The following is a 144,179-nucleotide window of genomic DNA, read 5'->3' on the forward strand; positions in this document are numbered from 1 at the left end:
AATAAGGTACCAGTGACCCCACAATAGGGATAAAACTTTTTCACAGAAGGGAGTTTAACAAGCCACATGGCCACTCATTAAAATTAGAAGAAAAGAGGTTTAACCTTAAACTACGTGAAGGGTTCTTTACTGTAAGAGCGACAAGGATGTGGAATTCCCTTTCACATGTGGTGGTCTCAGCGGGGGGGCATTGATAGTTTCAAGAAACTATTAGATAAGCACCTGAACGACCGCAACATACAGGGATATACATTGTAATACTGACATATAATCACACACAGGTTGGAGTTGATGGACTTGTGTCTTTTTTCAACCTCACCTACTATGTAACTATGAAATGTAAATACCAAAGTATTTAATTTTGTTGGTCCATAGTAAAGTGAGGTTGGGATCCGCTAGAGACTTAGCTGCATCAATTGGTAATATTTGAGATTTATCCCAAATAACCTTGAGGCCGGAGAATTCTGTGAAACTGGAAAAAATACGCAGGGTCTCATGAAGAGAAGGGCCAGGGTCATTTAAAAATAGAATAAGATCATCTGCATACATGGCCAATTTTTCATAAATGGTACCAACTTGGATGCCCCTAACCAGGGTAGCCTGTCTGAGGGCCGAGGCAAGCGGTTCCATCCTCAAGGCAAAAAGAGCCGGTGATAACGGGCAGCCTTGCCTCGTACCTCTTCCGACTGTAAAGGGGGTGAGAGAACATCGCCCAACTTAATGTGTGCTCTTGGATATTTATATAAAATTAACATCCACCCGCGGAACCCAACCCCAAAACCCATGGCTTCTAAAACAGAGGACATGTAAGGCCAGGCTACCGAGTCAAATGCCTTCTCTATGTCCAATGCCACTAGGACCCTAGTGGATGAATCAGACTGAGGCAGCTGTAAATGTGTAAAAACTCTGCGTAGGTTAATATCTGTAGATTTCCCTGGTATGAAACCAGTTTGATCGATATTAATCAGAGACAGGAGGATCGGTGGCAACCTAGTTACAAAGAATTGTCAAAATTTTGAGATCATAATTTAGCAAAGAAATCAGCCTCTAAGAGGCGAATTTATATTCATCTTCGCCAGGTTTAGAAAAAAGGACAAATATGCACCTGGTACATAGAGGGGGGAAGGACAGTTGCTCTTTGCAATCAGCATAGATCTTCAAAAGTTTATGTGGGACTAGGGCCGCATACATGTGGTACCACTCACCAGGTAGGCCATCCGGACCAGGTGTTTTGCCACTGGAAAAAGAGGGAATTGCGCTTATATTTCTTCAGCAGTAAAATCTCTATCCAAGTACTCAAGATCTTCCTGCGAGAGAGTGGGTAAGCATAAGAATTGTAGGTATGCTTTAAGCTGCTCACTAGGGCAACCAGGTGTCGCTTAATAAAGGTTTTCGTAAAAGGACCTAAACTCATGTAGTATTTGCTCCAGTTCAGAGACAACCCTGCCATCTGAGCAACAAATTTCTGACGCCATTTGCATCTTAGAGTCAGCCGCCAGATTTGCTAGGAGTTTACTATTTTTGTCTCTAAACTTGAAGCTTCTTCCAGCCAAGGAACCAAGTTCCAAATGTGTAGCTGAGGCAAGATGTAGAGACAAAGCTCTTCTCGCATCAGCCAGCTGCCTGAAATGATCCAGGGTCGGAGAGTCAGAAAAAGTTTCTGCCTCCTTGGATTCACCATCTTCAAGTTGTTGAACTTGAGGACATCTCAGAGCGGACCGCTTTAATAGCAGAGATGTACTCCCCCTGACAGTGGCCTTAAAGGCTTCCCATACCACAGGAGGCGAGGTGGAGCCTTCATTTCATTTCCAGTATTGTTTCAATTTGGGAGAGACCATTTCCTCAACCTTATAGTCCTGTAACCACTTAGTTGCCAAAATGCCAGCACCTCTGACCCCTGTTCTCCGTCAACGCCAAGGTGACCTCCAGAGGGGCATGATCAGAGAGGCCCGCAGGCAAATACGAGACCTCCCACACTGCCGCTAGAGCACAAGCATTGCCAAAGAGCAGATCAATCCTAGATCCCGACTTATGAAAGGTAGAGTGGGCCCTAGTGGTCTGGTGCTTCTATCTCCAAATTTCAGTATAATTTAAAGGTTGAAGTAAATCAGGAGTGTATACTCTATTAGGATTAGACAAGACCAGAGATGGATTGAGGGTGGAGTTAAAATCCCCAGCTATATAAAGCCTGGAGAATTGTAGTGCGGCTAACTTTTAATATACAGTGTACAAGACCCGCTGGTTGAAAGTAGGGGGAACATATACGTTAACCATAGCATACAGTCATTCTAATTTCCAACAACAGTATAATATAAACAACCTTCTGGGTCAGTCACCAGGTGTAGAACCTTGTATGGAAGGGATTTATTTAGTAGTATAGCCACTCCCCTTGCATAGTTAGAATAGGTTGCATGGAATGACTGTTGAACCCAGGGCCTACGAAGAGCAAGGATCTTGTTGCCAAGGAGATGAGTCTACTGTAGGAACAAGATATGGGGCTTATGGTGGCTCAGGTACTTAAACATCAAAGCTCTCTTAACCACTTGCCGCCCACCCGATTGCAAAATGATGGCGGCAAAATGGTTTGATATCCCTGACTGGACGTCATATGACGTGATCAGGATATCGAGCCGCTGCGCGCATTGCGGCAATCGTTGTTGCGGGGTGTCATTTTGACACCCTGCAACACCGATCTAGGTAAAGAGTCTCTGACGGAGACTCTTTACCACGTGATCAGCTGTGTCCAATCACGGCTGATCACGATGTAAGTAGGAAGAGCCGGTGATCGGCTTTTCCTCACTCGCGTCTGACAGACGCGAGTAGAGGAGAGCCGATCGGCTGCTCTGACAGGGGGGGGGTCTGTGCTGATTCCACCAGGGAAGCCACCCAGGACCACCAGGATGGCCACCGCACTGGACCACCAGGTATGCCCCCTAGACCCCCAGGGAAATACCAATATGTGCCCAGGCAGCTGCCACTCCAATGCCTACCACTGCCAGTGCCACCAGGGATGCCTATCAGTGCCGCATATCAGTGCTGCCTATCAGTGCCCAGCAGTGCCGCCTATCAGTGCCCAGCAGTGCCGCCTATCAGTGCCCAGCAGTGCCACCCATCAGTGCCACCCATCAGTGCCGCATGTCAGTGCCCACTCATTGGTGCCGCCGTATCAGTGCCCACTCATTGGTGCCGCCGTATCAGTGCCTGTCAGTGCCGCCTTATCAGTGCCCATCAGTGAAAGAGAAAACTTACTTATTTACAATTTTTTTTTAACAGAAACAATAGCAAAACGTATTTTTTTCAAAATTTTCTGTCTTTTTTTTATTTGTTTAGCAAAAAATAAAAACCGCAGAGGTGATCAAATACCACCAAAAGAAAGTTCTATTTGTGGGAACAAAATGATACAAATTTAGTTTGGGTACAGTGCAGCATGACCGCTGAATTGTCATTCAAACTGCGACAGCACTGAAAGCTGAAAATTGGTCTGGGCAGGAGGGTGTCTAAGTGCCCTGTATTGAAGTGGTTAATTTTGTCATTTAAGTCCCAGACATTCCAAGGAGGCTTCTGGCCTATTTGGATACTTAGAGAGGGTATAGAACAGGGCCACTCTAGAGATGACCCAGAACAACATATCATTCCAAAAAAGCCAGTTGGCCGGTGAATATAGAGTGTACATTACATAAAAACAAAAAACAATAAAACCAAAATAAGACTATAACCTCGCTACTGGCAACAGGTGGGGACCACATCGACTTACCACCCTATAACCAGCAGTGGGTTGAACTCCCTACTAACCGGAAACACCAACAGTTCCAGTCAGTTTAATACCCTGAACTCTAACTAGATCTTCTTTTTGAAGTTGCTCCAGGTATATGGAGAGTAGCAGTTCAACAACTTCAGTTGTTCTAAGAAGATAAAACTTGAGGGGGTAAGTATGAAGCAAGCTCAAATTTGCACATGAGCGCCAGTACGGCCAGTAAAAAAATAGGATTTTAAAACAGCTTACCTGTAAAACCCTTTCTTGGAGTACATCATAGGACACAGAGCCTTAGGTAATTACTTGGTGAGTTATGGGCCTACCTTCAGGTGTTGACACTGGTATAACCAATACAGGAAGTTGACTCCCCTATATAAACCCTCCTCCTTCCAGGAGTCCTCAGTTTTTGTAGCCAAGCAATATAAGCAATATACTCTCACCCCATAAAACAGAGGGGCGGGAGCTCTGTGTCCTATGATGTACTCCAAGAAAAGAATTTTACAGGTAAGCCGTTTTAAAAATCCTATTTTCTTTATCGTACATCATAGGACACAGAGCCTCAAGTAATTACTTGGTGGGATGTCCCATAGCAATGCTACTTGAGGGGAGGGAGACACAACCCATAGGGCACCTCCAGACCTTGAGGAATTATACTGCTGCTTGCAGCACACTGCGCCCGAAGGCGATATCCTCATTCCATTTTACATCTACTTGAAAAAATTTTGTAAATGTATGCACTGAAGACCAAGTCGCGGCCTTGCAGATCTGAGACATGGAGGCCTGGTGACGCACTGCCCGAGAAGCACCAAACGCTCTGGTAGAGTGTGCCTTAACTTGAAAAGGGGGAATCTTTCCCTTTAAATCATAAGTTCAAATTATAACTTGCCGAATCCACTTAGCCACAGTGGATTTTGACGCTGCCTGTCCTTTTTTAGGACCCTCTGGCAGAATAAATAAGACATCAGTTTTACGAATCTGAGCAGTTTTCTTTAAATAGATCTTCACTGCTCTCACCACATCAAGACAATGTAGTAACTTTTGTTCTTTGGAACATGGTTTTGGAAAAAACGATGGCAGGACAATATCTTCATTCAGATGAAAGCCTGAAACCACCTTTGGCAAAAAGCCTGGATGAGGGCGTAACACCACTCTGCCCTCATGAATAACCAACATGGTTTTGGAAAAAACGGCAGGACAATATCTTGTTTAGGTAGGAACCTGAGACCACTTTCGGTAAAAAAAACCTGGACAAGGGCCCAACACCACTCTGTCCTCATGAATAACCAAATATGGCTCTTTACAGGAAAGAGTAGTGAATTCTGAAACCCTCCTTGCTGAGGATATAGCAACCAAAAATATCAGCTTCCTAGTCAGAAGGACTAAGGGAACATGCTGTAATGGTTCGAATGGCAGTTTTTGTAACACTGACAAAACTAAATTCAAGTCCCAAGGGCTTAAGGGTGATTTAACTGGCGGATTAATGTGCATCACTCCTCGCATGAAACCCTGGACTAAAGAATGCGTAGCAAGTGGTCTTTGAAATAAAATTGATAAGGCTGAGACTTGGCCCTTAATAGTACACAGGGCCAACTTCATCTCTATACCTACTTGTAGAAAGGCAAGAATTCTGCCTCTAATATATCTCCGAGGGTGCCAACCCTTGGATTCACACCAGGAAACATAAGCTTTCCATACTCTATAATATATAGCTCTAGAAGCTGGCTTCCTAGCATTAAAGTAGAAATAACTGCCCTGGAAAGCCCACGTCTTTTCGGAATGTGGGTCTCAATAGCCAGGCCGTTAAATTTAGCATTCGTAAAAGTAGAATGGAATATCGGCCCCTGTGAGAGCAGGTCTGGCCTTAGTGGAAGGGACCACAGATCCTCCACTGCCATCTTTACGACCTCTGCATACCATGACCTTCTGGGCCATGCTGGTGCTGCCAGAATTACTGGTTTTCTTTCCAGCTTGATCCTGCAAAGAAGTCAAGGCAGCAACTGAATAGGGGGAAATGCATAGATCAGTAAAAGCTGATCCCACAGTATCATCAACGCATCTGTTCTGCATGCGAATGGAGACTTTACTAGGTTGAGAATGCAACCCAGACCTTTCCAGGTAACTGGTTGTAATGCGTACACCTTACTCCGAACAGCGATTGGTCTATTAGCAATAGATCGTCTACATATGCCAAGACTGTTTAAGCCCTGTGCCCTTGACCTGGCTACAGGTGGGGCTAGCACCCTTGTGAACACTCGAGCCCGAAGAGCAAGGCTATAAACTGAAATGCTGCTGTTCTACTTCGAACCGCAGAAACCTTTGGTGAGCGGGAAATATATGGACATGCAGATATGCATCCCTGATGCCGATAGGCGCCAGAAGTTTTCCTCCTTGAAGGATAGAAACTACTGACTTGATCGACTCCATAGAAAGGAGCAGATCTTCAGGAACTGATTTAGATTCTTTTAGATCTAGAATGGATCTGTTGAATTTCTGCGTGGCTCTGTACATGTACAGGAAACGCATGAAAAAGGCAGTGAAGGTCCCAATGAACCTAAGAAAAAACAGAACTATCAGCTGACTCTACTGGGGGTAGCTTGAAAGAGGCACAAATCATCTCTGTAAGAGGTTTGTACCAGCAATTTCTCAGATTGCGAGGCTGAAAAAAAAGTTCAACTCTAGTTGTTTCCTCTGCAGAGGAGTACTCGGTTTGTCTTTCTTCCCAATTACCTGAGGGTAATCCTTCATCCTCTACCCACTGTCCCCTTGATAAGGGATCTCAGGTGGGGGAGGGGGGTCTAACACGCTTCTCATCCTTGGATAGTGGATGCGATTAAAGTCGCTAATTTTCCTTCTAGGCCCTGCAGGGCGGAGGAAAAACACATCTTCAATCATGTATACAGGGGCTGAATATTTTCTCCTCTTAGGCTCAGTTTCCACTATTGCAACCCCAAAGTTGCTTGATTTTACTGTGATCGTTTGCCGCCGAGAATATGTCAGGGCGCGATTTTGATGTGACAGGAAACAATGCCTGTGTATTCTAGAGGTTTATGGACCTCAAGTCGCATCAAAGTGGTACCAAAGTAGTGCAGGGACTACCTTGAAGTCACACAGATCTGAACAGTACTCCTTGGAAATCATGCCCTAGAGTCTGACGGTGGAGGCCGTCACCGCTGCCTAGAGGCAGCTGCCCCTTCGCAGGGGAAGGAATCCGTTTAAGTGACTTGTCCAAGGTCACAAGAAGCGCGAGGACGAGGTCCCACGTCTTTCAGGAAGCCTCCCATGGCTACGCTGGCCGTCGGAGTAGTTAACCTGTGAGGAGTGGCTCCTTCACTAGTGAACGCCGACATGTGGATCTGAACCCATGTCTGTCAGGAAGTCTCCCATGGCTGCACTGGCCGTCAGAGTACTTAACCTGTGAGCTGTTGTGGCTTCACTTTAAATAAAAGGACATTTATACCTTCTACTGGACAAAAGAGCTTTACTGCTAGAAATCATTTGGATGTATTTCACCAAACATTCCCCAATGAAAAGGGAAACTAGTCAGACACCCCTTTTTTGCAAGATGCTTCGGCTGACCAACCCTTTTAACCACAGGGTCCTAAGCATGTGTTTTAGCACAAAGCGCAAGGCGAGACGCCTGGTGGATGGGGTCTTTTATGGCATCTATGGCGAAACATAACGCCATTGGTAGGAGGATTTTAACAAAAAAATTCCAACTCCTTATCTGTTGGATGCTTAAGCAATTATGCATCTTTATTGATGCTGGAAATAGCACAGTCTACTGCTGGTATTTCCAACCCTTGTGAATTTTTCCTCCAAGATAGAGAACTGAGAAACTCTTCGGAGGGAAAAAATGCTTGTCCAGATGATCCCATTCAGCATAAATAAGTGCTGTAAAAGGTTTTTATTTTATTTTTATTTAAAAACCAAAGAAGGGACCTAGACTTTCAGCTTACTCTGTTAGGAGTAGTATAAAAAGTGGAATGAACCATCTCTGTAAGAGTTTGTACCATCAATCTGTCAGATTGTGAGGTTGCATGAGGTTCATCAACTGTTTCCTCCGCAAAGGAAAATATGGCTTGTTTTTCCCGGTGATCGCCTGAGGATAACACCTCATCCTGTGCCCACTGTTCCCTTGGAAAAAAGGGTTTGAGGTGGGGGAGGGGGATCTAGCATGCTTCCTATCCTCTTGGATGGAGAATGCGATTAAAGCTGCTAATCTTCCTTCTAAGCCCAACAGGGCAGAGGAGAATGCATCTTCAGTCACATACACAGGGGCTGAAGTGTGAGAAGCAGTTGCACCACCAATTGCTTCCAATGACTCACCTTGGCTTGCCATGTCAGGTATCTCCGGAGAGGATGACAGTGTGGAGGCATGACTGGAGTTCCCAGCGCCTGGGGGTGGAATCCTTGGTACCTTTGTGGTATACTGGAAATCAAATGTGCTAAGCACAACAGCAGAGGCACTTTAACAAATTATGGTATTTGCTGAACAATAGTTTTAGTTTTAGCAAAAGAAACCAATGTCACCATAAGGATCAGCCTTTGATGCTGAGTACCATAATATTTCCTGTGCTGGAAATGCCTGTTTACACACCTTTACATGCCCAGCGCTCCTGTGTCTCTTAGTGTGACAGACTTCTGTCTTCAGCATATGAACTGAGAGCGTCCGTGTTAAGCCTCAGGTGAGAACCTGATTACACATAAGTGTCAGCTGTTACCGCATTTCTCTAGGAGAGGGGAGGGGGAGGGGAATTTTTATCAGCAGTGTTTGTTAAGCTCCTAGTTTTAAAGGAAGACTTCACTTTATACAAAAAATGCTGTAACCCCTTTAGATCCCTCAGAAGAGGAACACCATCTGTTCAATTAAGAACTCCCCTCTAGCTGCAGGGACCACACCCGCTGCTATAGCCAGACACAGAGCTGCTGAAAAAGCATTGTACTAGGTAAGTGTAATATACTCCCTTTAGAGGAGACATTTTAAGGCATACAGTTATACATTTTATATATTATATATATATATATATGTGTATTTTTTGGAGAAAAAGGCATAGGTGGACCTTTTACAGTTCCTAGGCTTCTCCCCTTACTTTATCCTCGCTGCAGGATACTCCTGATTTAACAGACAGATCCAACTTTTACCCATCACGGCGAGCAGTGTAGTTAAACCTTCAAAGACTGGGGCCCTTTTTAACCACTTGACGACCGCCTCACGCCGATGTACGTCGGCAAAGTGGCACGGACAGGCAAAATCACGTACAGGGTACGTGATTTGCCTTCCGCGGGTGGGGGGTCCGATCGGACCCCCCCCCGGTGCCCGAGGCGGTCGTCTTTTGTCCAGCGGCGATCCGTGATGAGGGGGAGACCATCCGTTCGTGGCCCCCCCCTCGCGATCGCCGCCGGCCAATGAAAACACTCCTTTGCTGCTGTATGCTAAACAGCAGCAAAGGAAGTGATGTCATCTCCCCTCGGGTCGGTATTTTCCGTTCCGGCCCGAGGAGAGAAGACATCTATGTGAGTGCACAACACACACACACACAGTAGAACATGCCAGGCACACAAAACACTCCGATCCCCCCCCCGATCGCCCCCCGATCCCCCCCCAATCACCCCCCCCCCCCCCTGTCACAAACTGACACCAGCAGTTTTTTTTTTTTTTTTTTTTTTTTTTTTCTGATTACTGCATAGTGTCAGTTTGTGACAGTTACAGTGTTGGGACAGTTAGTATTACCCCCCTTTAGGTCTAGGGTACCCCCCTAACCCCCCCTAATAAAGTTTTAACCCCTTGATCACCCCCTGTCACCAGTGTTGCTAAGCGATCATTTTTCTGATCGCTGTATTAGTGTCGCTGGTGACGCTAGTTAGTGAGGTAAATATTTAGGTTCGCCGTCAGCGTTTTATAGAGACAGGGACCCCCATATACTACCGAATAAATGTTTTAACCCCTTGATTGCCCCCTAGTTAACCCTTTCACCACTGATCACCGTATAACCGTTACGGATGACGCTGGTTATTTCGTTTATTTTTTATAGTGTCAGGGCACCCGCCGTTTATTACCAAATAAAGGTTTAGCCCCCTGATCGCCCGGCGGTGATATGCGTCGCCCCAGGCAGCGTCAGATTAGCGCCAGTACCGCTAACACCCACGCACGCAGCATACGCCTCCCTTAGTGGTATAGTATCTGTACGGATCAATATCTGATCCGATCAGATCTATACTAGCGTCCCCAGCAGTTTAGGGTTCCCAAAAACGCAGTGTTAGCGGGATCAGCCCAGATACCTGCTAGCACCTGCGTTTTGTGCCTCCGCCCAGCCCACCTAAGTGCAGTATCGATCGATCACTGTCACTTACAAAACACTAAACGCATAACTGCAGCGTTCAGAGTCAGGCCTGATCCCTGCGATCGCTAACAGTTTTTTTGGTAGCATTTTGGTGAACTGGCAAGCACCAGCCCCAGGCGTCAGGTTAGCGCCAGTACCGCTAACACCCACGCACGCAGCATACGCCTCCCTTAGTGGTATAGTATCTGAACGGATCAATATCTGATCCGATCAGATCTATACTAGCGTCCCCAGCAGTTTAGGGTTCCCAAAAACGCAGTGTTAGCGGAATCAGCCCAGATACCTGCTAGCACCTGCGTTTTGCCCCTCCGCCCGGCCCAGCCCAGCCCACCCAAGTGCAGTATCGATCGATCACTGACACTTACAAAACACTAAACGCATAACTGCAGCGTTCGCAGAGTCAGGCCTGATCCCTGCGATCGCTAACAGTTTTTTTTGTAGCGTTTTGGTGAACTGGCAAGCACCAGCCCCAGGCAGCGTCAGATTAGCGCCAGTACCGCTAACACCCACGCACGCACCGTACACCTCCCTTAGTGGTATAGTATCTGATCGCATCAATATCTGATCCGATCAGATCTATACTAGCGTCACCAGCAGTTTAGGGTTCCCAAAAACGCAGTGTTAGCGGGATCAGCCCAGATACCTGCTAGCACCTGCGTTTTGCCCCTCCGCCCGGCCCGGCCCAGCCCACCCAAGTGCAGTATCGATCGATCACTGACACTTACAAAACACTAAACGCATAACTGCAGCGTTCGCAGAGTCAGGCCTGATCCCTGCGATCGCTAACGTTTTTTGGTAGCGTTTTGGTGAACTGGCAAGCGCCAGCGGCCTAGTACACCCCGGTCGTAGTCAAACCAGCACTGCAGTAACACTTGGTGACGTGGCGAGTCCCATAAGTGCAGTTCAAGCTGGTGAGGTGGCAAGCACAAGTAGTGTCCCACTGCCACCAAGAAGACAAACACAGGCCCGTCGTGCCCATAGTGCCCTTCCTGCTGCATTCGCCAATCCTAATTGGGAACCCACCACTTCTGCAGCGCCCGTACTTCCCCCATTCACATCCCCAACCAAATGCAGTCGGCTGCATGAGAGGCATTTTTATGTCCTCCCGAGTACCCCTACCCAACGAACCCCCCCAAAAAAGATGTTGTGTCTGCAGCAAGCGCGGATATAGGCGTGACACCCGCTATTATTGTCCCTCCTGTCCTGACAATCCTGGTCTTTGCATTGGTGAATGTTTTGAACGCTACCATTCACTAGTTGAGTATTAGCGTAGGGTACAGCATTGCACAGACTAGGCACACTTTCACAGGGTCTCCCAAGATGCCATCGCATTTTGAGAGACCCGAACCTGGAACCGGTTACCGTTATAAAAGTTAGTTACAAAAAAAGTGTAAAAAAAAAAAAAATATGAAATAAAAAAAAATAGTTGTTGTTTTATTGTTCTCTCTCTCTCTATTCTGCTCTTTTTTACTGTATTCTATTCTGCAATGTTTTATTGTTATTGTTATTGTTATTGTTATTGTTATTATGTTTTATCATGTTTGTTTTTCAGGTGTGTAATTATTTACACTTTACTGTGCTTTATTGTTAACCATTTTTTTGTCTTCAGGTACGCCATTCACGACTTTGAGTGGTTATACCAGAATGATGCCTGCAGGTTTAGGTATCATCTTGGTATCATTCTTTTCAGCCAGCGGTCGGCTTTCATGTAAAAGCAATCCTAGCGGCTAATTAGCCTCTAGACTGCTTTTACAAGCCGTGGGAGGGAATGCCCCCCCCCCCCCCACCGTCTTCCGTGTTTTTCTCTGGCTCTCCTGTCTCAACAGGGAACCTGAGAATGCAGCCGGTGATTCAGCCAGCTGACCATAGAGCTGATCAGAGACCAGAGTGGCTCCGAACATCTCTATGGCCTAAGAAACCGGAAGCTACGAGTATTTCATGACTTAGATTTCGCCGGATGTAAATAGCGCCATTGGGAAATTGGGGAAGCATTTTATCACACCGATCTTGGTGTGGTCAGATGCTTTGAGGGCAGAGGAGAGATCTAGGGTCTAATAGACCACAATTTTTTCAAAAAAGAGTACCTGTCACTACCTATTGCTATCATAGGGGATATTTACATTCCCCGAGATAACAATAAAAATGATTAAAAAAAAAATATGAAAGGAACAGTTTAAAAGTAAGATTAAAAAAGCAAAAAAATAATAAAGAAAAAAAAAAAAAAAAAAAAAACACCCCTGTCGCCCCCTGCTCTCGCGCTAAGGCGAACGCAAGCGGCGGTCTGTCGTCAAACATAAACAGCAATTGCACCATGCATGTGAGGTATCACCGCGAAGGCCAGATCGAGTGCAGTAATTTTTCCAGTAGACCTCCTCTGTAAATCTAAAGTGGTAACCTGTAAAGGCTTTTGAAGGCTTTTAAACATGTATTTATTTTGTTGCCACTGCACGTTTGTGCGCAATTTTAAAGCATGTCATGTTTGGTATCCATGTACTCGGCCTAAGATCATCTTTTTTATTTCATCAAACATTTGGGCAATATAGCGTGTTTTAGTGCATTAAAATTTAAAAAAGTGTGTTTTTTCCCCAAAAAATGCGTTTGAAAAATCGCTGCGCAATTACTGTGTGAAAAAAAAAAATGAAACACCCACCATTTTAATCTGTAGGGCATTTGCTTTAAAAAAATATATAATGTTTGGGGGTTCAAAGTAATTTTTTTGCAAAAAAAAAAAAACTTTTTCATGTAAACAATAAGTGTCAGAAAGGGCTTTGTCTTCAAGTGGTTAGAAGAGTGGGTGATGTGTGACATAAGCTTCTAAATGTTGTGCATAAAATGCCAGGACATTTCAAAACCCCCCAAAATGACCCCATTTTGGAAAGTAGACACCCCAAGCTATTTGCTGAGAGGCATGTCGAGTCCATGGAATATTTTATATTGCGACACAAGTTGCGGGAAAGAGACAAATTTTTTTTTTTTTTTTTTTTTTTTTTGCACAAAGTTGTCACTAAATGATATATTGCTCAAACATGCCATGGAAATATGTGAAATTACACCCCAAAATACATTCTGCTGCTTCTCCTGAGTACGGGGATACCACATGTGTGAGACTTTTTGGGAGCCTAGCCGCGTACGGGACCCCGAAAACCAACCACCGCCTTCAGGCTTTCTAAGGGCGTGAATTTTTGATTTCACTCTTCACTGCCTATCACAGTTTCGGAGGCCATGGAATGCCCAGGTGGCACAAAACCCCCCCAAATGACCCCATTTTGGAAAGTAGACACCCCAAGCTATTTGCTGAGAGGTATAGTGAGTATTTTGCAGACCTCACTTTTTGTCACAAAGTTTTGAAAATTGAAAAAAGAAAAAAAAAAAATGTTTTTTCTTGTCTTTCTTCATTTTCAAAAACAAATGAGAGCTGCAAAATACTCACCATGCCTTTCAGCAAATAGCTTGGGGTGTCTACTTTCCAAAATGGGGTCATTTGGGGGGGTTTTGTGCCACCTGGGCATTCCATGGCCTCCGAAACTGTGATAGGCAGTGAAGAGTGAAAGCAAAAATTTACACCCTTAGAAATCCTGAAGGCGGTGATTGGTTTTCGGGGCCCCGTACGCGGCTAGGCTCCCAAAAAGTCCCACACATGTGGTATCCCCATACTCAGGAGAAGCAGCTAAATGTATTTTGGGGTGCAATTCCACATAGGCCCATGGCCTGTGTGAGCAATATATCATTTAGTGACGACTTTTTGTAAATATTTTTTTTTTTTTTTTTTTTTGTCATTTTTCAATCACTTGGGACAAAAAAAATAAATATTCAATGGGTTCAACATGCCTCTCAGCAATTTCCTTGGGGTGTCTACTTTCCAAAATGGGGTCATTTGGGGGGGTTTTGTACTGCCCTGCCATTTTAGCACCTCAAGAAATGACATAGGCAGTCATAAACTAAAAGCTGTGTAAATTCCAGAAAATGTACCCTAGTTTGTAGACGCTATAACTTTTGCGCAAACCAATAAATATACGCTTATTGACATTTTTTTTACCAAAGACATGTGGCCGAATACATTTTGGCCTAAATGTATGACTAAAATTTAGTTTATTGGATTTTTTTTATAACAAAAAGTAGAAAATATCATTTTTTTTCAAAATTTTCGGTCTTTTTCCGTTTATAGCGCAAAAAATAAAAACCGCAGAGGTGATCAAATACCATCAAAAGAAAGCTCTATTTGTGGGAAGAAAAGGACGCAAATTTCGTTTGGGTACAGCATTGCATGACCGCGCAATTAGCAGTTAAAGCGACGCAGTGCCAAATTGGAAAAAGACCTCTGGTCCTTAGGCAGCATAATGGTCCGGGGCTCAAGTGGTTAAAGGGGTTCCGCTCCTTTGGACCTGTATAGCACCCCTCAGGGACAACTTTAGGTAATATGAGAAACCAAAAAGAGTCCTGGTTCCTAGGGTCCAGCTCTCAAAAAGAAGCTTACAGGCAAAACCTCGTTCTTCAATGCGAGGCCCAGGTACCATCCTAAGGCCCCAGTGGCGAGGATGGATCCGGTTGTGGAGGTTTTTTAAAATCCAGCATGGATCCCTCCCTGGAGCTCCTCAGAGCATGTCTTCCCTTGTGACCAACACCTTAGACACTGGCGAAAAAACTGAGGACTCCTGGAAGGAGGAGGGGTTATATAGGGGAGTCAACTTCCTGTATTGGTTATACCAGTGTCAACACCTGAAGGTAGGCCCATAACCCACCAAGTAATTACTTGAGGCTCTGTGTCCTATGATGTACGATAAAGAAAATAATAGGATAAGACAAAATTCAGGATATGGGAGGATCCATGCATCTGTTGATTCCAAGAGATAAGATTTTGTTAGCGCAAGGCAATCAACCGTCAGCATCAGCAGGGGTATCAAAGAAACAAACCATTCCTTCATGTTGGACACGGAAGCGGCTGGGATAAAGCATTCCTTATTTATTATTTTTATCCCTGAGCGGTTTACGGACATCATTGAAGGTTTTCCTCTTTCTCTGCAAATCAGCCGAGAAATCAGGGAAAAGAAGAACAGTGGTGTTGCTGTATTTGAATGTGGGGTGTTTGCAGGCTTCAGAAAGGATCCTGTCTCTGTAGTTGAGAAAGTGGACCAAGAAAGGCCTGGGATTGGTCCCAGGGATGGCTCGGCCCATGGGTACCCAGTGAGCGCTCTCAACCACATAAGTGGGGGGGACATCCGCAAGATCTAGAAGGACTTCCTCCTCAAAATCCACCGGGCTATCTCCCTCAACCCCATCAGAGAGACCGAGGACTCTAACATTATTGCACCTCAGACGATTTTCAGCATCATCTATTTTGCGACAAGGGTCTGTACTGTGCGCTGCAACTCTGCTATGGAGGGGACATGAGTGGCAGTAAGATCTTCTGTGGTGGATACTCTGGTCTCCGTTCTGGTCAGCCTCCCCCTTATTTTGTCCAAGTCGTTCTGTATAAGATTGCATTCTTCTGCAAGGTGATCTCTGTGCATCAGCAGCGACGTCCTGTTCTGTTCAATCGCGGCGAGGATCATGGCTGTGCTGTCTTGATGCAGCGGGGCAGATTCTGCCACCCCTGAAACCTCCATGGGATCCATTTCCAACTCAGCCAGCAAGGCCTGGAGCCTCCCAACTAAGACTGCGTCCGGCAGAGCGGACCGGCAGGATGGAGGCCGATAAGATAGCGGTCAGTTCGGACAGGCAAGTTCAGCCAAGCAGACCCCTATACTGCTGCAGTGGAGTAAGAAATGTGAATGAACTACCAGAGGAGATTTGGAGGCTCACCACTTTTTTAGAATGTGATGGATTAGGATCAGGATGGCTAGGCCGGATTAACACTACCGAATTGGGCGGCCGCTCAAAAAAAAATACTGGCTGGGGCACGGAATGTGGATGAACTGCCAGAGTAGGTTTGGAGGCTTACCAGGCTTTTTTCAGCAAGGATGGCGATGGATTAGGATCAGGATGTTCGGGCCGCGGGTGTATGGAGCCCGCCATTGCTGGATTAACACTGCCAAATCGAGCGGCCATTCACAAAAAATATTTGGTTGGGGCTGGAGCAGGGGATATGGAGGAACTGTCAGAGGAGGTTTGGAGGCTCGCCAAGTTTTTTCTTCAACAAGCATGGGGTTGGATTAGGATCAGGATTACTGGAGCTTCTCTCAGACACGTCTGCTGTGGCTCACATCCGGACACGCCCCCCAAGGCAATGACCAATCTGGCAGATTGCATGTGAAATTTTCAGATTCTCAATTGCTTGCTGTGAACGTGCATCTCTGTTCAGTTTTGGAACCTTGAACAAACTGAAGTAACATTTCTGAAACCTTTTCCCCACTGGCATGGGTACCATTACCCCTATGGCCAGCAGTGGGCAAGCTGAAGAGCCTGTGCTTGCTGCAGTGAAAAGGGGAGGTGTTAGGTCAAGATATAGGGAGGGGCAGGGAAAAACTCTAGTTTGTAGCCTTGGGTGATGACAAAATGGAATGCCCCAAAGCCAGACATCCCCTCACTTGAGGATGTGGGGGCGCCACATTGTGCAGAAGGCTGGGAACCAGGCTTAGCCAATTTGGAAGTCCAAGGCTTGCATCAGAATTGCTTTCCTTGTGTGCTCTTGGACGATGAGGCCTGTGGGTGCAAAAAGACAATTCCTCTGAGTAGAGGCGGACTTACCCACAGGAGCCTTAGCCCTGCAACAGTGTGCCCTTACCTCTAGTGACCTTTATGATGAAAGATTCAAGTTCCTCGTCAAAAATTTGTCCTGGGAAGGGAATCCCCTCCATACGCTTTCTGCGCACTGGCTTCACCAACCAGTATTTAAAAACACAGGAGTCTAGAGTGGGACTTCTTTCTGAATAAATTTGCAGACATCTGATGCAAGGAGTCAGCCAATCTACACAATATTTCAGAGCAGTCATCCGGAGATCCATACATTAAAGGAGCTCAGGGTTTGAAGAAATGGATTCTGGTTCTTAGGAAGTGCGTTTTGTCCAGACCACCAGAGTCTGGCATACCGCCAGAGCGGCAATAGAAGGTTGCATTGTCTGGCCAATCAGGGAGAAGTCACTTGTCCTCAGCATCTTTGAATGCTGGAAGATACTCCACCGGAAAAGAGGGGGATTCTTTTAAAGGGTACTCACTGTGACCTTTGGAGGGAAAAGGAAGGTCCCTGTGTCTGAAGTGTATCCATGCAGCCCACCTCACCCCCCCTGTATTAGCACTCTTAGTATAGCATGTGATAGCCAGCACTACAGAAGAAAAAGATTTGGGGTTGCTCATTTCAGATGATTGCAAAATGAGCAAACAGTGTGACCAAGCCGTGGGGAAAGCGAATAGAATTCTAAGATGTATCACTAGTGGGATCATCAGGAGGAAGGTTTCGATTCCCCTATATAGATCTTTGAGACCTCATTTAGAATACGGTGTCCAGTTCTGCAGACCTCACTTACAAAAAGATATAAGATAGTACGAGTTCAGAGAAGGGTAACAAAAATGGTGAAAGGTTTGGGGGATAAAACATATCGAGAGCGACTTCAGGAACTTAATATGTACAGCTGGAAGGAAAGAGGGGAAAGGGGAGACATGATTGAAACCTTTAAATAAATCAAGGGGTGAATAAGGTTCAGAACACGGGGGCATGACTTCAAACTAACTGGGAGGAAAGGTCAAAATTAATCTTAGAAAGTATTATTTTATTGAAAGGGTGGTTGATGAAATACCAACAAAGGTAGTGAGACAGTCGACAGTAAACGGCTTCAGGCCAGGTTCACACATATGCGATCTCAGACATCGCATGTGATTTGCACCTGCAATGCAGGTGCCCATCACACAGGATGTCTGTGCGATGAGAGTTCAGCCATACATTTGTCTGAACTTGCATTGTATGTGTACAAAAAAAAAAAAAAAAAGTGCAGAGACTTTTTTCCCCCGCACTGGAATCAGATCGCATGGGTATTCTCATCCATGCAATCCAATTCCTGTGCGAGTTCGCACTGCGATCTGTGAATCAATTTGGGGGCGTCATTAATATTGTATTGACACCCGCAGCGGTTCACAGAAGGCAGTGTGAGCTGCCTGCGGAAGAGAGGTGATGCAGGAATCGGCGCTGCAATCGCGTTAGTTCCCGCATCGCACAAGTGTGAACCTAGGCTCAAACATGTTTGGGATAAGCAAATCTATAGTCAGACAAGGTTAATTAAAAAAAAAAAAAAAAAAAGAAGAAATGGGCAGACTCGATGGACTACTCAGTCTTTTTCTGCCGTCACTTTTCTATATTTCTGTGTGTATACAAAAATATGCGAAATCCCAAAATGAACGCCGTGTCACCCTAGGCATGCCCAGTAAGCCCAATCTGCTCAGAACCCCAGAGAGACCAGTGAGATCGCCAAGAGCAGGCAGCGGTGCCTGAGAGAAATTTACGTGCATCCATCAGAATCCTGTCACAAATACCTGGATGGTTGAGGGGGAACCAGAGGCTAGCTAGGACACAAGTCTCCCCAGGAGGTAAGGAGGACCCACCAGGGAGCAGGAGGCACCAAGGTCAATAATACTCATTATCCTGCAGATGAGTACAGGAAGTAAAACTTTACATTCCCAGCTTCACCCACTTCGGAAGAGGATACCTCTCCCAAATGAGGTCGTCTTTCAGGGACTGGGTCACACTGGCGCAGATGCCTCTGCCCAGAAGCGGTGTCGCACCCTGCGGCTAACTCATCACGCATCCCGTGCCCAAAACAACTTTACAGGCCAGCCCTGCATCTTCTCATGTGGGGTGCAGATATGGCCCCCTGAAGCATTTGCCGTGGGGACCAATCTGTAATCAATCACCTGAAAGTACCTCCTGTGTACTCTATAAACAAGAAATTTCACTCTAAATTTATATGTGGGTTAACAGTTCTAAGAAAGGAACATTTTAGGCCAGTTTCACAGTGTTGCAGTGCAGTAATGCATGGATGTTAAAGGCCAACTCTACCTTTCTTACATGTTAGAACCTAATAGTGTAAAATTGTAACATGTGTCAAGCCACTTGACGTGATCAATAGAACAAGCGCAGTGATCATTACACTTGTAGTCAACTGACATTTCCTGCAGAACTTTAACAGCAAAAATGCATCTACTGTCTAAAAAGCAGCGAATCTGTAAAGCGGCCACGTGGACAATATAACAAAGAGTGAAAAATTTAGGGGGGTCTGAATACTTTCCGTCCCCACTGTATATACCAATTTTTTTTGTAAAATATGAAAGATGTTACGCTGAGTAAGTAGATACCCAACATGTCACGCTTTAACCACTTAAGGACCGCCTAACGCCGATTTACGTCGGCAAGGCGGCACGGGCAGGCAAAATCACGTACATGTACGTGATTTGCCTCTCGCGGGTGGGGGGTCCGATCGGACCCCCCCCCGGTGCCCGAAGCGGTCCCGTTCTGTTCCCCGGCGATCCGAGATGAGGGGGAGGCCATCCGTTCGTGGCCCCCCCCTCGCGATCGCCGCCGGCCAATGGGAACACTCCTTTGCTGCTGTATGCTAAACAGCAGCAAAGGAAATGATGTCATCTCCCCTCGGCTCGGTAGTTTCCGTTCCAGCGCCGAGGGGAGAAGACATCAATGTGAGTGCACAACACACTACACACACAGTAGAACATGCCAGGCATACAAAACACCCCGATCCCCCCCCCGATCGCCCCCCGATCCCCCCCCCAATCACCCCCCCCCCCCTGTCACAAACTGACACCAGCAGGTTTTTTTTTTTTTTTTTTCTGATTACTGCATAGTGTCAGTTTGTGACAGTTACAGTGTTGGGACAGTGAGTATTACCCCCCTTTAGGTCTAGGATACCCCCCTAACCCCCCCTAATAAAGTTTTAACCCCTTGATCACCCCCCATCGCCAGTGTCGCTAAGCGATCATTTTTCTGATCGCTGTATTAGTGTCACTGGTGACGCTAGTTAGTGAGGTAAATATTTAGGTTCGCCGTCAGCGTTTTATAGCGACAGGGACCCCCATATACTACCTAATAAATGTTTTAACCCCTTGATTGCCCCCTAGTTAACCCTTTCACCACTGATCACCGTATAACCGTTACGGGTGACGCAGGTTAGTTCGTTTATTTTTTATAGTGTCAGGGCACCCGCCGTTTATTACCGAATAAAGGTTTAGCCCCCTGATCGCCCGGCGGTGATATGCGTCGCCCCAGGCAGCGTCAGATTAGCGCCAGTACCGCTAACACCCACGCACGCAGCATGCGCCTCCCTTAGTGGTATAGTATCTGATCGGATCAATATCTGATCCCATCAGATCTATACTAGCGTCCCCAGCAGTTTAGGGTTCCCAAAAACACAGTGTTAGCGGGATCAGCCCAGATACCCGCTAGCACCTGCGTTTTGCCCCTCCGCCCAGCCCACCCAAGTGCAGTATCGATCGATCACTGTCACTTACAAAACACTAAACGCATAACTGCAGCGTTCGCAGAGTCAGGCCTGATCCCTACGATCGCTAACAGTTTTTTTGGTAGCATTTTGGTGAACTGGCAAGCAAGCACCAGGCAGCGTCAGGTTAGCGCCAGTAGCGCTAACACCCACGCACGCACCGTACACCTCCCTTAGTGGTATAGTATCTGATCAGATCAATATCTGATCCGATCAGATCTATACTAGCGTCCCCAGCAGTTTAGGGTTCCCAAAAACGCAGTGTTAGCGGGATCAGCCCAGATACCTGCTAGCACCTGCGTTGTGCCCCTCCGCCCGGCCCAGCCCAGCCCACCCAAGTGCAGTATCGATCGATCACTGTCACTTACAAGGCACTAAACGCATAACTGCAGCGTTCGCAGAGTCAGGCCTGATCCCTGCAATCGCTAACAGTTTTTTTGGTAGCATTTTGGTGAACTGGCAAGCACCAGCGGCCTAGTATACCCCGGTCGTAGTCAAACCAGCGCTGCAGTAACACTTGGTGACGTGGCGAGTCCCATAAGTGCAGTTCAAGCTGGTGAGGTGGCAAGCACAAGTAGTGTCCCGCTGCCACCAAAAAGACAAACACAGGCCCGTCGTGCCCATAGTGCCCTTCCTGCTGCATTCGCCAATCCTAATTGGGAACCCACCACTTCTGCAGCGCCCGTACTTCCCCCATTCACATCCCCAACCAAATGCAGTCGGCTGCATGAGAGGCATTTTCTTTATGTCCTCCCGAGTACCCCTACCCAACGAACCCCCCCAAAAAGATGTTGTGTCTGCAGCAAACGCGGATATAGGCGTGACACCCGCTATTATTGTCCCTCCTGTCCTGACAATCCTGGTCTTTGCATTGGTGAATGTTTTGAACGCTATCATACACTAGTTGAGTATTAGCGTAGGGTACAGCATTGCACAGACTAGGCACACTTTCACAGGGTCTCCCAAGATGCCATCGCATTTTGAGAGACCCGAACCTGGAACCGGTTACCGTTATAAAAGTTAGTTACAAAAAAAGTGTAAAAAAAAATATATATATATATAAAATAAAAAAAAATAGTTGTCGTTTTATTGTTCTCTCTCTCTATTCTCTCTCTCTATTGTTCTGCTCTTTTTTTACTGTATTCTATTCTGCAGTGTTTTATTGTTATTGTTATTGTTATTATGTTTTATCATGTTTGTTTTTCAGGTATGTAATTATTTATACTTTACTGTTTACTGTGCTTTATTGTTAACCATTTTTTTGTCTTCAGGTACGCCATTCACAACTTTGAGTGGTTATACCAGAATGATGCCTGCAGGTTTAGGTATCATCTTGGTATCATTCTTTTCAGCCAGCGGTCGGCTTTCATGTAAAAGCAATCCTAGCGGCTAATTAGCCTCTAGACTGCCTTTACAAGCCGTGGGAGGGAATGCCCCCCCCCCCCCACCGTCTTCCGTGTTTTTCTCTGGCTCTCCTGTCTCAACAGGGAACCTGAGAATGCAGCCGGTGATTCAGCCAGCTGACCATAGAGCTGATCAGAGACAAGAGTGGCTCCAAACATCTCTATGGCCTAAGAAACCGGAAGCTACGAGCATTTTATGACTTAGATTTCGCCGGATGTAAATAGCGCCATTGGGAAATTGGGGAAGCATTTTATCACACCGATCTTGGTGTGGTCAGATGCTTTGAAGGCAGAGGAGAGATCTAGGGTCTAATAGACCTCAATTTTTTCAAAAAAAGAGTACCTGTCACTACCTATTGCTATCATAGGGGATATTTACATTCCCCGAGATAACAATAAAAATGATTTAAAAAAAAAAAAAAATGAAAGGAACAGTTTAAAAATAAGATAAAAAAGCAAAAAAATAATAAAGAAAAAAAAAAAAAAAAAAAAAAAAAAAAAAGCACCCCTGTCGCCCCCTGCTCTTGCGCTAAGGCGAACGCAAGCGGCGGTCTGTCGTCAAACGTAAATAGCAATTGCACCATGCATGTGAGGTATCGCCGCGAAGGTCAGATCGAGGGCAGTAATTTTTGCGTAGACCTCCTCTGCAAATCTAAAGTGGTAACCTGTAAAGGCTTTTAAAGGCTTTTAAAAATGTATTTATTTTGTTGCTACTGCACGTTTGTGCGCAATTGTAAAGCATGTCATGTTTGGTATCCATGTACTCGGTCTAAGATCATCTTTTTTATTTCATCAAACATTTGGGCAATATAGTGTGTTTTAGTGCATTAAAATTTAAAAAAGTGTGTTTTTTCCCCAAAAAATGCGTTTGAAAAATCGCTGCGCAAATACTGTGTGAAAAAAAAAAATGAAACACCCACCATTTTAATCTGTAGGGCATTTGCTTTAAAAAAAATATATAATGTTTGGGGGTTCAAAGTAATTTTCTTGCAAAAAAAAAAAACTTTTTCATGTAAAAAATAAGTGTCAGAAAGGGCTTTGTCTTCAAGTGGTTAGAAGAGTGGGTGATGTGTGACATAAGCTTCTAAATGTTGTGCATAAAATGCCAGGACAGTTCAAACCCCCCCCCAAATGACCCCATTTTGGAAAGTAGACACCCCAAGCTATTTGCTGAGAGGCATGTCGAGTCCATGGAATATTTTATATTGCGACACAAGTTGCGGGAAAGAGACAAATTTTTTTTTTTTTTTTGCACAAAGTTGTCACTAAATGATATATTGCTCAAACATGCCATGGGAATATGTGAAATTACACCCCAAAATACATTCTGCTGCTTCTCCTGAGTACGGGGATACCACATGTGTGAGACTTTTTGGGAGCCTAGCCGTGTACGGGACCCCGAAAACCAAGCACCGCCTTCAGGCTTTCTAAGGGCGTGAATTTTTGATTTCACTCTTCACTGCCTATCACAGTTTCGGAGGCCATGGAATGCCCAGGTGGCACAAAACCCCCCCAAATGACCCCATTTTGGAAAGTAGACACCCCAAGCTATTTGCTGAGAGGTATAGTGAGTATTTTGCAGACCTCACTTTTTGTCACAAAGTTTTGAAATTTGAAAAAAGAAAAAAAAAAAAGTTTTTTCTTGTCTTTCTTCATTTTCAAAAACAAATGAGAGCTGCAAAATACTCACCATGCCTCTCAGCAAATAGCTTGGGGTGTCTACTTTCCAAAATAAGGGTCATTTGGGGGGGTTTTGTGCCACCTGGGCATTCCATGGCCTCCGAAACGGTGTTAGGCAGTGAAGAGTAAAATCAAAAATTCACGCCCTTAAAAACGCTGAAGGCGGTGATTGGTTTTCGGGGTCCCGTACGCGGCTAGGCTCCCAAAAAGTCTCACACATGTGGTATCCCCGTACTCAGGAGAAGCAGCTAAATGTATTTTGGGGTGCAATTCCACATAGGCCCATGGCCTGTGTGAGCAATATATCATTTAGTGACAACTTTGTGCAAAAAAAAAAAAAAAAAAAGTGTCACTTTCCCGCAACTTGTGTCAAAATATAAAATATTCCATGGACTCAATATGCCTCTCAGCAAATAGCTTGGGGTGTCTACTTTCCAAAATGGGGTCATTTGGGGGGGGGTTGTGCCACCTGGGCATTCCATGGCCTCCGAAACTGTGATAGGCAGTGAAGAGTGAAATCAAAAAGTTACACCCTTAGAAATCCTGAAGGCGGTGATTGGTTTTCGGGGTCCCATACGCGGCTAGGCTCCCAAAAAGTCCCACACATGTGGTATCCCCGTACTCAGGAGAAGTAGCTGAATATATTTTGGGGTGCAATTCCACATAGGCCCATGGCCTGTGTGAGCAATATATCATTTAGTGACAACTTTTTGTAAATATTTTTTTTTTTTTTTTTTTTTTGTCATTATTCAATCACTTGGGACAAAAAAAATAAATATTCAATGGGTTCAACATGCCTATCAGCAATTTCCTTGGGGTGTCTACTTTCCAAAATGGGGTCATTTGGGGGGGTTTTGTACTGCCCTGCCATTTTAGCACCTCAAGAAATGGCATAGGCAGTCATAAACTAAAAGCTGTGTAAATTCCAGAAAATGTACCCTAGTTTGTAGACGCTATAACTTTTGCGCAAACCAATAAATATACGCTTATTGACATTTTTTTTACCAAAGACATGTGGCCGAATACATTTTGGCCTAAATGTATGACTAAAATTGAGTTTATTGGATTTTTTTTATAACAAAAAGTAGAAAATATCATTTTTTTTCAAAATTTTCGGTCTTTTTCCGTTTATAGCGCAAAAAATAAAAACTGCAGAGGTGATCAAATACCATCAAAAGAAAGCTCTATTTGTGGGAAGAAAAGGACGCAAATTTCGTTTGGGTACAGCATTGCATGACCGCGCAATTAGCAGTTAAAGCGACGCAGTGCCAAATTGGAAAAAGACCTCTGGCCCTTAGGCAGCATAATGGTCCGGGGCTCAAGTGGTTAAAATTGCACACGCTCGTGGAATGGTGACAAACTAGGGTACTTATTCTGCATAGGAGAGTATTTAATTTTTTTTACAGGTTACCCATTTAGAGTTAAAAAGGAGGTCTACCACTAGAATTATTGCTCTTGCTCAAACGCTCGTGGCGATACCTCACGTGTGGTGCGAACACAGTTTACATATGTGTGTACGACTTGTGTAAGCGTTAGTTTCTGAATGCAAGCACGGAGGGATGGGGGCACTTTAGTTTTTTTTTTATCTTTTAAGTACCCCAAATCTCTCCTTTATCTTTAAGAGCAAAAAAGGATCCAAAAAAAAGTTTTGAAAAAAAAAAAATTGGTTACTCCCACCCTGGACCAGAAGTGATGTCATGACGTCGCTCTGGTCCTCCAAGGCCATAGAGGCGATCAAAGACGATCTAGTTTATCGCCCCTGTGACCAGCCGGACGCACAGTAGGATAGTTTCTTGGGTGCGCTGGTGGAAACGTTATGCACGAGAAAAGCCGGCAAGCACGCGGGGGGGCCCTCTCCTGCTGTAGCTTCTGAAAGCGTTCCTGCTGCTCATGAGCCGCTCGGAGTACTTTAATGAGAAAGACAGCCTCCGGCTGAAGAAAAAAAAAACACGGGGGGGTTATGGCTGATAGCTTTAGCCATAACCTAATAACCCCAGTAAACCCATTGCAAACCGTAATGTATATACAAACATTGCAGTCAGCAATACAAATCAATGTAAATGTAAGATTTTGACAAGGTTCTACTATTAAGCTTGCAAGAGACTTGGGAGTGGTAGGTAAAATTCATCCAAAAGCAGACTGTCCTATAGCACCAAGATGTGTTGGGGAAAAAAAAAAAAAAAAAAAAAAAAAAAAACTATGACACTTTCAAACTTTATACCAGTTACACACATGAGAAAATTCAAAACATACACTAGATTACAATACAAGACTCCGGATTTGGTACCAAAATAATTATTTTATTGTATTTTTTTTTTAAGTCCAAAAGTATCATTTGCATATAAATATCCTTCCCAATGTAGAGATGACATTGAATATAAAATGGTGGTGCACATCAGAAACTGAAGAAAGTAGTGGTGTAGTTATATTAAGGCAGGCAATTCTCTTCACATACCTGCTAGTCAGAAACACTATTATTGGCGCAGCACAAGCATTATTTTCTGAACCTTCTTTTAACAAAAATGTAGTGAATAGAAAAAAAAAAACATGATATATCTGGATTCCTAAAGCTGACCCCCAGGCAAATATTAGGCTCTGATGAAACCTAGGCATTTTGTTTTCAGGCAGAAAGTGCCGCGATTTTGTACAAGTCAAAAAGGTCACCAATGTAAAAAGCAGAAAACGCCTGTAATCTGCCAAAAAAGAGGCTCCTGTACTTTGAGCTTCAGATGTTTTGATTCAGATGACAAAACACTCAGATGTGAACAGGGGCTATTGAAATTAATGGGATTTGTTTTGTTGGGCGTTTTTAGAGGCTTACAGCAGAAAAATGCCCCAAAACGCCTTAGGTGTGAACAGAGCCTTATAGACACAAGTGAATTCAGCTCTGTATTCTTTATTAAAGCAAAAAACCCTCTAAGAGCAGCACTCAGACTGGGAGAAATGTGGTGTACTGCATGCAAATGCACAGCCAAGCAACATGCTGATATGAGGAGAAAGCAGACAGATTACCTGGTCCGTGGCTGCTCTTTCAATGTCCAGTCAGCAGACAGGTGGTGGAGTGAAGGAAACCACTGTATGCCTATTACAGTAATAGAAGATAAAGTGATGTCCACTGGCCTAACTGTGATGCCTGGAAGGCAGTGTAAATCACAGAACTGGATGGGCAGGAATATAGATACTTTGGCTGGTAAAAAGCAGCTCCTTATATGTGTTTAGATTGTGTTTTTTTAGCCATTTGCCTGAAGTTCAGCTTTAAAGAGTAAGTTTGCTCTTTCCAAAAAGTACACAGTGCTGTCCCATATCACATATGCTGTCCCCATCAGTGTCTATGACAGGAGAGAGTACATACTGCGAGTGTGCAGCATGAAAAAACAAAAACAAAAAAAAAAAAAACACACACACACAGGACAGCGCTCCTTCTTGTGGCACTAGGGGAAGCTGGTCCCAGCAGCTGCACCATCCATACAATAACTCAGGTCAGAGACATCAATGGCCGAAGATGATTTCAAGGAGAATTAATTTTTTTAAAGGTTTTGGCTTCTTTAAAAACAGGAAGGGAGCCCTGGCTTAAAGTTAGATTTAGCACACTATAGGGCTATACCTGCATGGGAGAGCATAGTGTGCTTTATGATAAAAATGAACTTGAACTTAAACTTAACCTCTAAGAAAGTGATTATAGGTCACTGCTATTTACAAAAGAGCTCCGTTGGTAGATTGGAGTTTGTTGCATCACATCCGCAGCAAGATATTCCCAGCTCTCTCCATCCACACACGAGTCTACAGCCTAATCCCCTCACAAAGTCATACACACAAATAAAAGCTAGTTGAGTTGTAAGCCAGCTAGCCTACCCACATGGTTTTTGAGGGGTGGGGGGGGGGGCACTTTCAAACATATGAATAGAAATGAGAATGAGAGCTAAAAAGATCTCCCTAGAAAAAACCCAAGAAAAAAAAAATTACAGTACAATTATAAAATTTAAATGGTCATAAAAATGAAATGCTGCCTTTGAAACAATTTAATATTCATCTGCTTAAACAGAATCCAACATCTTAACCTTTTTATTTAATGAAACATTCTAAGGATAGATAATATAAATGATGGAAAAAAGTGTTGCTTTTTGCAAAAAGAACACTTTCCTGCCAATAAAGGATGTAGAAAACATGGCTACTAGTGAGAGCTGCAGCAGAGTGATCTTGCTCAGAAAAAGGAGGAAGGGTTTAATTTTAACCAGTCATTCAACTGGCTGATGACATCTACATTCTTGAACATGTACTCTTTAGCATCAAAGCACAACATTTTGAAGGAAGGAAAGACCACCTCGCAACCTTCTAGGTCATAATACTATCAGACCTTCACCTTAATTATCCTGCTAGTCAATAGTGATACTGCAATCAATCCATCAATCCATGCCAATAAAATGGAGCTCCGACCGGTACTATTAGGCTTCATGCACACTTGAACTACTTTGACCGCCGGCCACGATTTTGCAGCCGGAAGACAAAACGTTCCTATTCTGAACGCGATTAATTCCACGTTCAGGAGAGAGAGGTTAGGAGAGGTTGAACCTGCAGTTCCTAAACTATCCTAAAAGCCTATGTGTACATGGACACATAGGCTTTTATTATGGAGTGGAGTTTAGGAGCTTTGGTAAACAAACGCCAAAAGCTCCTAAACTCAAGTTCAGGAGCTGCTAGTGTACATGGAGCTTTACATTGGCATGGACAGACTGAATGTTGGACAAACTGTTCCCCTGAGAGAAGATTGACTGGGGTTTCTGCTGCGTACAAAGATGTGCACTTAAAATTATATTTATATACACATTTAAAAAAAATTTGCACTACAACCAACCCTCAAGCTGCTAGCAGAAAAAAAAAGGTATATAATGAAATTTAAAGAGAAGATAGAGTGCTGTGCTAATGTATAGGTCAATAAATCAATCTAAAAATGAACACACACAGCTATGTGCACAATACAATAACAAACTTGTGTGCAAAATTTGGTGAACCACAAAGTCCCATATAATCAGTGTCCAAAAGGGAGTGGTCCAAACGCCATCTGTGAACACGCAATAGTGATGTGACCTCCACCGTACCCCATAGGATGTGCTCTAACCTTTTAGTTTGACCCCCACTCTACAAAGGTCAAATGAGTATGAGGATAACCACCAAGGCAGATTGATGATCACAGTTTCAATAGATCATCAGCAGGAACAGCGAACCCAGCCATCTACAACCATAACCTCAAATCGCTAAGCTTCTTTAGCTGTATACAGATAGTCACTGCGACTGTGAGATCACTCCTCCTGGGAGAATTTACATTTTATTCAGCTGCTCTTCGTGCTTTATAGCACAAAAGGGCTTTAATGGTTTCATACATCCCTTAGTTCTGAGAAGTGTTTGGTATTTATTAGTCCATATAACACCTATTAACACTTTTGATTGTTCCTAACGTTGCATTATATTTATGCAGTGTATATGATCTGTTATTTTGTTTTAAAAGCATTATAAACATACATTTTTATAAAGCTATCAGAGTGACTAGCTGTATACAGCTAAATAAGCTGAGCGAAATGAGGTTATGGATGTAGCTGGCTGGGTTTACTGTTCCTTCTGATGATCCATTGAAGCCGTGACCATTTTGCCGATGAGAACATTTGAGACTATCAATCCACCATGATTATTATCCTCCTACTCATTTGACCTTTGTAGTGGGGTTCAAACTAAAAAGGTGAGAGTACATCCTGTGGGGTACAGTGAAGGTCAAGTCACTATTGGGTGTTCACAGATGGCGTTTGGGCTTATCACTTTTTGACATAAATTTGATTATATGGGACTTTGTTCACAAAATTTTGCACACAAGTTATTGTACTGCATTAAACTGTTTGATATTTTTTTTTTTCAATTGATTATTCACATATACATTAGCACAGATCTAGGTCTTCTCTTTGAAGTATATTTATATACCAGCCATACATTAAAAAAAAACAACAAAAAAAAAAAAAAAAATAAAATAAAAACACACAACTCAGTCTGCGGTGTTATGCCATTCTATATATTCATATACCATCTAACACTGGTGGGTCAAGTTAAAATAAACCTGTACTGAGAGAAAACTGGGAGGTGGCCATCGTCAACCTCCTTCTAAAAATGATAGTCACCTGGCTGCTTCTGTCCTCAACACCAAGCCACTGACCCGGAACAAGTACGCAGAAGTCAGAACTTTTGAGCGTCACACCGATTCTGTCGTAATGACTCAAAAAGGGCAGAAGACAACAGATCAGCACGAGAGCCAAGGAACTAGCATTTACAGGTGTAGAAGTCCTTTCACTTTTTTCTCTCTGAGTTACTGGATGAATAAGGATATTTAAGGAAGGTAACTGTTAGGTCATGTTTATCTTCCAGTCAGCAATGAATTTGTTACGATTCCCAAAAAATTATACAAAAAGATATAGTTAATAAAACATATTCAGTAGCTTTAGCATTTCCTTCCACCTGCTAAGCAATCTCAGGCATATCAGTTATAATAATCTCTATTAAACAATATAGACATTGACAAGTTTATCCTCCCTAAATTATACATTTTTACTTGATAACAGCCTAATTAAATTCTTCAAATAATGAGCAATAGCTGATATCGGTTTAACTTTTAATGATCATTTTTGTTCAGACCTTGTACACAAGCACCGATGTGCTTCACAACATTCTGAGAACTCCTTAGAACCAGACACTGTAAAAACACCAACAAAAGAAGAAGTTAACCACTTTGTCCTGGCCCTTTAAGAGGTTTCAGATGCCAGGAGGCGGGGTTTGTGATCATGTGACCGCCGTGATAGGCCGTCGCGGTGAGCACATGATTGGGAGCTTTCGGTTAGCCGCTGGTAACTGTGTCGGGAGCACGCTTTCGGCACAGCTGTGTCTGCTAATCGGTACGCAAATATGAGACCGCATATTTGCGTACTGATGGCACCTAAAGGTTAAATAAAATGTCTGTCCTGCACCAACACTAACTCAGATGAAGTGCTCTCAGTGCAGGTGTATAGCAGTCCTTAAAGTGACTCTGTTGCTGAATTAAAAAAAAAAAAAAAGAAGCCCACTGTGCAAAAGGTAAATTATACTTACCTGTCCACCCACAAGCAAAACCAGCCGCAGAGTTTCAGCATCTGTCACATTTCCAGGTGTGCTGGATGCCTGTGGTTCCACTCGACAGCTGCTACCAGTGTGGCTGGAGGGTAGAACAAAAGAACTTCCAGGTTTGTCGGATGCTGAAGATTCTGACAGTGGGTTTGTTTGGTAAGAATGTAAAGATATGATGAACAGGCAGAGGGACAGGTAAGTATAGTTTTCTTTTGCAGGGTGTGCCATTTTTTTTTTTTATCTTTACAGAGTCAATATAAAAGGAATTTAAACACACGCACAAAAACCAGTCTTTTCAACCAGTCTTCAGAATCTAATACTAGAGTCAGTATTGTGGGAAACAAGCACCAAAAAGGATTTCTGAAAACTCAGAGCAGCTCACAGCCTGGATACGCTTTCTATTTACAGTAAGACAACAGGAAATAAAAAATAGGATGTTCACGACAGTCCCAGATATCTGTCAAAGCAACAAATACCAATAAGAACCTGTTTCCAAATGCTTGTACAAAAGTGGTAAAAAGGACAGCTTTCTGCACCAATCCACTCAATGATAGAAGGCCAGCTTTATCGTATTCTTGCAAGTTAGCTCATGGGATCTTTAAGAGAGGAATCACTGATGTAAGTCAACAATTAAGACTTGGGTTTGCATCTCCTGGATTTCTAAAGGAATCAACAGGTCACTATAGTGCAATGAAGAAAGTACAGATAGCGCAGTTGTTTAAGCCATAATAACAGACCATAAGATCCTTTTTCCAACTGAACTCTGCCTTCCTTTAATAATTATAGGCACTGTATACAGAAGAAAACTTTTCTGCTTCTGCAAACAGTAATCCCAGCCTTTCAAAGTTAACCTCTAAGGGTTCAAGAGGCACATTTTAGAAGATGTAGTGTGTAAAGGGACAACAGCCCATGACTGCTTAAAACGCAGCTGTATGCGAAGCTCAGTATGAGCACCGGGTATCATTCTTATACAGCTTGATGTTCAACTGGAAGATCAAAGAAAAGATGGAGAAAGGCTAACTATTGAAAGAACAGAATTCAAAAGCAGAAGAAATCAGGAGCAGATGAAGTGGCAGTTGACGTTTTATGATCAGTCTTTAGAAAGCTGTTGTGCTTGATCGGGTTCCATCCTTATAGCTTCTTCATATCCAAGAGGCTGCAAAGAGTCTTCCCTCACCAGATCATTCTCACAATTTCCCAGCCTTCTTCTGAGACTTGCCCTCTCTTTCTGACAAACCTCCACCATATTGCTGCATTACTGGAGGTTTCAGAGAAGTGGAATCCATAAACATGCCGGGGATGTCACTTCCGAAATAGATCTTATTGTTTGCAGAAATGGCTTGATACTTTATGAGCTCCAGATACTGTGGTGTCAGTTTCAACTAAAAAGGAGAATGTGAAAAATGTAGGAGGTACATACTAAGTTAATGCACATAGAAAATAAAATATTTAGAAGCTATTTATTTCTCTGCTATTATCCTTAAAGCAGAGGTAAACCCATTGATTTAACAGTTTAAAAAAACTGTTACATTTCTGGTATGCCGGGAAGGCTGTCACATTGGTTGTGTTCTCAACCAAACTGTGAAACCATCCAATGGCTGGTGTCATAACTGATCACATGTGCAGCATCAAGGCAGTTGAAGGTCAAACCGAGGCCAAGATGGCAGCTTCCTTGGCTGAAAACTATAGGAGGGTTTACTTCCACTTTAGGTAAACATGTCACACTGGGCAATTTAAAACGGAGGCGAGAACATTTCTTAAAACTTGTCTTAACTACAGCATTTTCCAAGTAATTGTACTCTTACCCTGTTGGCCTCTGCAAACTTCTCTGCAGTGTAATAGTCAGCATCTGCTCTGGCTCTTTCCCTGGCAAGGTAAGCCGAATCTGAGGTCAGAACACAAAATGACAGGTGTTAAATCAGTAAGCTGAATCTAGAATTACCTCCAGCCTCAGCTTCCATCTTGCAGAGTTGTGACTGCACCTCTCTTATACTAGAATTACATTGATTTCACTGAACACTGTGAGCTTCTCATAATGTGCATTAGAAACTGCAGCAAGTCAGACACCTAGTATTTTCCTCCCAGCCTTACTGTACCTGGTCTGCCCCTTTCATTCATTAACCACTTAAGGACCAGCCTCGTTTTGGATTTTAGGTGTTTACATGTTTAAAACAGGTTTTTCTGCTAGAAAATTACTTAGAACTCCCAAACATTATATATGGTTTTTCTTCTAACACCCTAGAGAATACAATGGCGGTCATTGCAATACTTTTTTTTGCACCGTATTTGCGCAGCGGTCTAATAAGCGCACTTTTTTTGGAAAAAATTCACTTTTTTGAATAAAAAAATAAAACAGTTATCCCAATTTTTTTTTATATTGTGAAATATAATGTTACGCCAAGTAAATTGATACCCAACATGTCATGCTTGAAAATTGCGCCCGCTCGTGGAATGGCGTCAAACTTTTACCCTCAAAAATCTCCATAGGCAACGTTTAAAAAATTCTACAGGTTGCATATTTTGCGCTACAGAGGAGGTCTAGGGCTAGAATTATTGCTCTCACTCTACCGGTCGCTGTGATACCTCACATGTGTGATTTGACCACCGTTTTCATATGCGGGCGCTACTCGCGTATGCGTTCGCTTCTGCGCGCGAGCTCGTCGGGACAGGGGGGTTTTAAAAATTTTTTTTTTTATTTTTATTATTTATTTTAAAATATTTTATTTATTTTTACACTGTTTAAAAAAAAAAAAAAATTGTGTCACTTTTATTCCTATTACAAGGAATGTAAACATCCCTTGTAATAGAAAAAAGCATGGCAGGACCTCTTAAATATGAGATCTGGGGTCAAAAAGACCTCAGATCTCATATTTACACTAAAATGCAATAAAAAAAAAAAAAAAAAAAAAAGTCATTTAGAAAAATGACATTTGAAAAAATATGCCTTTAAGAGGCGTGGACGGAAGTGACGTTTTGACGTCGCTTCCGCCCAGCAGTATCATGGAGACGAGTGAGCGCCATCTTGGCCTCACTCGTCTCCAGACACACCACGCAGAAGGACGCGATCGCCTCCGCCGCTACCGACGGCTCCGGTAAGCGGCGGAGGGCACCGGATCGCGGCGGGAGGGGGGGGGCCCTCTCCCGCCACCGATAAAAGTGATCTCGCGGCGAATCCGCCGCAGGGACCACTTTTATCTGAAAGCCGGCCGCCGCACGAAAACGGGGATACCGGGGTTATGGCAGCTAGCTGCTGCCATAACAACGATATCCCCGTTCAAACTTAGGACGTATATAGTCGTGCGGCGGTCGGGAAGTGGTTAAATTTCAGTCCCTTTGAGATTGGAAGCTTAGCATCACATGTGGACAACACCTAGGACAGTCTGCATTCAAATGCAGTCTGCCTAAAATTGTCCATTCTTTCAGAGAGACATCCACCCATCAAAGCATTTCAACATACAGTAATTGCCCCAAAGAGCCAGCTTGCATCAGGGCTGATGACTCTTGAGTACCGAGAGGATTTCAGGAAACTATGTACACTTCCCACCAGCAATGATTAGCTTGCATTGCATAGTAAAGCAAGGTACAAAAGACCCAGTCAGTGGGTCTAAAATAAGGTATTTAACAAAAACTAAAAGATTTTATTTAACCACTTAAAGACCAAGCCTCTTTTTCAGACCGGTGTTTACAAGTTAAAAACAAGTTTTTTGCTAGAAAATTACCTAGAACCCAAACATTATACATTTTTTTCTAACACCCTAGAGAATAAAATGGCGTTCATTGCAATACTTTGTCACACCGAATTTGCGCAGCGGTCTTACAAGTGCACTTCTTTTGGAAAAAATTCACATTTTAGAATAAAAAAAATAAGACAACAGTAAAGTTAGCCCAATTATTTTTTATATTGTGAAAGATAATGTTACGCCGAGTAAATTAATACCCAACATGTCACGCTTCAAAATTGCGCCCGCTCGCGGAATGGCGTCAAACTTTTACCCTTAAAAATCTCCATAGGCGACGTTTAAAAAATTCTACAGGTTGCATGTTTTAAGTTGCAGAGGAGCTAGAATTATTGCTCTCGCTCTATCGATCGGGGCGATGCCTCACATGTGTGGTTCGAATCCGCCGCAGAGACCACCATTATCGTTAACAGGACCGCTCACTGAAAAGATGGATACCTCGGTTATGGCAGCAGCTGCTGCCGTTAACGAGATATCCATCTTTAAACTGCCAACGTATATGTATGGAGGCGGTCGGCAAGTGGTTAAAAATTTAAAATTTGAGGAGGAGGAAAAGGAGTAAACTGGGAAGAAAAAATAAACAGATTACATTTCAGTAATAAAAAATATAACATGCACTTTGGCTAAAATACCAAATAAATACACATTTTCAGTTTTTACTAACCTATCTTATTGTTTAGCAACTATTCCTCCAGTCTTGTGTTTCACACAAATCAAAGTCCTAACTCTTGACTTACATACTTGTTCCAGTTAGTGCCTCACATTAGTATGACAGACCAACAACTAGCATTTTTCGAAGCAGCGGTCAGCAATATCAGCCTCCATATTCTCTTGGTATACAGGAGGTTGCTTTTAAAGTGGTTGTAAATGCCCTAAATACCCCCTAATACTTACCCAAGCCCGATCCTGATCCTGCAATGTGCATGAGAGCTACTGCTGTCCTGGCTCTCTGTCTTCTCGTTGGCAGTGGGAGCCACTGGCGCCAGCAGCTGTCAACCACAGAGACGGAGAACAGAGCGGGGCCAAGACGTGTGCTGTGTGTCTTATAGACACACCGAGTAGGGCTCGGGAGCGAGCATGCAAAAGTGCCCCCATAGCAAGCAGCTTGTTATGGAAGCACAGTGGGGTGGCCGACAGGAGCATTGTTTTTGCTGCCTGTATACAATTGGGACCTGGGGAGGGTTCCCCCATTGTTTCTGGTTTAGTCTGACACACATCAAGAGGAAAATTTTCTGTGAATTTTTGTTCTAAAAACGGTTAAATAGACAAGAAATGAGGAGGAATCTGCCCAAAGGACACAGAAAGCAATAAACAAAAAACTAAAGCGGAACTAAAAAGAAATGATTTAAAGGTTTCCCTCAACCAAACTAACAAGCCAAATGACTGGTGTCATATCTGATCCCATAGGCAACTGCAGATTGAACAGAGGCTAAGTTGGCGGCTTCCTTGGCTGTAAAGGATAGCAAGGTTTATTTCCACTTAGACCATTTCTAACCCTTCCCCCCCACACTAACCAAAATCTTAAAGCAGAACCCCAAGCATTTATTCCCTTTTTCTTGAGGTCTTCTGGTCGGTCTGGTGACCAGGTTTTTCTTCTTCCAGTGGCAGCAGAGAGCAGAAATTCTTCCAGAACTGAACAGCGATTACACAATGATGTGACGTACTGCAAGCCCAGGCTGCGCGATGACACAAACCCTAGGGATGAGGTGCCTATTCTACCAGCTAGAGATCAACTGGTTTCCCAGAGCCCACACATTTTACAGTGATACTAGATAGCACACTGACCTTCAATCTCAGAAATGCGTTTCTCAGTTTCCTTCTCCATTACTTTTTGTTGATCATGAATTTTTGCCACTTGTGCAACCTTTTCTGCCTCTGTCAATGAAAACACAGCAAAGTGCATTGTTAATGACTTCATACTGAAAGAAAAAGCGGTTATGACTGTATTTTATAAAAACAGTCAGATAAACAAGTCCCACAAAATATAGCTAGTTTTTCACCAAACTTACTTTTTAAGTCCAAGAATGTTATGTATACACTGTAAAAAGGGGTCACAAATATTTGCAAATGCCCCTGAGGAAGACATGTGACCCTGTGTCGACACACGTTGGTGAGGGGCATAGGACGGTGGTGGCACTCAGAATCAGTGTGGAGCTGGTAACCAGTTAGGTGCCCGAGCAGCTTAAGTGTATGCAGCGGAGACAGATTAGCCTGGTGCGCTGGAAGCACCAGGGAAATGTGAGTACCCTAGCCATCTGTGTTTTAATAAAGTGAATTTTAAAAGGGTATCAGCACTCATAGTAGTTTTTTCTCTGCATATATTGTCTGGATGGTATCGGCCATTTCTGGGAGTTTTATAAGAGGAAATAGTAGTGAGGAAGCTTGGATTGCGCTCTCCATAGCCCGGGTGAGGCTAAAAAGCTCATGTTGACCATACTTCACTGTATAGGTTACATTACAACAGGTAAGAATATTCCTGGAGGAGGGAGTACTTTTGTGGCGACACTTTATTTGTCATACAGGCACAAGGAAGGAGCAGAGGAATTAAGAAGCACATTATGTGAATGGTGAACAGACCACGGAACCGTATTATTTGCACGGACTGCACTGTGAACTGCATGGTTTGATTTATTATTTATGCACTGGAATTGCATGCAACGGGAGTATAAATATATTTGTGATTTTATTGTATTTGTTTAAAAAAAAACACCAAGTTTAGGTTAAATACATGATTTTAATATTCACATTTTGAATTTGTTGACCTTTTTGTATACACTGGTATTTTGAGCTTTGCAGCACAATATACTTATTGATACATATTTGCAAATACCTGTTCAGGTATGGGTTTTTGGCACATTTCCGTGCAATGTGGAAAAATAATCTAGTAAATTTTGTTAATAGAGTTGGAAACAAAAGGTATGTTAGGGCATCAAACTCTACACCGTGGGAGGCAGGAGAGAAAATCACATGCACAGCTTTTTCTCAGGGACCCAGTAAAAGAATGGGGTAATGCAAGAGCACCTGGAAGGTAGGTAAAAGCTCTTTGCCATTGCTTGCCTGCCATTCAGTAAACCTGTTGCCATGCCAGGTTAAGGAGCTTGGTGTAATCTGCTGTTTGCAGGGAGCCTCATAGTGTTTCTGCATATATAAAAATGTTCTCAAGTTTCTATGATTTAACCCCATTTTTCATTTCTGTAGTTTGTGTGAAGTTCAGGAATTCACATTTTGTGTGAATGGGTAGAAGTGCTTGTCAAGGCAAGCTGTTAACTAAATCAGAAGAGGCCATTACCTCAGCATATTTTTTGTTCCTCAATGTACACACAGCACCCCATATTGACAGAAAAACACAATTCTTGACATTTTTGCAGATATATTAAAAAAGAAAAACTGAAATATCACATGGTCCTAAGTATTCAGACCCTTTGCTGTGACACTCATAAATTTAACTCAGGTACTGTCCATTTCTTCTGATCATCCTTGAGATGGTTCTACGCCTTCAGTTGAGTCCAACTGTGTTTGATTATACTGATTGGACTTGATTAGGAAAGCCACACACCTATATAAGACCTTACAGCTTACAGTGCATGTCAGAGCAAATGAGAATCTTGAGGTCAAACAAACTGCCTGAAGAGCTCAGAGACAGAATTGTGGCAAGGCACAGATCTAGCCAAAGTTAAAAAGAAAAAAAAATTCTGCTGCACTTAAGGTTCCCAAGAGCACAGTGGCCTCCATAATCCTTAAATGGAAGACGTTTGGGACAACCAGAACCCTTCCTAGAGCTGGCCGTCCGGCCAAACTGAGCTATCGGGGGGAGAAAAGCCTTGGTGAGATAGGTAAAGAACAACCCAAAGATCACTGTGGCTGAGCTCCAGAGATGCAGTCGGGAGATAGGAGAAAGTTGTAGAAAGTCACCCATCACTGCAGCCCTCCACCAGTCAGGGCTTTATGGCAGAGTGGCCTGACGGAAGCCTTGCCTCAGTGCAAGACACATGAAAGTCCGCATGGTGTTTGCTAAAAAAAACACCTGAAGGACTCAAAGATGGTGAGAAATAAAGATTCTCTGGTCTGATGAGACCAAGACAGAACTTTTTGGCCTTAATTTTAAGCGGTATGTGTGGAGAAAACCAGGCACTGATCATCACCTGTCCAATACAGTCCCAACAGTGAAGCATGGTGGTGGCAGCATCATGCTGTGGGGGTATTTTTCAGCTGCAGAGACAGGACGACTGGTTGCAATCGAGGGAAAAATGAATGCGGCCAAGTACAGGGATATCCTGGATGAAAACCATCTCCAGAGTGCTCAGGACCTCAGACTGGGCCAAAGGTTTACCTTCCAACAAGACAATGACCCTAAGCTCACAGCTAAAATAATGAAGGAGTGACTACACAACAGCTCCGTGACTGTTCTTGAATGGCCCAGCCAGAGCCCTGACTTAAACCCAATTGAGCATCTCTGGAGAGACCTAAAAATGGCTGTCCACCAACGTTTACCATCCAACCTGACAGAACTGGACAGGATCTGCAAGGAGGAATACTAAACACTGAGATAAATCTACAAAAATGTGTGTGTGTGATATTTTATATATATATATATATATATATATATATATATATATATATATATATATATATATATATATATATATATATATATATATATATATATATATATATACATACACACACACACACACACATACATATACACACACACATACGAACATACATACATACATACATACATATACACACACAAAATCTGGCTCTTCCGGGTAGGGCATGCACGCCGCCAGCGGATCGCTCCCGCTGTGATCACACACTGTGGGAGCCCAGCAGCAGATACCAGAGACTCGATGTCCACCGGCACCCACCGATGATTCAATAGAGGCAAAACGGCGGTCTCCCTATGTAAACAAGGCAGATTCGCTGTACTGTCAGTAGGGAAGGCATGGATCCAGTGTTCCCGCAAAGCAGGGACAAGGATCCATGACTTCCCATAGTAAAAGCACCTCCCACAGTTCAGAGAAACACAGGCTAGGTACACATTTAGCCCTTTCGTTGTCAATGTTAACTCCTTCCCAGACAGTGTCATTAGTACAGTGACGGTGCATATTTTTTTTTGCACGGATCAGTTTAGTGTGACAGGTCCATGGTTAGTGTCAAAGTGTCAGTGTCCAAATTGTTCGTCGCAGTATCGCAGTGATCGCCACCATTACTAGTAAAAAAAAAGAATATCCCATAGTTTGTAGACACTTTAACTTTTGTGAAAACCAACCAATATACGCTTATTGGGATTTTTGTAGCAGAATACAGTTTGGCCTAAATTTATGAAGAAATTCTATTTTAATTTTTTTGTTGGATAGGTTTTATAGCAGAAAGTACAAAATATTGTTTTTTTTTTGTTTTTGTTTTTTTAATTGTCAGTCTTTTTTTTTCAAAGACCACCAGAAGAAAGCTCTATTTGTGGGGAAAAAAAAACTAATTTTATTTTGGGTACAGCGACCACGCAATTGTCAGTTAAATTAGCATAGTGCCTTATCACAAAAATGGCCTGGTCATGAAGGGGGGGGGGGGTAAACCTTACGGAGGTAAAGTAGTTAAAGCTGAATTTTGCCTACTAAAGTACGTGAATAAGTGTGGATGCAACATAACTACATTTCAAAAGTCTTACTTTTGTTCGTTTTTAATTGAGCCTCATTTTTTAGACCACCGCTACAAATATACTCTATTTCTGGACAAGACCCATGCAACTTTTCTATCAACTCACATGAGAAAAGCACAGGAGTTGCCATTGTCTGAAATTCACCAAAGTTGTCACACACAAAATACATAGTAGAAATTCCTAGTAAATTAAAAATACCATAATTGCACATGATAAATGAGGAAAGTTTTATTTACGCCGGAAGTTTTTTTAAATTCTTTTTAATATTGTTATACATGTATACTGTATATAAATAAATGTTATTAGATACATTGAAGTAAAGCATGGTTATTTGCTTATTTTTAGTCACATATACTGTACATTAATCACGAGAAGAATCTTTAATTAGGAAAAGCTCCTAATACTTTTGGCCATGTACTTGAGATATTCAGTTTAAAAAGTAGCATCAAATTTAAAGTGGTTGCAAATTTGCTGGTGGTACCATAGAACAAACCCCTCAGTGCTGCAATGTCAGTGCCGAGACAGCCGACATCTTCCCCGGTCTTTCTTCCGGGTTAGCTACGGCTAAAGGAGTGGCTGGGGGCACGATGACGTCACTCCCTCGCATCTGCGTGGGCGCTGCCATTTCTGGCACGGGCACTGAAGGTCCAGCACCGTAAGCAGGACCTTCAGAGAGCATGCGCCAATGTCATTGGCTGCATGCACTCTGAATATCTGTGCAAGTTTAGGGAGATAATCACAGTACCTACAGACTTGACTGTAGGAACAAGTGGTGCAACTGAGTTTACAACCACTTTAAACTAGATTCTGCCTTCTTGATAAACAGAAAATACTTGAATTCAATTTCTAACATACTCAATGCAGTATTCTAGGTGCAAACTTACCTATCACAGCTTTTTTCCTTTCCGTCTCTGCTTCCTTCTCTACCACTTTCTGCCTCTGTGCAGCAATCAATAGCTTGGTTTTCTCCCCTTCCCTGAGGAAAATGGAAACACAGGTCAAGTAAATATACAAGTCAGGTTTTACATGCTACACGTTTTGATAAATGATAGCTACCATTAACGTCTTCAGCATTTTGGACGTGTCTCTTATGTCCAAAGTCTTAAGAGGTTAAAATAAAGTCACAGTTGCAGTTCTGTGAGGTAAATCCGCTCTTAGGCCTTCTTCACATGGCCATTTAGCCACGTACACAGTCAGCTGCATACCAGCTCGGACATCTGTCCCGAAACGCAGGTAACCCCATCGTGTGCGGCTACATGTGAACAGCTGCAACTGCTATCAGCCTGTCATTAGTTTACACAGGCAGAGCGGCCATTGCAATTAGAACAAACCTGTGACTCCAGTGGCAAGAATCCGCGGGAAGGAGACCCTAACAAAAATTCTCCCTCTATTCCCGTTCTAGTGACAATTTAAAATTTTCCCCTCATGTTCAGTTCCAGTGGTCACCAGGACAAACAGAGTGGTAATCCCCCTAGCAGGGACACAGATAGCAATTAAAAACTGACACCCCTCACACCTCTAATCAAAACCTTGGGCATTAGGATACACTTTAACCCTTTCGCTGCCACCAACATGCTTTCCCCCTCAGTGTGCCTTTCTGATCTCCCTCAGGCTCTTCATGAGCTCCGATCGAGTTAGCCCCCTAGTGCAGCTTTGCACCCACGCACCCATCAAGTTCCTTCCCAGTCCCTACCGTTACTTAGATCCTGTCAATGTCCTCTGTGTACCCACATCTCTCCCCCACCTCAATGTATCTCAAGATATTCCTGAGCTCTCTATGCGCTCCGATGTGGCTGCCACTAACCAGCTACTGCATCCGCCTGTCTTTCACTTTCCTTCCCAGTCTGTCTACTCTTCCTGTCCTGCCATGCTATGTGCAGCCCAGTAAAGATGTCACTACATTTACAAGGTAATAACGGAGTTTGCGAAGGGCATTTGGTGCTCACAAAGTGGATTTATATCCTTTGTGGTTATTGAGTAAATTAAAGTTTTTGTGCCCAAAGTTCAGCTTTATGACATAGGGCTTGAACAGATTTGTTTTGGGACTAAACCCCATCCGTCATCCCCCCATCCAAAGAGAACACTTTAGTGATCAAATAGGATATTTTCACTAGACAGAGGGTAGCAAGTATATTGGGTTTAGTCCTGAACTCAGGGAAGTCAAGTATTTATTAGCTCAGTGAGTTTCCAGTTTCTGAAGGGTACATAGAGAATGTTTTTTTGATAAATAAAAGCTGCACTTTTATAAACAATTTTTAGTATTTAAATTTTAATTTTAGTCTTTCCTTTGTATTTTAGATTTCACTCAAGTCTTGAGAGACTCTTTTCTTACTTATGCATTATAGTCATGCTGGCACTATATTTGTTCGCTGAAGCACTTATGTTCTTTTCTTTGAGAAAATCTTTAAAATGTGTAATTGTGGCAAAAAAACATGGAATGCTAGTTGCTGAAGTCGTAAAAAAATCTAAAAAAAAAAATCTAAAAAAAAAAAAAAAAAAAAAAAGCACACAGTAAAACATTTTTTCTATGGAATATGACTGACAAACATTTTCACATCTACGTTACACTCTTTAGGTCAGCCAAGTGACTTACATTAGTTCAAAGTTTCTCCGGATAGCTTCTGGAATCTTTGGCTTAGTTACACGTACGCCCTAAACAGCAACATTTACAGACAATACCACAGATTAGCTTGTACAATCATAATAATAATTCTTCAATAAAGTTATTATTTGGAAGCCATTTAATACCTGTATTGTGAGCCCAGGGGCCATGGAATTAAGTTCCATCTGTAGTGACAGTTTAAGGTTCTCATCAATCTGATCTATAAAGACACAAGTTGAAAATTATTAAGTGACCTTTCTAAATAAAACATGTTCAACAGTTTAAAAGAATAAAACACTGAGTATTTGTGACTTGCTTAAATAGAAAGCAATCTGTAAAACATTTTGATAAATAGCATACAGAAAGTACCTCTATTGTTTGTACTTGGTGCTCTCCACTATATTTTATTTAGCCTTTCAACAGGAATGGTATTATAGACAGAGTAGGTGACACTAAAATAAACAGAGGCCTCATACACAAGGGAGAGGCAGGTGGTGTATGAATTAACAGCCAATACTCAGCTTCTCAACTCCATAAGATACCTTCAGGATTATAATAGAAGGGAGATTTGACAACTACAATAGACGTTGTGGGGTTGGCTGCTTTCAGCAAGATTAGTTCACACTGAATGCGGCTTTGAAATCACGCTACTTCAGCACGATTTCAAAGCCGTTGGTCAGTGCGATTTCATGTGCGGCTATATGCACAGATGTATATGCAAGTCTATTCTGCTAAAAGAACATATCAAGAACTCTAAAAGTCTGGGTGCTCTATTAGGGCTTGTTCATACCAGCCGCTGTATTGCAATGTAGCGGCTGGTGTGCTCAGTGCAGCGGGGCAGGGATCAGTGTAGTGATGATGTGCTGAGCTCGGCAGATCGCACAGTTTCCCCTTTTTTTAACAAAACATTGAGATGTCACAGAAACATCTGAAAGTTTAATTGCTGGCCATGGGGAGCAAGGCATTGGATTGCCTCGCACTGTGCTGAAAAAAAAAAAAAAAAAGTACTGCAAGACAACCCACCCAAAAACTTACTTGAGGTCGATCTCAATCCAGCACTGTGTCAGAGAGCAGTGGCGCTGCTCGCTCTCTCTCCCCCCACTAGCCATTGACTCCTGTTGCTATCAATCAAATCCAGTGATGAGGGAATGGGGGGGGTTGGGGGGGCTAGCGCTGAGCAGCACTGTGTGTGTCAATGGACACAGAGTGCAGCTCAGGATAGAGCACGCACATGTGCCACCATGAGATGCAGCCTCCCATAGTGGCACACAGAGAATGGGAGGAGCCCAAGGAGCTTGAGGGAGCTGTTCTGTGCAAAACCAGAGCAGATAAGTATGACATGTTTGTTATTTTAAAAGAAAATAACTTTACAAATACTTTAATAGAATTATAATGAAAAAAAATAAAGGTGAAATGTTTCTTTCACAAATTTGTGAATTATTCAAAAAAGTACTCTTACAATTGTGTTAAAGTGGAAGTAAAAGTTCCACACATTACTTTAACCTATAGATAGTGTATATATCTCCTAAACAGGCACCGTCACTGGTGCACGCGCTCTGAAGGAACGGCCAGCTGTGCAGTCATCGCGGTTTCGGACAGTCACAGAGCCGGAGTCCGCGAACCCGGAAGCAAGACGGGTGAAGATGGGAGCTCGCTGCAGCTCTGAGATCTCACCGCAGGAGTGCTTAGTTTTGAGGCAAATTTAATATGATATGCTAGTATGTGATGCATACTAGCACATTATGCCTTTACCTTGCAGGGTCTAAAAAAAAAAAATATATATATATATATATATATATATATATATATATATATATATATAAATAAAAAGTCCAACAGTTTACAACTGCTTTAAAGCTGAACTCTGGGTTTTGTGCATTTCTTTATGATCTGTGCAGTAGCTTCCTGTATATAGACCAGTCACTGTTACTCTCTCCTTGTGAAGATTGATTGGTCTGGTTCCTCTAATATTTTGAAGTTATCCTGCAGTGAGTGGGTGGGCCTGCTGAGTCCCTCCCACAGCTCTGATATCTTCCACAGCACAGTCATGTTACCACCTTTATATGGTTAGATTTCGGTTTGCAAAAGGTGTTTGGTGCACACAAAGTGGATTTGAAATACTTTGGGGCTATTGCGAATAACTGAAGTTTCTGGGCCTGGAATTCAGCTTTACATGTACTACTTTGAAAGGTAATGAGCAACATTGTGTATTCAGTATAAACAGAAAAATAGCTTTTTAAAATGTCATGCTAAGTATTCATAATTTAGAAATAACTTATCCTTGCTGATTACTCCTATGCAGTTCACTCACCAAACAGCTCTATATACACTTCGTGCAGGGTGTGAACGCTGCAAAACTGATTCAGCTCATGGTGGATTTTGTTAAAAATTAATGCTTTGTCATAATCCGCTGTGTAGTTCCGCACAATATCATACACTATAAAAAGAAAGAGAAAACATATATTTCAAAGTACATCAACATTGCAGTTTTGCAGTAAGCAGATGATGCTGCAAGTTTCAGTTCTGATTTTCATACAAAATTAGGCCTATAAAGCAGGTGTTGTCTGCCATAATAAATAGGAAACTTCACCCCATATTTTCCATAGGCAATGATTTAGAAGTCCTTACAGGTAATCAGTTTATTGTTAACCCTGAATAATGGGCCTGGAATTATTAGTTTTATTCAGACGTACATATCAATTTGTAACGTGTAGAGCAAGCAATAGTTTTTTTTTGGGGGGGGGGGGGGGGGGTGTTAATGCTACGATATACGCTTTTTTTTTTTTCATAAAAACACCCCATTTTCCTCTTTACAGGGCCAAACAGGTTTCTGTCACTTTTCAAATTTCTGAGTCTATGTAGGGTGTACCTTTTGAATACTGTGACATGTTTTATTTAATCTTTTCAATGACGACATTTCCATATTCATCCCTCTATGCTAAGAAAAGGGGGCAACAAGGCCCTGAAGATTTCAAACTTGGCTTAGGCAAGATAGAAGAAAAATTACCACATCAACAATCCCTAGTAATCAGTTAGTTATTTGCACATTATCTCAGTTGTGCACACAATAAAACATTCACATACACCATGATACTGACCTGCTGAAGGAGTCAACATATTCACAACCTCTATCCGGTCAAAGTAAATCATAACACCCCCACTAAAATGAAGAAAGCACAAATGTACAGGAGTTAGGAAACATGTCACATCGACATTTAATACATATATAAAAAGAAATACTTGTCAGGCACAGGTTTTACATTAAAGCCCAATTAAACTTCCAGTTTTATTCAGTTAAATAACATTCCAGGTGCTTCAAACTGCTTTAGACATTGCTTCACATAACCCTTCCCACCATGTGATCCTAAGTTTTGCAGTAAGCAGTGACAGGCCAAAGGCACAAAAGTGGAGGGTCCTGTACTGTACTCCAAAAAAGGGATATTACGGGTACGTGAAAAATCCAGTCCTCTTCATACAGTGTAGAACACCCATCTTCAATCATAACCGATGTGACATCCCAAAGCAGTAACTGATGGAAGGGTAATTAATAGGCAACAAAAAAAACTATAACCAACAGACCCTTAAAGTGGAGTTCCACCCACTTTTACAACTCTTCAGCATCCCTCACTAAACTGTGCACTGTAAACGAATTGGATAGTTTATTTTTTTTCTCAGCACTTACTGTATATCTACTGTATTCATTTTTCACTTTCTCCTCCCTGGCCGTGGCCCATCGCATCATTTCCTGTTTGCAATGCCTTCTGGGAAGGGGCGGCAACTTCCTCTGACAATGCGGTTGCTATGGAAACCTGACTTGAAACCTATTACACTGTTTTTGCTGCACTGAGCATGTGCGAGATCTGCAAGGATGAGATCCAGGAAGAAATACAGTCTGGCTTCAGATGGCCACGGCCTGCTGTAACTTTATAAAATAACAAACTACTGCTATAAACTAAGAAAACAGACCTTAGTTTACAGACTAACTTTACTAGAGTACATTAAGCTTGTGTATTATAGGGGTATTTTTATTTAAAAAGTATAATTTCGTCCGGAACACCACTTTAAGAAAAACCTCACCTACTAAGGCCCACTGAAAGGAGTTGTAAAGGCAAAAGTTTTTTTTATCTTCATGCATTCTATGCATGAAGATAAAAAGACCTGTGTGCAGCAGCCTCCCCACCACCCCTAGTACTTACCTGAGCCCTCTTTCTGTCCAACGATGTCCACGAGTCCCTCGGCTGTCCTTAACTCTCCCTCCTGATTGGCGCCCAAGGCTGTAAATGTCAGTTAGCCAATCAGGAGAGAGAGGGGGCGGGGTTGAAGAACAGCTCTGTGTCTGAATGGACACACAGAGCTGTAGCTTCGCTCAGGTCCCTCCATAGCAAGCTGCTTGCTGTGGAAGCACTCAATAGGAGGGAGGGGCCAGGAGCAGCGAAGAGGGACACGAGAAGTGGAAGATCGGGGCTGTTCTGTGCAAATCCACTGCATAGAGCAGGTAAGTATAACATGTTTGTTATTTATTTTATTTTTTAAACAAGACTTTACAATCAATTGAACAATGGCTTCCAAAATTTTGAGAAACAATTTTGCAATCCACTTTGCAATCATTTTTTGGCCCCTTCAGGCAAACAAATAGCAAGTCCAAATATCTAACTGAAGCAGCAGCACATTCACATTGAGTACAGCTACCTCCTTTGAACCCAAAAACAGGACATAGAATGGGTAAAACAATAACCTCATGTAAGTGGAAACCAGGCATGGGTCTGTCCTCCCCGTTCACTTTGGAAACCATTAACAGATTAGAGTAGAACTCCAGATACCTCTCTTCCCCAGGGACCTGTATCAGAAAACCCTGAGCCTGAAGGTATAAGGATTTGGCTTTTAGCCAAGTCTGCACTGCAAAAAAGGTACATCAACAGCCAAAAACGAGATGGGGGCAGTTATGAAATTCTAGTTTGTACCTAGTGGATATGACCTCCTGTACCCAAGAGTCCAGGATGTACTGACCTCAGATGTTTGCAAAGGCAAGCAAATGTGGGAGAGCACCTTCAACGTGAAGGGGACTTTGGACCCAGTTTAGAGGGTCTAGAGTTGGGGTGCCAAACCAGTGGTCCAGGGGCCTCATGCTGAGATGGCTGGTTGGCAAGCCCAGATTGCAGGTTGCCAACCTGCTGTCTCAGAGCATCAGTGTTGTAAATAAAGCTGGCGGTAGAGGAAGCATAAGTGGATGCTTCCTGTATAGCACCACTTCCTGTCACAGGCGGAGTGATACCAAATGCACTCTGCCTGGGACAGCAACAGCCGGCTATACCTGAATGGAAGAATGTTATTAAAAGGTACGTTTATTACTAAAATCAATGTGTACATATGGACATATCTGTTCTGCCATGGTTACTGGGCTGCTTTCAAACTGATCCACAGGTGCAGACCAGTGCACCAGCGGGTTACCTGCACTGAGCCATAGACTTCTGTTATTACCTGTGGGTTTGGTGCGCTTTCACAAAGTGCACTACACCAGTAGGATATAATAGTAGTCAGTGGCAAAGTGCAGCTAACCCACAAGAAAACCACAGATGCACTGAACCCGCAGTGTGGGTAAACCACAGCACATCAGTGTGAAAGCAGCCTTAGGCCCCTTGCACACAATCAGTCCAACCCAACTGGACCCTCCATTCACCTCTGTGCAGCGGCAGATGTAAAGCCTTTTTTCCCCATTTACACCCGCCTACCTCCAATCTGATATAAAAAAAAAAAAAAAAAAAAAAAAAGAAGGGGATCCATCCCCTTCTGTCTAGGCGGATAGGATGGCCCATAGAGTGGGTTGTGCCTGTGTCCGATCTGCATATGCAGAGTGGACACAGACCTGTAATCCACCCGCTCCACTCATTGTGGCCCAAGACTGGTTACTAAGTCGCTTAAGTGGCGCTCGCTCTTCAAAAGGTTGGGCACACCTGGTCTAGAGGACCAAGGACAAAAGGAATTGCCTGGTGTAGCTTTGGAAGCCTGTGCAGAACGAAAGGACAACTTTGAGAGGGACCCGGTTTTCCAGAGCAGACCCTCATTTTTTTTACTGGGAAGAGGTGTACTCTTTCCACCTGTTATCTTCTTAATATAGGTATCCAAAGATTCTCAAAAAAAGTAAGGCAGGAACTGGAAAGGTATTAGGTTTTCTCTGTTTTCTAGAGCCTGTGCGTCACTCAGGTGCTGCAGAGCCTAACTTAAGACATTTGCAAACCTCCTCAATAAGTATCAGAATGGTATCTTTCAGATGAAGGGAGGCCTTCAAGGACCCACTAGTGTCCAGTCCCCTAAAAGGTGCACCATATAACCTGTGCCCTGTACTGTACGATAAAAAAAAGTTAAAAGTCTTTGTTTTGTTTTTTTTCTACAAAGTATCTACGGCCTGAGTAGAAAAGCCTATTCCCTGCCAGCTTAATGCAGAGTGGTGCAGCAGTCTCTGTACAGAGGTCTAACGCCTTACCTGTTGAGCGGGCTTTTCTACTGAAAGCAGTTTTTTTTTTTTTTCCAGGTATACACCTGTAAGGCGAAGGCATAATGAGATAGTATGCACTGCATATTCGCCCATTATAAAATAATTACCTTAGAACGTAGCCCCCGCACCGTCTCCTGATCACCGCCGAGGGAGCCAACATTTTGCCTTGGCGATTCTTCCGGGGTCTCGGCTCCGGCGCTGTGAGTGTCGGGAGCCGCGATGACGTCTTCTTTCAGGCAAAGATCTCTGATTTTCCAGCGGCATCCGCCGGACTTTCAGAGCACGTGCACCGATGTCAGCAGCTGCATGCAAGGTGAAGATCTCCTAAACCGTATAGGTTTAGGAGATATTCATTTTACCTACAGGTAAGCCTTATTATAGGCTTACCTGTAGGTAAAAAGTGCTAAAAGGGGTATACAACCGCTGGAAGCTGTGGCTGGTTTTACCATTGTTGTTGCTATATATTGCTACTTTTTTAAGGTTTTCTTATAGCGGAGTTCCACCCAAAAAGTGGAAGTTCCGTTTTAAGGCCTCCTTCTTGGCTCCTGTTTGTGAAACAGAGCTTTTGGGGAGGAGGGGGAGGAGGAGGGGGAGGAAGAGGGGGGAGGGAGGGAGGTGTCAAAATCACTTCAGTTCCGAACGCCTAAGGCAACTGGAAGCGGAAGTTCTCCTTTCCCCCTCCTTCGCGAAGTCTTCTGATCCTAGAAGACTCCAGGACCAGTCACAGAGCGCAGCACCACTTGCGTATGCACAATGGGCACCCGGCTGTGAAGCCGCAAGCTGTCACAGCCGGATGCCCATAATGAAGATGCCGGCCCCACCGGAGGGAGGACACGGGGAGAAAACGGCTGGGGTGAGTGCACCGCTGGATCCTGGGACAGGCAAGTGTGTGTTTATTAAAAATCAGCAGGTACAGTTTTGTAGCTGCTGACTTTTAATAAACACAAAAATGATGAACTCCGCTTTAAGTTAAGTTTCATTTGGTGGGTGAGCCATGCCTGCCCACTGACCTTTGCCCTCCGAGCATTTTTCAGCCCACCCTTTGTCTCCTCAACCCCTGGGACAGACTTTTCAGCTGGCGGCTGATTCTTTGATCATGTTGAATAACGAATGGGTCATTTTTGGCTATTATTTAAATGTTAGTTTACTTCATTACTAGTTTTTTTCTTCCCCTGATAAGTTGTCAGGGGGGTAATTGTTTGGAAATTATTATAGAAGGTTTGTAATGTTTTTCTTGATTTACAGACATCCTGTCAAAACATCAAACTTCTGACAAAGTGAACATTGTTTCACAAAACGTGTTGTGATTTATAATGTTGTCTACTTCTGCATTCTTATGATTACACAAGCTGTATCAGTCTTGAAGAAAGTGCTTATTGTATATATGTACAGTGGGGACAGAAAGTATTCAGACCCCCTTAAATTTTTCATTCTTTGTTATACTGCAGCCATTTGCTAAAATCATTTAAGTTCATTTTTTTCCTCATTAATGTACACAGCACCCCATATTGACAGAAAAACACAGAATTGTTGACATTTTTGAAGATTTATTAAAAAAGAAAAAAACTGAAATATCACATGGTCCTAAGTATTTAGACCCTTTGCTCAGTATTTAGAAGAAGCACCCTTTTGATCTAATACAGCCATGAGTCTTTTTGGGAAAGATGCAACAAGTTTTTCACACCTGGATTTGGGGATCCTCTGCCATTCCTCCTTGCAGATCCTCTCCAGTTCTGTCAGGTTGGATGGTAAACGTTGGTGGACAGCCATTTTTAGGTGTCTCCAGAGATGCTCAATTGGGTTTAAAGTCAGGGCTCTGGCTGGGCCATTCAAGAACAGTCACAGAGTTGTTGTGAAGCCACTCCTTTGTTATTTTAGCTGTGTGCTTAGGGTCATTGTCTTGTTGGAAGGTAAACCTTTGGCCCAGTCTGAGGTCCTGAGCACTCTGGAGATGGTTTTCGTCCAGGATATCCCCCTGTACTTGGCCGCATTCATCTTTCCCTCGATCAGTCGTCCTGTCCCTGCAGCTGAAAAACACCCCCACAGCATGATGCTGCCACCACCATGCTTCACTGTTGGGACTGTATTGGACAGGTGATGAGCAGTGCCTGGTTTTCTCCACACATACCGCTTAGAATTAAGGCCAAAAAGTTCTATCTTGGTCTCATCTGACCAAATAATCTTATTTCTTACCATCTCGGAGTCCTTCAGGTGTTTTTTTAGCAAACTCCATGCGGGCTTTCATGTGTCTTGCACTGAGGAGAGGCTTCCGTCGGGCCACTCTGCCATAAAGCCCTGACTGGTGGAGGGCTGCTGTGGTGGTTGACTTTCTACAACTTTCTCCCATCTCCCGACTGCATCTCTGGAGCTCAGCCACAGTATCTTTGGGTTCTTCTTTACCTCTCTCACCAAGGCTCTTCTCCCCTGATAGCTCAGTTTGGCAGGACAGCCAGCTCTAGGAAGGGTTCTGGTTGTCCCAAACGTCTTCCATTTAAGCATTATGGAGGCCACTGTGCTCTTAGGAACCTTAAGTGCAGCAGATTTTTTTTTGTAACCTTGGCCAGATCTGTGCCTTGCCACAATTCTGCCTCTGAGCTCTTCAGGCAGTACCTTTGACCTCATGAATCTCATTTGCTCTGACATGCACTGTGAGCTGCAAGGTCTTATATAGACAGGTGTGTGGCTTTCCTAATCAAGTCCAATCAGTATAATCAAACAAAGCTGGACTCAAATGAAGGTGTAGAACCATCTCAAGCATGATCAGAGGAAATGGACAGCACCTGAGTTAAATATATGAGTGTCACAGCAAAGGGTCTGAATACTTAGGACCATGTGATATTTCAGTTTTTCTTTTTTAATAAATCTGCAAAAATGTCAACAATTCTGTGTTTTTCTGTCAATATAGGGGTGCTGTGTGTAGATTAATGAGGAAAAAAAAAAAGAACTTAAATGATTTTAGCAAATGGCTGCAATATAACTGTAATATATATATATATATATATATATATATATATATATATATATATATATATATATATATATATATATATATATATATATATATATATACACACATATACATACACACACACACATACATACATATATATAACATTACTGTTACTGCCATCACAGAGCGCCCCGCCCACACCAGACGCGATCAGGGGATGCCGTCATACGACAGCGTCGCAGAACTAGATGACCACGCTGTAACCGTCATTCAACTACAGAGCAGTTGGCAAGTAGTTAAGACCCTTGATCCCTCCTCTGCTCTTTAAGGACACTTAAATGTTTGATCAACTGCTTCCCTTGACATGACAGCCGGGGAAACAGCTCTGGACCTGGAAAAGAAAAAATCTGCATCGCATCCTGGCTTCATTCGTCACAGAGATCTTCAGAGAACAAATGTTCTTTCATCCCACCTGTGGGCAGCCAACCTGACCACTTATGGCAGTCCTGGATTGGAAAAAAGTTCCCTCGAGTGTTTAAGAGGGCATATGATACAATTGTTCTTAGCCAGCGGGATATATGTCATGAGACAGATGTCGGTGGGGATCAGTGGTTACGGACTGATAGACGTGGGTGACACTAAACAAGGAAAACAAATGGGATATGCTATGAGTAAGACTCCCCTTCTGATGCTTGGGGTAGGATGCAGTTCACCTTTTGACGTCTTGTATATGCAGTCGTTGCCCTGTTGGAGTCAAGTCCATGTAACAGTAGCCCCACCGTCCCAAAGATGAAACTGGAGTCCAGATCGTGGATATCAACTCAAAGTCTTGACCAAGGTATGGCAGTAAATGATATGATCCAACATTCAATGGCTTCCAGTATCACAAGGCTGTATTATGAACCAGGGATAAAGATAGCAATACAGGTAGTTCACGCCAGCTAGCGAGGCAGTGGCTAGTGGCGGCTTGAGGTGAATGGAGGTGGATCGTGGTGTGTGATGGAGATCACCGTGCCCTCACGACGAACAACGTGATGACGCTGTTCTTACGCGTTTCGCTTGAAACCAAGCTTCTTCAGAGCAAGAAAAAGCTATGAGTAAGCACTCGTGAGTGCGAAACGCGTCAGCTGCTTTCTGTACACTCCTGCTGTAGTGTTTTGTGTTCTGTTATGATCCAGCTTTTTATCAAATAAAGCTTTCGTCATCAGACCGGTGTGCGGCTTCCAGCTTTCCTTGATTTCTCCACTTGAAAGGAAGCCACCCATTGTTTACAACTGTCATGTGACCTGCTGTGATTGGTTACAGCGGTCACATTGTACCGGCAGCGGGCCAGTACAGTGATCAGTCATCGGCTGCATCCGGTGGACACCGTGGGTGACAGATCGAGTCGCAATCCATGAGGATGTCATACGACCTCCACCTGGAGGGACAAGAGGCCGACCCCGGTGTCATTCTACCATAGGCTGAGCGGCAAACGGTTAAAAGGTTGAGCAGCCCTGGCATAAGTATTAGGGACCATGTCAATGGGCTTTTGCTTGTGTCAGAACTGCTTTTCTCCCCATATAAAATCAACAGAAAGGCAAAAGCAGATTGGTACTGCTTAGAAACCAGGTCAAATATACCAGTAAATGAACTATGAATGATCTCAGAAGCTTCTCAAATGCAAATCAAATGTAGGCTGAATGCACACTACATTTGCCCGATGACACAAGTCCAAAGCCTGTTGACAAACACCCTAATACTGAACCCAACTCTGGTGTCAGAAACATTACCTACTTTCAACAAGAACTTACAATTTGGACATTTACTAAGGTGCATGGGCACCAGTTAACTATATTTTCAGAATATAAAAGGGCTGCTTTAATGTCCAAATGCGATTACGTTTTCCCCATCTGGAAATGTGTCCTCATTACATAAAAATACTTTTTCTTTCCAGTGTATCCTAATAATTTATGCATCACAAGGTGTAGGCATTGTCACATGACCAGTGTACATTTCTCCAAACACCAGCCAAACACCACAATGATATGGTCAATTTTCCTCTGCCATACGGTACATAAACATACCTGGTACCACAGGGTACATTTTTCACCTCATCAGTTTGTAACGTTGTCTGGAAAACAAACAACGTAATTTATTCTTCGGTAAACTCAGAAAAATGTATAAAAAAATAATCTATATATTTCTAGGATCAGACAAAAAGTACATAGGAAAGGCATGCATCCATTAATACAAAAAGGAGTGGTGCCAAGCATGAAATTGCAATCTTCCTTATTCAATTTTCACATGCGGTCACACCTCACCCATTGAACAGCTTCTCTACCCATTGTATAAAGAGAGGCTAATACAAAGAAGAGTACACTTCAGTTCCTGATTTACCCACTAAAGGTTACAATCACCTTACTAGTATTGAACAGGATAAAGGTTAATTTGGAGTAAACCTTAATATCAATCATTAACCAGCACTGTTTTATGAATCTGGACTGTTACAATCCACATATTGTTGGTGTGCTCTTTATGTGTGTGGGTTTTATGTATGTGCTCAAGTTTCCTTTGACAAATCTACATACAGTATAAACAATTCTGGTAAGAACTTTAGATTGACTTTTATTGGAGGCCAGGATTGATGTAAATTGTAACACTGTGAATCAAGCAAGTGACATATGCAAAAATGAATTCAATCACTTTGCTGTACCCCTTTTAAAAATGGTAATCGTATGCAGGCAAAATTAGTGCTGAGAAAAACTGGTGTTTAGCAAACTGCCTTCGCTTGTGTCTGCGCAAATTGACTGGATGGTGAACACAACCAATGTGTGAATACTAGAACTAGCCACAGGTTATACCATTGATCACAACCCACAGCTTCAGTTTTTTTTTTGCAAAAAAAGGGAATGGTAGGTACCTGCTCCTAAAGAGGTCTTCCATCAAGTTAAAAAGATTAAGTGCAATACAAGATTCTGATGGTTGCTTACTGTTCACCCTCACAGACCTTGCAAAAGTCTGGCTGTAAAAGCCACCCTAAACAACCTAGTTACTAAATAAAATTACACACAAACAAAAATGAGTACACCCCTCATGTTTTTGTAAATATTTTATTATATTTTTTCATGTGACAACACTGAAGAAACGAAATTTTGCTACAATGTAAAGTAGTGAGCTTGTACAACAGTGTAAATTTGCTGTCCCCTCAAAATTACTCAACACAGCCATGAACGTCTAAACCGCTGGCAACAAAATTGAGTACACCCCTAAGTGAAAATGTCCAAATTGGGCCCAAGGTGTCAATATTTTGTGTGGCCACCATTATTTTCCAGCACTGCCTTAACCCTCTTGTGCATGGAGTTCACCAGAGCTTCACAGGTTGCCACTGGATTCCTCTTCCACTCCTCCATGACCACATCACAGAGCTGGTGGATGTTAGAGACCTTGCACTTCTCCACCTTATGTTTGGGGATGCCCTACAGATGCTCAATAGGGTTTAGGTCTGGAGACATGCTTGGCCAGTCCATCACCTTTAACCTCAGCTTCTTTAGCAAGGCAGTGGTTGTCTTGGAGGCGTGTTTGGGGTCGTTATGTTGCAATACTGCCCTGCGGCCCAGTCTCCGAAGGGAGGGGATCATGCTCGGCTTCAGTATGTCACTGTACATGTTGGCACTCGTGGTTCCCTAAATGAACTGTACCTCCCCAGTGCTGGCAGCACTCATGCAGCCCCAGACCATACCACCATGCTTGACTGTAGGCAAGACACACTTGTCTTTGTACTCCTCACCTGGTCGCCGCCACACACGCTTGACACCATCTGAACCAAATAATTTTATCTTGGTCTCAACAGACCACAGGACATGGTTCCAGTAATCCATGTCCTTAGTCTGCTTGTCTTCAGCAAACGGTTTGTGGGCTTTCTTGTGCATCATCTATAGAAGAGGCTTCCTTCTGGGACGACAGCCATGCAGTGTGCCGCAAATGGTCTAAGCACTGACAGGCTAACCCCCCACCCCTTAGACATACTCATATGTCTATTTCCCATAGACAACCTTTGGATAGGACGCTGAGCATGTGCACTCAACTTCTTTGGTTGACCATGGCGAGGCCTGTGCTGAGTGGAACTTGTCCTGATAAACCGCTGTATGGTCTTGGCCACCGTGCTGCAGTTTCAGGATCTTGGCAAACTTCCTATAGCCTAGGCCATCTTTATGTAGAGCAATAATTTTTTTTTTCAGATCCTCAGAGAGTTCTTTGCATGAGGTGCCATGTTGAACTTCCAGTGACCAGTATGAGTGGTAACACCAAATTTAACACAGCTGCTCCCCATTCACACCTGAGAGCTTGTAAACACTAACAAGTCACATGACAGCGGGGAGGGAAAATGGCTAATTGGGCCCTATCTGGACATTTTCACTTAGGGGTGTACTCACTTTGTTGCCAGCGGTTTAGACATTAATGGCTGTGTTGAGTACCGTATTTATCGGCGTATAACACGCGCCGGCGTATAACACGCACCCCAAGTTTAGGAGGGAAGTTTAAGGAAAAAAAACTTACATTAAAATGCCCATCAATGCAGCCTTATCGTGTCCATTGCAGCCTTGTCAGTGCAGCTTTGCCCCAGTGCAGCCTTGTCAGTGCAGCCTTGCCCCCCCCAGTGGTCAGTGCAGCCTTGCCCCCCCCCAGTGGTCAGTGCAGCCTTGCCCCCCCCCAGTGGTCAGTGCAGCCTTGCCCGCCCCCCCCCCCAGTGGTCAGTGCAGCCTTGCCCCCCCCCCAGTGGTCAGTGCAGCCTTGCCCCCCCCCCCAGTGGTCAGTGCAGCCTTGCCCCCCCCCCCAGTGGTCAGTGCAGCCTTGCCCCCCCCCCCAGTGGTCAGCGCAGCCTTGCCCCCCCCCCCAGTGGTCAGCGCAGCCTTGCCCCCCCCCCCAGTGGTCAGCGCAGCCTTGCCCCCCCCCCCAGTGGTCAGCGCAGCCTTGCCCCCCCCCCAGTGGTCAGCGCAGCCTTGCCCCCTTGCCCCCCCCCCCAGTGGTCAGCGCAGCCTTGCCCCCCCCCCCCCCCAGTGGTCAGTGCAGCCTTGCCCCCCCCCCCCCCCCCCAGTGGTCAGTGCAGCCTTGCCCCCAGTGTCCATTACATGCTTGGACAGATCGCCGCTGACATACACATAGCATGTAGTTTTAAATATGGCGCCGCGGAGTTCGGAGGGACTCGGCGGAGCTGAACGAGCGCCGACGAGATACATAGTCGAGTGTACTCGGCTCCTTCCGGCGCCGCTCACAGTCCTGCCCAGTCCCACCCTATGATGGACATACCACAGGTCCAATGGCGGGACTGGGCGTGACTGTAAGCGGCGCCGGAAAGAGCCGAGAACACTCGACTATGTGTATCTCGGCTCTGCCCAGTCACTGATCTCGGCGGCGCTCGTTCAGCTCCGCCGAGTCCCTCCGAACTCCGCGGCGCCATATTTAAAACTACACACTATGTGAATGTCGGCTGCGATCGCTCCGATAGATCACAATTAGCGGGGGATCGGCGTATAACACGCACCCACGATTTTCCCCTGGTTTTAAGGGGAAAAAAGTGCGTGTTATACGCCGATAAATACGGTAATTTTGAGGGGGCAGCCTATTTACACTGTTATACAAACTCTACACTTAGTACTTTACATTGTAGCAAAGTGTCATTTCTTCAGTGTTGTCACATGAAAAGATATAATAAAATATTTACTTAAATGTGAGGCGTGTACTCACATTTGTTAGGTGTGTGTGTGTGTGTGTGTGTCAGTTATATATAATCCTATTTTTTTTTTTTTTTTACAAAAAAAAAACAAAAACACAAAACAAACACACACACACACACACACTAAAAGTTGGCACCACAAGGATGACGTACAATTTGTAGTAGGATTTACCGGAACGTGCAGCCTTGCCAGTGCAGCCTTGCCCCCAGTGGTCAGTGCAGCCTTGCCCCCCCCCCCCCAGTGGTCAGTGCAGCCTTGCCCCCCCCCCAGTGGTCAGTGCAGCCTTGCCCCCAGTGTCCATTACATGCTTGGACAGATCGCCGCCGACATAAACATAGCATGTATTTTTAAATATGGCGCCGCGGAGTTCGGAGGGACTCGGCGGAGCTGAACGAGCGCCGCCGAGATACACATAGTCGAGTGGACATAACTCAGGTCCAATGGCGGGACTGGGCGTGACTGTGAGCGGCGCCGGAAAGAGCCGAGAACACTCGACTATGTATCTTGGCTCCGCCCAGTCACTGTGATCTCGGCGGCGCTCGTTCAGCTCCGCCGAGTCCCTCCGAACTCCGCGGCGCCATATTTAAAACTACACGCTATGTGAATGTCGGCTGCGATCGCTCCGATAGATCACAATTAGCGGGAGATCGGCGTATAACACGCACCCACGATTTTCCCCTGGTTTTAAGGGGAAAAAAGTGCGTGTTATACGCCGATAAATACGGTAATTTTGAGGGGGCAGCCTATTTACACTGTTATAGAAACTCTACACTTAGTACTTTACATTGTAGCAAAGTGTCATTTCTTCAGTTTTGTCACATGAAAAGACATAATAAAATATTTACTTAAATGTGAGGCGTGTACTCACATTTGTGATTATATATGTGTGTGTGTGTGTGTGTGTGTGTGTGTGTGTGTAGGTGTGTGTGTAGGTGTGTGTGTAGGTGTAGGTGTATGTCAGTTATATATAATCCTATTTTTCTTTTTTTACAAAAAAAAAAAAAAAAACAAACACACACACACTAAAAGTTGGCACCACAAGAATGACGTACAATTTGTAGTAGGATTTACCTGAACTGAGCGAAAACTTGTGATGAAAGGGAACATTATATGAAATCCAGGTCCGCTAGGAGTACTTAATAAAGCACCCCCTCTGGCAAAAAAAAAAAAATCATGTAAAGCACATTTATGTAAGAGATAGCACAGCCAAAACAAAATCAGAGTAGTGGCAAACGTTAAACTAACTCCATTTTTGAGGAGGAAAAAAAAAAAAACAAACACTCCCCTCAGGGAGATCAATGTAGATTGCGGGGATTTTAAATCTTGTTGAAGATTCCTACCTACGTCTGGCTCTGAAGCAATAGCGGAGTTGTCTGAATGAATCTCAAATGGGAGTGACTTTTTCATTAATAGCTGATGCGCTTATAGTGTTCTAACGAAGAAAGTTGCGGTATCAGCATCCTTTTAGAAATGATTAACCCTCTGGGATTATTTCACCAAAAATTAAACTTTTGTTTCAGAGGATGCCTAAAATCTGACTTTTATCTTAGTGCGGACTTCTAAGAAAATCAGTGAGCCAATCACATAAATAGGAAATGGCATTTCTGGGAAAGTTCACCAACTGTGTATAGAGCACCCAAGTTGCCATATTGTACTGAAATTTACAGAAAATTACAGTGCTGCAGAATAAAAAGGAAAGGGAGATTTTAATAATATCAAATTACAATATGGCTTGTGTAGCAAATGTAGATGCTATATTGTTTTTTAATTGCTATATTTTTTTCCCACAAAGGTGGAGTTACCCTTTAAGATTATACAATGTATACATGATGTGGAATCTAATATCTTGTTTGAAAAAGGACTGTAGGACAAGTGAATTATCCTCCAATACAGTAGCAATGTGTATGGCATGTATACAGCCGTGGCCAAAAGTTGCGAAAATGACACAAATATAACATTTTCATAAAGTCTGCTGCTTCAAGGTTTTTTGACCTTTTTGTCAGATGTTACTATAGCATACTAAAAATATACAAGTATTACAAGCATTTCCTATGTGTCAACGGCTTGATTGACATTTACATGAAGTTTATGCAAAGAGTCAATATTTGCAGTGTTAACCCTTCTTTTTCAAGATCTGTGCAATTCACCCTGGCATGCTGTCAATCAACTTCTAGGCTACATACTGGATGATGGCAGCCAATTCTTGCATAATCAATGCTTGGAGTTTGTCAGAATTGATGGTGTTTTTTTGTTTACCCACCTCTTCAGGATTGAGCACAAGTTCTCAATGGGACTTAGGTCTGGGGCGTTTCCTAGACATGGACCCAAAATGTTGATTTTTTTCATTCTCCAATGACTTTTGCCTTATGGCAAGGTGCTCCATCATGCTGGAAAAGGCATTGTTCGTTATCAAACTGAAGCCTTCTTCACAAATGCAGTGGAAATGTTGTTTATGGGATTAAGTTCATTTTCATGGCAAAGAGGGACTTAATTGCAATTCATCTGATCACTCTTCATAAAATTCTGGGAGTATATGCAAATTGCCAACATGAAAACTAAGGCAGCAGACTTTGTGAATTAATATTTTGTGTCATTCTCAAAACTTTTGGCCATGGCTGTACATCTACCACAGAAAACAATAGCTGAAAGAAAACATTCCAATGCAGCCTTTCTCAAACTTTTTACCCTAGAGCAGTGTTTCTCAACCTTTTTTTAGTCATGGCACCCTTTAAAATGATGAACAATCTCGAGGCACCCTCCAAAATTATGGACAGTCTTGGGGCACCCCCCATTCTAAAATGTAAAAACTATTTTCATTGTTTAACATAATGTAGCAACATCAATACATGGAGGAACCCAATGTTAAAGGTTATTCTTCCAAAGCAAATACACTTTTGCAAAATGGTACTGACTAGTATTTCAAGGTTTCTCTTCTCCCTTAGTTTTTCTCCATTACTCAACTAATAAGAACCCAAAGCTGATGGAGAGAGGCAACTGAAGAGAGGCAACTGACACACACCTTATCAACCGATGTTGTCATTGATCATTAGGAGGTTGGCAGCTAGAAGGTTGTAATTGTGTACAATGAAAACCTGTGGCTGTGTGTAACTTAAAGGCAGGATTCATCCACCCACCGGCTTGTATACAATTTTGGGGACATTTTTAGGCATTTTGCCAAGGCACCCTGGTTGAAAAGGGCTGCTCTAGAGACATACGTAAAAAAATTTCAAGCATCTGGGAAGCCCTTTCTAACAGCAATTTAAATGGAGGTGAGTGGGTGGAGGGGCCCCCGCCCTTTGGTGGTCGGAGGGGGGAGAGCCACTTTTACAGTGGTGATCAGAAAATTACAGGTAGCAAAAAAGATCATTGGTGTCATGTTGCTGGCTTCAGTAAGTGGTGTTTGCCCTGGAGCTATACAGAAACCAATAAATAGAAGGTCAATTGGCCACAGCTCAAGGAAACTCTAGCAATCTCCGGATGAACCCTAGTTCAGAATGACTGTTCTGGAGTATACTTGGCATTTTCTGACAAATTCCCACTGTTGGCCTTAAGGGCCAGTTCACACCATAGAAAAGAAGTATGGATGCATTCTAGATGCTTTTCTGCACGCATGTTTTTGATGCGTTCCAGTGCGTTTTTGATGCAGCCCAGTGCAATTTTCCCCCTCTTTTTTCTTAACCTTAAGGGCCAGTTCACACAACATGCAGTCCAGTGCGTTTTTGTTCTGCTTCAAAAACGCATTGGAAAAGCAGAGTCAGTTCTTACCGCTAACTGTTTCCAGTAGTCTTCCAGGGCAGTCCTTGGGATGGAGCTCCTCACACACCAGAAACACATTGCCATTAATTTCTTTAAAAGACAGCCCCTCAGGTCCCTGGTCGATCATCCAAGAGAACCGAAGGCTGAAATCTGAAAGACATAAAAACACAACACAACCCCACAAGGTTACACATTAGGGTGGGATCGTGCTGCCCTGGAAGACTACTGGAAACAGAGTTACCGGTAAGAACTAACTCTGCTTTTCCCCCAGTCGTCTTCCAGGTCAGCCCTTGAGAGGATAACCAAGTACTCACCAGATTAGGGTGGGACAACGGCTTGGAGGACTTTCCTACCAAAAGATATCAGATCCAGCCTGTAACGCTGAACAAAGGTCGAGAATCCTGACCAAGTCCCTGCCCTGCAAATTTGCTCCGGAGTGGCTCCCGCCTTCTCTGCCCACGAGACTGCTGAAGCCCTTGTTAAATGAGCCCTTAGATCTTTTGGCGGTGTTATCTTCATAACTCCGTAGCATTCCAGTATAGCTGCCTTGATCAATCTGGCTAGCGTTTTCTTGGACGCTTGTTTGCCTGTTTGCCAGCGTACAGGACAAATAGAGCATCTGATGCTCTGAACTCGTTGGTAGAAGGTAGTAGTGAAGGTAGTACTATATCCTGGGATTTATGAAAAGTTGACGTCACTTTTGGTGTAAATCCCGGGTCTGTTTGAAGGACAATTCTATCATCATGAATCTTTAGAAAAAAGGTTCTCTGACAGACAGAGCCTGGATTTCCCCTATCCTACGTGCTGTAGTGATAGCCACGAGGAAAACAGTTTTGAGTGTCAGCAGGCGTAAAGATGTTTCTTGTAGCGGCTCAAAGGGATTTTTAATGAACCCCCTCACAGTATCACCGATAGAAGATCCCATGTGGGACATTTTTGTGTCTTGGGTGGTCTGTATTTTGCCAACGCTCCCCAAAAGCGTGAGACCAAGGGGTCTTCTTGTAGTGTCCGTTCTAGATACACTGACAGCGCTACTATCTGGACCATCAGCGTACTGACATCTAGACCTTTATCAGCACCCTGCTGAAGGAACTTAAGAATAGTCGGTGTATACATCTTTTGTCTGTTATTTTTAGTGCACCAGCTGTTAAACTTTCTCCAGGTCTTTCTGTAGATGGCCCTGGTGTTCGGCTTCCAAGCGCTCAGAAGCGTTGTCACTACTTTATCTGAGAGCCCTTTTGATCTCAAGATGTCTTCCTCAGTAACCAGGCCGCCTAATTGAAGCTTTCTTGTCTCAGGCCTGTTAGGGGTCCCTGACACATCAGGTCGTGCCTGTGAGGAAGTAGCCACGGCTCTTCTGCTGAGAGACTGAGGAGCTGAGAGAACCAGGCTCTCTTGGGCTAATATGGTGCTACGAGTATGAGCTTTGTTTGTTCTTGTAGGAATTTCTTCACCACCCGAGGAATCAGATGAAGGGAAGGCGTAGCACATCTTGAAATTCCATGAGTTTTGGAGTGCGTCTAGCCCTAGAGGCCTGTCTTGCTGGTTTAGCAAGAAAAAAACGCTTCACCTGGGTGTTTTTCCAGGATGCAAACAGATCTATATTTGGTACTCCCCAGCGGGCTGTAATTTCCCTGAACACCTCTGGGTGCAATACCCATTCCACTTGGGAGATCTCTTGGCGGTTGAGGAAGTCCGCCACTTGGTTGTTTTCCCCCTTTAGATGGACCACTCCCAACGACAGTAGGTTCCCTTCTGCCCATCGACATATCTGATTGGAGATGTGGCTTAAGGAGGGGCTCCTTGTGCCCTCTTGTTTGTTTATATAAGCCACTGCCGTGGCGTTGTCCGACAGGATCAGGGTGGGATGACTCCTTAGCTGGTCTTGGAAGTGTTCTATGGCTTTGGCTATTTCCATAAGCTCCCTCCAATTCGAAGATGCCTGGGCTTCTTCCGGGGACCATCTCCCCTGAGCAGGTTGCCCTGCTAGGTGGGCTCCCCATCCCCAACTGCTTGCGTCTGTGGTCAACTTCCGTGAGGTTCAGAAAGACCATGCCAGACCCGTTTTTTCTTTTTTGAAAGTTTTTATTGTTATTTCAAGGTAAAAAAAATATATAATACAGAGCCTATTGGGCATACCCAGGCTCGGTCACACACAAACTAAAATAATAATAAGCTAAACTACTGTACGCTCAATCACCTGTGCAGATTATCTAAAGTGTTCTTCTAGTTCCACAGATACTCCACATAGCATACTTTAATTATTTACGAAATGAAATGAAGTACAAGTTACATATACACATTCCACCCTCTCCCCATAACTATTGACCGAGCAACCCAAGGAAGCCTACAAGTTCAGAGATGCCACTTGAGCCGTTACAGGTAATTAATAGAGCGTTACTAATCGTCCATCGAGTCTGCATTAGTGGACAGGGATTCCGTCCAGATGTCCCATATTTTATGAAATTTCTTAGCACAGCCACGCGACAGGTAAGTAGCCTTGTATAGTGGCAGAGCAGAGTTCACTAACCTCTTCCAAAAATTTATTGAGGGTGCGGGTGAAGCCTTCCATCGGAGTACTACAGACCTACAAGCATAATAAAGTAATAATCCTAGTAGGGTTCTGCTTGCCCGGCAAGGGGCCAGCGGTTCTACAAGTCCCAATAGACATTCCTCCACTGACAATGGCACAGGAATGGTGGCAACAGTTAAAATAAAAGTGGTGACCTCAGCCCAAAAGACTTCAATCTGAGGACAGTTCCAAAAAATATGAATGAAATCCGCTGAGGGCGAGTCGCATCTCCAGCAAGAAGCTGGGATGGATATATTTTGTGTAGGCCAGACCCTGGTTTAAATTTATGTGGACCCTCCACCACCAGGGTGACCTCTTCATGGAGGTTGGGAGTAATAGCGTCCTGTTCAGATCTTCTTGTTGATTTCTTAAGAAAGAATGGCAGGGGCCTTAGATGATATTTAGCCCATTGTATTTCTGGTATCGTTGAGGTCATCAGACCCAGAATCGACATCAGCTCCCAGATAGATATCGGGAGGTTGTTCTGTACAGAACTTACTCTCTTGACGAGGCCTTGGATCTTCTCCTCCGGTAAGGACGTCTTCTGCTCTATGGAGTTGAGCAGATATCCCAGAAACCAGATGTTCTGAGAGGGACACAGGTTGGATTTTTCGAAGTTAGAAAAACCCAGCCTAGTGGCTTCAGCCATAGTTGAGCTTCTGCAAGGTCTTTTACCAGCTGTACTTCTGACGGTGAAAAGTAGGTAGTCTAGGTACGGCACTACAGTCATCTTCTTCAATCTCAGAGGGGCCAGGGCTTCTGCTAGGACTTTGGTAAATATCCTCGGTGCCAAGGATAGACCGAAAGGAAGAGCCCTGCACTGGAAAGGATATTCCTTTCCTTCTATCTCCACCGCCAACCTCAGATATCTCTGGGATTCTTCACGTATGAGAATGTGGAGATAGGCATCCCTGAGATCCATGGTTGCCGTGAAAATTCCCGATTGAAGGATATTTTTGACCGAGAATATGGATTCCATGTGGAATCTTTTGTAGTGTATCGCTTGGTTCAGGGGCTTTAGGGTTAATATCAAAACTTCCCAGAAGGTTTTTTGATCACAAAACGCGTGAGAGTAAAAATCCGTTTGTGTCAGTTCCTCTGGGACTGGGACTAAGGACTTTCTGGTCTACTATCTCCCCCCGCAACAACGGGAGAGCTCCTGCTTTTTCAGGATACCTGGAAAGTTTTGTTAATAAAAATCTCTCTGGAGGATGACAATTGAATTCCAGGGAGTAGCCCCTCATGATAATGTCTAGAATGAATTGATTGTAGTCTCCTGCCATTGAGGTAGGAAGGTAGCCAGCCTTCCTCCTACTGGCAATCTGTTGTCATTGTTTTGAGGTTTGGTTAGTAGAGCCAAAGAGGACATTACTCTTCGGCTTCCCCTTGTGACCCGTCCAGTTCTTTTTGGGGTAGTCTTTTTTCATCTTGTGGATGCTCTCTTCGGCCAGGAAAAAAACCTCTTTTGTGGAGTATTGCGCTTTTTGTTCGGGAAGGTTTTCTTCCTGTCTGTCGTTCTTTCTAGGGCTTTGTCCAAGCCTGTCCCGAACAAGCAGTCTCCGGAGAATGGGAGGTTGCATAGTCTCATTTTGAATGCAGGGTCCCCTGACCAGGTCTTCATCCAAATAGCCCATCTGGCTGCCACGGCTAGGCCTCCTGATCTTGCTGCCAGTTTGACAGACTCAGCAGACACATCTGCTATGTAGCTGACTGCTTTAGAGAGGATCAGTAGGGTCTTCAAAATTTCTTCCCTGCGAGTGCCGGCTTCAGGCTGGCGACACTTGTTTCCCAAGCTCTCTTTAGGATAATGTCGCCCCTCTTATACATGCAATCTTTAAGATGCCCCATACCTTCAAAGGCCAATGAGGATTTTTTGGAAACTTTGGATAGTGGCGCATCCAATTTAGGATTTTTATTCCACACTTCCTGTGGATCGTCACTGAAAGGGAACCGCTTCTTATGACTAGCCGCAAAGAAGGTCTCCTTTTCTAGGTCTGCACACTCATGACGTCCGACACCACCTGGTGGACCGGGAATACTTTGGACTTTTTCTTCCTAAGACCTTGATACATCAGGTCACGTTTTGATGGAAGTTCTTTTTCTTCCTCAATCTCCAAAGTCTCATATATGGACTTCTACGTTTTCTAGGGACAATTTGTACTTGGGCCCCTTTTTCTCTTCTCCCCGTCCTCCTGCTCCGAATCTGAGCTGTTGGTGGCTATTACACTAACCACGCTGCTGCCCGCTCTTTCCCTCGCCGTCTCCTGCGACCCTGAGGTGACTGATCTTGGCTATGGAAGTGGGAGCTGTTTAAGGTTTAACCTCTGCAATAAATTTTTTTAAGATCCTTAAAAGGTAGTGGCCATATCCTCCCTCACGGATCCAAAGATTTTTGTGTAGATTGCATCTGACCGTTTTTCAACCAGTCTGTCGATGCACACTTGGCATAGCGGCTCTGTGCATTCCAAGGGCATCTTGGTAGCATATTTTGCACACCGCTTTCTGGGAGTGGGCTTTGGTTCTTGAGAAGGCTTGGCCTGCCAAGACAAACACAGGGGCCCATAGCTGTGAGAAAAAAAAAAAAAATTATACTCAACCCGCCAGTGTGCACACCCAGTGACACCTCATTAAGCCCTGTAGTGCCCCAGCCCGCTAGAGACCACCACCATCTAGCTAGCTGTTCCCAAACTGGACAACAAAGGGTCACCCACTGGTGCCTGCATCCCTGGGAGCCTGGGCAGATGACAGAGCATTGTCCTCTTGCGTCCTGTACCATCCATGCTGTTCCCTGCAGCCGCGTCCACGATAATGGCACCAGCCGGCCAATCAAGCTTCCCGTGCCTTTAAGGGGTGGACCAGTTCCCCAGCGCACGCGGATGACATCACCCCGCCCCGGAAACGTGTCTTCCGGGTCAAGTGGCCTCCAGCCCCGGGTACACCCCCCCCCCCCCCCTGCTGAAGGGGATGGTGTATCAATGCCTTTCTCCACGCCTGAGCTCAGAAGAAGCCAGAATCCGGGTCACCTCCTGCTTGCAGCCTAAGGATAATTGCCTGTGGCCGTACGTCCGATCTCTTCCATCAACCATATGGTAAGGGTGCACTCACCCCCGCAGTCCAGAAGCTCACCCCAATGCTCTCCCTGCTTGCCATGAGACATGTCCCAGCTCAGCCCTTGGGAGATGAAGCCTCCGGTGGTGCCTTCAGGCAACATGTCTCCTCCGAAATGGAGGGAACACTAAGACTGACCAGGGACCTTAGGCACCGCCTTTTAAAGATTAGAAAATTAATGGCAATATGTTTCCTGTGTGTGAGGAGGAGCTCCATCTCTCAAGGGCTGACCTGGAAGACGACTGGGGGAAAGTAAGTTATACGGTTTCCAATGGCATAGTTCACACCAGTGCAGTCAGTTCCAGGGCGTTTCAGTAAAAAAAAAAAAAAAAAAAAAAAAAAGTAGAATGTCCTGCACTGGAACGCAGTAAACACAACAAAAACACACTAGAACGCATAAAAAAATAAATAAATAAATAAAACGCACTGGAGCCTGGTATAGTAGGAAAAAAAACTAAAAGCACCTGGAATGCACCAGGAAACGCGTCAAAAGCGCACCGGAACACATCAAAAATGTGTTAAAAACATGCATGCAAAAACGCATCCGGAACGGATCTGGAGTGCATTTTTGTGGTGTGAACTGGCCCTAAATAAGGACGTGTGTTACAATGCGTTTTTGGTGCAATCATGATGCGTTTTACAGCATTTCAGTACAGTCCACTGCAGTAAAATGCAGCATGTTCTACTTTTTTTTCTGGAACTGGAACTGCAAGCACTGGAATGAACTATGCCACTGAAAATCATATAACCTACTTTCCATGCTTTTTTTTTTTTGTGCATCAAAAATGCACTGGACTGCATATGGTGGGAACTGGCCCTAAAAGTTAACACAGCAATGACAGCTTATTCCCTTATTACAGTACGCACAGGATGGTTTCACCTTTCAATGGTTTGATCATTTTTTTTAATAGAACCATTTTCTACAAAATGTGTGCCAGATATCTGGTCTGCAAAATGCACTTTTGTAATTACCTGTAATACACAGCCAGGTGACCTTCTTCCACCTTATGAATGGATGAATGTAAAATCAAGGCAATTAGGACAGTCACCACTCCTACTACCGCTCCCAGCTGTGCCATGGTCATTCTGGTGAGGAAACAAAAAATATTTTGTATCAAGAGTATTATAGTTTTATATTTTCTTGTTTAATATTCATGATGAGAAAGTAAAACATGATGCAGCTCCACCTCCAAAACCCCCTCATCACACCAGAGAAGGTTGTGCAGTTCCAGTACCAGTAAGGCTGGTCATACAGTATACAATTTTCCTTTAGATTTACCAAAAACCATATGAGGTCAAACCGAAACACTTTCAATTTGTATGCAATCAGGCAGGCCCATGCACTACATAATTGATGGTAAATCTAAAGAAAATTGTATAATGTATGGCCAGCCTAAAAGCTGATTGTCAAAAAGGAGCCTACTGGAAAATTTGGCCAAATAGCAGCTGCATTCAATCAGATGCAGCTGCTGTCTGGGTATCCTGAAAGCCACTATCTGAGCTGTTCAGCATGGATGGAGGAATCTAAGATTTCTTTAGCTGAGGCCACAAACTAAACAAAAGAAAACAGTATATGGTCAGCTTAAAAGTGGATCTACCCAGTCTAACTGCAGGCACGATGCAAGAGTTTTTCATATAACAACCTTTACAATTGGCCTAGAAAAAAAGGCCAAACACATAGACTATTGTCTTTGCAATGAACTAGTTAGAAAGCACAAGGCATGAGTCTTATGAACAACATTATGGCCAGTTCCAGAAAAACTGGTTAATAACTTGGCAAGTATGGACGTTTATCACAGGTCTCATGCACAGGATGATGCAAAATGAGGAAAAAAAAACTGAAAAACACTGCGCTAAAATAAATACATAGAGCAGCTACATATGATGTGACAAAGAACAATAAATAATGTGGATAAAAAATGTAGCGCATAAACATGGTAAATGTTCTCCACAAAACACCTCAATGGTGAAAATCATGTGTGATTAATATCAAAAGCAAACAAAAATATAAGTGAAGATAAAGTCCATATGAATGAACTTGGAACACATAAATGTCTCTGCAGATGTGTATAAACAGAATTACTGGCTGTGAAAAAGTTTGTGATATAAATAAAAACTGGGTGGGTCAACACATGCATGCGACTTCCGTCTAGGATTCCAACAAGGCAAGACAAGAATAAGCTGGACTCTTACCAGATCTTGTGGACTCCCCTGTCGTATGACATGGAGTCATGTAAGCGTTTCGCCAAACCAGGCCTGTAGATCGATATCCGGATCCACAAGGGTCATAAGTGTCGATTCCCCAGGTTCTCACGGGATCATCAAACGAATCCTTGTAGTGGATATAAGCGAAGTTCTGGCGACTGAAGTGTATGATGTATAGCCAGGATGGGCTATAATAATCCTCTCCCAATCATATGTGGAAAGAAAAGAAGAGCTTCTCCATAGTGCAGATAAAAACGGTGGTATCTTTTTACTGTAATAAAACAAGATACATAAAAACAAAATGATCACTGAATAAAAAATATATATATGGGGCAACCTAAGAGAAGGTAAAAAAGCCCGACATGTTTCGACCCATAGGTCTTCTACTGGGGCATAAGCCACCATCTCTAAGTTGCCGATAATTATAAATGATACATAAAATTGTAGACCAATCACAAACAATGAGGCATAATTGGATATTATTGGACAAAGGAGTATCAGCTGATCAAGAAACACCAAACCTTGCATGGGGAGGCCAATAGCATCATCCTAAAGGGCGAACAGATCAAACAGCCAATCAGTGGGCCTGCAAAGAACTGGCGCCCTCAGACCTCCCAGTGCACATGTCAAACATTTGTCATGACATCCGGTCTAGAGCAAGAACCTGACATCAGTAACAAGTTGAATGTTAGAGATTGGGTAACTAAGACAGCCAATAGGCATGGACTCTTCAGTTCATGTCAGTGGCTATACTTTGGTATATCTGGCATCTAGGGCCTTCATTGCGTACAGTGATCCGCCCCGGTTCCGGCGCTCCACCCACACAGGAAGCCGGAGACCTAGGGCGGTCACATGCGCAAATCATGTGACCCATCGGTCTCGACGTGCAGTGGTCTGCCCAGGCTCCGACACTCCTCCTGTGTGGGTGGAGCGCCGGAACCGGGGCGGATCACTGTACGCAATGAAGGCCCTAGATGCCAGATATACCGAAGTATAGCCACTGACATGAACTGAAGAGTCCATGCCTATTGGCTGTCTTAGTTACCCAATCTCTAACATTCAACTTGTTACTGATGTCAGGTTCTTGCTCTAGACCGGATGTCATGACAAATGCTTGACATGTGCACTGGACGGTCTGAGGATGCCAGTTCTTTGCAGGCCCACTGATTGGCTGTTTGATCTGTTCGCCCTTTAGGATGATGCTATTGGCCTCCCCATGCAAGGTTTGGTGTTTCTTGATCAGCTGACACTCCTTTGTCCAATAATATCCAATTATGTCTCATTGTTTGTTATTGGTCTACAATTTTATGTATCATTTATAAATATCGGCAACTTAGAGATGGTGGCTTATGCCCCAGTAGAAGACCTATGGGTCGAAACATGTCAGGTTTTTTTACCTTCTCTTAGGTTGCCCCATATATATATTTTTTTATTCAGTGATCACTTTGTTTTTTATGTATCTTGTTTTATTACAATAAAAAGATACCGTTTTATCTGCACTATGGAGAAGCTCTTCTTTTCTTTCCACATATGATTGGGAGAGGATTAATATAGCCCATCCTGGCTATACATCATACACTTCAGTTGCCAGAACTTCGCTTATATCCACTACAAGGATTCGTTTGATGATCCTGTGAGAACCTGGGGAATCGACACTTATGACCCTTGTGGATCCGGATATCGATCTACAGGCCTGGTGTGGCGAAACGCTTACATGACTCCATGTCATACGACAGGGGAGTCCACAAGATCTGGTAAGAGTCCAGCTTATTATTGTCTTGCCTTGTTGGAATCCTAGACGGAAGTCGCATCCATGTGTTGACCCACCCAGTTTTTATTTACATCACAAACTTTTTCACAGCCAGTAATTCTGTTTATACACATCTGCAGAGACATTTATGTGTTCCAAGTTCATTCATATGGACTTTATCTTCACTTATATTTTTGTTTGCTTTTGATATTAATCACACATGATTTTCACAATTGAGGTGTTTTGTGGAGAACATTTACCACGTTTATGCGCTACATTTTTTATCCACAGGATGATGCAACCCTAACTGCAGGATACAAACAACTTGGGGCATTTCTAGCAAGCAAGACAAATAAAAACCTAGTGTTTTGAAAAAGTATTGATAACAGGGATTGATGGATTATCGGTGCGGCCGATATTCACTTTTTTAGAAGTATCGGTATCAGTCAGAAAAACTTACCGATATTACTTCAAGGAGTTTTACCGGGGTGATGCAGACATGTGGAGAGCATGACGCCGATGCGCCAAGGCCAGGGCCTGCCCCCGTCAATGGACAGGACGGGTGACTGGTCCTGGACTGGGCGCATCGCAACCCCGGGGAGTGAACCGAACAGACCCCAGCACCGAATGTGTATAGGATGTGAATAGATAAAAATGTATGAACTGTAGGAAAAGATCAGGAAATCTGAAAAGGATAAAAATGGGAAGAGAACAAAAGAAACTCAAAATGAATACAAAAGCAAAAACAAAAATTATTTGCCTTGAATTAAATCAATATATAGCAAAGAAAACTACAAAATGCACACTCACTCTTTGAACTGAATCCAATCACTGTGCAAAGAAGTGTAGGGTATAAAAAAACTTTAGCCCTGAACTGAATCAGTATTTATCTGACTAAAGAAAAGCAACAAAAATAAAAAAACAAAAATAAAAACTTTAGCCCTGAATTGAATCAGTATTTGTCTGACTAAAGGAGAATAACAAAACAGACAGAAAAAGCAGTTTTAGCCCTGAATTAAATCAGTGTTTGACTAAAGGGAAACAGCGAAGACCGAGACAGGAGGAAAAATATTGGATAAAATAAATATATATGTATTAGCTATGAAAATTCCTATATAGCATTTGGAACAAAACAAAAACAGACACAGTTGTGTTACACTGTATTGAAACAGTGTATGAGGAATTATAAAAGGGAAAAATGTAGGAAAATTGATAGGAAAGAAAATAGTTCTAATTGTTTATACTAAATAAAATCAATATGCAAAGGCAATTGTTAAGAGTAGAAATATATGTAAACAAGACTATATATGCGACTCTTGCATTGAAATAGGTCAATGAACAAGAGGGGGACCATAGGTCTCTATCAAATAAATTATAATACAGCGAGAAAAAAAGAGAAGTAACAGAAAATATAAACATAAAGATTGTTAATAAAGGTGGGTAGAATAAAGTATGAGACAAGGTAACAGGAAATAGATAAAAGGTAAATTGTAATGAGTATGTGTGGGCATTGATGAGTGGATTGATCAGGTCACTCAAAACGGGTGTCTGCCACCCTGGTTATCATATATCAAAAGGGGTTGTGACCTATCCACACTGTTTTTACGGAAAGCACCCACATGCCTCCATCCCAGTGAATACAAAAGGAGTTAGAGGATAGAGGCGGGACTTTGCATGAGGCATGTAGGTGGGTGTGTTAACTGAATGGTATGTGTTATGGTGTAGATATAAAAGATAGGTGCTATACAACGTAATATCCACAGAAAGTATTACAGGATAATCATGGTATAAAAGTTTAATAGCATAGGTACTTAAGCCAGATACAATCATACAAGGACACATCTTAGACCATAGTTGAACATGTTATAAGCAGTATATTAAAAGGCAATATTCCAATACTAATTGGACAGTTGCAAGAAAAAATACATTGTACAGTAAATTATGTGCATCAATAGTTATTAACTCAACGTGTTTCTTGGCTTGAAATCAATCATCAGGAGTCCGATGCTATTTAGCTGTATTAAGACAATGAGGTATCTATTAATGTATGGACAGATATTTATAGGAGAGATAGACTGAAAATATAAATTTCTAAATACTCAATACTAAATACTGTCCATTGACGGGGGCGGGCCCTGGCCTTGGCGCATGGGCGTCATGCTCTCCACATCCGGTCTGCGGTGCCATTGCCGCCTCTTCACGGGACTCTCAGTGGTTTTCCATCTCTGGGCTCAGGCGCTGTATGGGATGGTGGGCGACCGCACTTTTTCATTGGCTGTCCTCTCCTTCCCCCCGCCACGTCATCACGCCCGCTCATGACCTTGGCGTGAGCGCGCCCCCAACCCGCAGCAATAAACGGCAGTCTCTGGCCGGGCGCCTTGAGATCTCGTCATGACTTTCGGACATCTGGTTTGGCTCAGCACTCACCACATAGGTAATTCCTCAACACTCTGTCACATCCACATTAGCAGTGGCTTCTCAGTTGCATACACACTCTATCCCACTAACACACTCACACTCTTCTTTTATTTCCTAGCTCCTCTTCATATATTCACAGCTTAGCTTTGCCGTTCTCACTCATCTCACACTTATCACATTCAGATAATAGCTCACACACTTTCTCTCATTTCTTCCACAGTTTTTTCAATGCTCTCTAGCCTCGCCAATTGTCCCTGCCTGACAGCCTTCACGGGTACCTTGGTCACTTGGGCAGCCATGGCTGACGGTCGCTTGGGGTGTGCTCTTTGCCTCAACCCCGGGGGAGACTTTATGGACCCAGACCAATGTTGTATTTTTACATATAGGTCACCATTAATCAATGCATTATTTGTGAGTATTTAGAAATTTATATTTTCAGTGTATCTCTCCTATAAATATCTGTCCATACATTAATAGATACCTCATTGTCTTAATACAGCTAAATTGCATCGGACTCCTGATGATTGGTTTCAAGCCAAGAAACGCGTTGAGTTAATAACTATTGATGCACATAATTTACTGTACAATGTATTTTTTCTTGTAACTGTCCAATTAGTATTGGAATATTGCCTTTTAACATACTGCTTATAACATGGTCAACTATGGTCTAAGATGTGTCCTTGTATGATTGTATCTGGCTTAAGTACCTATGCTATTAAACTTTTATACCATGATTATCCTGTAATACTTTGTGGATATTACGTTGTATAGCACCTATCTTACCTACATGCCTAATGCAAAGTCCCGCCTCTATCCTCTAACTCCTTTTAAAAACATAAATGTATTTTATTAGGATTAATTGTGAGAGACCAACACAAAGTTGCACATAATTGTAAAGGGGAAAGAAAATGATAAATGGTTTAAAGATTTTTTTTTACAAATAAATATCTGAAAAGTGTGGCGTACATTTGTATTCAGCCCCCTTTACCCCGATACCCCTAACTAAAATCTAGTGGAACCAATTGCCTTCAGAAGTCATCTAATTAGTAAATAGAGTCCACCTGTGTGTAATTTAATCTCAGTAAAACACAGCTGTTCTGTGAAGCCATCAGGGGTTTTTGTTAGACAACCTTAGTGAACAAACAGCATCATGAAGGCCAAGGAACACACCAGACAGGTCAGGGATAAAGTTGTGGAGAAGTTTAAAGCAGGGTTAGATTATAAGAAAAATATCCCAAGCTTTGAACATCTCACAGAGCACTGTTCAATCCATCATCTGAAAATGGAAAAAAAAAAAAAAAAAGAGAAGAGAGTATGGCACAACCGCAAACCTACCAAGACATGGCCGTCCACCTAAACAAGCGGGGCAAGAAGAGCATTAATCAGAGAAGCAGCCAAGAGGCCCATGGTAACTCTGGAGAAGCTGCAGAGATCCACAGGAGAATCAGTCCACAGGACAACTATTAGTCGTGTACACGACAAATCTGGCGTTTCTGGAAGAGTCGCCATTGTTGAAAGAAAGCCATAAATCGTCCAGTTTGCGAGAAGCCATGTGGGGGACACAGCAAACATGTAGAAGATGCTCTGGTCAGATGAAACCAAAATTGAACTTTTTGGCCTTAAAGCAAAATGCTGTGTGGCGGAAAACTAACATTGCACATCACCCTAGAGCTGCACAATTAATCGTTAAAAAATCGTGATCTCGATTCACCTTCCCTGACGATCCCTCCTGCTGAGTTTGCCGATTCTTTCATATAAACAAGTGGAGGGATTATCTGCTCACTCAGCTGTCAAAAGAAAACATCCAAGCAGCCTGCCAAGTTTAGAACTTGAAACATTGTTTCTAACTTCCTTCTTAGATCAAAGGGATAGAACTTCTTTGTGTAAACAAATAACCTGGGCAATCTGCCAAGTTTTAAACAACGTGTAAATGCAGGAAGTTTAACCACTAAGGCTCGGTTCACACTAGGGGCGGCACGACTTGCAGGTCGCCTCACTGAGGCGGCCTGCACACGACAGGGGCGGCGACTTGCAAAACGACTTCTATATAGAAGTCTATGCAAGTCACCTCAAGTCGCCCCCAAAGTAGTACAGGAACCTTTTTCTAAGTCGGAGTGATTTGCGTCGCTCCGATTAGAACGGTTCCATTGTACAGAACGGGACGCTACTTGTCAGGCGACTAGGTCGCCTGACAAGTCGTCCTAGTGTGAACCGACCCTTAAAGTCTAAATCTTTTTCTGACACGTCTTAAGTTAAAATCAATATTTTTTGTTAAAAAAATTACTTGGAACCCCCAAACATTAGAGAAATATATATACATAAAAAAAAATATATATATATACATTTTATTCCCTAGGGTCTCTGCTAATTATATATATATATATATATATATATATATATATATATATATATATATATATATATATATATATATATATATATATATATATATATATATATATATATATATATATATATTTTAGCAGAGACCCTAGGGAATAAAATGGCAATTGCTGCAATATTTTATGTCACACTGTGTATTTGCCCAGCGGTCTTTCAAATGCAATTTTTTGGGAAAAAATACACTTCAATAAACAAAAACGAAACAGTAAAGTTAGCACAATTTTTTTGTTTTAATGTGAAAGATGTTACGCCACGAGAATCGTGAGAGAATCGTGATCTATCCTCTAAGCAAAAAAATCGTGATTCTCATTTTAGCCAAAATCGTGCAGCTCTACATCACCCTGAACACACCATCCCCACCGTGAAACATGGTGCTGGCAGCATCATGTTGTGGGGATGCTTTTCTTCAGCAAGGACAGGGAAGCTGGTCAGAGCTGATGGGAAGATGGATGGAGCCAAATACAGGGCAATCTTAGACGGAAACTTATTAGAGTTCACAAAAGACTTGCGACTGGGGTGGAGATTCACCTTCCAGCAGGACAACGACCCTAAACATACAGCCAGAGCTACAATGGAATGGCTTAGATCAAAGCATATTCTTGTGTTAGAATGGCCCAAAGTCCAGACCTGAATGCAATTGAGAATCTGTGGCAAGATTTGAAAATTGCTGTTCAGACGCTCTCCATCCAATCTGACAGAGCTTGAGCTATTTTGCAAAGAAGAATGGGCACAAATGTCACTATCTAGATGTACAAAGCTGGTAGAGACATCCCCAAAAAAGACTTGCAGCTGTAATTGCAGTGAAAGGTGGCCCTACAAAGTATTGACTCAGGGGGGCTGAATACAAATGCACCCCACATATTTGTAAAACATTTTAAAAACCATTGATCATTTTCCCTTTACTTCACAATTATGTGCCACTTTGTGTTGGTCTATCACATAGAATACCAATATAGTACATTTACGTTTTTGGTTGTAACATGACAATGTGGAAAATTTCAAGGCACTGTATTTTCTATTGCAGCAAATTTATAGTTTTGCTTAATAAATCTCTCATCAACAGATGTGTTTTTTGTTTTTTTACACATAAGGAGTTAAGCATATTTGTATTTCTACTGTAAATGCTTCTAAACATATTAGTTCCTGTTCTGTGCAAATCAAATTGACTTGACGTTTATTTTACCAGAAGATAAGTTTAGAATAACAAGATTCGTACAGAAAATAAAAGCCACAACAGAAATAGCAAAAATGTTTAGGTTTCAAACTACCTACATTAAAGAAATTGTTGGCAAGTAGTAGCTTAAAGCTGGGTTCACACTATTGCAAATTGGATGTGGTTTTCTCCACATCCAATTTGAATGTCAGGAGCCTGTAACCGGCTCTCAAATGGAGCCGATTTACACAGCTCTAGGATGTGGAAAAATCGGACCTGAAACTGTGAACAGGGACGCACCCGACGCCTGCTGTGAGCCGCTCCACATGGAGGTGTGAACCCAGCCTAAAGCAGAAAATAAAAAAATAAAAAAAATAAAAATACATATAATAAGATAAATATTTCCTGTATACGTTTTAACAGAGGATTTGTATATATGTCTATTGGCTCCCGAGTTTTATACAGCACCAGGGTGTCTGGCCGGGGAGAAGACCTGATATTTATCTGCCTCCGTAAAGGAACACTTGTAGATTTTGTCCCTCCTCCAGCCTGTGATTGGATAGGGAAGCAGAGAAGCAAACTGATGATCAGGTCACTTTGCTCTCTCCTCTTTAAACACACAAGCACTGCCGGGGCCGAGGACCTACAGAAACCGCTATCAACAGTCTACAAAGAACTATTTGTGGAAAGACCCAAAATGCTTAACAAATGTAAAGACACATGGAGTGCATTAGTAACAGATTTTGGGGGGGAAGATTGGGATGACATGTGGGATCACCCGTTCCGGACTCTGGTGTCGGCCAGGGATAGGCTCATTCAATTTAAAATACTTCACAGGGTGTATTATACTCCTGTAAGGATTGCCCGGATATATGGTACAGGTGCCACAGAATGCTGGCGATGCACAGTCAGCCATGCTGATTTTGACCACATATTTTGGCAGTGTCAGCCGATAAGGGAGTTCTGGAAGGGGGTGTCACACACCATACAGAAGGTGCTTTCGGTACCGATTCCTGTAACGATCGCAGTCTGTTTGCTGGGTCTGGTGGAGGAGTTGGCGCCCCGGAGGGCACAAAGAACTATGATCTCTCTCTCCCTTTTTTATGCACGTAAAGCTATTTTATTGTGTTGGAAAAAACCTGAACCGCCCACAGTGTCTTATTGGAAAGGCATAATCAATAAAGCATTACCTTTTTACAAAGCAACATACTTAAGCAGGGGTTGTCCAAAAAAATTCGAAAAAGTATGGCAATGTTGGCTAGATGACAAGGACACTTTGAATTGATCTGCTGTGTTGGGGGAGAGTCTTGGCAAGCACTCTAAGTATTGGGTAAAATGATGATGTAATCCTGATTAGATAATTATTTGACTGAGCGAGGATTGTGTGTACCATTGATCTCTAGCAAACGAAATATTTTATGAGTATGGAATGTGATTTAACCATAGTGAAAGCAATATTCAAAGGTTGTACAGGAGATTCGGCAACAGTGAAGGGCTGCACAAGGGTAAGGGTTAGGGGGGAGGGAAGGGAGGGAGAGGGGGGGGGGAATTTTGGTACATGTTGTACAGTACTGTATGAGTGGTTAAAATGTTAATAAACAAAAATTTTCAAAAAAAAAAACACACAAGCACTGCAGCAAAACTGACTGGTTCTTTTTGCTGCTTCTCCCACTCCAAGTTTGAGCTTTGCTGTACAAGAATTGAAAGAGGTCAAAGTGTATATGGTCAAAATGTAAAATCGTGATAATCTTGAAGTTTGTAAACTTACTTCCTAAGGAATCCCACACATTTTCTTCCCTAAATTCTGTAGTACATATTCACTATGCTTTGTAAAAATGAACTGCGGTGTCACAAAATTACAGAGCCTGGTGTCTGAACTGTAAAGGTGCAAAAAGGAGAAGATTTAGGAGGCAGAGTCAGTACAGGAATAGCTTGTAGTCAGCAAGGCATCATTGGATATGTTCACACTGATGCAGGGCAATTTGAATGGGTTTTCAAGTGCAATTTTAAGGATCACTTCCAGTGCAATGTGATGCAGGTTCAGTAGTGTTTCCAATGCATTTTGCATATTCTCTCTCCCCCCCCCAAAACTGGAAAGCAGGTCAGAAACACAGCACTGACTTCTACAAATCGCAAAGGAATCGCATTGTGTTTGAACATCTATGCGTTTTGCATGGAGTTTCCAATAAACTATATGGAGCTCAAATTACACTGCAAGACGCCAGGGTGAAAATAAAAACAATCGATTTTTTTTATTTAAATCTGATTATTTTTAGCAAATTTTAATAAAATGCTTTGGGAGTAAAAATCTATCTAAAGATAGTTTTCTATTTAGGATACATTAATAATTTAGTTTATTCAGCATGAAATGGAGCTTAGTTATGTAGCATGGGGCTGTATATTCTGCAATATTTATATTTTTTGGTAAACTCATTCAATGAATCCAAACTCGGCAAGCTAAGATAACATGCACTGCATTGATGCATTCACACAATTTCGCAGTAATCATGAGATAAAACAAAGTTCATGAATTTTCCTTTATCCAATTGTTTTGCAAATCTATGTACACTACAAACTGTATGATTGAATCAGTTCGGATATTGCTCTTTTCCTAACCTAACAGGTTATTATTCTAAATAGGAAACCTTCATTTTGTTTGCAAATATTAAAGATTCTAACTACCAGCAAGAATAAGTCCTTACATTTAAAGAGCACCTGTCATTTCAGATCCGTCATGGCAGTGCCTGTTAGCGGGCATCCACTCACCTGCTGCCGCATCACCAACCATCCCATTAAAGAGGAGGTCCGGTTAAAAAAAAAAAAAAAAACAAATCAAAAGTCAGCAGCTACAAGCACACTTACCTGTCCAGGGTGCCCGCGATGTCGGCCGCCCGAGGCCAATTCGTCCATCAGATCGGGTCCCGGCGCACCATTCGAAGTAAGGGAAATAGGCAGTGGAGCCTTGTGGCTTCACTGCCCGTTTCCTACTGCACATGTGCGATTCGCGTGGCGCTTTGTGAATGGTCGGCTGTGTTCTGGGACACACACAGTTCCCAGAATACACCGCGAGGAGGAGAAGACTGAAGATCACCGCGGTGTAGGAAGTGGCAGATTAGAACGATCTGCCTAGCAACAGCCATTTCTGGTAAGTAAAAAATATTTTTTTTTCTATTTTTTTTTCATATTTTTAGGAGCATTTTATTGCATTTTTTTTTTTTAGGGTGGACCTCCGCTTTAAAGTGAATGTGACTGTCGGTGAGTTAACAGGGGGTCAGAGGAGGAGCTGCTGCTGGACAGATGACAGTTGCTCTTTAAAAATGATGATTTATATCAAGTTGATTTAAATCAAATCCACCCTAAAAGACGCACAGGACCCTTTTTAAAATTGCATTCGCACTGCACATTTGTGTACCACTGCCCTAATCTAAATAAATAAATGTTTCATATTTCACGTGTGTGATTTCATGCGTTGTGGAACAGATCTAAAATCGCATTAGTGTGAACCAGGGCTAAAGATCGAAAGTAAACAGAGCAGAAACTCCAAAGCATTCATAGAATCCAAGATGTTGAAAGATGCCAGCAGAAAGGCAGCAATCACAAAATGAAATTATTTTTTATGGTTTTTCTCTAACAATTGTCTGCTACTGCAATGCTGATGTTATAAGACGAAAGTGTATGCTGTGATCACAGAACTCTAATATCAGGACAAATTCTGTTATTTATGCTGCTTGCTTTTAAAAAAACACATTCAATCATATATTAAAACTGAACTTCAAGAAATTTCAAAACTCCTCTTACAGTTGGGCTCCCTCCACACTGCAAGGGTTAAATGCCTTGGGTACCACTAAAAAGCAGTTTTACCAAACTCATCCCTAGCTGGCTTGGAAGTTGGTGTTCTCACTGGAGCGCTGTCCTGTGGAGGGGGTGAGAGTGGCTGGCTCAGGCTTTTAGTGACACAGTGAGTATCTGAGCCAGCCGTCAGTCAGGCATTTGGGCAGATCCCGACATTATTGTAATGATCCCTGCAGAGCCTGGACTGGCTCTGTGATGTCAGCTTTAGCCCACTTTCGGCAGTATCTGGGTCACAAAGGTGCAGAACAAAGTACACTCCTGTGACCCACAGGAGAAGTATGGCCAAAAGAGCTTTGCCCATACTTCTCCTTTAATTTGTGCGTTTATATAATCTGCCTGGAATTCTGCTTTAACCGCTTGCCGACCAGCCCCTGCAGTTATACTGCAGCAGGTTGGCTCGGCTGCGCCAATTGCTGTAGGTTACGACAGGCTAGTACAGGGCAATCTGTGAGTGCATACGCACCGAGGAACCAATCGCTGATCACTGTTATTACTAGTAAAAAATAAAAAAGTCATAAATCTATCCCCCATTTTCTAACTACCAGCAAAAATAAGTCCTTACATTTAACCACTTGAGCCCCGGACCATTATGCTGCCTAAGGACCAGAGGTCTTTTTCCAATTTGGCACTGCGTCGCTTTAACTGCTAATTGCGCGGTCATGCAATGCTGTACCCAAACGAAATTTGTGTCCTTTTCTTCCCACAAATAGAGCTTTCTATTGATGGTATTTGATCACCTCTGCGGTTTTTATTTTTTGCGCTATAAACGGAAAAAGACCGAAAATTTTGAAAAAAAATGATATTTTCTACTTTTTGTTATAAAAAAAATCCAATAAACTAAATTTTAGTCATACATTTAGGCCAAAATGTATTCGGCCACATGTCTTTGGTAAAAAAAATGTCAATAAGCGTATATTTATTGGTTTGCGCAAAAGTTATAGCGTCTACAAACTAGGGTACATTTTCTGGAATTTACACAGCTTTTAGTTTATGACTGCCTATGTCATTTCTTGAGGTGCTAAAATGGCAGGGCAGTACAAAACCCCCACAAATGACCCCATTTTGGAAAGTAGACACCCCAAGGAAATTGCTGAGAGGCATGTTGAACCCATTGAATATTTATTTTTTTTGTCCCAAGTGATTGAAAAATGACAAAAAAAAAAAAAAAAAATATTTACAAAAAGTTGTCACTAAATGATATATTGCTCACACAGGTCATGGGCCTATGTGGAATTGCACCCCAAAATACATTTAGCTGCTTCTCCTGAGTATGGGGATACCACATGTGTGGGACTTTTTGGGAGCCTAGCCGCGTACGGGGCCCCGAAAACCAATCACCGCCTTCAGGATTTCTAAGGGTGTAAATTTTTGCTTTCACTTTTCACTGCCTATCACAGTTTCGGAGGCCATGGAATGCCCAGGTGGCACAAAACCCCCCAAAATGACCACATTTTGGAAAGTAGACACCCCAAGCTATTTGCTGAGAGGCATGGTGAGTATTTTGCAGCTCTCATTTGTTTTTGAAAATGAAGAAAGACAAGAAAAAACATTTTTTTTTTTCTTTTTTCAATTTTCAAAACTTTGTGACAAAAAGTGAGGTCTGCAAAATACTCACTATACCTCTCAGCAAATAGCTTGGGGTGTCTACTTTCCAAAATGGGGTCATTTGGGGGGGTTTTGTGCCATCTGGGCATTCCATGGCCTCCGAGACTGTGATAGGCAGTGAAGAGTGAAATCAAAAATTCACGCCCTTAGAAATCCTGAAGGCGGTGCTTGGTTTTCGGGGTCCCGTACGCGGCTAGGCTCCCTAAAAGTCTCACACATGTGGTATCCCCGTACTCAGGAGAAGCAGCAGAATGTATTTTGGGGTGTAATTTCACATATTCCCATGGCATGTTTGAGCAATATATCATTTAGTGACAACTTTGTGCAAAAAAAAAAAAAAAAATAAATAAAATTTGTCTCTTTCCCGCAACTTGTGTCGCAATATAAAATATTCCATGGACTCGACATGCCTCTCAGCAAATAGCTTGGGGTGTCTACTTTCCAAAATGGGGTCATTTGGGGGGGTTTTGAACTGTCCTGGCATTTTATGCACAACATTTAGAAGCTTATGTCACATATCACCCACTCTTCTAACCACTTGAAGACAAAGCCCTTTCTGACACTTATTGTTTACATGAAAAAGTTTTTTTTTTTTGCAAAAAAATTACTTTGAACCCCCAAACATTATATATTTTTTTAAAGCAAATGCCCTACAGATTAAAATGGTGGGTGTTTTATTTTTTTTTTCACACAGTAATTGCGCAGCGATTTTTCAAACGCATTTTTTGGGGAAAAAACACACTTTTTTAAATTTTAATGCACTAAAACACACTATATTGCCCAAATGTTTGATGAAATAAAAAAGATGATCTTAGGCCGAGTACATGGATACCAAAAACATGACATGCTTTAAAACTGCGCACAAACGTGCAGTGGCAACAAAATAAATACATGTTTAAAAGCCTTCAAAAGCCTTTACAGGTTACCACTTTAGATTTACAGAGGAGGTCTACTGGAAAAATTACTGCACTCGATCTGACCTTCGCGGTGATACCTCACATGCATGGTGCAATTGCTGTTTACATATGACGCCAGACCGCCGCTTGCGTTCGCCTTAGCGCGAGAGCAGGGGGCGACAGGGGTGCTTTTTTTTTTTTTTTTTTTTTTCTTTATTATTTTTTTGCTTTTTTAATCTTACTTTTAAACTGTTCCTTTCATATTTTTTTTTTAATCATTTTTATTGTTATCTCGGGGAATGTAAATATCCCCTATGATAGCAATAGGTAGTGACAGGTACTCTTTTTTGAAAAAATTGTGGTCTATTAGACCCTAGATCTCTCCTCTGCCCTCAAAGCATCTGACCACACCAAGATCGGTGTGATAAAATGCTTCCCCAATTTCCCAATGGCGCTATTAACATCCGGCGAAATCTAAGTCATGAAATACTCGTAGCTTCCGGTTTCTTAGGCCATAGAGATGTTTGGAGCCACTCTGGTCTCTGATCAGCTCTATGGTCAGCTGGCTGAATCACCGGCTGCATTCTCAGGTTCCCTGTTGAGACAGGAGAGCCAGAGAAAAACACGGAAGACGGTGGGGGTGGGGGGGGGCATTCCCTCCCACGGCTTGTAAAGGCAGTCTAGAGGCTAATTAGCCGCTAGGATTGCTTTTACATGAAAGCCGACCGCTGGCTGAAAAGAATGATACCAAGATGATACCTAAACCTGCAAGCATCATTCTGGTATAACCACTCAAAGTCGTGAATGGCGTACCTGAAGACAAAAAAATGGTTAACAATGGTTAACAATAAAGCACAGTAAACAGTAAAGTATAAATAATTACACACCTGAAAAACAAACATGATAAAACATAATAACAATAACAATAACAATAAAACATTGCAGAATAGAATACAGTAAAAAAGAGCAGAACAATAGAGAGAGAGAATAGAGAGAGAACAATAAAACGACAACTATTTTTTTTTTATTTCATATTTTTTTTTTTACACTTTTTTTGTAACTAACTTTTATAACGGTAACCGGTTCCAGGTTCGGGTCTCTCAAAATGCGATGGCATCTTGGGAGACCCTGTGAAAGTGTGCCTAGTCTGTGCAATGCTGTACCCTACGCTAATACTCAACTAGTGAATGGTAGCGTTCAAAACATTCACCAATGCAAAGACCAGGATTGTCAGGACAGGAGGGACAATAATAGAGGGTGTCACGCCTATATCCGCGCTTGCTGCAGACACAACATCTTTTTTGGGGGGGTTGGTTGGGTAGGGGTACTCGGGAGGACATAAAGAAAATGCCTCTCATGCAGCCGACTGCATTTGGTTGGGGATGTGAATGGGGGAAGTACGGGCGCTGCAGAAGCGGTGGGTTCCCAATTAGGATTGGCGAATGCAGCAGGAAGGGCATTATGGGCACGACGGGCCTGTGTTTGTCTTTTTGGTGGCAGCGGGACACTACTTGTGCTTGCCACCTCACCAGCTTGAACTGCACTTATGGGACTCGCCACGTCACCAAGTCTTACTGCAGTGCTGGTTTGACTACGACCGGGATGTACTAGGCCGCTGGCGCTTGCCAGTTCCCCAAAACGCTACCAAAAAACTGTTAGCGATCGCAGGGATCAGGCCTGACTCTGCGAACGCTGCAGTTATGCGTTTAGTGTTTTGTAAGTGACAGTGATCAATCGATACTGCACTTGGGTGGGCTGGGCCGGGCGGAGGGGCAAAACGCAGGTGCTAGCAGGTATCTGGGCTGATCCCGCTAACACTGCGTTTTTGGGAACCCTAAACTGCTGGTGACGCTAGTATAGATCTGATCGGATCAGATATTGATCCGTTCAGATACTATACCACTAAGGGAGGTGTACGGTGCGTGTGTGGGTGTTAGCGGTACTGGCGCTAACCTGACGCTGCCTGGGGCTGGTGCTTGCCAGTTCACCAAAACGCTACAAAAAAAACTGTTAGCGATCGCAGGGATCAGGCCTGACTCTGCGAACGCTGCAGTTATGCGTTTAGTGTTCTGTAAGTGACAGTGATCGATCGATACTGCACTTGGGTGCGCTGGGCTGGGCCGGGCGGAGGGGCAAAACGCAGGTGCTAGCAGGTATCCGGGCTGATCCCACTAACACTGCATTTTTGGGAACCCTAAACTGCTGGGGATGCTAGTATAGATCTGATCGGATCAGATATTGATCCGTTCAGATACTATACCACTAAGGGAGGTGTACGGTGCGTGCGTGGGTGTTAGCGGTACTGGCGCTAACCTGACGCTGCCTGGGGCTGGTGCTTGCCAGTTCACCAAAATGCTACCAAAAAAACTGTTAGCAATCGCAGGGATCAGGCCTGACTCTGCGAACGCTGCAGTTATGCGTTTAGTGCCTTGTAAGTGACAGTGATCGATCGATACTGCACTTGGGTGGGCTGGGCGGAGGGGCAAAACGCAGGTGCTAGCAGGTATCTGGGCTGATCCCGCTAACACTGCGTTTTTGGGAACCCTAAACTGCTGGGGACGCTAGTATAGATCTGATCGGATCAGATATTGATCCGATCAGATACTATACCACTAAGGGAGGCGCATGCTGTGTGCGTGGGTGTTAGCGGTACTGGCGCTAATCTGACGCTGCCTGGGGCGACGCATATCACCGCCGGGCGATCGGGGGGCTAAACCTTTATTCGGTAATAAACGGCGGGTGCCCTGACACTATAAAAAAAAAACAAACTAACCAGCGTCAACCGTAACGGTTATACAGTGATCAGTGGTGAAAGGGTTAACTAGGAGGCAATCAAGGGGTTAAAACATTTATTAGGTAGTATATGGGGGTCCCTGACGCTATAAAACGCTGACGGCGAACCTAAATATTTACCTCACTAACTAGCGTCACCAGCGACACTAATACAGCGATCAGAAAAATGATCGCTTAGCGACACTGGTGACAGGGGGTGATCAAGGGGTTAAAACTTTATTAGGGGGGGTTAGGGGGGTACCCTAGACCTACAGGGGGGTAACAGTAACTGTGCTAACACAGTAACTGTCACAAACTGACACAGCAGTAATCAGAAAAAAAAAAAAAAACTGCTGGTGTCAGTTTGTGACAGGGGGGGGGGTGATTGGGGGGGGATCGGGGGGGGGATCGGGGTGTAATGTGTGCCTGGCATGTTCTACTGTGTGTGTGTGTGTTGGTGCACTTACTCACATGTCGTCTCTCCTCGGGCCGGAACGGAAACTACCGACCCGAGGGGAGATTACATCACTTCCTTTGCTGCTGTTTAGCATACAGCAGCAAAGGAGTGTTCCCATTGGCCGGCGGCGATCGCGAGGGGGGGGCCACGAACGGATGGCCTCCCCCTCGTCTCTGATCGCCGGGGGACAGAACGGGACCGCCTCGGGCGGCGGGGGGGGGGTCCGATCGGACCCCCCACCCGCGGAAGGCAAATCACGTACATGTACGTGATTTTGCCTGTCCGTGCCGCCTTGCCGACGTACATCGGCGTGAGGCGGTCGTCAAGTGGTTAAAGAGCACCTGTCATTTCAGATCCGTCATGGCAGTGCCAGTTAGCGGGCATCCACTCACCTGCTGCCGCATCACCAACCATCCCATTAAAGAGGAGGTCTGGTAAAAAAAAAAAAAATCAAAAGTCAGCAGCTAACCTTGCTGTAGGTTACGACAGGCTAGTACAGGGCGATCTGTGGGCGCATGCGCACCAATTGGCCAGCAGGGGAACCAATCGCTGATCACTGTTATTACTAGTAAAAAATAAAAAAAAAGTCATAAATCTATCCCCCATCTTGTAAACGCTATAACTTTTGTTATACGTTTGTTTAACAACATGCGCTTAGTGGGTTTTTTTTTTTTTTTTAAACCAAAAATATGTAGCAGAATACAAATTGGGCTAAATTGATGAGGAAAATAGATTTTTTTATATTTTTTTTATTGGGTGTGTTTTATAGCAGGAAATAAAAAAAAAATATTTTCTCAAAATGGTCAATCTTTTTTTTGTTTATAGCGCAAAAAATAAAAACTGCAGAGGTGATCAAATACCACCAAAAGAAAGCTCTATTTGTGGTGGTGGGGGGGGGGGGGGTATTTGAGTACAGCGTCACACGACCGCGCAATTGTCAGCTAAAGTAACGCAGTGCCGTATCACAAAAATGGCCTGGCCATTAAGAAGGCAAATCCTTCCGGGGCTGAAGTGGTTAAATAACATTCCAAACTTCAAAACTCAAAACTTTACTTTTTTTTGGTTTACATTTCTAAAACAAGTCTATGCCTACAGGCGAGAGTTGCTGCTAGTGATAAGATTGCTAGTGTGACATACCCATTACCTTTCTATATTTCTAAGGGACTCTAGTGATAATATCTATCCAATCAGAGCTCTTGACTCATTTCCACGTGTTTTCAATTTTGGGAGTCTCATTTCTTCTCATGCTGCGTTTGCCATTTCATAAAAATATTAATATGAGCAAGGCCCCTTATTATAGCTATGGCAGGTATGCAGATGTGCAAACTTAACGTGTTACTAAAGTCATATTTAAAAAAAATAAATAGAATTAAAAAAATAACCAACATGTTATACTAACCTGCTCTGTGCAGTGGTATTGCACAGAGTGGCCCCAATCCTCCTCTTCTAGGATCCCCAGTTGGGATCTTGGCTCATCCTGTTCTTTTTCGGACATCCATAGACAGCCGCTGACTATTGCAAGAGCGTAGTCCGCGCACTCCCAACCTGTGTGTCTATGGAGCCAGGCTACATAGATTTACACAACGGGACTTAGGCCCGCCCCCACTTCCTCTTTGTTGCAGTTGATTGACAACAGCAAAAGCCAATGGCTCCTGCTCAAATGCTGTGTGAAGAGGAAGGGGAGAATAGATGCAGTCCTGCACAGCGCTGATCTCACAGGGAAATTGAATACATTTTTTAATAATGCATTAAGTTAAAAAAGGTTTTTAGGTTTAGTAACACTTTAATGTAAAGATATATCCTACCCTGAAGTTTCTAAGATACACAAGAGAACGTATGTAATCTAAATCCCAGGCTCTACTGAAACTGCTCAGTTTGGACACAGCCTTTTACTTTAAGACACTAAACATAAACATAGTTGGCAAGTCTAACACTGTTCTAAATAAGAAGTGTGATTCACTATGTGAAAGGCTATCTTTGCCTGCACAGGAAAGTCCTATTTATGTCTATTGGGTTGCAGCAGCTCCACAGACACAGTCGCTGATCCCAATTTGACATCTGTGTGAGTGCATGTCCCCAAACACACACTGTCTGGGTTCGGGGACACGCACCTGTACGTCTGTCAAAAGTAGAACCAGTGGCTGTGTCCCAAGGTTAAAAAAAAAAATTTTTAAAGGTAATTGCATAAGCAATGCTGTAGTGGTAGTGAAAATATATAGTGTCTGTTCAACGTTTACAGAAATTGAATATTTATTTTTCAAAAATATAACATGTAATCATGTCCATTCTTCAAACAGCTTTCACTGGCATAATGGCATAACTGGCTTTAAAAAAAAAATCTAGCTTTCAGTCATAACCTGCCAGAAAGCAATGGAGCTATATAAAGGAACTGCGCTACATGATGAGGTTTTCAGCTGTGCTGCAGACAGCTGGATGAGGAAGCTCAGCCTCTCATATGCAAAGTTTATGCCTAAGTAAACAACTCCTAAAAAGCTGCCAAAAACCCTAGCGAAGCACAAACAACTAGAGCCCATAGAAAAAAAACACTCTCCATAGATATGAAACCATGGGACATCAAACAACAAAAGACTTTTAGTAATATAAACAACCTTAAATAAGCAAGCATTATAAATGCAATGTAATGGACAAGATACTCTGACACTGTCAACCATTCTCTCTGCTGTACTTGCATACACACATAGCATTACATTTATATATAAAATTTAAACATACACATGTCGTGAAATCATTACTTTACACTCTAAAAAAGATAAAAGCAGTACAAATACTAAAAACAAACAAAAAAAAAAGTTAAGTAATCTTAGTTGGCAGCCCCTTTCCTAATTCCCAAGACAATAGTAAAGAAAGCCATGGAATGTGTATACCTTGTACGGATGACTCTGCAGTCAAGAGGGAGTGGTTAAAACATTGCTCAACCACCTATTTTTACCCCCCCCCCCCCATCACCACCACGTCCTATCAGAATATTGCAGTCTTCACCTGTTTGTCCTGTCAGCACGGCATCGAGTCACAATGGCTTCCATCCTCTACCCAGTCCTTTTAAAGTGGGAGTCCGGCGACCAATTGTTTTTTTTTTAGGTCATTGAGACACTTTGCTAATCCCAAAATACTCACAGTTTGGGTGTAATATTTCCGCCTCTATCTGTTTTAGTACTGAAGAATAACTTTAAAAATGTGATTCTGGCTGTTTCCATCTTGCTTGTGGGCATGTGAAACCCACAAGCATTGATTTCCTGGGTGCGGTGAACGCTGTTCATTCACAGCTTGTTCACACACATGATCATTGTTTCCCGCACTGAATCTTGGGAAGTCTGACACTAAGCTCCCAGGAGACAGTGCAGCGCCAGGGAAAGGCAATAAACACGCCTACTCCCATGGGAGGAGAGACAGGAAGTGCCACAATAAAGTACAATATAAAGGTAATTACAGCGTTAAAAAAAAATTTTCGTGTGGCATTTGAACATCTATGCAATTAACTGAAGGGGGTAAGAATAAGTTAAAAATTTGAGTGGAACCCCGCTTTAAAGCCAACACAGCTTTCGTTTTGTTACCCTAGCAATGTTTTAGGCAGCTACCCAGTTTGCATCATTATCCTAATGATCCCTGAGTACCAACCACTGACCTGAATTCTGGTTATCAGTGTCTGCAGCCACCCCTTGCCTTTGGACTATATCTTGGTGACCACACATCACTCATTTGCGCCAGGACCTACTTCCTGGCCTATCGATCCATGGTCCTTAGAGAAGGGTCAACCCAGGGTCAGTGGGAGGAAGTCTATGAATACTTACTGCAATAGGAACCCCATACATTGGGGAATTAGCCTGAGTTGCTCCCATGTGGAACCAGCTTTGTATATTGGTGAGTCCTGATCAGATTGCCAGGGCTTAGCTATTCCAGTGTGATGGTGATCCACCTCACCAGACTTTTACCTTCCAATGTGGGTTTATACACCACATATCAGGCTTTCAGGTCTAACCTGTTCTGTGGTGCTTTGCTCTACCATAAACCAGCTTTTGGCTCACACTAAGTCTACCACTGGCTATCCTATACAATGTAGCTGGAGGGTCAACAACGGCCCAGTTGACACCTTGACAGCAATCTGTTTTTTGTTTTTGTAAGCTAGAGTAAATCAACTATTTAAACAGCAAAAATAAAGACAAGATCTGGTATCTGTCTGTTTAAAATCTCTGCAAGTTCCTAAAGTTTAAAAACCAGTGAGTATACCGTTTCTTATTTCAAAATATTCTGCTGATGTAAACACAATAGATCCCAACACTGTCCCTTCATTTACATCAGTGGTGTCCAATCTGCGGTCCAAGATGGCTATGAATGGAGCCCAACGCAATAAATCATAAACTTACTTAAAAATTTAGATTTTTTTTTTGGGGGGGGGGGGATTTTTTTGCAAAAATGCATTTACACTTAGCAAACACATTCGGCTGAAAAACAAAAAATAAAAAAAATAAAAATTGACAGTGTCTATTTACTGGACTTTTATAAGTTTTATCTTCCCAAAGAGATATCTCCCACTCTTCACACCTTATTCAGGTCATCGGTTTTCGGCAGCGCCTACATTTGTGAGCAACTATTCAAGGGTGAAGAACACGAAGGGCAAAATTAGAACCAAAATATCGGATGAGCACTGAGAATTGCTACTACATCCATCCAGATATTGATAGGTTATTTATCAAAAAAAAAAAATAAAAATCAGTCAAATATCGCACTAGCTTTATGTTGCCCTTCTTTACTTTTGAATTAAAAACGTATACAAAAAAAATATGAAGTTTTATAGGTACATTATTTATATCAATGACAGTTAACTTGTGATCCTTATTTCCTTAATTGTTATCCTTATTGTTGGTGTATTTTATGTGTGGCACAAAAAGCTTCCTCTTCTTCCAATGTGGCCCAAAAAGGTCAAAAGGCTGGACACCCCTGATTTAGAGAAAATGACCCTTTGTCCAGACTTCTAATAATAACATCTACCAAAACAAACTCCTTTAACCAACCTGTATCGTTTTTGGGATGTATAGGGGGAGAGAAGCCCAGACTGTGGGTGCTATATATCCACATCCTAGCAAATCATGTACAACTATGAACAGAATATGCAGTCATGGACTTTGTGTGGACATATAGAAGAGAAACTGAGTACCATAAAAATGACAATTACGGTATGTACCATTAAAAATATATTACACGACATTAAAAATTACTCTTCACATAGGGATACACATCATGCAATGATAACGATTACAGTTCACATGAACTCGATGCGTTTTGGGAACCCTTCTTCAGGCGTGTGACAGAATAGGTGCACTGGAACCCAGTCCTAATCTTTAATTGAGTAATATTAGCCAGTAGGGTAGACTGGAATTCATAGCATCTGTATGTTGCCCATAGAGATGTAAATGAGTAAGCCAAGGTGAAGCCACTGCCTCTCGGGTGGGAAATGCAGGTACAATCGGTAAACTGTCAATGGTCTTGTACACATCATTTTAACATACTACTCTATAAAGAATATGAGACACTGATTCTGTCACATGTGATACCCAAGGATTCCCGAAACGCGTTGAGTCCACTTGTGAACTGTAAATCGGAATCTTTCCATGCTGTGAATCCCCATGTGGAGAGTAATTTTTAATGTTGTGGAATATATTTTTAATGGTATATAATAAAGCTGTTTTTATGGTACTCAGTTTCTCTTCTATAGACCCACCACTACATATGCTGTTCATAGTTGTACATCGTTTTTGGGATATTGTTTCATGATCTGTGTAACTGAGGCCTCTTTCACACATGTGCGACTTGTCCTGCAACTTGGGACTGCAAAGTCGCACGACAAGTCGTTCCCCATAGTTACCATTCATATGTGCGACTTCAAGTTGTGCCGACTTCAAAGTAGTCCCTGGTCCGACTTTCATGCGAGTTGAGGTCCATAGACCTCAAGCTTACACAGGTATTCCCTGAAATTGCATCAAAATCTAGGCTAAGTCACAGCAGTGTGAAAGGGGCCTTAAGGAGTACCAGAAGTGTGTCCATTGATGTACACTGTTTGCTAAAAAAATATATCATGGCCAGAAATATATTAGGAATATAATAGAGACTACACATCTAATATTTTTTTGATTTTTTTTAGCCAATAATCATTTCATGTTTATGTGGGCAAAAATAAGATCCAGTAGCATATATAAATAGCACACAAGAAGTGAGTAGGGTAACATGAACAGTATGCACAGGCCAGTATGTGGCTGTTAAAGCATTTCCATATGAAGAGGTGGTATATTGTGTACAGGGGGGGGTCACAGAGCTAAGCACTCCAATGGAACACATGTAGGATGGATACAGGACCCTCATAACTGGGCACTCACATAGAACACAGAATAGATGAGGGCTCCAATAACGGCAGGTTAGTTTGTGAATGCATTGTCCTATAAAGTGTGCAAATGTTGTGTACAAGACCCTGATAGCTCTGCACTCCTAAAGTACACAAGACAGAGGAGAGCTCAGATAAATGCAGACTGGCATGTGGCTGTATATAGACAGATGTATGATGTGTACAGGGCCCTCACAGCAAAGCATGCTTACAGTACACAGACGAGAGTTCGGAAAAAGGCAGGTGAGTATTTGGCTGTGCAGCCCCACAAGGAGAGTGTATAGGGCTCCCACTTTTCTGTACTTCTACAATATAGATAAATGATGTGTACCAGATTCTCATAGCCAAACACTTTCATGGTACACAGGATAGAAGGTATACAGTGCTGTCATAGCTGAGCATTCCTATATAGAACAGATGAGAGCTCTGATAAAGGCAGGCTGGTCTGTGGCTGTATTGCCCTAAAATGAGAATGTATGTTGTGTACGGACTCTGATAGCTCTGCACTCCTGTAGTACACAGGGCAGATGAGAGTTCAGATAAAGGCAGGCTGGTGTGCTGCTATATTGCTCTAGAAGGAGAGTGTATGTTGCATACAAGCCTGAAAGCTCAGCACTCTTACAGTACAAACAGAGGAGAGCTCAGATAAAGGCAGTCCGGTATGTGTCTGTTTTGTGTCAATTCCCTATAAGGACAGATGCAGGATGAAAACAGGACTGTCATAGCTGAGCACGCCTATAGTACACAGGACAGATGAGGGCTCCGATAAAAGCAGGACTCTATAATTCAGCATGACCTATAAGGAGGGAGTGTATGTGATCAGGGCTCTCACAGCTAAGTACACAGAAGTGATGTGGGTTGTGTAAGGGGCTCTCATTGCTTAGCACTCCTATAGTATATAGGGCAGATATGGGCTCTGATACAGGTAGGCTGTTACATGATTGTAATGAAGTGTAAGATGTAGGGTGTATATGAAACTCATAGCATACAGATAAGAGTTCAGACACAGGCAGGATATTATGGGGGTGCATTGCTTATAAAGAGAATACCGTAGCTAAGCACTTCTACAGAGTAGATGTAGGATGTATACAGGCCTCTCATAGCTCAGCACTCCTACAGTGCACAGATAAGAGCTCAGATACAGGCAGGCCTCCATGTGGCTGTATTGCACTATAACAGGGATATAAATTAGGGGACCTCCAGCTGTTGCAGAACTATAAGTCCCATGAGGCATAGCAAGACTCTGACAGCCAAAGCATGACACCCAGAGGCTTGATGCGACTTGTAGTTTTGCAACAGCTGGAGGTCAGCTAATTGCATATCCCTGCACTATAAGAAGAGTATATGGTGTGTACAGGCCTCTCATAGATCTGCACTCCTACAGTGCACAGAATAGGTCAGATACAGGCAGACCATCATCCATGTGGCTGTTTTGCACTATAAGAGTATATGCTGTGTACAGGCCTTTCATAGCTCAGCACCTCTATAGTATACAGATAAGAGCTCAGATACAGGCAGGCCGCCATGTGGCTGTATTGCACTATAAGAGTATATGCTGTGTACAGGCCTCCCATAGATCAGCACTCCTACAGTGCACAGAATAGGTCAGATACAGGCAGACCGTCATCCATGTGGCTGTATTGCACTATAAGAAGAATATATGCTGTGTACAGGCCTTTCATAGGTCAGCACTCCTATAGTATACAGATACAGGCGGGGCCACCATCCATGTGTCTATATTGCAGCATTGCCTAGAAGGAGTTTGTATGTGATCAGGGCTCTTACAGCCAAGTACACAGAAGAGATGTGGGTTGTATAAGGGGCCCTCATAGCTCTGCACTCCTGTAGTATACAGGGCAGATATGGGCTCTGATACAGACAGGCCGGTATGTGGTGTAGTAATGCCTACAAGGAGTGTGTATGCTGTGTACAGGCCTCTCATAGCTCAGCACTCCTATAGTATAGGGAAGGATAAATGCAGGCTGGTATGTGAATGTATTCCAGTATGGCCTACAAGGACTGGTATTGTCATAGCTGGGCCCTCCTATAGTACACAGGGCAGATATGGGCTCAGATAATTTATTGCAGCAGTGCTGTATATGGGGGTTGTACACAGGACTCTCCTATAGTAATGATAAGGGCTCAGGCCGGTATGTATGTGGGGTATATAGAGGCTGTCATAGTTGGGCTCTAATATATTAATGATAAGGGCTCAGGCCGGTATGTATGCAGGATATATAGAAGCTGTCATAATTGGGCTCTCCTATAGTATACAGGACAGAGAAGCCCCATGTACAGTCATGCTGCCGTGTGTCCGTATGACCCTATGTTGAGTGTACGGGGCTCTCATAGCTCAGCCCTCCCTCACTATACAGGGCAGAGATGGGCGCTCCTCTGACACACAACCCCCATACAGCTCAGCGCTCTGACATTAGCAGCCGTCCAACCTCCGCTCACCACAGACTCCGCACTTCTCACCTCACTAACTCGCCGTCCCTCACTCTCTCATATTCCGCGTTCCGGCGCACCTCCAACTACGGAAGCCCAAGTGGACCCTAGGCAGCTCCATAGCAACGGCTTCCGGTGTTCCGTCAGATTTCGTAGCGGAAGTGACGTTCCGTCGCGGCCATCTTGGTACACCCCGCACTCGCCCACACTACGCCTACAGTCTGAAGTCGCCAAGCGGACATCTTTTTACACCCACCGGAGTCTTGCATTTCACACTTATATTTATCAGTAAACTCAGCATATATCGTGAAATACAGTTTTTAGAACTCTGTGACACTGTTTTGATGTTGGATTTTTAAAGCAGCGGTCTTCTGTCAGATTAGCAAACGTTGTGAGATCAGCAGGCTTGCCGCTGCTTTAAAAATTCAACATCAAAACAGTGTCACGGAGTTCTAAAAACTGCATTTCATGATTTAAGCTCAGTTTACTGGTAAAAATAAGTGTGAAATGCAAGACTTCAATGGGTGTAAAAAGATGTCTGCTTAGCGACTTCAAACTGTAGGCTTAGTGTGGGGGAGTGCGGGTAGGGTGCCCACGTGTCCCGGATTGCCCGGGACATTCCCGCAATTGGCAGGTCTGTCCTGGGTCCCGGGCACCTTCATTCCGGGACAATACAGTGTCCCGGAATGGAATTGACAGAGCGAGCAAACCCCGCTATAGCGCTGGTGCTCGCTCTGCCTCCAGCTCCACCTGAGACTCTGGCCACTGGTTGCTATAGCCGCCTGGCGGCTAGCAACCAGTGACCTCACAGACTGCCCAGCATGCAAAGCGGAGGAGAAGTTAACTTTCTCCTCCGCGCCTAATGCTCTCCACCATGGACGAGGCTGTCAGCGGGGCAGCCTCAAAGACACTGATCCACTGGGCACTGTCTGTTACCTGGATGTCTCCCTGCCCTGTACCGCAGAGCAGACCAAAGCCGCCTCCCCCTCCTCGGCTATTTACAAGTATGCGGAGAGGGAAGAGGGACACCGCTGTGGATTCCTGGCGCTGATCTGAGGTCTGTTCTAAGCTTATATTATGCTTATGTAGATGGACAGATAAGGGGCATGGATAGTGATCAGGAAAAGGGTAAAAAGTGCCCCCCCAGCACGTTTCTGACACCCACCTCTCCACTAGCACAAGTGGAAGGGGGGGGGTCTGTACTGTGGGGGGTTCTGTACTTGGGGGGGTCTATAATGAGGGAGGGGGGTCAGTACTGAAGGGGGGTCTATAATGAGGGAGGGGGGTCAGTACTGAAGGGGGGTCTATAATGAGGGAGGGGGGTCAGTACTGAAGGGGGGTCTATAATGAGGGAGGGGGGTCTATACTGATGGAGAAGGGGTCTGTATTTATTTAGTGGGGGGGTCTATACTGAGGAGGGGAAGTCTGTACTGATGGAGGGGAATTTATACTTGATGGAGGGGGGTCTTTACTGAGGGGGTATATACTTAGTGGAGAGGAGGGTCCGTACTGAGGGAGGGGGCCTATAGTTAGTGGAGGGGGGCCCGTACTGAGGGAGGGGGCCTATAGTTAGTGGAGGGGGGCCCATACTGAGGGAGGGGGCCTATAGTTAGTGGGGGGGAGGGTCTGTACTGAGGGAGGGGGCTTATACTTAGTGGAGAGGGGGCCATACTAAGGGAGGGGGTCTATAGTTAGTAGAGGGGGGATCTGTACTGAGGGAGGGGGTCTATAGTTAGTGGGGGGTCTGTACTGAGGGAGGGGGCCTATACCTAGTGGAGAGGTGGGTCCGTATTGAGGGAGGGGGGGTCTATAGTTAGTGTGGGGGGTCCGTACTGAGGGAGGGGGCCTATAGTTAGTGGGGGGGTCTGTACTGAGGGAGGAGGCTTATACTTAGTGGAGAGGGGGCCGGACTGAGGGAGGGGGCTATAGTTAGTAGAAGGGGGTCCCTACTGAGGGAGGGGGGTCTATACTGAGGGAAGGGGGTCTGTACTAAGGGAGGGGGGTCTATTATTACAATGTAACAATAGAAATACATTTCAAGCATGGTATTGGGATAATATAAGTGCTAAAACCAGCCATTCACCGGACAAATCACTCGTCGCCGAAATCTCGCCAACCCTGAAACTACATTCAACCCCCACCCCCGTCCAAAATTGTCCCTGAATGGCAGTTTGGAAATGTGGTCACCCTAAGTGCGGGGTGTACCAAGATGGCTGTGATGGAAGGTCACTTCCATTACAAGTTTTGACGGGTCGCCTAATCTGACGAAACACCGGTGTTCCGTCAGATTTGGTGACCCATCAAATTTTGTAACAGAAGTGACGATTCAATGCACGTTAAGCCGCGCTAGCTTTCAGCCATGTTTCTCTGTCACTATTCAAAAATCAATGGTTCCCTATGGGAGCCCATTGATTTGAATAGAAGTTGCACCAGAAGTCGGATCAAGATGATCCGACTTGCGATGCGACTTGTGTGCTGAGAATCTTGAGGGTGGAACCCCCGCGCAAATTTAAAAAAAAAATTTGCATGAGATTCCCCCCCCGGGACGATGCCAGACCCTTCGGTCTAGTATGGAGGGGAACCCCCACACCAAAAAAACCATACCAAGCCACATGCCCTCAACATGGTGGGGTTGGTGCCTTGGGGCAGAGGGGGCCCTGCGCCCCCCACCCCAAAGCACCTTGTCCCCATGTTGATGAGGACAAGGGCCTCTTCCCAACAACCCTTGCCCGGTGGTTGTTGGGGTCTGCGGGCGGGGGGCTTATCATAATCTGGGAGCCCCCTTTAATAAGGGGGCCTCCAGATCCCAGCACCCCACCCTATGTGAATGAGTGTGGGGTCCATCGTACCCCTACCCATTCACCTAGGGGAAAAAGTGTCAATAAAAAAAACACACTACAAAGGTTTTTAAATTAATTTAGGCAGCCCCGGGGGTCTCTTCCGACTTCGGGGGTCTCTTCCGGCCTCTTCTCCCGGGCTCCTCTGCTATCTTCTGCCCACTCTTTTGCTAGCGGTTGCCCGGGTCTCTTCCGTCTTCTCCAGCCTCTTTTCCTGCTGTCTTCTGCCGGGCTCCTCCACTATCTTCTGCTCTTTTGCCTGCTCTTTTGCTAGCGGTGTCCTAGCGGTGTCATCTTCCTCCGATGTTGACACGATGCCCCCTTATGACGTCACAGTCCCGGGGCATGATGGGACTGTGATGTCATAATTGGGCGGGGTCATCGGATCACATCACCGGTGACCCCGCCCCATGCCTATATAAGTCATTGCGCACCACACACGGCATTACAGCGGGAGAGCGTCGTGTCAACATCGGAGGAAGACCGGAGGGATGAAGACGATGGAGAAGACTGGGCCACCGCTAGCAAAAGAGCAGGCAAAAGAGCAGAAGATAGCAGAGGAGCCCGGCAGAAGACAGCGGGAGAAGAGGCCGGAGAAGTCAGAAGAGACCCGGGCAGGGGCGTGTCCTGACCATGGAGCTGTGAGGACGTGTCTGGTCCGCGCTCCGCTCCCGCCGCTACTTACCCAGCAGCATACCCACGATCCTGGGCCCTGACACGGCCCAGGACATGTCACAAAGGCGGCGGAACACAGCCCACAACTCCGGGACAGAGAACACTCAACGGGGGCAGCTGGATTCCTATTTTTCCGGGAACCGCGACAAGGCCCCGTAGAAATCCAAAATGGCGCCAGTCAGTAAGACAGGGAAACAGCATGCGCCGGCACAGAAGCAAACCACGCCAGCTGCGCTATCCCCACAGCCATCACCCGGATCGGTGAGTGACTCTGTATCCCCGACATCCCCGGGATCCACTGTGTCCAGGGCAGGGGGATCGGACATTGCCGACCTTATAGAGGAGGGGGACATTAAAAAGCACATCTGGTCCCTCCCCACTAGAGAGGATTTGGAAAGATTCACAGCCAGGGTGGAAAAGGCGTTCACAGAGGATATAGCACAACTCAAAGAGGACACTACACACCTGGGCAACAGAGTGGAAACTATAGAGCAAAGGCTGGATGAGGCTCTTCTCACTATATCAGCATTGCAGCTTAGGTGTGCAGCTCAGGATCAAAAGCTGGACTTATTATTGTCACAACTTGACGATTTTGAAAATCGCAGCAGAAGGGCAAACATCCGTATCCGAGGTATGCCAGAAGCAACAGCCCCCAGGGACATTATCCCTTCCCTGCAAGGCATATTCAGGGAAATACTGGACTTACCAGATACAGAACCCATTGAGATTGACTGTGCCCACCGAGCCCTGCGACCACCATCCCAAGACGCTGACAACCCACGAGACATAATATGCAAGTTGCATAAATACACCCTCAAAGAGCGAATAATGCAGAAAATGCGCAACAGACCTTATTTTGATTTTGATGGCGCCCACCTCTGTTTCTTCCAGGACATCTCCAGACGCACGCTAATGCAATGTCGAGCCCTAAAACCTGTCTTGCTGGCCCTCCAAGAAGCAGGCCTCACATACCGCTGGGGCTTTCCCTTTTACTTACAAGCCTTTAAAGATGGCCGTTCAGCCACCCTGCGCACCAGAGATGACCTCCCTCACTTTCTCTCTGCCCTGGGACTTGGCAAAGTTGACTTCCCAGATTGGCGAGGAGACCATGCGATGATGAACTTTCCAAACATTGAACTCCCCCAGCCCTGGACATAAATGCCCCAACGCCGAGGCCGAAGACGCAGTCGCCACCAGCAAGAGTCAGAGGCCTCCCCTGACCCCTCTACACTAAGAGACTGATGGTAACGTCAAGATCCTGAATTGAGTCCTTCCTCCCCTGTTTCGGAGGCACCCGTTACTATCAGATCATTTACAGATCTGGAACTTCCTTTACAGTTTAACTGCTGCTGTGCCTGGTCTGACTTGGTTCCGATAACGAACTTCTGCCTACATAAAGCTGGACAAGGCTCTCACCCGCATCCTGAAAAGACACAGTTGGAGGATGTTTCCAGACCTCCTTAGCTACTAGTATTACTCTCCCCGGGACTTCCCCAAATATACAATCCCCCCCTAACCCCCTATCATGCCATTTACAACCCCCCCCCCGACCAACTGGTCACAACGCAGCATTTATGAGGTGGGAGCGGGGCGGACCCTCTCTCCCTCCTCCCCTCCATGTCGGCCCACGTTCCCCCAGTAGGCTGCCCATGTTTGGGCACTAATCCCATTTGGGATACCGGACCTGGACAAAATGGGTCCCATGAAGAAGGGGGGCACATTGGGCCCAGTCTGTGCCTATACAGAACCATTGTTAGGTTCTCTTTACATTTAAATGTTGCATATGGTTATGCTGACGTTAACGCTTGTTTTAATTTTAATTGTAATTTTAATTTTGTTTTTTTACTTTCCTCCTCTATTCTCTTCTCCCTCCCTGGCCTCTTTCTTGCTCTCCTCTTCCCTAACAGGGTCTGTTCGATTGTCGTCGCCCGCTCCGGACTCCGCCCCCGGGACCGCAGCCAACCTACACCATCATTCTTCAATGACAACGGTTAAGGTAATCTCTTATAATGTCCGTGGTCTCTGCTCACCCTGTAAGCGGAGCAAGCTGTGGTGGGAACTAAAAAAATTCAAGGCGCAAGTAGTTTTCCTACAGGAAACACACTTCACACACCATGCCATACCTAAACTACCGACACATATCTATAGTCAGTGGTACCATAGTACCTCCCCAGTCAACAAGTCTAGAGGCACCTCCATAGCTATCCACAAAAACTGCCCCTTCCAATATTTAGACACCAAGATTGACCCCCTGGGACGATACGTCTTCCTGAAAGGGACCATCGCGGGTACTAAATACACCCTCGCCAATATCTATTCCCCCAATTCTAATCAATTGACCTTCCTTGATTCAATCATAGAGAAACTAGAGGAGTTCAGAGAGGGGTCCCTAGTTTTAGGAGGCGACTTTAACGTGAGCCCAGACCCATCCCTGGACACTTCACACAGCAAACCCTCCCACTCACACGCATTCCTTCGGCACTTTCGAAAATCCCTCCAGACGATGGGCCTAGTTGACTGCTGGAGGGCCCTTCACCCCTCAGAGAGGGACTACAGTTATTATTCAGCGGTACATGATGTTTACACACGTATAGACTTGGTCTATTTTGACCGCCCGACATTGGAGCTCCTTCAAAGCTCTTCCATAGGAAACATAACCATTTCAGACCATGCCCCGGTCCAGGCCTCTTTTGTCATCCCAACAGGCTCCCGGAAAACCTGGAACTGGCGCCTTAACGAATACCTTCTAGATGACTCTGTAGTGGAAGCCCAGGTCTCAGACACAATAAAAAATTATTTCAGAGAGAACAAACTAGGAGATTTGAGCAAGGGTACAATATGGGAATGTCACAAGGCCGTTGTACGAGGCGAACTTATTGCACAGGGGTCGAGATTAAAGAAAGAAAGGCAAGCTGACTATAATAGAGTTCTAAATGCACTTCAGCAGGCGGAATTTAAACACAAGGCGGGAGGTTCCTCAGATGACCTACGAGAACTAACGGAACTCAGAGACATATTCTCACGGTTGTTAGAACAACAGGCGCGTAAACAATTGCGACACTTATCCCACCGATACTATGAGCATGGTAACAAGTGCGGACGCATGCTCGCAAGAGCACTTCGTGCAAAACGGGCCCAAACACAAGTACACAAACTTCGCTCCCCTACGGGTGATATGACATTCCACTCCTCCAAGATAGCAGAGGGGTTCCGCGACTATTACGCCGAACTCTACAACCTAGATGCGAAAACTACCCATGAAGCTAAAGAAAACAGACTGACCAACATTCGAGACTACTTATCCACTAACGGACTGCCCTCCTTGACTGAAGACCAACTAGCTGACTTAGAATCCCCCATCACTACCACTGAACTTGAGTCCACTATCAAATCTTTACCCAACGGGAAAAGCCCAGGTCCTGATGGATTTACTATAGCATATTATGCCAAATTCTCCCCGCTCCTCACGAACCACATGTGTAAATACTTCAATTCCCTAGTAAAAGGATGCAGAATCCCATCTGAAGCTCTTTTAGCACACATCTCGGTTATACCGAAGGAGGGTAAAGACCCAACTGTCCCACAGAGTTACCGCCCCATTTCCTTACTAAATACGGACGTAAAAATCCTGGCGAAAATCCTTGCAAACCGACTGAAACACCTTGTCCCCCTTATAGTTCACTTAGACCAAACGGGTTTTATTGTAGGACGCGAAGCTCGAGACAACTCAATCCGTGCGATTCAACTTATACATTGGGCTAAAACTAAAGATGTACCCCCCTTACCTAATACTCTCCACCGACGCCGAGAAGGCGTTCGATCGCATAGATTGGTCTTATCTCAGAGAGGTCTTAACCTCAATGGGGTTGGGCCCAAATATGCTAGCTTGGATACTGGCCCTTTACTCGGAACCTAGTGCACAGGTTAAGGTTAATGGGATTCTCTCATCCAAGTTCCCGATCGGGAACGGCACGAGACAGGGGTGCCCACTCTCCCCCCCTCCTCTTCGCCCTGGCCATAGAACCACTGCTACGTAGAGTGAGAGCAAACACAGATATCACAGGGCTGACGGTGGGTGCCGTGGAGCACAAACTCTCAGCCTACGCAGATGATGTACTGTTTCATCTAACCAATCCCTTGGTCTCGTTGCCGGTCCTGATGCGGGAACTCAAAAACTTTGGTACACTTTCTAATTTTAAAATCAACTATAATAAATCAGAAATTCTACCTGTCAACCTGTCTTCTTCCATGACAAACAGCTTAAAAGCGGCATTTCCCTTCACGTGGACTAAATCTTCTCTACGCTACCTAGGCATACAACTAACGGACAGCTTTGACACTCTATATACCACAAACTTCCCCAGACTTTTGACAGAAATTAAACAAGACTTAATACATTGGACGAAGACAGCTTTTACATGGATAGGCAAGACAAATATAATAAAAATGAACGTACTCCCCAGAATTCTGTTTTATATGCAGATGCTTCCCATACACCTGCCAAAAACCTTTTTTAAACAAGTATCCAACTTGATCACCACCTTCATTTGGAATTCAAAGAAACCTCGAATTACTATGAAGGTGCTGAGATGTTCGAAACAATACGGAGGGCTGGGAGTCCCGGACTTACAGCGATACTGCCAGGCTATCGCCCTACAGAGAACTCTAAATTGGCACTTCCATGGACATTCAAAACTATGGGTGACTATGGAAAAATATATGGCGGGCAGAAACTTGTCCTACGCCCTGTGGCTTTCACGGGAACACAGGGGATTATCAGATTCTACGTCCCCATTAACGATATCTACGCTTGACACATGGGACAGAGTAAACAGAAGGTTGAATTTAGCCCCCCCTGTGTCCCCGCTGGCTCCATTGGGCGGATTCCTCTGGTTCGCACCGGGGGAACGCGCAGGTTTTTTTGAAGCCTGGGTAGATGACAAGAACGCCAGCTGTGGCAAGCTACTGAGAGGTGGGAAACTTCTGCCCTTTGAGTCTCTGGGAAATAGACCAGGTAGCCTAAATTTCTGGAAGTACAGACAATTGCACCACTTTTTTGCAGTACACGGCAACTCTATTAGAGATATCTCAACACTCTCGCCTTTTGAGGTACTGTTTGTACTGGAAGAACCGGCCCCACACATGATTTCTGAACTTTATCAATTACTGGGGTCCTCGGCCTCTAAACCTACTTATATAAGAGCCTGGGAGAAAGACCTTGGGAAGGGGTTCTCCGAGTCTCAATTAGCATGTATGTACCAACTCACACACTCCAGCTCGCTGGACTCTAAGATGCAAGAGACAAACTACAAATTATTAACACGTTGGTACAGAGTCCTATCTGACCTGGCGCGGATTTATCCTGCTAGCTCGGATCGGTGTTGGCGGGGATGCGGAGGCCGAGGCACCCTCCTACATTTGTGGTGGGAGTGCCCACGAATAACGATATATTGGCAGATGATTAAGGACCAGATTAAAGATATCCTCGGAATAGAGATCCCCTTCTCCCCGGAACATTTCCTCCTGCATATCCCCCTACACCAGTTAGTCGTTACAAAAAAAGCGCACTACCTCATTTGCTCAATGCCGCTAAGCGTCTACTACCTATCTTCTGGAAGAAAGAGCAGATGCCGAGCAAAGAGGAGTGGATATGCAGGGTTAATGCAATAAGGGAAGCAGAGGAATGGGTGGCAGTGGGCAAAAACACTACAGTTAAGCACACAGCCATATGGTTAATATGGCAAGAACACTTCCATGATACTCCCTATGTACCCTCTAGCCTGGACATTTCCCTACTAAAATTGGCGGATCCCACATTGGGCCACAGAGCCCACCCTAAATAGCCCCAACCACAGTTTCTCCCTAAGATCGAAATATAGATCGCACATGGACCCAGATGCCTTTGCCAGAACCAGGGGGCTGCCTGGGGGCGGATAGTCCGGAGTGGATGATCGGAGAAGCACGAGTAAACAAGGTTTGACCCTGTCTACCCCTCCTTACCCCACCTACTCTTCCTGCCACCCCTCCCCACTTTTTTCTGCTCTCTTCCTTTCTTACCCCTACTCCTCCTATCTTATCAAGTGATGTTATTAATGGCACTGTTTGTTGATAACATAGAGTGTTGGCATCCAACATAACTTACCGGTCAAAATTGAGAGGAGGCTACTCTCCTGGCCGGGGAGGCCGTGTGGGCGGAGACGGATCCGTGGTCCCGGGGGCGCGCCGGGGGAGGACAGATGGAGGCCTTGTGCCCCCCTCCTCCGGCGCCGCGGCTTACCTCTCCCTGATCCGGGAGATCACTATTGCTCAGGTCGTGGGGTCTGAGGTGGGCGGGGGCTACTGCTGGTCGCCGCCCCCGGGGACCTGTAAACCTCAATGTAGCATATACTGGTACCACCTACGAGACCAGCTCTCACGGTCTCAACAGAAATCTTAACACAGCCCTAGAATACCCTCCCCCCCTCTCTTCTCTTTTTCTCTGTCGTTTTTTCCCTTCTTTTTCTTTTCCTTTATTTATTTTTATTTTTATTTTATTTTATTTTATTTTATTTTTGTTAAATACAAATATGCAGATTACTGCTAATGTTGATATAGAAAAAGTCTGTCACTAACGAATTTGTACTGAACTGTATTTGTCGAGATGTGATGGACAACAATAAAGAAAGTTTAAACAGAAGAGACCCGGGCAACCGCTAGCAAAACAGTGGGCAGAAGATAGTGAAGGAGCCTGGAGAAGAGAAGAGAGAAGAGAAGAGGCTGGAGAACGCGGAGAAGACGGAAGAGACCCCTGAAGTCGAAAGAGACCCCCGGGGCTGCCTAAATTAATTTAAAAACCTTTGTAGTGTGTTTTTTTTATTGACACTTTTTCCCCCAGGTAAATGGGTAGGGGTACGATGTACCCCATACTCATTCAGATAGGGTGGGGTGCCGGGATCTGGGGGCCCCCTTATTAAAGGGGGCTCCCAGATTCCGATAAGCCCCCCGTCCGCAGACCCCGACAACCACCGGCAAGGGTTGTCGGAAGAGGCCCATGTCCTCTTCAACATGGGGACAAGGTGCTTTGGGGTGGGGGGCGCAGGGGCCCCCCTGCCCCAAGGCACCAACCCCACCATGTTGAGGGCATGTGGCTTGGTATGGTCCAGGAGAGGGGGGGGGGGCGCTTGCTCGCATGCTCGGATAAGGGTCTGGTATGGATCTTGGGGGGACTTGAAATCCATACCAGACCGAAGGGTCTGGTATCGTCCGGGGGGGAACCTCACGGAAATTTTTTTTTAATTTTCATAGGGTTCCACCCTCAAGATTCTCAGCACACAAGTCGCACCGCAAGTCGGATTCATCATAGGGAACCATTCCTTTTGAATAGAGACAGAAACGCCGGACGAGGCTTAACACAGCGTTAAGCCTCATTAATTCGCGTTTAACACTTTTTGCCGGCGTCTGACGTTTTTACAGCTCTAGTGCTGGAGCCTCAGAATGCGCTGGTCCTTGGTTTTTTTTGGAGCTTAAAAACGACCATGCCTGTTACAGCTCAAAAACGCTGCGGTGTGTATGAGCCCATTGAATAACATGGAGTGGTGTTCTTAAGCAGCAAAAAAAGCTCAAAAAAGCCGCTGTAAAAACGTCCGTGTGTATGAGGCCTTAAAAGCAGCGGCAAGCATGCTGATCTCACAGGTTTGCTGATCTGACAGCAGACCACTGCTTTTAAAATTTGACATCAAAACAGTCAGACGGATTTCAAAATACTGTATTTCACTATATAAGCTCAGTTTACTGGTAAAAAAATGTGTGAAATGCAAGACTCTGGTGGGTGTTAAAAGATGTCCGTTTGGCGACTTCTCACTGTATCCTTACTGTGGGCAAGTGCGGGGTGTACCAAGATGGTTCTGTCAGAAAGCCGCTGTTCCCTCAGATTAGGCGACCCGTCAAATCTTGTAACAGAAGTGACGTTCTGTCATGGCCATCTTGGTGCACCCCGCACTTGCCCACAGTAAGGATACAGTGAGAAGTCGCCAAACGGACATCTTTCACACATCTTTCACACTTATTTTTACCAGTAAGCTCAGCTTATACTGTATGTCACAGAGTTCTAAATACTGTATTTCACTATATAAGCTCAGTTTAGTGGTAAAAATAAGTGTGACATGTAAGACACCGGTGGGTGTAAAAAAGATGTCCGCTTGCCGCCTTCTGACTGCAGGCTTACTGTGGACGAGTGCGGAGTGTACCAAGATGACCGTGATGAAACATCACTTCTGTTATGAAATCTGACAGGTCGCCTAATCTGACAGAACACCACTACCCATCAGAAAATGCAACCAAAGTGACATTCCCTTGTGGACATCTTGGTACACCCCTGCAGTCAGAAGGCGGCAAGCTGACATCTTTTTACACCCACAGAAGTCTAACATTTCACACTTAATTTTACCACTAAACTGAGCTTATGTGGTGAAATACAGTATTTTGAAATCCGTCTGACTGTTTTGATGTTGAATTTTAAAAGCAGTGGTGTTCTGTCAGATTAGCAAACCTGTGAGAACAGCAGGCTTGCCGATGCTTTTAAAATTCAACATCAAAACAGTCAGACGGATTTCAAAATACTGCATTTCACTATATAAGCTCAGTTTAGTGGTAAAAATAAGTGTGAAATGCAAGACTCCGGTGGGTGTAAAAAGATGTCCGCTTGCCGCCTTCTGACTGCAGGCTTACTGTGGACGAGTGCGGAGTGTACCAAGATAGCCGTGCCAAAACGTCACTTCGGTTGCATTATTTGATGGGAATCGGTATTCTGATAGAACACCGGAACGTCACTTCCGTTACAAAATTTGAACAATCTGACGGAACACCGGTGTTCTATCAGAAAGCCGCTACCCATCAGAAAGTGCAACCGAAGTGACGTTGCGGCCTACTGCGCATGCGCTATGTGTTCCACAATGCATTCCATGCCTGCGATACGATCCACACATTGCGTGTGATGGGTAGCAGCTTTCTGATAGAACATATTCATCAGATTTTGACCATACTGCGCATGCGCAGTGGGAGCACGCACCGAACAGCAAATGACAATTAAAGAGGTTTCCACCCTGCCTGCTATGTGTCCTGTGTGCCAACCTCACCACCGTGCCTGCTGTGTGTGCCAACCTCACCGCCCTGCCTGCCATATGTCCTGTGTGTGCCAACCTCACTGCCCTGCCTGCCATGTGTCCTACCTTAACAATGTATTTTATCAGCTCCATAGTAGTGCTTTACCCCAAACACCCCCTAAAATGTTTTTAAATGTGATTTGTGCTTTAAATTCAGGCAGAGTGCCAGAGGCTTTTTTGGGGGGTCCCCAAATCATTTGGAACCCTCCCTCCCCCCAACTGCTAAGTCAGCTGATCCCAATTCTCTATCTATCCTCAATCATCTATCTGCTGACCTTGCCAAACCCATACACACTATACCCATCTCTTTAGTGGTCAGATGTATGGATGAATTCCCCAAAGCATGTAGTGCAAGGGCCTGCCTGTATACTTTCAAATGGTACTGTTTAAAGTCTTTGTCTATTATTATTATCTTGCTAGGTAATAGCAGAATGTCCAAATGTGCTCAAATGTGTACAGTGTGTATTTATATCTTTGTATTATGACACTTCTTACCTGTCCAGTGGGCTGCCAATAGTGTAACTAAGGAGGGGCTGTTCAAAGTAATACCCATTATTTAGGCATTCATCTCTCAATGAGGTGGAGAGGGTTACCTGGCCAAGAGCTCCCCCCCCCATAATGTTATAAATGGCCCATGAGAGGGGGGGGGGGGAATATGATAGGTGTACCTTATACTTTGGTCTTTAAAAATTACCATAAATAAATGTTATCTTGATGTCGGCCAAGAATGTTTGTGTCTAATCTACTTTCCGTGTTTATGTGCAAAAAGGCTAATTTTTTTTGTTTTCCTCAACAGTTTCCTTCCACGCCACAGGAATGGCAGACTGTGGCCTCCCACTTTGCCCAGCAGTGGGACTTTCCTAATTGCGGAGGGGCAATTGATGGGAAACACGTCCACATCATCCCACCACCCAACTCGGGGTCGTACTATTATAATTATAAGGGGTTCAATAGTATTGTGATGTTGGCGGTGGTGTCGGCTACTTATGAGTTCCTGTATGTGGACGTGGGGAAGAATGGCCGGATGTCTGATGGTGGAGTCATCGCCCAGACGGAGTTCTACAGGCGTCTCCAGAATGGCAGCTTGGACTTGCCACCTCCAGAAGACAATGTGGAAGGACTCCCATTCGTCTTCATTGCGGATGAAGCCTTTGCGCTGGGGGACCATCTTATGCAGCCATTCCTGATGAGGACCCTCACCCCGGACCAGAGGGTTTTTAATTACCGGCTGGCCAGAGCCAGAAGAGTGGTGGAAAACACGTTTGGAATCATGGCCAGCCGGTTACGCCTATTTCTTACACCCATACACATGGCGGAGTACTAACTGAATCATATTATCCTGGCGCGCTGTGTTCTACACAACTTTTTACGGCAACATTCTGCCAACTATGCTGGCTCAGTTGGGCCTGAGGCCGGAATTCAAAATGAACCAACCCTGACGGCGCTTGAAAGTGACCGTCCTGGCTTGCCTCCCCTGAGTGCCTGTGATGTCTGGCTAAGATACCTTGAATTCTTTGCGGGTAGGGGGCTATCAATATGCCAGACAATGTGTGAAACCTTTATCAAATAAACAAACAAAAAAAAAATTAAGCAAATCTTTGGTGACATTTACTACTTGTGTTTGTTTTAGCTGACCCTGACAGAAATGTGTTGAGTCCTGAAAATGGCGTGATTGTGTAACCTTATACAAAGCACTGTTGGGTGTTATTTACTAAAGGCAAAGACACTATGCACTATAAGTGCACTTGAAACTGCACTTGGAGTGCAAAGTGGATTTGACCTTAGGAAATAACCCCCATTGTCACTGAAAACACCAATTATAGCACAACAAAAGTATTGTAGCGTTGAGACAATAATCCACACTAGGGATGAGCCGAACACCCCCCGGTTCGGTTCGCACCAGAACCCGCGAACGGACCGAAAGTTCGCACGAACGTTAGAACCCCATTGACGTCTATGGGACTCGAACGTTCGAAATCAAAAGTGCTCATTTTAAAGGCTAATTTGCATGGTATTGTCCTAAAAAGGGTTTGGGGACCCGGGTCCTACCCCAGGGGACATGTATCAATGCAAAAAAAACTTTTAAAAACGGCCGTTTTTTCGGGAGCAGTGATTTTAATGATGCTTAAAGTAAAAAAAAAAAAGTGAAATATTCCTTTAAATATCGTACCTGGGGGGTGTCTATAGTATGCCTGTAAAGTGACGCGTGTTTCCCATGTTTAGAACAGTCCCTGCACCAAATGTCATTTTTAAAGGAAAAAATCTCATTTAAAACTGCTTGCGGGTTTAATGTCATGTCGGGTCATGGCAATATGGATGAAAATCAGTGAGACAAACGGCATGGGTACCCCCCAGTCCATTACCAGTCCCTTTGGGTCTTGTATGGATATTAAGGGGAACCCCGCACCCAAATTAAAATAAGGAAAGGTGTGGGGCCACCAGGCCCTATATACTCTGAACAGCAGTATACAGGCGGTGCAAACAAGACAGGGACTGTAGGTTTGTTGTTAAGTAGAATCTGTTTGTAATTTTGAACATTTTTAACGTGTTTAGCTCCAGCCAAAAAATCTTTTCTAAGCTTTTTGGAAAACATAGGGAAGGGTTATCACCCCTGTGACATTTGTTTTGCTGTCTTTCCTCCTCTTCAGAAGATTTCACCTCACTTTTTTGTCCCAATGAAAAATGTTTTTTGAAAATTTGGGTTTTTTTGTGGAACAAGGATTGGAAAGCATCAGTGGAAAGGAGAACTTGTTTTCCCATATTAACTCTTACAGGAGAGAATTTCCCTTCCTAGGGGTAGATTTCATCTCACTTCCTGTTGTCTCCTTCCGTTTGCAAGTAGGAGTCGTTTGTAAGTTAGATGTTTGAAAGTAGGGTCCTGCCCTATATACTCAGCAGAAATTTGGGCCTTAGGTGTTGCTGTGGCCACAACACTGTAAGCCCTCACAGGGCCCTGCTGTGAAATATTAGATCAAGAATTGTAATTACATGCCCCTGTTGAACAGCAGCTGAAAAATTAGGCCTTAGGCACTGGTGCTGGTGGCACAACACTGCAACCCCTCACAGACACTCTAGTTGGAACGCAGGAACGAGCCCTGCTGCAAATTATTGCTTCAAAAATTGTAATTACACGCCCCTGTTAGACAGGGGCAGAAAAATTGGGCCTTAGGCACTGGTGCTGGTGCCACAACACTGCAACCCCTCACAGACACTCTAGTTGGAACGCAGGAACGAGCCCTGCTGCAAATGATTGCTTCAAAAATTGTAATTACACGCCCCTGTTAGACAGGGGCAGAAAAATTGGGCCTTAGGCACTGGTGCTGGTGCCACAACACTGCAACCCCTCACAGACACTCTAGTTGGAACGCAGGAACGAGCCCTACTGCAAAGTATTGCATCAAAAATTGTAATTACACGCCCCTGTTAGACAGGGGCAGAAAAATTGGGCCTTAGGCACTGGTGCTGGTGCCACAACACTGCAACCCCTCACAGACACTCTAGTTGGAACGCAGGAACGAGCCCTGCTGCAAAGTATTGCATCAAAAATTGTAATTACACGCCCCTGTTAGACAGGGGCAGAAAAATTGGGCCCTAGGCACTGGTGCTGGTGCCACAACACTGCAACCCCTCACAGACACTCTAGTTGGAATGCAGGAACGAGCCCTGCTGCAAAGTATTACATCAAAAATTGTAATTACACGCCCCTGTTAAACAGGGGCTGAAAAATTGTGCCTTAGGCACTGGTGGTGGCGCCCAGAACCAAAAATGTTCTTACAAGCTATCAGCGTGATGATTGAGGAGGAAGAGGATAATTACTCAGGGATAGTCACTCAGCATCAGCATAGGCAGTCTTTGAAGGGATCTGAGATTTCAAAAAAAATTATTCGGTTACATCAGCATCAGGTGCTTGGTAGCTGGTGGTGATCCAAGACTCATTCATTTTTATGAAGGTCAGCCGATCGACCGAGTCGGTGGACAGACGCACCCTGTGATCGGTTACCACGCCTCCAGCAGCACTGAATGTGCGTTCCGAAAGAACGCTGGATGCAGGACAGGCCAGTAGCTCAATTGCATACTGTGCAAGCTCTGGCCAGTGATCCATCCTCAAGACCCAGTAACCCAGAGGATTTTCGGTGGGAAAGGTGTCCAAGTCTGATCTTGCCCCTAGGTATTCCTGCACCATGTAAAACAGACGCTGGCGATGGTTGCTGGAACCGATCATACCTTGGGGCTGCGGACCAAAAAATTGTCTGAACGCATCGGTCAGACGGCCACCTTCTCCACCGCTCCTTCTTTGACTGACCGAAGCCTCAGCAACACGTTGTCCAGAAACAGGAGTTTGTAACCTCCCAGTCTCTGGGAACGCGTTGCACAGACCTTTCTGCAAGGCCTCCCGAAGATGTTTCATCCTCTGCTCCCTCTGCGATGGCAAGATAAGGTCCGCAACCTTACCCTTGTAACGTGGATCAAGGAGGGTTGCCAGCCAGTATTGGTCCTTCTCCTTGATACCACGAATACGAGGATCCTTACGCAGGCTTTGCAGGATCAGGGAGGCCATGCAGCGTAGGTTTGCTGAGGCATTCGGTCCGGAGTCCTCTGGGTCACTAAGAACGACATGGTCCGCAGCCACCTCCTCCCAGCCACGTACAAGTCCATGTGTTTCTTGGGACTGATCCCTTAAAGACTGCTGCTGATGCTGAGTGCCAGGCTCCACCTCCATACTGACACAATCTTCCTCCTCCTCCTCTTCCTCCTCGTCCTCTTCCTGTGTGATCGGCGGGCACGCAGGAACACTGTCTGGATAAAGGGGGCCTTGAGAGCTAAGGAAGTCCTCCTCTTCCTGCCTCTGTTCTGCCTCAAGTGCCCTGTCCATTATTCCACGCAGCGTGTGCTCCAACAGGTGGACAAGGGGGACAGTGTCACTGATGCATGCACTGTCACTGCTCACCATCCTCGTGGCCTCCTCGAATGGTGACAGGACAGTGCATGCATCCCTGATCATGGCCCACTGGCGTGGGGAAAAAAAACCAAGCTCCCCTGACCCTGTCCTGGTGCCATAGTCGCACAGGTACTCATTGATGGCCCTCTGCTGCGTGTGCAGCCGCTGCAGCATGGCCAACGTTGAGTTCCACCTGGTGGGCATGTCACAGATTAGGCGGTTCTTGGGCAGGTTAAACTCCTTTTGGAGGTCCGTCAGCCGAGCACTGGCATTATATGACCGGCGGAAATGCACACAGACTTTCCTGGCCTGCCTCAGGACATCCTGTAAGCCCGGGTACCTGCCCAAGAACCGCTGCACCACCAAGTTAAGGACGTGAGCCAAACAGGGCACATGGGTCATTTGTCCCTGTCGGAGGGCAGAGAGGAGGTTGGTGCCATTGTCGCAAACCACCATTCCTGCCTTAAGTTGGCGTGGCGTCAACCACCTCTGAACCTGCCCCTGCAGAGCTGACAGAACCTCTGCCCCAGTGTGGCTCCTGTCCCCCAAGCACACCAGCTCAAGCACCGCATGGCATCTTTTGGCCTGCGTACTTGCGTAGCCCCTTGAACGCCTACGGAGCACCGCTGGTTCCGAGGAAGAGGCCATGGAGGAAGAAGAAGAGGAGGGGGTGGAGGAGAGAGGTGTGTCACAATCAGCATTTTGGAGGCGTGGTGGCGGAACAACCTCCAACACTACTGCACCTTGTCCTGCATCCTTCCCAGCTGCCAGCAGAGTCACCCAATGCGCCGTGAAACTTAGGTAACGTCCCTGTCCATGCCTGCTGGACCATGAGTCAGCGGTAATATGCACCTTACCGCTGACCGCCCTGTCCAGCGAGGCATGGACATTGCCTTCCACATGCCGGTAGAGAGCCGGAATCGCCTTCCGTGAGAAAAAGTGGCGTTTGGGTACCTGCCACTGAGGAACCGCACATTCCACAAACTCACGGAAGGGGGCAGAGTCTACCAACTGAAAAGGCAGCAGTTGAAGTGCTAGCAATTTTGCCAAGCTAGCATTCAACCGCTGGGCATGTGGATGGCTGGGAGCAAACTTCTTTCGGCGGTGCAGCAGCTGGGGCAGGGAAATTTGCCTGGTACAATCTGACGTCGGTGTACCAAAAGCAGATTGCCCACAAGTACTTGGCTGTGACACACCTAATTCTACACCTTCATTCCTCTCACTGTAGGTCTCAGAGAGGACTGAAGGTCTAGTGGGGTTGGAAATCTCAGCTGATGAGGAGCAAGGAGAGATCCTCTTTGTTCTTTGGTGTGGGTCTTTTAGATACGCTTGCCAACGAACTGCATGGCAGGTCAACATATGTCTGGTCAAGCATGTGGTACCCAAGCGGGAGATATTTTGGCCACGCGAGATACGCTTGAGACATATGTTGCAAATAGCAGCGGTGCGATCTGATGCACTCGTCTCAAAAAAGGCCCACACCAAAGAACTTTTTGAATAACGCGCAGAGACTGCAGCGCCCTGCACATGTGGAGCTTTGGGGTGTGATGCAGTCAATGTGCTGCCCTTAGGCTGGCCCCTGGAGGGCATCCTGCCTCGTTGGTGATGTGCTGCCGCCTCCTCCTCCTCCTCCTCCTCCTCCTCCTCCTCCTCCTCCTCCTCCTCCTCCTCTCTCCTATCAGGCACCCACGTTGAGTCAGTGACCTCATCATCCCCTCCCTCCTCATCACTGGAGCAAACCTGGCAGTATGCTGCAGCAGGGGGAGCATGACTGCCAGATTGCTGTCCTTCTTGGGCACCCCCTCTGTCCGCGCTCATGTTACTGCCTTCATCGAGCTCAGTATCGTCATCAGAGCCTTCCAAACGCTGGGCATCCTCCTGGAGCATGTACCCAACACTGTGGTCAAACAGTTCGAGGGAATCCTCATGAGGACATGGTGGAGCTAGGGAAGGAGTCACTGATGACATTGAGCTGAGGGAAGAGGCCGCTGCTTTGCCAGACAAAGCACCCTGGGCATGGGTGAGAGAGGATGAGGAGGATGAGGACGGCTTGGTCATCCACTCGACCAAGTCTTCCGCATGTTGCGGCTCAACATGGCCAGCTGCCGAAAAAAAGGCCAAGCGTGTCCCATGGCCACGTGCTGATGAGGATGCACCGTCTCCACGACCAGCACTAGACACAGAGCCTGCTTGCCCTCTCTTATTGGCTTGTGACTGTCTGCCTCTCCTTCTTGGCCTTCCAGACATACTAATGGCCTGTAGCTGCACTAAGCTGGGATAGAACACCTGTAATTTTCTTCAAGTAGCTTTATATACTGTAACCAGACAAGCCTGCCTGTCAGTAGGAAGATAACAGGAACGGATCTAGCTGAACACTGTGAGCAGGACGCACTGTACTAAATGTAAATAGTCTAGCTGCCTGACCGTGGTACTAATAGGATCAAATAGAACACCTGTAATTTTCTTCAGGTAGCTTTATATACTGTAACCAGACAAGCCTGCCTGTCAGTAGGAAGATAACAGGAACGGATCTAGCTGTACACTGTGAGCAGGACGCACTGTACTAAATGTAAATAGTCTAGCTGCCTGACCGTGGTACTAATAGGATCAAATAGAACACCTGTAATTTTCTTCAGGTAGCTTTATATACTGTAACCAGACAAGCCTGCCTGTCAGTAGGAAGATAACAGGAACGGATCTAGCTGTACACTGTGAGCAGGACGCACTGTACTAAATGTAAATAGTCTAGCTGCCTGACCGTGGTACTAATAGGATCAAATAGAACACCTGTAATTTTCTTCAGGTAGCTTTATATACTGTAACCAGACAAGCCTGCCTGTCAGTAGGAAGATAACAGGAACGGATCTAGCTGAACACTGTGAGCAGGACACACTGTACTAAATGTAAATAGTCTAGCTGCCTGACCGTGGTACTAATAGGATCAAATAGAACACCTGTAATTTTCTTCAGGTAGCTTTATATACTGTAACCAGACAAGCCTGCCTGTCAGTAGGAAGATAACAGGAACGGATCTAGCTGAACACTGTGAGCAGGACACACTGTACTAAATGTAAATAGTCTAGCTGCCTGACCGTGGTACTAATAGGATCAAATAGAACACCTGTAATTTTCTTCAGGTAGCTTTATATACTGTAACCAGACAAGCCTGCCGGTCAGTAGGAATTTAACAGGAACGGATCTAGCTGAACACTGTGAGCAGGACGCACTGCATTAAATGTAAATAGTCTAGATAGAAGATAACAGGAACGGATCTAGCTAAACTGAATACAGTGTATATATATATATGCAACACCTGGGATGCATATATATACACAATACACTGTAAGTGCAGCTAACTGACTGACTGTTCTGCCTAATCTATCTAACTCAAATCAAATGACACTGTCTCTCTCTCTCTCTATCTCTCAGCACACCGGAACACACACTACACAGGGCCGCCGTGCAGGCGGCCTTATATAGTGTGGGGTGTGTACTAAATGCCCTGAGCCGTAATTGGCCAAAGCCACCCTGGCTTTGGCCAATTACAGCTCTCTCTACTGACAGCGCTGTGATTGGCCAAGCATGCGGGTCATAGTGCATGCTTGGCCAATCATCAGCCAGCAATGCACTGCGATGCCGCAGTGAATTATGGGCCGTGACGCGCCACACGAATTTAGCGCGAACGGCCCATAACGTTCGCAATTCGGCGAACGATCGAACAGCCGATGTTCGAGTCGAACATGGGTTCGACTCGAACACGAAGCTCATCCCTAATCCACACATTCTTGATTAACAATCTTTTAAATACCTGCACAATCACATGTGCATTTAGAAAAGGTTTTTAAAACAAACCAACATGTTTGTTGTATAACAATTTTTGGGGTCACATTAGAAAAAATAGAAATGTTCATTTAAGATAAAACAGGCATGTTTAAAACCAACAAGAAAGACACAAATCTTGAACTTACAAAGTTCACATTTGGTAGAACTTGAAGGCAATATCAGACATGAGTATTTAGGAACTGTGTTTGATATTGCGTTCAGATGGGGTGAAGTCACCCCTGGAAAAGCCAAATTTTGAAGATGCACACAAATAGCCATCAGTGTGAAGACAGACACACGACCCCCGACAATGAAGAGGCTTACCAGATCTAATGGACCCAAAGGGGCATACGCCGAGTTGGGTCAGACAAAGCTTGGGTGGTCAGTGGCTGTAGATGATCCAGAGGGGTGATGTTCTTGGGATGAACCATAAGCTGATGTGTTCCTGTCTTGCTGCTTAGTCTAGTGCACTTCTTCACTCCAGATATTATACCCATTGATGTGCTCTTTGTCTGAAGTCATATTACTTCTGAGGACTTCCTATCATTAGGATCAATATATATATATGGATGATTTCCTCCCATATTCTACACTTAGAACTGTTGGTTTATTTTTTCATCTTGATATTGGACATTTTAAAACTTTTTTAGCGCTACACTTATTTTGTTTTCTTAATAATATAAGATATCAATGGTGTTGTGGTAACTTGACACACCAAACACACACAAAAATATTAGGGAGTAAAACTAACAAAAAAATAAAACAAAGATCAGCCTTGAAAAAAATACAAACCCAAAAAAAACAAAAAACAGCCTTTAAAAAAAAAAAAAAGAAAACAACAAAAAAAAAATTGTCAGATGTGACAAATCAAAATATATTGAGGGAATCGCGATAAATAATAAAGAAAGAAGTTTGTGAGAAGTCTGTGTGAATATAAGCAGCAAAACTACTTCATTCTTCTCACATTATGAAGAAGAAGAGAGTGCGCTGTATTAAACCATTTTTTACATTGCAGCGTGATGAAAGTGCTGTATCCATTGCGAACGCTAATTTTACCAGACCGAGCTGTTCCGTCTCGGAATTTCTTCTGAGCATGCATGGCACTTTGTGCTTCGGAACTGGCCACACACGGTCAGAATTGACGCGATCGGATTTTGTTGTCGGAACATTTTATAGCCTGCTCTCAAACTTTGTGTGTCGGAAAATCCGATGGAAAATGTCCGATGGAGCCCACACACGGTCGGAATGTCCGACAACATGCTCCAATCGGACATTTTCCATCGGAAAATCCGACCGTGTGTACGGGGCATATCAGGCACTCGTGTTCCTCCTGACTCTAGCCACCATCTGTTCCACCTTCAGTGGGGCTTGGGCTGAAGATACAAGAGAGGCCAACCTTGTCATATCAGACTCCTACCAGGTACGTGACAGCCCTCTTCTCCTTCCCTGGTATTGCACCCACTGCCACGGCACCCTCTCCTCCTTCTCTGGTACTGCACCCACTTCACAGTGCTCTCTCTTCCTTCCCTGTTACTACACCCACTTCACAGCGCTCTCTCTTCCTTCCCTGGTACTACACCCACTTCACAGCATCCCCTCTCCTTCCTTACCTGGTACCACACCCACTTCACAGCGCTCTCTCTTCCTTCCCTGGTACGACACCCACTTCACAGCATCCCCTCTCCTTCCTTAGCTGGTACCACACCCACTTCACAGCGCTCTCTCTTCCTTCCCTGGTACTACACCCACTTCACAGCATCCCCTCTCCTTCCTTACCTGGTACCACACCCACTTCACAGCGCTCTCTCTCTTCCTTCCCTGGTACTACACCCACTTCACAGCGCCCCCTCTCCTTCCTTACCTGGTACCACACCCACTGCACAGCGCCTCTCCTTCCTTCTCTGGTACTACACCTTCTGCAGACCGCCCTCTTCCTCCTTCCCTGGTACTACACCCACTGCATAGCGCCCTCTCCTCCTTCCCTGGTACTATACTCACTGTATAGCACCCTCTCTTTCCTTCCCTGGTACGGCACCCACTTCACAGCACCATCTCCCTCCTTCCCTGGAACTACACCCACTGTATAGTTCCCTCTCCATCCTTCTCTGGTACTACACCCACAGCACTGCACCCCGTCCCTCCGTCCCTGGTACTATACCACCCATTTCACAGCACCCTCTCCATCCTTCTCTGGTACTAAACCCATTTTACAGCACCCTATCCTTTCTTCCCTGGTACGACACACACTTCACCAGCATTCTCCCCTTCCTTCTCTGGTACTACACCTACTGTACAGCGCCCTCTCCTTCCTTCTCTGGTACTACACCCACAGCACTGCACCCCGTCCCTCCGTCCCTGGTACTACACTCACTGCACAGTGTCCCTCCTTCCTTGCCTGGTACTACACCCACCGCACAGCACCCTCTCCTTCCCTTCTAGGCAAACCTGATTGGACCCTGTGAAAGGGTTCATAGAACCCTTGATTCTATGTCCAAATTCAAAATAGTCAGTGATTAACAAACAAAGTATTTCAAAAGAAATGGTCAAATGTATTTTCTCAAAAAGAAATAAATCTGTCAGAACATATGGAGACCAAATCTTCTTTAAATAATAGAAAACTGGAAGTGGAATTGATGGGCCGAGATAGAAACAAAAAACTACAACCTATATCTCAGAAAAGTACGTATACATTGTACATTTTACATAAGTTACAATGTTACATTATATGCTGAAAATACATATTGATCCGATCCATTCAATGAATCAATCATTTCATTATTTCAGTCATGTATACCAATTCTTGATTGTTCACCACCATAGCTTTCAGCAGCTTTTGTAGGATCGAGTTGCAGAAGAAAGGATAGCTTGGAAAATTCCAATAATTTCACAGCTGGCCTTTCAAATTTTATGCATGTTTCCCCAATACATTTTTAACGTATTAAGTTAGGCAAACTTATCGGGTTGCAAGGATTGATTGTTTTAGACATTTAATCAGTGAAAATATTGCATTTATTGATCAGTTGCACGAAAAATTAAAGTAGAACTAAAAAGATTTTCATTTCGCCATCTGTGACCCACTCCTTTTACTTCCTGTCCCATAGCTTAACCTCGTAGCGCAGGTACCTCCTGGCCCTTTAAGAGGTTTATGACACCGGGTGGCGGGGTGTGGCTTAAGATCACGTGACCACCGTGATTGGCTGTCACGGCGGTCATGTGGCCGGAAAACTCCCGACCGCAACGAGTGCAGGTGTATATACAGCAATTCATGTCAAGGAACAGGCGCCAAGGGGTACGTACGGCCGGCGCCAAGGGGTTAAACAGGAAGTAAGAGGAAATCCCTAATTGTCACCAGGGTCACCAGAACTAGTGTCCCCATTGGAAGATTTTCTCTCTATTACTGTTCTGGTGATAACCCAAAATTTTAGATTTTCTTTTACTTTCACTTTCAGTGATAACAGAAAAAAGGACAAACAGAGTGGATAAATGTCCCTAAATATGGGGGGGGGGGGGCACAGACAGCAATAAAAACTGCCAGGGGTTATAATCTCTCTCCATTCTGTCCAAAACCAAAAATAGAAAGTTTTGCCTATAGGTATACTTTAAAAAATGTATGGTCAGCTTTACAAATCATTTTATTAAAGCGGTATTAAACCTAGAACCCAAATGTAATATATTGCAGTTTACCAATCATTAGATGTGGTGGCTGCATTAGTTTTCTTCTTTTAGACTTTTTACCCTCTGTTTTCACCTGGTGATCTAGCCAGTAACACCTCCTGTATTAGATTGTCCCCACTCTGGATGAAGGAGCACAGGGACACAACAGACAGCAACATTGTTAAGTTGGGGGGATTGGAGTATTAGATGTACCAGCCAATTTAGATACATTAACCAATTAAATCGAAAAGCAAGTTTACACTGCAGTCACGCAAGTAGGCATAGTTATATAGTTACATAGTTACATAGTAGGTGAGGTTTAAAAAAGACACAAGTCCATCAAGTCCAACCTATGTGTGTGATTATATGTCAGTATTACATTGAATATCCCTGTATGTTGTGGTCATTCAGGTGCTTATCTAATCGTTTTTTGAAACCATCGATGCCCCCTGCTGAGAGCACCGCCTGTGGAAGGGAATTCCACATCCTTGCTGCCCTTACAGTAAAGAACCCTCTACGTAGTTTAAGGTTAAACCTCTTTTCTTCTCATTTTAATGAGTGGCCACGAGTCTTGTTAAACTCCCTTCCGCAAAAAAGTTTTATCCCTATTGTGGGGTCACCAGTATGGTATTTGTAAATTGAAATCATATCCCCTCTCAACTGTCTCTTAACCAGAGAGAATAAGTTCAGTGCTCGCAACCTTTCCTTTATAACTAAGATCCTCCAGACCGTTTATTAGCTTTGTTGCCCTTCTTTGTACTCGCTCCATTTTCAGCACATCCTTCCTGAGGACTGGTGCCCAGAACTGGACAGCATACTCTAGGTGCAGCCGGACCAGAGTCTTGTAGAGCAGGAGATTTCTTGTTTTATCTCTGGAATGAATCCCCTTTTTAATGCATGCCAATTTTCTGTTGGCTTTGCTTGCAGCAGCTTGGCATTGCAGGCCATTGCTGAGCCTGTCATCTACTAGGACCCCCAGGTCCTTTTCCATCCTAGATTCCCCCAGAGGTTCTCCCCCTAGAGAGTAGATTGCATTCATTTTTTTGCCACCCAAATGCATTATTTTACATTTTTTTTTCTTGTTCAATTTTTTTATTGAAATTTTGCATAAGAAAAAAAACAAAGTATATCAGATAATGTATCAAGGGATACATATATGAACAATAGAGACATATCTATATGGCTTTTACAAAAACAAATCTCACAGGTGAGGTGAAATCAGAGGTAAATAAAATTTTAAATTAGTCAATAAATTGTGAATCAAAATATGAATCTATATTTATATATAAAATATATAAAGTATGCCTCCAGACCACCTATCCACCCCGCTTGGGTTCAAACTGTGGATAGATGGGGGCATGGATAATCAAGAATGAAATTAATATTACAAATAGCAATTAATCCATATAGTACACCTGAGAGAAGATGAAAGAAATTTAAATGAAGAACGGAAAAAAGGAGTGATACTCTCATTACAAATTATTGACTATATTTAACTATCGGAGGAGAAAAATTATGAAAGTCTAATCTGCAGAAAGACATTACTCATTGATAATGAGATATGAGTCACTCAAGTAAATTGTAAAAATATCCCATAATTATCAATCGCTTAATAAATAATGAAGGAAAAGATAGTAGAGAAGGAAGAGAAAAGAATATGAGATTTATACGGGCATTTTAATCATAGTGCTGAATATTAAATAAAATTACATAGGTTTGCCCTAGAAATTAAAGAGATCTTAAGAGAAATAGGTAGTAAGGTAAAAGGAAAAAAGAAGAAAAGAAAGAATCCCCCGGAGTGGTGTCCCGGCTCCCGACATAGAAAAGCAATAATACATCAATATTACATTAATTTTAATAGGGTAACATCAATGACTGGTCGAAATTGGAAGAAAAGAAGTGCTTAACCCAAGGCTGCCAAATCCTACTAAATTTATTAATATTATTGTCTTTGATAGCTGTCATTTTTGCGAAAATGAGGGCCTTGTTCGTTCTATGTTTGACTTCTGCCACAATCAGTGTATTAGACTTCCATGCTTTGGCTATAGTTTGTTTAGCTGCAGTATTGATTTGAATAAGTAATTTGAATTGATTACAGGTTATGTTGTCTGGTTTAAGATTGAGGAGTGCAATGGATTTTACATTTTTTTTAATTAAACCTCATTCGCCATGTAGTTGCCCACCCCATTAATTTGTTCAGATCTTCTTGCAAGGTTTCCACATCATGCGGAGAAGTTACAAGTAGTTACAGCAACATTTTTTTCCTTTTGGGATAAAGATTTTACATTAACAAATAAAAGCTGATCATTTTAAGCACCCCTGTCAGTGGTAAATGGTTTGTCTAAACACTCTAAATGCTACATTTGTATAACAGCTTGTTCGGCCAAATCACCAAATGAAAATAAAGGAAATAAAGTCTAAACAAATAAAACTAATGCAGCCATGACATCTAAGAATTGGTAAGCTGTAATCTAATAAATGTTGGCTTTTGAGTTTAATACTGCTTTAACCACTTCCTGCCTGGCCTAAAGCAAAATGACAGTCGGGCGGTGGTTCATTTATCCTGACTGGGCATCATATGATGTCCAGTAGGATAACAGCCGACACACGCCCGTGCCAGCGCGGCGATTGGTGGTGCGGCGTGTCAGTCTGACACACCACTACACCGATCTCGATAAAGAGCCTCTGACGGAGGCTCTTTACCACGTGATCAGCCATGTCCAATCGCGGCTGATCACAGTGTAAACAGGAAGAGCCGTTTATCGGCTGCTCTCCTGACAGGGGGGGTCCATACTTCCCAACTTTATGAGATGGGAACGAAGGACACCTATTAGCAAAATTATGTAGGCATAGGACACACCCCTGTCACACCTCCTTAAAGGACAATTATACAAAAAAAACGATCAGTTAAATTCACAAGTGCTTTTTACCACTACTATTCCTTGATATTGGCTTTTGAAATTTACAAATACAGCAATTGGATGAATGGTTTAGCACTGGGAAAAACTTTTTAAAAGATAAAAAGTGCATTTTATATACAACTACATAGATTAGACCAAAATGAGGGACAAATGAGGAAGAAAGAGGGATATTGTTCCAAATCAGGGACAGTCCCTCTAAATCAGGGACAGTTGGGAGCTATGGGGGGTCTGTGCTGATTGTTTATCAGCGCAGCCCCCCCAGCGGATGGCCACACTGGACCACCAGGGATGCCGCCAGGACCACCTGGCAGGGCACCCACCACACATTGATGAGCAGGTATACCCCCATGGCTACCAGGGATGCCACACACTACCGGCTGGCCAGAGCGAGAAGAGTTGTGGAGAATGCCTTCGGGATTATGGCCAGCTGGTTTCGTTTGTTTCTCACAGCCATCAATATGGCGGACTATAAAATAAAGCATATCATCATGTCTTGTTGTATACTACATAATTTTTTAAGAAGACATTCACAAACCTATATAACTTCTGTTGGGCCTGAGGCGGGACTTAGTGCAGAATCTGAACTCGCAGGCCTGGATACTGGCCGTACTGGCTTGGCCCCCCAAACCGCCCGTCAAGTGCGGGACAGATATGTCAGTTATTTGAATGGTAGGGGGGCCATTGCAATGCCAGAACATATTTAAACTTAAAAAAAAAAAAAAAAATGTATTTACGATAAAATCTCTTGTTTTTGCTTTTATTTTTGGCTGTCTCCTAGGTTCTTCTAGTGCACTTGTAGTGCCAAGTGCATTTCCCTTTAGTAAATAAGGCCCTTTGTCAGTGTAAACACAAAATGAATTCCTAAACTGGTATTGAGTATTGAAAGAAGAAGCCACACACATTGTTGTCGTTTAACCACTAGGCGTCCGCGCTATAGCCGAAAGACGGCTACAGCGCGGACTCCAATTGCCGGGAGGGCGTCCCTGGACGTCCTCCTGTTTACTTCTGCGTTGCGCGCTCCCGCGGGCGCGCATCGGGGAAGTTTTGTGCTTGCCGTTTCCCTTGGACACAGCCAGTCACAGATCGCTGAAAACGGCCAATCATAGCAGCCGTTTTCAGCGCGATCGGCGGTGCCAATGAGAGACGATCTCATATGTAATCATATGAGATCATCTCTCATCGCCGGCTCTCCTCTTCACACAGAGACAGCGTGTGAGGAGGGAGAGCGAATCACTGCGGCGGTAAGTGAACAGAAAAAAAAAAAGTGTCCCCGCTGCCATCTGTCCTGTCATCTGTCCCTGCCATCTGTGCTGTCATCTGTCCCTGCCATCTGTCCTGTCATCTGTCCCTGCCATCTGTCCCTGCTGTCATGTCCCTGCCATCTGTCCCCAGTGCCATCTGTCCCCAGTGCCACGTATAAGTGCCATCTGTCATCAGTGCCACATAGTGCCATCTGTCATCAGTGCCACCTGTCAGTGTCACGTGCCATGTCATCAGAGTCACGTGTCATCAGTGCCACGTATCAGTGCCACGTATCAGTGCCATCTGTCATCAGTCTCATCAGTGCCACGTATCAGTGCCATCTGTCATCAGTGTCATCAGTGCCACGTATTAGTGCCATCTGTTATCAGTGCCACGTATTAGTGCCATCTGTCATCAGTGCCACGTATTAGTGCCAACTTTCATCAGTGCCACGTGTCATCAGTGCCACATATTAGTGCCATCTGTCATCAGTGCCATCTGTCATCAGCGCCACATATTAGTGCCATCTGTCATCAGTGTCACGTGTCATCAGTGCCACGTATTAGTGCCATCTGTCAGTGCCACGTATTAGTGCCATCTGTCATCAGTGCCACGTATTAGTGCCATCTGTCATCAGTGCCATGTATTAGTGCCATCAATACAGAAAAAAGGGGTTCCCCTAGGTGGACTTTACCGGCACTTGCATAAACAAAGAGAGGTTGTAGAAGTAGAGACTGTTGTTACATAGTAAAAACATATAAATTTTATTCATATGGGAAAATACAGATATTAAAAACAGAAATAGATATCTAGAGTAACATGGTAGTGCTACACAGTAAACATGATAAACATCAAGTGATAAGCAATAATGAAAAAAACAAAAAAGCATAAAAAAGCAAAGCAACTCTTCTCAAGCCCGACGCGTTTCGGGGTATTTAGTGTTTGTAGGGTCCTTCTTCAGGGGCATATTTGAGAAAGAGGGGTTCATCTAAACTAATTGAAAAAATGGAGAGAAGGGGTCAAATGTTAGTAGGGCTATCAGTAGATATCCAGTAAGAGGTTAAAGTGATCAATAGATTGCCTACCTGAAAGGATTTCATTGATTGCTTGTAGAACGGAGATTTTTGTTAAAAGCAAGGAAAACCACAGAGAAAGGGCAGGACGTAGGAGTAAGCAATAATCGTATAACAAGTATAGGTACTATTGTTAAGTAGTAAAGGCTGCAAATAGGTGGGCAGCAATCTCCATAAAGGAGTATGGCAGTGCTCCAGTCCCGCCTGACCCGGGCGTGCGCAAGCCAGAGCGATATGCTGGGGTCACAGGAAGGCGTCTCTAAAAATGAAAAAAATGAGGAACCTTTAGAAAAGATCCAGTATAGGTGATTGAAGGGGTAAATAATTAAGTAAACTGATGTAAACAATACTGTGCAAAGGGAGCACACTAAAGATACTATATATATAGATAATAAACTTGATGGCTTGGTGCAACCGAAAAGTACAGTGAAAGCAAATTCGTAAAAGAGGTATGGCTTGAAGTACATTGGGGTAGAGAGAAATGTACATATATATAGAGAGAGTAAAAGAGAGTAAAAAAAGTATGTATAAGTGGGGTAAAATACCTTAAAAAGACCAATCATGTAACCAGCCTCACAGCCCAGCGTCCGGCGTGTATAGCGCCTTAGCAGGGAGTGAGTGAGGCTGGTATAAATAGTATGCGGGCTCCAATTAGCTGGCGTCGGAACAAGGCACAGCTGTGTAGTGGAGTCCGTCAGCTGAGACGCCCTGTACAGACCCCCCGAAGCGGGGGTGCCCGGCGCCGCCCCAACCGCGCATACGCGAACGCGATGACGTTGGAGCGACGTCGCGCACACCCGCCCCACCGGCACGGAAGTGCCAATCCGGCGAACTGAGCATGCTCGCCGGAGTGGCAACATGGAGGCAGTGGGCGTGAGATGGAAGGACGCCCAAGTACCTCCCTAAGCGCCGCCCCAGGAAAAAAGGTTCCCGGGGCGGCTTGCCGTGCCGGGCAACCGCTCCGACCACCCATGCCACGGGAGGGGCGGGGGGAAGGAGGAAATTGGCCACAAGGAGGAAAAATAATAAAGGTATAAAAACGAATAACTGGAGTAAACCTGGCCTGATAAAAAAAAAAAAAAATGGAAAGTGGGATCAACACTCAATCCTGCCAAATCAAAAGTGGTTTCTTTTGAAAGATGGGTGGGAACTGGGTAATGCTAGGTAAGTATTTTTTCTATGTATAGGGGAGAAGGCATGGTCGAATAATCAACAGTGTATGAACATAAAATATACAGCAGGACTGGTAATAGAACAGGCATATTAGTGCCTTAGTACAGACATTGTGATATACCAAATAATGATATACCTCATTATTTGGTATATCACAATGTCTGTACTAAGGCACTAATATGCCTGTTCTATTACCAGTCCTGCTGTATATTTTATGTTCATACACTGTTGATTATTCGACCATGCCTTCTCCCCTATACATAGAAAAAATACTTACCTAGCATTACCCAGTTCCCACCCATCTTTCAAAAGAAACCACTTTTGATTTGGCAGGATTGAGTGTTGATCCCACTTTCCATTTTTTTTTTTTTTTATCAGGCCAGGTTTACTCCAGTTATTCGTTTTTATACCTTTATTATTTTTCCTCCTTGTGGCCAGTTTCCTCCTTCCCCCCGCCCCTCCCGTGGCGTGGGTGGTCGGAGCGGTTGCCCGGCACGGCAAGCCGCCCCGGGAACCTTTTTTCCTGGGGAGGCGCTTAGGGAGGTACTTGGGCGTCCTTCCATCTCACGCCCACTGCCTCCATGTTGCCACTCTGGCGAGCATGCTCAGTTCGCCGGATTGGCACTTCCGTGCCGGTGGGGCGGGTGTGCGCGACGTCGCTCCAACGTCATCGCGTTCGCGCATGCGCGGTTGGGGCGGCGCTGCGCACCCCCGCTTCGGGGGGTCTGTACAGGGCGTCTCAGCTGACGGACTCCACTACACAGCTGTGCCTCGTTCCGACGCCAGCTAATTGGAGCCCGCATACTATTTATACCAGCCTCACTCACTCCCTGCTAAGGCGCTATACACGCCGGACGCTGGGCTGTGAGGCTGGTTACTTGATTGGTCTTTTTAAGGTATTTTACCCCACTTATACATACTTTTTTTACTCTCCCTTCACTCAAGCATTATTGTTATAGGTGCAGTAATATCTTTTCTTTGATTGTGTACACACTTACAAGTATACAGTTATATTTTGCTTGCTTTTTCACTACTTCTCAGCCTTCTATGGCTCTTAGTCCCGGTGGGCTATTGTTAACACATACATAGGGTTTTTGTAGTAACATATTTGTCTCTTACAAACTTCCCATATACTTTTATGATATACGTAATTACATTACTCTAGCTCCCAGGATGTACACCCATAGAATCCTTTTATACTTATGCATATTACATTATATGTTTACTCTGGGGTATATATATTTTGTATTTATTATTCCCCTTTTTCTACCATGCAATAACCTCATTATAACACTCATCTATATATATGTACATTTCTCTCTACCCCAATGTACTTCAAGCCATACCTCTTTTACGAATTTGCTTTCACTGTACTTTTCGGTTGCACCAAGCCATCAAGTTTATTATCTATATATATAGTATCTTTAGTGTGCTCCCTTTGCACAGTATTGTTTACATCAGTTTACTTAATTATTTACCCCTTCAATCACCTATACTGGATCTTTTCTAAAGGTTCCTCATTTTTTTCATTTTTAGAGACGCCTTCCTGTGACCCCAGCATATCGCTCTGGCTTGCGCACGCCCGGGTCAGGCGGGACTGGAGCACTGCCATACTCCTTTATGGAGATTGCTGCCCACCTATTTGCAGCCTTTACTACTTAACAATAGTACCTATACTTGTTATACGATTATTGCTTACTCCTACGTCCTGCCCTTTCTCTGTGGTTTTCCTTGCTTTTAACAAAAATCTCAGTTCTACAAGCAATCAATGAAATCCTTTCAGGTAGGCGATCTATTGATCACTTTAACCTCTTACTGGATATCTACTGATAGCCCTACTAACATTTGACCCCTTCTCTCCATTTTTTCAATTAGTTTAGATGAACCCCTCTTTCTCAAATATGCCCCTGAAGAAGGACCCTACAAACACTAAATACCCCGAAACGCGTCGGGCTTGAGAAATGTTGCTTTGCTTTTTTATGCTTTTTTGTTTTTTTCATTATTGCTTATCACTTGATGTTTATCATGTTTACTGTGTAGCACTACCATGTTACTCTAGATATCTATTTCTGTTTTTAATATCTGTATTTTCCCATATGAATAAAATTTATATGTTTTTACTATGTAACAACAGTCTCTACTTCTACAACCTCTCTTTGTTTATGCAAGTGCCGGTAAAGTCCACCTAGGGGAACCCCTTTTTTCTGTATTCATGTATTATTGGACGTGGCACGGCCCCCTTCCCTAAACGAGTTGGTCACCCTTTCGTTGTTCTGTATTAGTGCCATCTGTCATCAGTGCCACATCAGTGTCAGTGCCACGTATCAGTGCCATCTGTCATCAGTGCCACATCAGTGCCACGTATCAGTGCCATTTGTCATCAGTGCCACGTCAGTGTCACATGTCATTGTCCTGGTGCTCCAGGGCCTTCAAAACTGTAATAGGTAGTCAACAAATTAGATGTGTAATTTATGCTCCTAGAACACGTGATGGTGCTCCCTGCATGTTGGGCCTCTCTATGTGGCCAGGCTGTGAAAAAAGTCCCACACATGTGGTATCCCCATACTCAGGAGGAGTAGCAGAATGTATTTTGGGGCATTATTTGTGGTATACACATGCCATGTGAGAGAAATAACCTATTACAATAAAAAATTTGTGGGGGGGAAAAAAAAATCTTCATTTTGCAAAGAATTGTGGGAAAAAATGACAACTTTAAAAACCTCACCATGCATCTTACTAAATACCTTGGAATGTCTACTTTCAAAAAAGGGGTCATTTGGGGGGTATTTGTACTTTCCTGACTTGTTCGGGTCGCAAGAAATGAGATAGGCCATCAGTACATCAGGTGTGATCAATTTTTTATGATTTACACCATAACTTGTAGACTCTCTAACTTTCACATGGACCAAATAATATCCACTAATGTGGGTTATTTTTACCAAAGATATATAGCATTATAAGTTGTGGCCAAAATGTATGAAGAAAAATTACTAATTTGCAAAATTTTATCACAGAAACAAAGAAAAATGCGGTTTTTTTTCACAATTTTCGGTCTTTTTTCATTTATAGCGCAAAAAATAAAAAACCCAGAGGTGATCAAATACCACCAAAAGAAAGATCTATTAATATGAAAAAAAGGACAAAAAATTCATTTGGGTACAGTATTACATGACTGAGTAATTGTCATTCAAAGTGTGAGAGCGCTGAAAGCTGAAAATTGGTCTGGTCACGGGGGGGGTTTAAGTGCCCAGTTGTCAAGAGGTTAAAATGTTTAATGTGCGCACATTCAAACGTGCATTTTTTTAAACGCCATTCCAATTTTTATTTTTTTTTACTTTTTTTTTTACTTTTTTACTCAAAATAATTTTTTTGATTTTTTTGGGGGGGTAACTATATTCTACATTTTTTTGCGTATTTTCTGCATAATTTGTGAATTTTTTTTTTTTTTTTAAACATTTTTTTTTTTAAAACAGGATTTTTTCACACACAAAACAAAGAACAACTCTGGAACTTACAAAGTTCAACATGTAATAAAATGTGCTGGTGATGTAACCCATGTAAAAGCCAAATTTTGCAGATGCACACAAATTGGGAGTCCAAATGGATAATGTCATGGGGGATCAATGAACGTGTTTTGTGAGTGCAATCCCTTCCTCTCACAAACTAGCATTATGTGGAAGGGGTTGCAAACACAAAACGTATACATTGAGATCCCCTGATGGCAGATAGCACACGGTGTGTCAAAATTTGGCTTTACTATTTTACAACTAGAAAAACATAACAATGTTCACATTTCAAACTGAAATGAAGAACATGATTGATGTTTTAGGGAAAAACTGATTATATTCTCCCCAAAACATCAATTATGTTCTTCATTTCCTGTTGCATGCTGCCCAGCCAATTTTTCAGGCTGTCTAGTTGATTGTGCATTGCATAAATGTGGCCATTCCAGACCACTATCTGCCCAGTAAGTCTTTGTGCACTGTCTGTGCTAAATGGGTCCGCCGCTTGGCCTTCCACAACCAGAACATCACCTAAAATTTGAGGAAAAATATGTATTTAGAAATATGCAGGCATAAATAGATTACCTTAAGCTGAGGTGTCAGACACTCACCTGGTGGGGTGCAAATCTCGCCCACTTCCTCCACTTCTCCTTCCTCAAGATCCTCTGGTGGGCTTGGGCTTCAGCTTGGGCTAATTACCCAATCAGGCTGGTGAGTTTGGGGGGTCCTGGGACTGTTGTCTGAGTCTTTTCTCCCCTATGATAATTTAAAAAAAAGGTATACTTAGCACACTGATATTAGAGTACAGAAATAGGAATATAAAACCTTGCTTTGAAGTGGTGTACAATTGTCTGTATGAGAAAATATACGATTTTAAGACATGATTAAAATTCCCTTTTAACCAAACTGCAATACTTTCCTTTTTTGGCCAAGTTTCACAAATGGAGACACCTCAATTATCCCCTGGAGCCCCTGTGTGGATTACCCTAAAAAAATTTCTCTGGTGTCTCACAGTACACTAGTGCTCCTGAGTCCAGATGTGGAAACAGCTGCTGTGTCCTTACATTACACTGAATCATTTTTTCTAAGCATTCCAGTTTCAAACACATCTACACAACAATATCCTAAACTTCTTTTAATAAGACAAATTATCAAGACCAAAATGTAGGTAGAGCCCTGTACCATCATATTTCTTGGCAAACGAACGACATTTAGTTAGAATCATATGTATTTTCAAAAAGAACGATATTTACAAACGATCGCATCGTTCAACAGTATAAACGAAAAGCATATATGGATCAGCATGCAAGTTAAGTATCTCAATAAGAACACACGACAAGTACTTACTTTTTTTAAGCACCTTCTTGATTCTGCGATATTGTTCTGGCTCCCTCGTTTTTAGGTCAGACCAACTCTTTCTCAATTGTTCTTTAGCTCGTCGTATCCCAAATTGCTGCCTCAGAGAGGTGACAACTGAGGACATTATTTGGTCCTTCCGAAAATTGGGTCTGGTGTATGGACCATTTTTGCCATCATAGTCCTCCCTCCTCAATATGGCCACAATCTCCACCATTTCTTCAAAGGCCATGTTGGCGGCCTTATATCTCCACCTGGATCTGGATGTTTGGGGCTCCGGGCTTTCCACCGCGCTAGTTCCTGAGAATGTCTCCGCCATCTTTAACTATATACTCCCACTGCGCAACGAACAGAGAAGGGGCGGGAGATCTTCGTCATAAAGAACGTCAGGGGCGGGCGACGCAGGTGGAGCATGACACATGTGCAGTGTATATAAAGCTAGTGCGCTGGCCTCCGTATGTCCGAACGGAAGTAGCAAGCGTCATAAACGAAGGTAAGATTTAAACGTGTGTGTGTGCGCCCTATATTGGCATAAAGATAATCCTGGGAGTTTGGACTGACATTACTGTTTTTCTCTTGTGTATTGTCTTTCAGAAAAAATGAATCCCATTAAGGAGGAAGATTTTTTGACTCATTTTATTGAGCTATATGAAGCTAATCGAAACCTGTAGGAGGTCAAGCACCCCTTGTATTTCAATAAGCAAGCAAGGCAGGTAACACTGGGGATACTTCTGGAGTTTGTAAAGACTCGAGTCCCCCAGGCAGACATTAGGTTAGTGAACAATAAAATTGGGATCTTGCAGAATATGTACAGGCGGGAGCACAAGAAGATACAGGAGTCCCTCAAATCAGGAGCAGCAGCAGACAAGGTTTATGTCCCTAAGCTGTGGTACTACCTAAAACTGCGTTTTCTGGATGACCAGACAGAAGCCAGGCAATCGCTTTCAACCCTTCCCAACACCCCTCCTCCCCAGCTGAGGCGTCCCAGGAAGAAAGGGGCCCTTTCATCATTGAAGAAGTGGATGCGCCCAGCTAGAGCCAGGTATACTTTTTGTTTTGTAATTATTGATTGTCTGAATCTTAATGAAGTAAACTAAAATGTTTGATTGGCTTACAAATCAATGATTTCATCACAAATATTATTATGTATACATATCACTAGACAGTAGTGCCCAAAAATGTTGTTCAAATATTGGTGAACAGCTAGAAAAATGGTGGGGTCAAAAATGATAGCCTTTTCTATTGGTTTAAAATTAAATTTGCAAATCATGAGCTGAAAATTGTGTGTGATTGATGAATCCAAAAATACAACTATGTCCCTTTTTTTATACACAGGATGAGCTCAGCCAGGAGGAGGCCGTGCCCAGTGGTAGAGAGGAGGAGGCTGTGCCCAGTGGCAGGCAGGAGGTGGCTGGGCCCAGTAGGAGCCTCACAGAATGCCAGGTGCCTCCCCTCCACCTTCCCACCAATAGGCCTAGGAAGATGACCAGAATAGAGGAGCAATCACTTGCCCTCATTCAGGAAGCAACCAAAATCATCAGTGACCCCCCCCCAATGCTGAAGAGGCCTATGGTACATATTTGGCCACCAGGTTGATGGAAGGACCAACGCCTCCTCTGTGAGGGGCTTTTTTCTGAGGCTCTTCAGAAGGGGTTGTGGGGCCAGCTTACTAAAACAAACCATATTTATAATGAAGCCCCTACTCCTCCTCCTCCTGCCACAAGTACACCACCAGAGGCACAGCCTCCAAGGAAGGCTGCAGAGAAGCGTGGAGGGAAGGCTGCAGTACAGCGTGAAGTGAAGGCTCTATGGAAGAGTCGAAAGTGATTGCCTGGCTTCAGTCTGGTCTGACAGAAGACGCAGATTGTGCTCATTATTATATGGACTCGGCAAGATCCCAATTTTGTTTTCCAATGACTTGATGTGTGCCCTGGTGGACAAAAGGATTCACAAATTCCAAAAGTGTCTCCAGTGTTGCCTTCCTCTTTATTTTGTTAACCAGAATAAATGGCTATTTTCTTTACACAAAAAAAATTTATATGTGTTTTTATTCCAAAAGGACAGTTTGTTTGTGAGTAGGCAGACCATGGGGGTTATTTACTAAAGGCAAATTCATTTTGTAATACAAGTGCAAACTACAAGTGCAAAGTGCACTTGAAATTGCACTGCAAGTGCACTTGTTGGAAGTGCAGTCTCTGTAAATCTGAGGGGAAGATCTGAAATGAGGGGAAGCTCTGCTGATTTTATCATCCAATCATATGCAAGTTAAAATGCTGTTTTTTTATTTTCCTTGCATGTGCCCCTCAGATCCACAGCGACTGCACTTCCAAGTGCTCTTTCAGTGTAATTTCAAGTGCACTTTTGCACTTGTAGTGCTAAATGAATTTGCCTTTTGTCAAATTAACAAGGGACACCAACCTCATTAAGGTTCATAAAAAATACAAGATAATAATATTATTGTGGTAACTTGAAAATACAAAAAATATATAAAATGGAAATCACCAGAATTTTTTTAAATTTTTAAGAAATTGGAAAATATATATTGTTAAAATCTAAAAGATGACTCTAAAAAGAATTGTAAACATTATTTATGCAGATCTGGCTTTTAAAAACTAGAATATTAGTCATGACATGAGGATAAATAATGAAGAAAGAAGTTTTGAGAGAACTCTGTGTGAATATAAGCAGCAAAACAACTTCATTCTTCTAGCATTATAAAGAAAAAAGAATGTGCTGTATTAAAAGATCACTGAATTAGCAGTGTGAGGAATCTGCTAGCTTCAATAAGGCTAGTTTTTCCAGACCGAGCGCTTCCGCCTTGTACTTGCTTCAGAGCATGCGTCATTTTTGGTCCGTCGGACTAGCACACAGACGAACGGTTTGCACGCTAGAAAGCCGAGTCCGTTGGACAGATTTGAAACATGTTTTATTTCTAGGTCAGTTCAACTTTTAGGGAAAAAAAGTCCGCTGGAGCCCACACACGATCGAATTGCCCGACAGAGTCTGGTCCGCCGGACCAAGTCTGCCGGAAAGTCCGCTTGTGTGTACGCAGCTTTAGACTCACAGTACCGTGCAGGGATTCATTGGATGAGTCCATCTTGATGGTTTCCCAGGCTCTCCACAGTCCCTTTGTCAGAGAAATAGTGTTCAGAGAATAGGCTGTAGAAGTACTGGAAATAGACAGATGGCTCCCCCTTCTGGCCTATAAAAGGCTGCCTCTGTCTGACCCAAGTTGCTGAATTGTCTTCAGCTCTTCCCTGTTCCTGTGTTATACTTTTAAAGGGGTTGTAAAGGTAAAAGTTTTTTCACCTTAATGCATTCTATGCATTAAGGTGAAAAAACATCCGACAATACCGGCCCCCCCAGCCCCCCTGTTTTACTTACCTGACCCCTCGAAAGTCCCGCGCTCGCCCGCGACAACCTCTTCGCCGCTCAGCTTGGCCATTGATTGGTTACAGTGGATGGATTGAAAGCAGCGCAGCCATTAACTCACGCTGCTGTCAATCACATCCAATGATGTGGTGCGCCGGGGGGCGGGCCGAGTGATACAGTGAGCGGCTATGGCCGCCAGCTGTATCACGGGAGCGCGCCCGCAAGCACTCAACACCATGCGAGGGAGCTCACATGAAGATGTCGAGTCCTTGCGGGGGGATCCGAGACAGCCGCCGAGGGACCCCAGAAGACCAGGTTTGGGGCCACTCTGTGCAAAATGAGCTGCACAGTGGAGGTAAGTATAACATGTTTGTTATTAAAAAAAAAAAAATTATCTTTAGTGATCCTTTAAGTGATTCCTGTTGTGACCTCGGCTTGCCTCCTGACCTGCTCTGATCTACTTTCCAGTGTTTGACCCCCGGCTTGGCTCACAGACTTGCTATACTTGCACCTGCCTGATTACCAGTGTTTGACCCCCGGCTTGGCTCACGGACTTTGCTATACTTGCACCTGCCTGATTACCAGTGTTTGACCTCCTGCTTGGCTTATCATTTACCTGTGATTGACCCTCAGCTGGCCTCACCACAGCCTCCAATCTGCTCTCCTGTGTTCTACCCTCAGCCAGGCTTTTACTAGATTCCGATCTAGGACATTGTGTGGAGGTAGCCCTGGATATTGGTTAAGGCTCGATTATTACAGAGGTCCGGTGAGTTCAAACCCCAGAGGAATCTGGTGGAAGGTGCATGTTTTACAGACAACACCAAGATTTCCAGCTGTGGGTGTTTTGGACTTTCTGTTCTCATCACCATCTGCTACCTCTGTTGTTTTCTCTATGTACACTCATGTTGTTGGACATTTGGTAGCTAGTCAATTTTAATTGTTGACAAGAGCGCTGCTTTGGATGAATAATTTAAATTAGGGTTGTCCCGATACCACTTTTTTAGGACCGAGTACAAGTACCGATACTTTTTTTCAAGTACTCGCCGATACCGATTACCGATACTTTTTTTTTAATGTCACGTGACAGTGTTTTTTTTTTTGTTTTTGTTTTTTTTTTAACAGTGGTTTCTTTTGTTGGGGGGGGGGGGGGGGTGAACGGTGTATGTGTGTGTGTGTGTGTTTTTGTTTTTTTTTACAATAATATTTTTTTTATTCTTTATATGTTTTTTTTTTTTTTAATCAGCCCTGTTGGGGGGCTTTGGTGAGATATCAGGGGTCTTAACAGACCTCTGATATCTCCCCCTTGAGATAGAGAAAGAGACAGAGGTTAGAGATTCCCCAGTCCCTTTCTCTGCAGCCTCAGCTGCACTGAGAATGAATGGAGAGAAGACAGCGGCTCCTCTCCATTCATAAACTGACACATCGTAATCACAGGAGATTACAATGTATCAGTTATGTGAATGGACAGAGTCAGCTGACTCTATCCATACACACAGCGGAGAGAGACAGCAGAACGGAGGGGACAGAGAAGGAGAGAGGAATGGAGGGGGACAGCGGAGAGACACAGGGAAGGAGAGAGGAACGGAGGGGACAGCGGAGAGACACAGGGAAGGAGAGAGGAATGGAGGGGACAGCGGAGAGACACAGGGAAGGAGAGAGGAATGGAGGGGACAGCGGAGAGACACAGGGAAGGAGAGAGGAATGGAGGGGACAGCGGAGAGACACAGGGAAGGAGAGAGGAACGGAGGGGACAGCGGAGAGACACAGGGAAGGAGAGAGGAACGGAGGGGACAGCGGAGAGACACAGGGAAGGAGAGAGGAACAGAGGGGGACAGCGGAGAGACACAGGGAAGGAGAGGGGAACGGAGGGGACAGCGGAGAGACACAGGGAAGGAGAGAGGAACGGAGGGGGACAGCGGAGAGACACAGCAGAACGGAGGGGACAACGGAGGGGGACAGAAAAGGAGAGAGGAACGGAGGGGACAGCGGAGAGACACAGGGAAGGAGAGAGGAACGGTGGGGGACAGCGGAGAGACACAGGGAAGGAGAGAGGAACAGAGGGGGACAGCGGAGGGGGACAGAGGAACGGAGGGGGCATGGAGGAGGATGCAGTGACAGTCAGCGGTGAGCGATCACCGCTGTATGTCACTAAAGCTGCTGAAAGCCGCTGGGGGAGAATCTTGTAACTCCCCCACGCACCGATCACAGCTGTCTTCCAGGTATCGGGTGAAGCATCGGGAGCATTTGCCCGAGTACAAGTACTTGGGCAAATGCTCGGTATCGGTGCCGATACCGATACTAGTATCAGTATCGGGACAACCCTAATTTAAATAAATAAATAATTTAATACGGTTCAGTATTGAGAATTTATCTGATGAGAGGAAGTGATCTATTTTGATTAAGCGGCTGCTGAAATATATACATATCTTGTGAATATTTTATTTTGAGTTTGAATATTTAGAGTTTAAATTTTATTTTATTTTTATTTTTCAGTATGCATGTTATTGGAATTTGTGCCCCATAGTGCTGAGATAAGGGAAATAGGTATCAGGAGAGTCAAAAATAGTTGTTCACTTTTTTTTTAACATAAGGCTTTTACTAGTGTCCAGATTACTCCTTGTTGTCGTCTCAAGCAAAGTCTCCAAGTGCTCATCAGCTCAAGCCTTCTCAACCTGCTGGCAACCCGTGCTTCTTTGAACCCTATACCTCCTGTACCACCTTTAGGGGTATACTGCGCTTAGCTGCAAGGGGAGCCTCTCCCAGCATCTTGGCCTCAGAAAAGGTACCTGACACCCTTGCTCATAACCTTTGGTACTTCATCTCATAACTCCATACCTTTCCTTAAGCTTCCAGGCAACAAACAGGCCCTACTTTGCAGAGCCTAGAGCACATGGCTATGCTTAAAGCTTCAGGCCTACCCAACGCAGCTATTCCCCACACAGCCACACCAGACCAAGATCTGAGTGGGAGGAACCTGATCACTTGACCTCCCTGAATAAATAAATATATATATATATATATATTTATATATATATATATATATATATATATATTTATATATATATATATATATATATATATATATATCCTTTCCCAGCAAGCACCAGTGGCCAGAAGGACTCCTACTGATTGGTTGAGAGAAGAATGCATATTCATAATCTAGCCTTATTGCAGCACATTATACTAATGCCAAAGATAACAGTGCCACCTACTGACAAGTGGGGTGAACTACAACTACACCAGGCTTAGAAAACCTAAATGCTCACAAAGACTACAAATCACCAAGATAACTACAACCGAGCAGCACAGATACATTTTTTTTTTTTTTAATTGTTTATTTAAGTAAAGAACACGGCCCACATGGACCAATAGATTACACAGCATCACATGTATCAGGTAACATACAGAGTACAATATAAAGACAAACATTCTCGCATATTTCCCCGTGCCAAAACGTCATCTATCCTGTTATTACAAAACGATGCACATCCTCACATAGATCAGTAGTATGTTGAATGTGGAGTCATTAATAACCATGTGACGTTATATGATAATGCCTTCCATTGCGCCGGTCCTCTTTTTTCTATATATAATATAAAGTATAAAGAGAGATAGAGAGTACTAGAAACAAAACAAGAAAGGAAAAGAGAGGAGAAGTATACGAGAGAGAGGGAGGGGGTAGTATAGGAAGGAGAAAGAAGGATTGGGGGGGTGGGTCTCGCGAACATGGAGGGACGAATAATCTGTATTCATAGAGTTCTATGTCGTTGCTCGTGAGTCACCAGCGCCACATTGTGGACACCCGCGTACTCACAAGACAACATCAGCTCTTCTCAGAGATTGACCTGCCATCGAGTATATAAACATCGACCACAGTTGCCAGGTCTTGGAGAATGTTTCTTCTCTGTGTTGTGCCGTGTGGATGAGGTCTTCCATTCTTCTTATATCTTCCACCTTTCCCAGCCACATATCAATAGTCGGTGGTAGGGTGGATTTCCAACAGAGTGGGATGCAAGCTCTAGCTGCATCCAACAGATGTTGTATGACTGATCTTTTGTATACCTTGTCGGGAATATCTGTGGCGTGTAATAAAAAGAATGCTGGGTCTTTTGTAATTGTCCTGTCGGTGAACAGTTGCACAGTCTCGTGTATCACTTTCCAAAAATGTGTAAGTTTGGGGCAGGTCCAAAATATGTGTAGCAAAGTTCCCTTGTCCCTTTGACAACGCCAGCATACTTCTGATGTTGTGGGGAATAGTTTATGTAAGAGTGTTGGGGCTCTGTACCACCTGGAAAGTATTTTATAGTTCGTTTCCTGAGTTTTAGCGCAAATGGAGGACTTGTGTGTGAAACGAAGTATGTATTGCCCCTTTGTGGGGTTGAATCTACAGTCCAACTCCTCCTCCCATTTGATCAAACCCGGGGGTATATAGTCCGAGGGGGGTGTATTCAGGAGATTGTAAGTTAGTGAGAATGTAAGTGGTAAGACGCCCGTGTCGGTGCAAAGTTCTTCTAGGGTCGTGAAGCACAGATACATTTACTGGTAGCCCCTGTTTAGGACAAGGGGGCTACATACTCAATAAGGTAGGCCCTTGCAATACATATTTCTGGCAAACATAAAGAAGCTTGAACTGTGTAATGCGTGTGGCCAGCAGTGTGCACCTAGAGCCATTACCTGGATTGAATACATGGTGTAATGAAATAAGGACACAGAGATAATGTGGGGCAGTGAGAGATCGATGGTTACAAAGTGATCTTTAAAATTATGGAATGGTGTTCCAAAGGGTGACTTCATATACAAATAAATAACAACAAAGCAATGGAAAAGGAGAAAAAAATGCAGAACACGGGTGAGAAGCAGAGCACAGCATTGTATACTAAGTAGCTTGAAGCTCCAAAATACTCAACATATAAATTTCCATGATTTTCAGTTGTGCCTGTTCACACCTGAGCGTAGTGTCTCTTGAAGCATGGAGCCCAAAAAAGTAAATTAGCTTCTTTGGAGCTACAAGCCTTCTTGGCCTATATAGACTTCAATGGGAATGCCTGAATATACAAGCGCATAAAAAAAATTAACAAAATCACACATATCTTCCTTTTCAGAAAGCCTGAAAAACAACTAAAGATGCTTGTACGAAGGTGTAGTTAGCTGGCTGGCCACTAGATGGTTCTGTTAATATTATAGCCTGTGAAGAGAAAAGTTTAAGCAAGTGATCGCTTTCTTTTTAGCAAGAGCAGGGATCTCCAAACTTTATAAACAAAGGGCCAGTTTACTGTCCTTTAGCTGTTTGGACGTTCAACCATCACCACACCAAGTGATTCTGCTCCCTTAGCAGTTGCACTCACCGAATTCCCAATTAACAATCGCCTTTGCATGTATGTTAAGCCTTTGCGATCATCGCCAAAAGGACATCAGCCCGGAACTCCAATAACGATCAACCAAAAGGATATCAAATGTTCTGGTCCTATGATTTGCCCAGATCAAACAAGCCAAAATCATACAGCTTGGGCACAAGAAAGGAAAAGAATCCTCATAGTGTAAAACTTTTATCCAAAACAAACCCCTTCCCGTATGCAAATGCACTTACAAACATAATGTCAAAAAAGTGTTCAGTATAAATATTGCACTGTATATTCAGTTCCGAAATTCTCACCACCTCTCGTAGAGATATGATCGTCTGTAGTGGTTCCCGGGAGGAGATCGGTGCCAGTAACAGATGCAGCAAGCCATGTAGTGCCTAAGTTTAATTAGGATTAATTTTACACCTAAGCGCTGGAAAAGTGACCTTGTTTACTTCCTTTTTGAATAGTGCCCCATCGCTGCTGTCAGTGGGAGGAATAGTGCCCCGTCATTGGTATCAATGGGAAGAATAGTGCCCTATCAGTGGTATCAGTGGTGTCAGTGGGAGAAGTACCCCATCACTGGTATCGGCGGGAGGATTATTGCCCCATTGTTGGTATTAATGGGAAGAATAGTGCCCCATCATTGGTGTCAGTGGCATGAATAGTGTCCTATTTTTACTGTCAGTTGCAGAAACTATGCCCCACTGTTGCTGACGGGGGGATAAAAGCAAGCAAAATGCCACATCCAGCCCCTGGGCCACAGTTTGGAGACCACTGAGCTAGAGCTTTTCTACAGTGATGTCAGGGGTGAATCAGCACCCATATATACGCTAGGTGGGATGAAGCAACACTCTTTTGGGGCATGGGAGCTAAACACTCCACATTTGGGACAATATAGCCAGCATACTTAGGCTCTGGACAGGGCAGGAGGCCATGTAGAGGGGATCTGGATACAGGAGGAACTGGTTGTGGACATTCTGTCCCTTAAGGAGGTGGGGGCTAGGGTAGATTTCAAAGAACCTTTTAGGCCAGGATGAAGATCCCTGTGTGAGGCTGCTTCCTTGGAGGGTTCCTGGGAGAAATGTACCCAGCTAGGAGGTACCTACAGAGAGCACAGTCAGCTTAAGTGTGAGGCCAGCCTTAAAATACAAAACTATGACGGTATCATATGGAAGTGCCCACAAACTGGCAAGTCAATGAAAAGATTGAAGAAAAAGACTGCAGCAGTTAGATCTGTTATTAAGTCATGATTATAACAGGGTGAGAGGTAGTACTAAGTGATCCACAACAAGACCTGGTTTAAAGTGGTTGACAGACCTTAAAACTTTAATATATGTCTGATCAATGGCAAGTTAACGGCAACAGGGATTTTTTAGTATTGAGTTTCCAGTCATTTGTACATAAGGGGTCACTAAGAGTTGGTGAAAGACTAAGGCCTCATGCACACTTGAGCTCAAAATCCCTAGTTAGACTTACCGGTAACGGTATTTCTACGAGTCTTTCAGGACAGCACCTGGAGAGAGCGCAGCTCCACCCACTTTCCCAGGAAACACTGCAGTCAGTTTCTTTAAAGACCGGACACTTCCACCATGGCCTCAGTTGTTCATAGAGTACCTCCAGCCATGCTGAAATTAGATAAGCAGAACATAGCAATAACACATCTTATAACCTTAAAACTTAGGGCGGGTCATCAGCGCTGTCCTGAAAGACTCGTAGAAATACCGTTACCGGTAAGTCTAACTAGGCTTTTCTCCCTTCGTCTTTCAGGACAGCACCTGGAGATGATAAAAGAGTACTTACTCTAGGGTGGGACCACCGCCTGCAGGACCTTCCTGCCGAATGATTGTTCCGCTGCTGATAGCAAGTCCAACCTGTAGTGGCGGGTGAAGGTGGAGAAACTTGTCCATGTGGCCGCTTTACAGATCCGACCCGGGGAAGCCCCTGCCCTCTCTGCCCAGGACGTTGCTACTGCCCTTGTTGAATGGGCCACTACCCCCTTAGGGGGCTCTGCACCTGAAGCTCTATAAGCTTCACTGATGGCCATTCTTAGCCATCTACCTATGGTGTTTTTGGATGCACTATACCCCCTACGTGGTCCAGAGAAGAGAACAAAGAGAGAATTTGATCTTCTAAAATCTTTTGTTATCTCTATATAGTGTAATAAACACCTTCTCACATCCAGGGAATGGAAAGACCTCTCCTTAGCACTGGACGGGTTAGGACAAAAAGTAGGGAGAACTATCTCTTGTGCCCTATGAAATGCTGTTGACACCTTTGGCAGAAAACCCGGGTCAGTTTTTAGCACTACCCGGTCTGGAAAAATATAACAAAAGGGTTCTCTTATGGAAAGAGCTTGTAACTCGCTTACTCTCCTAGCTGAAGTTACTGCTACTAACAGGACTAGTTTTAGCGACCATAGCCTGATTGATGCTTCCTCTGGAGGTTCAAAAGGCCCTTTGATTAGACCCTGCAGAACCACAGACAGGTCCCATCTAGGAAAAAACTTAAAAGGTATTGGCCTAGCTCTGGCCAATGCCCTGAAAAATCTAATAATGAGCGGCTCCTTAGATAATTGTCTTCAAGGAAAACTGACAATGCAGCTACCTGCACCTTTAGGGTGCTAGCTGCCAACCCCATCTCCATTCCCTCATGGAGAAATTCTAATACTGGAACAATTTCTTGTGGTGAAAGCATCCTAGCCGTGCACCGGCTATTAAATCGCTTCCTAGATGGCTCTGGTAACCTCCTTACGACTATTCAGCAGGGTAGAGACCAGCTTATCTGAAAGGCCCTTATTTTTCAACATCTGCCCCTCAGTAACCACCCTGTCAACCTGAGGTGCTGGGTATTTGGATGATGAAGGGGACCCTGCGTTAGGAGATCTTTCCGCAGTGGAAGCGCCCAATAAGGTTCCACCGCCATCCTCTGTATTGTTGCGAACCAAGCTCGTTTGGGCCAAAAAGGGGCCACTAGAATCATACTTGTGGTCTCTTTTTGTAAGGGACTCTTTTTCCAAGGGAATCATCTGAAAGGGGGGAAAGGCGTAGCACAACTGGAAGTTCCACGGATGCGCTAATGCATCCAATCCCTTCGCCTGATCCTGCCTGTTTAGTGAGAAGAAGGCCTCTACTTTTGTATTCTTCTGGGATGCAAAAAGATCTATTTGGGGTACTCCCCATCTTTCTGTTAATTTTTGGAATGTTCCTGTGTTCAGACTCCATTCTGCTTCTAGTATTCTTTCTCTGCTCAGAAAGTCTGCTAGAAGGTTCAAATCTCCCTTCAGATGTATTGCTGTTATGGACTTTAGGTTGTTTTCTGCCCAGGCTAGAATTTGGAGTGCCAAGGATAGCAGAGTCCTGCTCCTTGTTCCTCCCTGCCTTGATATATATGCCACCGCTGTGGCATTGTCCGATAAAACTTGAACATGAT

The 144,179-nt window shown here is 44.1% G+C and overlaps 1 protein-coding gene across 2 annotated transcripts; it reads right to left on the minus strand.

The window, feature by feature from the left end:
• Positions 1–25,893: 25,893 nt before the first annotated feature.
• Positions 25,894–95,883, minus strand: ERLIN1 (ER lipid raft associated 1). Of its 2 annotated transcripts, XM_073596749.1 has the most exons (13): positions 95,732–95,844; positions 87,252–87,290; positions 68,321–68,434; positions 58,984–59,065; positions 54,262–54,308; positions 45,851–45,912; positions 45,064–45,189; positions 42,899–42,972; positions 42,744–42,802; positions 41,035–41,126; positions 36,274–36,363; positions 32,557–32,636; positions 25,894–32,133 (listed from the first exon to the last, which is right to left on the minus strand). In XM_073596749.1, exons 3-13 carry the CDS (start codon positions 68,431–68,433, stop codon positions 31,939–31,941), a joined length of 1,020 nt encoding a protein of 339 aa, XP_073452850.1. In that variant the 5' UTR covers position 68,434; positions 87,252–87,290; positions 95,732–95,844; the 3' UTR covers positions 25,894–31,938. The 2 variants fall into 2 exon arrangements, with proteins under 2 accessions (XP_073452850.1, XP_073452849.1); XM_073596748.1 differs by lacking the exon at positions 87,252–87,290 and having other exon boundaries at positions 95,732–95,883.
• Positions 95,884–144,179: the final 48,296 nt, after the last annotated feature.

Source organism: Aquarana catesbeiana, linkage group LG08, assembly GCF_042186555.1.
Source record: "Aquarana catesbeiana isolate 2022-GZ linkage group LG08, ASM4218655v1, whole genome shotgun sequence".
NCBI lineage: Eukaryota > Metazoa > Chordata > Amphibia > Anura > Ranidae > Aquarana > Aquarana catesbeiana.

Coding starts and splice junctions, on each gene's coding strand:
- ERLIN1 (XM_073596748.1), bottom strand. CDS start 68,433: ATGACCATGGCACAGCTGGGAGCGGTAGTAGGAGTGGTGACTGTCCTA. Junction 54,309..58,983: donor CAAGTTTTCGCTCAGTTCAG/GTAAATCCTACT, acceptor TTTGTTTTCCAG/ACAACGTTACAAACTGATGA. Junction 42,973..45,063: donor AGTGTATATAGAGCTGTTTG/GTGAGTGAACTG, acceptor GTGTCTTTATAG/ATCAGATTGATGAGAACCTT.